Below are 141,559 nucleotides of genomic sequence, written 5' to 3'. Positions count from 1 at the left end.
AACAAACAAACAAAAAACAAAACAAAACAAAACCCTGTCTCGAAAAACAAAACAAACAAAAAACACCTGCTCGGTGGTGAAGATGAGGGAGTGGGGGCTGTCAACGATCAGAATCAACTTCTTGGTCCTGAGAACCAAGGGGATCCCTAGTTTCAGGGAAACCATCCAGTCCTCGGCTGCGCCACTGGGATTCCCACCGGTCTGGAACACAGGCTCCGGCCTCTCCTTGCGGCTCAGTTTCAACCGCTGGCTTTCAGGAAAGCAGGTCCCAGGAAGGACAGGCCGCGAAGGCCGTGCCACACAGCACGGGGTAGAAGGCTGGGGACCCACACCCTTCCTCAGCCCTCACCTTAAGGATGCTGCTGTCGTCCTGCAACCGGCTGCTGTCCTCATCGGTGCCCGGGCCATCTGATCTCTCCTCTAGGATCATCGCCGCCCGCCTGGACTCTGACCCCGAGAGGCTGCGAGCAGCAGGTCCCTCACATTCCTGAGAGGACCCACCGTGCAGCTCGAAATGTCCGGTTCTGGAGGATCCGACTGACCCGCGCGGCGGGGCGCGGGCCGGGCCAGCAAAACTTGGCTTCGTCCAATCAGAGGTGACAGCTGCTCCGATCGACAGCAACTATTACTAACCAAAATGAGAGAGAGGCGGGCTCTTGGTAAGGATCTGGTAACCCCTAGCAACCAGGGCCGCTGGCCGAACATGGTACGCATGCGCCACGCTGGCCGCTGGGCGTGCGGGAAAGTTAGGAAAAGACGTGCAGAGCTGGGGGCGGCGACGGAGCTGCAACCCCTGCTGGAACTTTAGGACTTTATCTCGTCACCACAGCAACGGGACCCTCGAGGACTGCTCCAAAATTGTTTACAATGGGGTTTTTAAACGGTTTGTTAGAGACAAGGGCTTGTGCTGATTCTTGAACAATGCCTGCTTTCTTTTCTGCACTGCGGAGCAGAGCGCCACTGCGGTCCCCTTGCTTCCAGAACCGCCCCCAGAACTTCCCGCTTGTAGTTCCAGAACCTGCATGCTTCCTGGACCTCCTGTTTTGAGAACTGGCCTTTTCCCAGAACCTGAGTTCCTTTCGGGGCTTGCCCTGAAGCCTCTTCTCAGATTCCATGTGGGCTGGTTCACACTGGATGAACAGAGAACACATCCTAGAAGTGAGTAGCCAGCTTTTTGTCAAGCTGCTCCAAAGGTCAGCCTCCTCCACCCTGGCCACTGCTTGTCCTTACTGAGTCAGCTCCCCAGTCTCACACACCCGACTCTGTCATCCCCAGATCTAAATTCACTGAGCTAAGCTCTTGGATGTCCCTGAACATTTATAGTGGACACCCCTGTAAATATATCTCTCATAGTCCCTTTTCATCCACTTCAAACTTCCTGGCCTTCCCCAATGGTCTTTTTGAGGCAAGGACATTCTTTTTTTTTTTTTTTTTTTGCATCTTCCCGGTGAACTCCACCTGTCTTGCAGCTTCTTCCACCACTGGGGCTCTTAACATCCTGCCTGAGTGTGGTCAACACCTCAAAACTTCACAGTGAATACATGTGCTGTCATCTCCTGGCACACCTACCACCACCCTATGTAGACAACCAGGAACTCAGACTTTTTGGTGGCTTCAGAATCCTGCATGCATAGACCTACACCCAGCAAAACATCTAACTAGAGTACTGTTTTTTTTTTTTTAAGATTTTATTTTAAGTCTGTCTCTGTGTGTGTGTGTGTGTCTGTCTGTCTGTCTGTCTGTCTGTCTGTCTGTCTGTCTGTCTGTGACTGCATATGAGTACAGAGCCTGTAGAGATCAAAAGTGTACTAGATACTCTGGAACAAGAGTTACAGGCAATTGTGAGTTGCCAGATGTAGGGGCTGGAATCCTAACCTTTGGTCCAGTGCAAGAGCTGAACACATTCTTAACCATTGAACCATCTCACCAACCCTACCAGATTGCCTCTTAACCATTCCTTTCTCTCTCAGCAAGATTGTTCTTTTCACAAATCCTAGGAAAGTTCGCCCCTCTCCAGCTTGCTTAGACAATTGCAGGGACCTACAGTGACTTGAGAAACACTTTCTCCTTAGGGTTCCACTCAAGGGTCTTAGGGTTATCCTGCTGTAGTTCCCAAGTTCCACTCCCAACAGTCCTGCAGGGAGGGCATCTTAGTTCAGAGGGCAAGGCTGTTAGGAGATGAGAGGTGTTGAGGGTCCTAAGAACTCCTGGGATTTTCAAATTACCCCAGACTCAGTCAAAAAATCAGGTTGGATGGGCAGGGAAGTATAGCTTAGTTGGTAGTTGTACATACTTATGTAGTATGTACAAAGTACCTCACAGAACACCATGAACCCTAGGATATAGGATCTAGAAGCAGGAAGACTAGAGGTTTAGAGGTTCAAGGCACATGCTGAGTTTGAGGTCAGCCTGGAATTTACAGGTCTGAAAAAGCCAAACCAAACAAAACTAACAACCAACCAGGATAGAGAATAGATTAAGGCATTTTTCAGATAAAGAATGCAGCTTCAACATTTTCTCCACTCCCCCGTTTCTGAGGAAAGCAACAGAAGATGAAGGTCAGCATCTGAGGTGTCAAACCACGGAAGGTGCTGACGCATTTAGCAGCTGGTCCTCGTGGGGGACATTCTGTTCTCAACATTTGGTGTTTGCCCTCAATGTTTACTCCCACTCTTGGTAGAGATAGTTCTGAGGCCCATGCCAGCACTCAGCTGGATGAAACCTCAGGCAGTGGCCCTACCCAGTGTAGTTCCTGGGAATAGGGGTAGAATAGCTTTGTTTGGGAAGCTGAAGTCAATAGAGTACTTAGTGTGTCTCAGTGGGTAGAGAGCTTGGGTTGAACTCATGAAAAGTATATTAAAGGACAAGGTAGTTGAGAATTCCAGGAAAAATAAAAAAGCTAAGAGGAGATAAAAGCATCTGCTCTAGGAGGACTTGCCCAAAATGTGTGAGGTCCTGGGTTAGATCCCAGTATTGGGTTGTGAAGCAGAGGTGACATATGACAGGAGAGACAGAGGCTGCAACCTCCTCAGGAAAACTATTAAGTGATGCTCAAGATAGAAAAGAACTTCCCAGGTCAGGAGTGGGAGCTATGGGAGGAAGTGGTGATATCAGGCTAGGAGGTGGGGTGCCAGGGCAGGGAGAGGGGTGCCAGGGCAGTGGTAGAATTTCTGTCACACACAACACAGAAGGAGACCCAGGGTTCAGGCTCCAGTACCATGAACATGAGAGCAGAAAACACTGGAAAGGGAAGCAGAAGCTGTGCATTTAAACACCAAACCAGGAGCTGTAGAGTCTCAGGGTAGAATGTAATAGGATGGTGGGCATGGCAGGGGTTTGGTTCCACTAAGCTGTCAGCTGTCTTGCAGAACTACTTTGTTCATCAAACTGTGTATTTTTTCCAGCATTTACTGGCCTGAACTTTTTTTTTTTAAAGAGATATCTAGAAAAAAAAGCCCTCAAATAAAATGTAAACATTTGGAAATGAACAGCTATATTTTATTAAGACTGGAATTAAAGGAGATAAATAGCAGGTTACTTATGAAGCAAATACCATACATATAAACTGGTGTATAATGGAAAAAAATTCTGTGACCTAAATAAGTGTACTGAGTTGAAAGGAGATAGGACACACTGAGTGGTCCCCGGGGAATCTGTCACAGAGTCAAGAGCTAATGGTCTGGGGAGAAGACAGGAGGCCAGATAGAGGGAGGCTGTGTCGATGAGCATGTGCCTCTGACTACCAGGGCGTTGAGGTGAGAGGGGAGTACTATGTCCTGCTTTATTCTAAACATCTTGGTCCATCTTGGTCATAGCTATGAATGAAGAATCCCTCGATTTCCTTTTTTTTTTTTTTTTTTTTTTTTTTTAAGCAATTGAATTTTTTAAAACACAAATAACTTTCTTTTTTAAATTTCTTTATTTTACATGTATTGGTGTTTTACATGCATGTCTGTGTGAGGTTGTCAGATCTTGGAGTTATAGACAGTTGTGAGCTGCCATGTGAGTGCTGGGAATTGAACCTGGGTCCTCTAGGAAGAGGAGCCACTGCTCTTAACCACTGAGCCATCTCTCCAGCCCCTAAGTAAGCAATTGAACTTTATATTGTGAGTCTACTCAGGCTGCCATAAGAAATAATCACTAATTGGCAGTTTTATGCAACAGAACCTGATTTTCTAGAAGGCTCTCAGGACTCCCAAGAAAAGCCTTTCTGGCTTAGAGAATCCTGTAGAAGATGACCATGTTTTCTTCCCTCGACACTACCATGGCCAGGGCCACCCTATGAGCTGTGGAGTGTCCTGGGCATCCTGAGAGTGGTAGGGAGGCTGGGCCTCTAGGAAGTCCATGCTGGGCCTGCTCCTCTTCCAGTCTAGAGGGCTGGAAGCAGCTCCTGCAAGTCACTTTAGATGAGATAAGTCAACTAAGCTTGATAAAGATGGTGATTGTGTGTTCATACTGAGGCTCTAGGATAAGGGTAGGGATGGAAGACTGAACACTTTGTAGCTCCTAGCCAAGGTATTAATGCTAGGAGGAAGCAAATAATGTTTAATATTAGATCACTGGACTTTTTGATCTGAAAATACTAAGAAGTTCAATCAAAAACCAATTATAACTAATTGGAGAACTGGGTAGGGCAGCCAGTTTTCAAATAACCAGATCATGACTGAATATCTGTGTTCAGCCCAGATTAACATATTGAAGTCTATCTCCTCTCCCCATGGGACACCATGGAGATGGGGCCTTTGGGGGTGGTGTAATGAGGGCTAGAGAGCTGATAGCTTTGCATACCCTTGGGAGGCCAAGGTTGAATCTGCAAATGGAAGGATCCCTCATCAGAAGCTGAATCTGCAGATATATTCCAATCCCCAGAGTAGTGGGGAAAGAGGTTCCTGTTTCAGCCTCCCCATCAGTGGCTCTTGTTACTGAAGCCTGGCCAGACTGATATGATGCAAAGTACAATTGCTTAAAAAAAAAAAAAGACATGGAAATAGAGGGATGTTTAAAAGAAACATGGTATAGCTATAGCTGTCTAGGAGGATACTGAATAAGAAATGCATGTAGATATACTTTTACTAGGTAGCTTAAAACCAGACATCAGCTGGGTGGTGGTGATGGTGCATGCCTTTAATTCCAGCAGTTGGGAGTTGGGAGGCAGAGGCAGGCAAATCTCTGAGTTCTAGGCCAAGCTGGTCTATGGAGCTGGTTCCAGGACAGCCAGAGCTGTTACACAGAGAAACCCTGTCTTGAAAAGGCAAAAATAAACCTACCCCCCTCAAAAAAACAGACATTAATGGTTAGCTATACTGTGTGCCTTGAATATATATAATAACATAAAATACCAACTGTCCTCAAAGGTGGCATAAAGATTCACTTTGCTTTTAATAGTGTGTGCATGCCTGAGCACTTCAGTACAGGTGCCTTTGGAGGCCAGAGTGTCCAGTCCTCTGGAACTGGAGTTATAAGTGGTTGCAGGTGGCCTGGCATAGGTGCTGGGAACTGAACTTGGGTCCTCTGCCAGAATTGCATAGACTTCTAAGTGCTGAGCTGTCTCTCCAGACTGCACATGAACAGTCAGGAAGAGAATGCAGTTACCATATACACAAACACTCCCACCTCAGGTAGCAGGGAAGCAGCCAGATAATGGGGAGCTTAGCCTGAGGACATTCTGAGATTCTGAGTTTTTGAGGGTTGGGGAAAGCAGGAGCCTGAGTCCCTACTGGACAGTGGGGAGTGAAATACGGAGGAGTTCTATCTTAGGAGCCATGCACACCATGTTAGTGGCCTGGTTTTTAGCAGTCAAAACCTCTGGAGAAGACATGTTGGAGTTAAGAGCAGACAATGTCGCCCTCCCAAATTCCCCAAACCACACAAATGTGGACACAATGCTGATATTCCTTTTGTTTTGTTTTTCTTCCTTCCTTTCTTCCTCCTTCCCTCCCTCCCTTCCTTCCTCCCTCCCTTCCTTCCTTTCTTTTTTTGAGACAAGGTTTCTCTGTGTAGCCCTGGCTGTTCAGGAACTCATTTTGTAGACCAGGCTGGCCTTGAACTCACAGAGATCCACCTGTCTCTGCCTCCCAAAAGCTGTGGTTAAAGGCTTAAGCCACCATGGTCAGGCACTGATTTTCTTAATATAACTCAGTCAACACACCAGCAGAGGTTTTGAAACTTCTAACCTTTTTTTTTTTTTTTTTTTTTTTTTTTTTGACAGCTTCTCATTATATAGCTCTGTCAGGCCTGGAATTATCAGATCAGGAACTGTCTACCTCTGCCTCCAGAGTACCAGGATTAAAGGTGTGTACCAACAATAGTCCAGTTTCTCTTTTTATAACTATCAGAAAGGTTTGGTAGCTGTGGTACAACATGCAACACAGTCACATCAAAAGCTGCTGTGCTTGGCATGACAACCTACATTTGAACTCCAGAACCGATAATAAGGTAGGAAATGAGAACAAACTCCTGGTGGTTAGTCTTTAACCTTTACATGTGAAGTTCAAACACTCTCTCTCTCTCTCTCTCTCTCTCTCTCTCTCTCTCTCACACACACACACACATACACATACACACACACACACACTAGCTGCAGATAGTGATCTAGGAAGATCATACATTCAAGTGAATAAAACAGTGAGAGGAAGGAGGCCTGTGATGATTTCTGTAGCAAGGCAAATTGAGGAACCTCTACCACCCCTGCTAATGAAGTGACTCCTGTCACTTCACAGTCCTCAGGGCAGGCAGGAGGGCCTTTCTTTGATGTACTTCAGCATAATTGGGATTGTACAGGAGTGTCCTGCAGTCAAGAACTAGCAAGTGGGCCTCTCTCTCTCTCTCTCTCTCTCTCTCTCTCTCTCTCTCTCTCTCTCTCTCTCTGTGTGTGTGTGTGTGTGTGGTGCTTGGGATGGAACCCATGACCTTGTGTGTGATAGGCAAACACCCCACTACTGAGCTGCATTTTCAGTTCCTGGTAGGTTTTGATGTCATTGGGAATATAGGATTTCTGACTTGGGCAGAAAGTGGTTCATTTCTGAGCTTCTATGTAAGGACCTGGAATCCTAAAACTTGCTGACTTACCCAGTGCTCAGTGGCCCCAGGCTAAGAGATTAGAGACCCCCCTAGCCAATTTGGCTCCTTCCACAATAACAGCCTAGCTCCTGGAATGAGTCACCCTCAGGGATTCTATCAGTGAAGCTCTTATAACCCCAAAGAGATGGGCTAGAGAGGGCAATGTGAAGAAAGCAGCTGGGCCACTTTGGTGATTACCCCTTCCTCAGTAGGTCTTGAGGAATTTGTTTTTTGGGCCCCTGGACCAACGCCACTATACTTTGGATACACAATGTCTGCCAAGGCCTATGTGTGAAGCCGTGGGAGAAGGTGGGACCTAGCAGGGGATAGGGAGGTAGCTGGGAGTGTACCCTCAAATAAGACCCAGCTGTAGTTTCCTTCACTGATGCTTTTACCATGACCTGCCCCCTACAGGTCCCTAAAGCAACAGGCTAGCTGACCATAGAGTGAAACCTTTGGAATTGAGAGCCAAAATCAACCTTTGTTCCTTCTAGTTACTCCAAGTCACAGGTGTGGGGGCCTAAACAGTCACTAAATACTGGGTGAATTGCTTTAGTGGCGACATGTCAGGATTCCTGGCTCAATTGCTTGTCATGCTGACACTTTATTTACACATCTGACACTTAATTTACACATACATTTTTTTTTTTTTTTTTTCCAGAATGAGGAGCAGAGGCAGGAGCTTTTGAAGACCCAAGATTGGATGAAGCCAAAGTATTTAATTAGTGGTTTGTTTGTTCACTGCTGCAGACATAAAGATGTCAAAGCTGTGGCATGAGGGGCACACAGAGCAACACAGCTGAAGAACCAGACACCAGAGTACAGGGGTGTGTGTGGGGGGGAAGATGTACTGTGTGAGTGCCTGCCTGTGATGAATGGAGGGACGGGTATTGCAGGAGGACAGGAAGCCTTAATCAATGTTGGTAATAGCCACCCATGCATCATGTGGAGGGTCCCAAGCATGAAGGGCAGGACTGGCAGCATGTGAAAAATGAACTGTTTGTAAATACAATCAACAGTTTCGTGTTTGTGAGAAAGCCATTTGTCATTCGGAAGCCATCTTTAGTAAAAGATGTACCTAGCTTCCTGGTGAGAGGGGCCATCAATCGCTGTCTCACCATAGGCCAGTGCTGTGGGGCTGTCAAAGACCCTGGCAAACACATGAATGTTTATGCCTGTGTGAAGGCAAGTTGAGTCACTTTTGAAAACAAAATGGCACCCCTGAGAGCACTAGCTTGTGGGAGGCACCACAGTGAGCTCCCAATAGCCCCTTCCTAGAGGCACAGCAGGGGAGACTCAGGGCATGCTGCAGCACACAGCCTCTCCCAAGGGCCTTCATACCTTCAAAAGGCAAGAAGGGAGCAAGTTCTTCTCAGAGCAAGAAGGTGGTTTGCTTGAGGTCTTCTGGGGACAGAGCAGGAAAAGGATAATGGGGCCCGGTGACACATGAATGGTTGTCTTTCAACCTTGAGCACAGGGGTTTCCATGGACACTTTTCACAGTTAGGATTGCTTTGGTAAGGCCTGGGATACTGGTATTGTGTTGGGAATTGATATTTGCTGGACACTGGGCATAGTGGTTAGCCTGAAGTACATTTATGAAGCCTCCCACAACCTTCTGTCCCCCAAAGAGTACCCAAAGATCCCATGAGTGTGCCTCTGTAACCACGCAGAGGCTTGTTGACAATCTGAAGTGGCCATGGATTTAATGGTGTGGCCACCAGATGGACTGCTTAGAGGAGGGGCTCCACGTCCAGCAACTCTCGAGCTCAGGGGCCACCTAGAAGCCAAGGCCTGCCCTGGCTTGTTCTTGCTGTTGGTGTCTGGGAACATAATGCTCATGGTGGGTGCTCAGAAGAGAAGGGACTGTCTGGAGCAGTGGGAGCAGGAAGCAGCAGAGACCCACAGGCTTGGGACAGGTGTGTGCTTCAAGCAGGGACAGTGGCTATGGTGCTATCCAGTACTATCTGAGGAAATGCAGAGGAGACCTGCACAAGGCTGCTTTGGCCGGGATTACATGAGCCAGGGGTGGGGAGGTGAACACAATTAATTCAAAGAGCTGGTACAGCCTGGCTATGAGGCTGCAGAAAGCTTAGGGCCTGGTGATCTGCAGGAAGAGCTATAAGATGAGGGCATGGGGAGGGTACTTCTGGTGTTGGGTGGGTCTGGGTGTTCCTGTGAACTGTCTGTCTTTTCTGAGAGTGGCCGAGTAAGGGGGATAAGAAGTCACAGAAGGGAAAATGGCTCAGTGGCTAGGAGCACACACTGCTCTTGCAGAGGACTGAGCTTGGTTCAGCACCCACATCAGACAGCTTACAAGTACGTGTAACTTCAGTTCAAGGAGGCTCTAATGTTCTTTTCTGGACTCTATGGCCAGTACTTATGTACACATGCTTGTATATGCACACACACACAAACTGAAATAAAAATATTTTAAGGAGAAGAAAGAAACATGAATGTAGGCTGGACCCAGCCAAACTGCTCAGAGGTAGCAAGGAGAGAAGCAGAGCCACCTACTCCTATACACACAGCCCACCCAACCACCCACATCCACATGCTCCCCACACATATAAACACACATCCCCCCACATCCCTCACATGCACACACACCATGTACACACACATATCCCCCTATATGTGCACATACACACTGTATACACACACACACATCTCTTCACATGCATACATATCGTGTTCACACACATCACATACACATACATTCACACACAGGCATGTACACACACACACACACACACACACACACACACACACTGCTGTGACCTTTGGAGTCAGTGGCACCTGAGAGGCCGAGGATGTAGTTCTGTGGGAGAACATTTGCCTTTTGCATCCAAGGGCCCAGATTCAGTCCCCCAAATCCCAATTCCAAGGACACTTTCTCATTTGTGTCCTAATCTGGATGGTGGTGACTCTGATGTCATTATTGTGTATTGTGTATTGTCAGACATTGTTTCTGGACACAACATGTAACATATTTTTTATATTTATCTAGCCAGTCAACTGACAATGAGACCACCTAGACATAGCTGCCCTGGAAAATATTTGTCATCAGGAAATATATATCATTTATTTACTACACAAAAGAGGGGGCATTATTCAGCACAACCATCCCTCCTCCTTCTGAAGCCTGGTTTCTATTTTCCACATCTGACTAATTTTCAATCTCGGTGACTGAGTGGTGATGCTGTTGTCATTTGCTGGCGATGGTGTTTAAGAAGTGTATGATATATGCTGCCTTCACATGATCCTTTTTGGCGATTGTTCCCATGGCATTGTGAGTAAAATGAATTCAGCCTCCATGTGATTTTCAGTGAATCCAGGCACAAATGCACATTAGATGCTACCTTTATGCAAAGGCTCCACAGAGCATGGCAGCCAGCCATCTCCGTTGTGACGTCTGGTCCTCATCATTCACCAGCGCAGGAAAACAGCTATTTGCCTAACACCTATTTGTAAAGAAGACAGGAAGATAGCATTGTTAATAACCCTGAACATAGGCTACGATTGATAAAGCAGCCATATTGTAGAGGCAGGGAGAGTGTTTGCAATAGCCACCTTCCCCAAGTGCTATCCTTCCTCTCAAGATCAATGTCCAACCCACCTTGGCTCCTGCCAGACCTGTGGCTCAGCCCTTCTGACTGAGGCCCAGAAATGCGGATGCTGCTAATCCTCCCCCAAAAGGCAGGTGAAAGTATGTTAGAGTGGGTCCTGCACTTGTGCAATCCCACTCACAGTGGGCGATGCCCTCAGGACCTTGCCAGCCCATCCCTTCTGAAGGCCCCTAGGGCTCCTCTCAAAGTCCAAAGATGCTAGTCAGGGCCCATGGCTTACCAGAACTGCCAAGGCTGATGTCCACATACACTGCTCCATCCATTTGTGGATGGAGATCAGAGGGAATAATCAGTGTGTTGCAGGGCTGCAGGAGGTTTCAAGTCAGAAGAACTGGCCTCACTTCCAGATCCTCCTGTGCTTCGTGGACCCACCTCTGAAATTAAATATGTGCACAAGGATCTGCTTCTGAGCTGGCAGCACTCTGCTCAGGACTTACCCCCATCTGTGTGTTCCCTGCTTGGGATCTCTGTCTACTCTGTCACTCTGGCTGTATCTACTGATGGTTCAGACTGAGCTACATGTTAGTTCTCCATGTCTTCTTCTGGCCAGTGTGATGGAACAGTAGATGGTTCTTGGCTTGCTGTGAATACTCCAGACTACATCTGTGACTCCTTGCAGGCAAGCCCACCAAGCAGACAACAAAGATCTTGTTCACATCTCTTGGACTCTCTCTTGTGCCATGCATGTTTCATGAATGTGACATATGCAGCATTTTCTGGGGTTGTAATAAGAGATATAGCACTAGGCTTCTGCATAGGAATGGTGTGTGTGTGTGTGTGTGTGCACAGTAGGGTTTGATAGTCCTTCAACCTCTGTGGCTTATAATTCATGTGTTGGTGCTGTGTCCTGCCTTGTCACAAAGGCTCTGGGATTGCAGTAGAGGAGTTGGGGCCTTGCCACTGTGCTGGGGGCAAGGCACAGAGAGCAGCAGGGTTAGCAGCTGTCCTTGGTGGTACTCTTTCCCTGGGACCAGTCTACTCGTGGCAATGACCTTCTCCTTGGTGTCACTCTCTCCTCTGTGTCTTCTTTCCTTGGTGTTCCCTAGTGTCTCCTCTCCTTTTGGTATACTGTGCTTCTGAACATCTTTTTATGCAGGAACTTGGGCCCAGCCCCTGCTCTGCTCTGGCTTTCCCTTTCAGACAAGACCTGAGAACAAGACAAGAGAATCTGGCTCTGTCCCAGCATAGGGACCTCTTTGGATGTGCTTGCCCATTGGCCATTCCTCCTGTGAAGTGGGGCTTCAGCCTGGATTCCACACATCTACCCACTCTCCTTAGGGACTGAGGCTCCTGCACTTTCTATGACTTTGTGGCCTGTGCACTGCTCTTTTCTGTTTCCCACACCCAGACCCAACAACTCCTCTTCTATCACCTTGTACCCTCTCTAGTTTTAGTTGTTTGTTTTCCACTTCTCCCCTTTTAATCTAAAAGCTTTAGCACTGGGACAAGCCTGGTGAACTGGGCATTTTCAATTGACTATAGGCTGATTTTTTTTGGGGGGTCAGGACTGCTGGTTCCCAAATAACCATACAGAGACTTACTTATTATTAATTGTAAATGTTAGGCCATTAGCTTAGGCTTGTTACTAACTAGCTCTTACATCTTAAATTAACCTATATTCTTATCTACACTCTATCTCATGGTGGTACTTTTTTTCAGTATGGCATGTTCATCTAGCTTCTAGTACCTGATTAATATGAAGCTGTGAACATATCAGACCTAAGAAAATTCTGTAATGGGATCAGCAGGAAATAATGCCTACTGACAGAACCAAATGATGTCGCTGTCCTCTGGGTTGTGGGTTGATGGGAGAAAGCCATCTCTGAGTGTTCCATGTGCACTCAGCCAGTTGGAACATCAGCTGTAGGACAGTCAGGCCATAGGGATCCTGCAGTGGGAGTCCAAGGTCTGATCCTTCGGAACTCTCCTGTGGCTGGCTCCTAGGACCCCTTTAGCCCCTCCTAGCCCACATACATTCTCAGCTACAGAGATGGGTGATGGGGAACATCTAGGAGCTAGTGTGAGGAATAAGACTGCTCCTGCCAGGGGACTGCACTTTGGCCTCTGCTGGCCTGTGAGATGTGTGTTTCATTCATGCAGGTTCTGTGCTTGCTGGCTCACCTTTTCAGTCACCAACGTCCTGCCTTGACCTCATCTCTAAGTGGTAGAGAGACAGCTAAGAGAAGGAGAGGCATGGGGCAGGCATTCTGGTGTAACAGACCACCAGAATGGGCCTGGACTGGAAACTGAGGTGAGGAGGATGGAGGTGGCTTGGCTTCTGTTCCTTTCCATCAGAGGCATCATTGTAACTCTAGCTTTGGGGGGGGGGTCCCTTTGAAGTAACGGTGACTTTTTTTTTTTTTTTTTTTTTTTGAGGGAAGAATCCTGAGCAGATGAAACTGGAAACCATAAAGAAACAGAAATTACAGAAGGAACCAAATAAGAAACACTAAGGATGGCCTAGAATTCAGGTTCTCTCACAGCTGGGGATGTATAAGACTGCTGAGCTATGTCCCCAGGCCTTGGATTTGAGTCTTTAATTTCTTTCACAGTTCATTTCCAAACTCAAAAGATTTAGTATGTTCATAATTTTTATTCATAAACTTTTAATTCTGTGTTTTGAATGTGAAAAGCATTTTTAAAATCTTTTGGTTTCAGCTATCTGCTGAAAATAACTTTTTTTTGAAGATTTATTTATTTGTGTGTTTTGTGTATATACACCTGCATGCCAGAAAAGGGCATCAGATCCTATTTTAGAGTCTGTGAGCTATTATGTGGTTGCTGGGAATTGAACTCAGGACCTCTGGAAGAGCAGATAGAGCTTGTAGCAGTTAGACAATCTCTCCAGCCCATGGAAAGACTTTCCTCGTGTGTTGATGAACTGGGGAAATACAGGGGGCCAGTAAAATGGCTGGGTGGGTAGAGACACTGATGTGGTAGAAGGAGTAAGGTGACCCTTACAATAAATGAATGTAATTTTTAAAACACATTTTTTGTGTATTGGCAAAGTACATTTATTTATTTCACAGTTCAGGAGGGCTGCTTCTATGCTCTGTGGAGATGGTTCACAACTCCTGTGTGTAGGAGGAGCTAATACTGGCCTCTTGGTGGGTAGTCTGTCCTGTCCACGGGGGACTTTGGAATGGATCTCACCCTAATTCCCACTTTGACCTCCTGTGGACACATGGTGGTGGCTGTTCTTGTGTTGTCAAGACAATCCCACTTTGGGTCACAACATACAAATGGTCTTGGTGTGACTCCTTTGTCTTGTGACTTGAAGTTATGAGAGAAGAGAAACGATTACAACAAAGCTGCACATCGTAAACCAATCATCTCATAGCATCCAGAGCCCTCAAGGTGCGGACCAATCAAATTAAACCATCCAAGCCTGTGCTTTATAGACCAATCAGTTTTCTATAGCCCTGGAGGTCTGCATTTGTGCCGGCTCCTAGATGGGGTGACAAATGGCAGTTAGGATAGGTCACTGGGGCAGGGGTTTCATAAGTAGCTTACAAAGTCAGATAAGCAGCAAGGAGTGTAACCTTTTGCCTATTTATTGGCTAAGGGCAGGGCCTGGAATTTAAGGTATTTAGTATTTTTAAAGTTCTAGTTGAAAGACCTAAAAAGTAATGTTAATGATGGACTAACCTAGAAACCAATATCTGTTCCTTGGAATTTGCTAGCTTCCTCTCACAAGGCCCTGAGATAAGAAGAATTCACACTGCCCCGCCTTTCCTGTGAGTCAACAGGTGGTAAATAGGGTCAAGAGATAGCTGTAACTCTGGTTTGCACACCTGAGGCCCTAAGGTCTGCTGACCCTAATAGCAGACCATCCGGCCTCCAAGGGTCACGTACTCAATGGACAGAGGGTCCTACCCCCTCCCTAAGCTTGTGGGGTTGCCTTTAAAAACACCTGTGTCCGGGGGAGGGGGCTTCTCCCTAGCCTGCGTGCTGGAGGAGCCCGTTTGCGCAAACGTTTCCTGTTCATTAAAGCCTCTTGCGTTTTGCAGCAACTGGACTGGACATTGAGTTCTTGGGGTATCTACCGAACCTGGAAGACTCCTCATTCTGAGGGTCTTACATTTTGGGGGCTCGTCCGGGATTTGGTCGACACCCCCTCCCCCAGACTCAATTCCATTGCCAGTTGGAGGTAAGAAAGAGCTCGCAACCTATATGTTTGATGTATGTCTGATGCGTCTGATGTTACACATTTTTGACTCGAGTACTTGAATCTGTGCTTGGCCTGCACAGAACTTGTATAGGACAACAGGGGGAGACAGACGTGTCCTGAGACTCTTGGTCCCGCCCTGGACGAAAGTCCGGGGTTGTTTGGAGGAGGTAAGGAGACGAAGTTTCTCTTCTCCAGAGGACAGCCAGCCTCTGGACTTGCTTCCCTCCCGCTTTGTAACTTTGGTTTGGGCGCCATTTGTCTACCGCGCGGATTTGTCCTCTTTGTCAGATTGTTCTGTGTTTTTGTGTCCTTCTGTTCCTACTGTTTGTGTCCATTTCTACCCTCCCCATGGGTGAACAACTAACTACCCCACCTAAGTTTGACTTTAGATCCGCAGGAGAGCAGGGCCGGAGACCCAGCTATGAGCACACTCGTCCCCCGCTCTCAGGAATGTGGCAGGGCAGCCAGAGCCTCTGGGGCTGAGCTTCAACAGAATGGCTGAATAGCCATGGGCCGAGTGCGGCCTGGGCAGAGCCATGCCGGAATGGAGGGACAGAGTTATGACTTATGACCCTGCCACCGCAAATGTTTGGTTCCCAACATCAGCCTCCAGGGCTGACCCTTCTCCCCAGATCTTTGTAATTGAAAAGCTAACCACCCCCTTTTTGGAGTTCCTTATGTTCTCTCTCTAGGTTATTTGAGATGATCATCAACAGTTTCTGCTTGAGGCTAGAAAAATATCCCTGGAGCCGATGGGTGGCCAGCGCAGCTAAAAAAAACAAGATTGACTTGGGATTTCTTTTGACTCACCCCAGTTGGGACTTCAACACTGCTAAAGGTAGGGAGAGCTTAAAAATCTATCGCCAGGCTCTGGTGGCAGGTTTCCAAGGTGCCGCGAGACGGCCCACCAATTTGGCTAAGGTAAAGAGCACTTTTTGACCCTACTTCAGAAGCCCAGAGAGCTTCGGTGGCTCTGGTCTTCATGGGGAAATTGGGCCACAGATATTAGAAAGAAACTCCAGAGACTGAAAGGGTTAAGAGATAGAGAAAATGTATGAAAGGGACAGAGAAGAGAAAGAGAGAAAAAAAAAGACAGTAGAGAGACAGAGAGCAGAGAAAAAGCATGACAGAAGACAGGAAAATAATTTGACTAAAATATCTTGGCCGCAATGGTTAAAAGAAAAAATTAGAGAGAGAGAGAGAGAGACAAAAAGTTAGGAAATTTAAAACAGGCTAGGGAACCTGGGAAACAGGACCCCACTTGATAAGGAGGACCAGTGTGCATATTGTAAAGCAAAAGGACACTTGGCAAATGACTGTCCCAAGAAGACAAGGTATCGAAGGTCCTAGCCCTAAGAAAGGATAAAATTAAAGGGAGACGGGGTTTGGACCTCCTCCCTGAGCCCAAGGTAATTCATGGACTACCCGAAGAACAGTGGACCTTGACATGGGCCGGGTACCCCACTCGTTCGAGGTTACATCCCACCAGCCAACTGCTTTTTGCCTTTGAATGGAAGGACTCTGACACATGCAGAACTGGGCAGCTCATCTGGATCCGACTGTCCCAAGGGTTTAAAATTCCCCAACAATGGCCAGGCAAGTAAGAGAATTTCTGGGGACATCTGGGTTTTACAGGCTAAGGAAAAATTCTCCTGAACCCCAGAACATCAGGAGACATTTGATGCCATTAGAAGGCCCAGTTGAAAGCACCTGCTCTAAGCCTTTTGATGTAACTAACTTTTTACCCTTTATGTGGACAAGAGTAAGGGGGTTGCCTGGGGAGATTTGACCAAATCCCTAGGGCCATGGAACAGACCAGTTGCTTATCTGCCAAAGAAGCTTGATCCTGTAGCCAGGGGAGGGCCTGGCTGTCTAAAAGCTATCGCTGCTGACAAGTTGACTTTGGGGCATAAAGCAACTATAATAGCCCCCATGCATTGGAGAGCATTGTCCGGCAGCCGCCGACTGATGATGACCAACGCCCGCGTGACTCACCACCAAAGCCTGCTTCTCACTGAGAGACTGAGCGGATTGTGTTCGCTCCACCAGCCAGCCTCATCCCGTCACTCTTCTGCCTGAGGAAACTGGTGAACCAGGGACTCCTGACTGCCATCAACTATTGGTTAAAGAGACTGGAGTTTGCAAAGATCTTAAGGACATCCTGCTGGCTGGGGAGATGTTGACCGGTTCACTGCTGGGAGCGGTTACATTGTAAAAGGTAAAAAAAAGGGCTGGGGCGGTGGTACTGCTAGATGAAGAGAAGTTCTAAACATTAACAGGCAGCAGGTATGCTTTTTCATCTGTTCATGTGCTTGGGACTGTCTCAACCGTGTGGGTAAAAAAATTACTGAAGAAAGAAAATTTTCCGAAGATTTAAAATACCTAAGGTAGTAAAATCAGACAATGGTCCAGCTTTTTGTTGCCCAGGAAAATCAGTCACTGGCCAAGATATTGGGGATTGATTAAAATTACATTGTGCATACAGACCCCAAAGCTCAGGTAGAAAGCATAAATAAACCCATTGAGGAGACCTTCACTAAATTGACTACAGAGACTGGCGTTAATGATCAGATAGCTCTCCTACCCTTTATGCTTTTCAGGGTTAGATACACCCCTGAACTGTTTGGGCTGAGCCCCTGTAAATGGCTCTGTGGGGGGGCCCTCCACTGGTGAAAATTACCTCTGTACATAGTGCTGATGTGCTGTTTTCTTAAGCCTCTGTTTGCTAGGCGTAAGGTGCTCGAGTGGGTGAGACAGTGAGCATGGAAGCAACTCTGAGAGCACTCTGAGAGACCTACGAGGTGGGAGACTTGAAAGTTTTACATCACTTCCAAGTTGGAGATCCAGATTACATTAGATGTCACCGCACAAAAACCTTGAGACTGGGTCCTCCTCCTCTGGACCCACCCCCACGCCACTCCAAGTTATAGGACCCAGGGACAGCCTCTTAAAACTGCCCATTTTTATTTCTCTCTTGTTGCTTACTATTGGAAAAATTGTTACTTTTGTTATGAGGGCTGTCCAGATTATGGTGCTTAGATAGCAGTACAGGAGCCTCCGGAGCCAAGAGTAGGCTGCTTCTTAATTCCATAGTTATAAGATTAAAACTATTGACAAGAGAAAAAGGGGGGAATGAAAGACCTAAAAAGTAATGTTAATGATGGACTAACCTAGAAACCAATATCTGTTCCTTGGAATTTGCTAGCTTCCTCTCACAGGGCCCTGAGATAAGAAGAATTCACACTGCCCCTCCTTTCCTGTGAGTCAACAGGTGGTAAATAGGGTCAAGAGATAGCTGTAACTCTGGTTTGCCCAGACAAGATTAATTAGCACACCTGAAGCCCTAAGGTCTGCTGACCCTAATAGCAGACCATCCGGCCTCCAAGGGTCACGTACTCAATGGACAGAGGGTCCCACCCCCTCCCTAAGCTTGTGGGGTTGCCTTTAAAAACACCTGTGCCCGGGGGAGGGGGCTTCTCCCTAGCCTGCGTGCTGGAGGAGCCCGTTTGCGCAAACGTTTCCTGTTCATTAAAGCCTCTTGCGTTTTGCAGCAACTGGACTGGACATTGAGTTCTTGGGGTATCTACCAAACCTGGAAGACTCCTCATTCTGAGGGTCTTACATAGTGAAAGACCCACAGAGCACGTGGACCCTTACGCCCCAACTCAGGAAAGGCGGGCTCCCCCAAATCACTCACGAGAAGCAGTCTTGATGCAAAAGCATGCGGTCTTTTATATTCCAAGTGCACTGGGGTCCACAGCCATACTCCACGTGGGGGTAGAGGACTGGGGAACCCCAGGTACAGGATTGAGATAGCTTTTATAGGGTTACAACAAAGCCCGGGCATCATAAACCAATCATCTCATAGCATCCAGTGTGGACCAATCAATTTGAACTATCCAAGCCTGCACTTAGCCCAGGAAGTCTGCTTTTGCCCGGCTTTTGGGTGGGGTGACAAGGCTCATTTCCTGTGTTCAGTCACTCACTGGTGCTGTCGTAAACATCCCTGTCATAAACAGTCAAGAATGTGACCTTTTGCCTACTCACTGCTAGGGGACAGGGTCTGGGGAGAGTTAGGGTAAATTTTTCCATCCTTACACTAGCTTCCTGGGGTCAGTGGAGAGTTAGGCTGTATTTTTCCATCCTTACAGAACTTGCTCTGTAGGCTAGGCTGACCTGGAACTCAGAGATTGACCTACCTTTTTCTCCCAAATGCTGGGACTAAAGGTGTATGCCACCACTGCTCAGCTCATCAAGTGCTCTTAACTACTGAGCCATCTCTCTTCTAGCCTGTTTTTTTTTTTTCCCTCTGTAATTTCTTCTTTAGCACTTGCTTATGCTTTTCTAAAGTTTAAAATTTTCAGTAGTTTAAAAGATACTTAACTAAAAATAAAAAGGAAGGGGACTGGAGAGGTGGCTCAGAAGTTAGGAGTGCTTCCTGCTCTTGAGTTTGCCTCCTAGCACTCGCATTAGATGGTTACTGCTGCTCCAGCACCAGGGCATCTGACCTCCTCAGGTCTCTGCATGCATCTGTGCATACGTATGCACACAAGTGCACACACGCATAAAAATAACAAGTCTTTTCATTTTCACTTTATTTTGTATGTATTGGTATTTTGCTGCATGTGTGTCTGTGTACCACATGCATACCTGCTGTCTGTGGAATCTGACACAAAAGAAGGGGTCAGATTCCCTGGAAATAGAGTTATAGATGGTAGTGAGCTGCCATGTGAGGGCTGGGAGTTTGTCTTAATTAGGGTTACTATTACTGATGAAACACCATGACCCAAAGCAACTTGAGGAAAGTGTTTATGGAGTTTATGCTTTCATATCACAGTTCATCATCAAAGGAAGTCAGGACAGGAACTCAAACAGGGCAGGAACCTAGAGCTAGGAGCTGAGGGATGTTGCTTATTGGCTTGTTCATTGTGGCTTAGTCAGCTTGCTTTCTTATAGAACCCAGGACCACCAGCCCAGGTGTGGCCCAACCCACAATGGGCTGGACCTTCCCCCATCAATCACTAATTAAGAAAATGCCTTCCAGGATGCCTACACCCAGATCTTAAGAAGTTTTTTTTTTTTTTTTTTTTTGAGACAAGGTTTCTTTGTTTAGCCCTGGTTGTCCTGGAACATGCTCTGTAGACCAAGCTGGACCTTGAACTCACAAAGGTCTAGCTACCTCTACCTCCCGAGTGCTGGGATTAAAGTCATGCGCTATCACTGCCCAGCTAGAGGCATTTTCTTAACTGAGGTTTCCTCTTCTCAGATGACTCTGTGTCAAGTTGGAAAAAACAAAAAAAAAAAAAAAAAAAAAAAAAAAAAAAAAAAAAAAAAAAAAACTATACAGAACAGAACTGAAACTGGTTTCTCTGGAAGAGCAGCCAGTGCTTTAAGAAATAAATTAATTAAAGGGGAGTCAGAAAGTATAACCAAATGTGTTGGAGTTTGGTTCAGAGGTGATAAATCCAACAGTTACCTAGCATATTCTACCTAGCATATTCAAGACCTCAGGTTCAGCCGCCAGCCTTGTAAAAGTCAAAACTAGGAAACCCAGGGGCAGCTGAAGAGTGCTAAGTGCTCTCTGGGAATTGAATGCTATTAAGAGATTTTTGTCTCTTTTTAGAGTGTGATAATGGCATGGTAGCTGTTGTTTATCAGATCAGTCCTGATGTGTGAGGTGATGCTGAGGTGTCTGCAGGGAGGTGCTGTGTGGGATGGAGTTGCTTTGCAGAGCTCCAGTGGATAGTGAGGGAGCACTCTGCACCACCACACTGTTGGGGTCATCTTTATGGTAGAGCAGTGGGTTCACAAGGGTTGAGAGTCAGGGGATCCATCGTGATGGTACCTCTGCTGTGTCAGATTTGTTCTCCAGTCAAAAGGGAACAGCTGTCTGTCTAGTAGACAAGAGGTGTGGCAGGCTGGATTCCTCTACTGTTAGCATCTTAGCTGTGATGACACCTGGTCAGATCTACCCTGTTCCTTCTATGAGACTCCTTGTTCTCAAATATAGGGGGAGGGAGAGAAGGCATGGGAAGTGTGTGTGTGTGTGTGTGTGTGTGTGTGACTCACTCTGAGTCCCTGGGTCAGTCCCTGAAGGAAAGTGCTTTTCTTTCTTTCTTTTTCTTTTTTGTTTTTCCAAGACAGGATTTCTCTGTATTGCTTTGGAGGCTCTATAGACCAGGCTGTACTCATTCTCACAGAGATCCATCTGCCTCTGCCTCCCAAGTGCTGGTATTAAAAGTGTGTGCCACCACCACAAGCAGAAAGTACTTCTTAAGGGCTTCCATGAGAGGCCTCCCCTTGTCATCCACTGCATGATTGACAGCTGATTGAGCAAAGACCCTATCAGCTCAGGACCCTCTGCCACACCCTGCTGTGCCCAGACTCTAGTGATGATATACTCCACAGGTGGGCCTGACAGAGGGCTGGGGGAAGGTCACAGGGGCTACAAGGGACCCTGGGCTGAGCCTGTGATAGAGGGTTGAAAATTCTGTGTGAACCCGAGGATGTCAAAATCTTGTCCTTTATATACTTTCATAGCACATTTTCTGGTCACTGTGTTGGTGATAGAGATGCAGAGGTGTGAAGCTTGTGGATGGGCCTTCCCTGAAAGGAAGGGCTGATGGAGCCTCTATGATAGGGAGAGGGCTGTCCCACCCCAGGAGCCTCCCCCAAACTCAGGAGGACCCTGCCCTCCAGACAGCAGGGATGTAGGGGGAATGATGGGGAGGGGGTGGTAGTTCTGTTTCAAAAACTGCCTGGAAAATTCACCTCTAGAAGTCCAGGGTTTGGGAGGTAGAAGCAGGAAGATCAGGACTTCAGAGTCATCCCCCTCTACATAATAAGTATGAGGTTTTCCTTTGCTGCATGAGACCCTGTTTAAAACTCCCTTCCCCCAAAAGAAGACCTCTTGGAATGTGACCCCAATTCCCACTGGAGTCCTTTAGTTCTCTACTGCTCTAGCCTTCAATTTTTTTTCATGATATCCTGGGATCTTGGGAAGCAGGTTTGAAGGCAGAGAAAATAAAACCCTGGTTCCTAGTGTCTTCTGGCCCAGTAAGCAGTTCTTACTCTCTACTCAAGAGATGACTTAGTGAGGTCTTCTGCCTCAGATGTCTTTCTGAGAGTCCCAGCGGCTGTCTTTGGAGCAGTGCCTCCCTCTTTCAAGCCCTCCTCCAAAGCCTTCAAGTTGGCTGCAGGACTTCTGAGCTACAGGGACCCTCAGCAGAGTCTCAGCCACACAGGAGTTGAGAAACTTCACATGAGTACCTCCACAAATGGTGATATCCCTCTGCAAATTGCCTCACCGCAAGGCATGCCCCACTCCTGTTTTTCCAGCCATGATAGTGGGACATGGTGTGGGCTAGTGTGCCCACTGAGGAAAAGCAGACCTCTCTCAGAGTGACCTCAGCCCCTAGGGCAAGGTTTACATGCATAGCTACTATTGAGAAGTTAGGTGGATTGCAAGAGATTCAGATTCTTCTAGAAGCAATGCCAGCCATTAGAGTTAATGTGGAAAACAGGCATAGGAATGGAGTTTTGCCATCTTTCTGGTGATCGATTTTAATCAGCATGCTTCAAGTGTGAACTCCCCCTTCTCTTGTGTTCTTTGTATATTTTATGAAAGCCCTGAAAGCCTTTATTATTCTAATTAATGCAAGACGTATGTGTGTTTTAATTTAAAACACAGAAAAACTTTCTGCTGAAGTGACAGCCAGTGGTGTGAGAGCACAGCCAGGGGCTCCCAGAGTTCTGTTCTATGTGGTGTAAGTGACACCTCACAGTGACAGTGTGTGTGCGTGTGTGTGCGTGTGTGCGTGCACGCGCGTGCATGCGTGTGTTCAGAAAGGTCTGGCGTTGGCTATGGTTTGGGCTTGCTATTGCTGCAGAATTCAGGCTGGTGTCCTTGGATTCCTGCATCCAGCATCCATACCAGGTCATCCTGGGTACTTGCCTCTCTTAGGCCCTGTGCAGACTGTCCTGCCTCAGATTCTTCTGAACTTGTAGCTCTGCATATAAAGGTGAGTCTCAAGGATGGCCTGACTGGTGACTAGAGTGTGACCATGTGTTGTGCTCAATAGCTGGGGCTTGCCTGAAGGACTCCAAAGGTGCCATCCATCCTGGACCCTGCACAGCCCCAAGCCATGACAGAGTTGCATCCATGAAGGGGCAGGATAGAGATTCTTTTCTCATTAGTTCTATGATCCAGAACAGCCTGGCTCAGTGTGTGAAAATGGGAGTGACTAATGTGTGAGAAAGAGGGAGGTCTATTGCTACGCAGGGAAGCAGTTCATTAGGAACTCAGTGGCAGAAGCATGATCTCAGGTGGCAGCAAGACCAATGGATCCTCAGATTATAACTATTGCTTACAATTTTATTTACCAATGTTGTGTACACAGTAGACAAGTTCTACATGAAATACCCAGCCCAAAATATTTAGACATGACTAATATATTGATTGCCTGAGGTTAAGTGTAGAAGTACTTGGTATATTTTACAGCAGAAATAGTAGAATTACACCATGTAAATAGCTTTTTTAAAATCACTTATCATTTGTTATATGTGTGTCCACATGTGTCATGGTACATAGAGATCGGAGAATAACTTAGTGAAATTGGTTCTCTTTGACCTTTACATAGGTTCTGGGATCAAACTCATGTCAGCCTCCTGCAGCAAGTACCTTTATCCTGAAGCATCTTGTTGGCCTCTGTGTATGGCTTTTAGAAACTTGGGAAAGTGCCTGCTTTGCTACCTGGGCAATGGAATTGTCCAAACACTGTTGAGACAGTATGCTGGCTGTACTTTTTAGTGTTGAGGGAGGGAGGAGGAAAGAGCCCGCCATTGATGCTTGTTAGCATGTACTAGAAAACTTCTGCTGTCCATTACCCTGTGTGCCATGTGCAGTTCATTCAACTTTAACTTGCTGTCTTGTACATATTACACACACACACACACACACACACACACACACACACACACACACACACGGCAAATGTGTCCTAATTTTATGATATCTAGTCTCCAGATACTAAATCAGTTGCCAATGTAAGCAAACAAAACAACCAGGGTGATGAAGCCATCTTTCCTCTGCTGGTCTCAGGTGCTGCCTAAGGGTGTTGTTTCTGCTTAAGGGTGTATTTTCTTTTCTGTAAGTCCCAGGCTTTCAGGAAATGGCACAGACAAGAGGAAGGTGGTCTTCAGTGGATATGATGTAGTCTCTGTTACGCTATACCTCAAGACCCAAGAGCAGGGCATGGAAGAAACAATAGTGGTGCACACTCTTGGAGAGGATAGCCAGGAAAAGGGCTGTGTGAAAACCCAAAAGGTCAGGAAGAAAGATAATGAGAAGAAATTGAAGAGGAAGAGAAGGGCTTCATAAGACACTGTGACAGGAGAAAGCCAGTGGCTGGCTTCAAGGACAGCAGCTCCCAAGGGAAAGTTTGGCCAGGCAAGTTGCAGCAAGAAGACTGGTGCTGGAGAGGAGCAGGGACCATTGGAAAGGAGGTGCTTGATGTGTGAGCTGAAGGGCCCAAGAGAAGAAAATGGCAGGTTAGGTGAGGACAGAGTTAGGAGATGAGTCACAGGGTTTGGGAAGTCCGAACTGGAGACTTTGGCTTCCAGGAGAGAGAAGAAAGAGAAGGCAGGGAAGACCACAAGATGGTGAGTCTGAAGCAGGACACACAGCCCACCCAGAGACGTGCTGTGGGAGTGAGGTTGTTGGGGACTGTCTGGGCTGCTGCAGCATATAGAAGGTAGGTGTGTGTGTGTGTGTGTGTGTGTGTGAGAGAGAGAGAGAGAGAGAGAGAGAGAGAGAGAGAGAGAGAGAGAGAGAGAGTTTCAAAGAGATTGGAGGAGTACAACAAGCCAGGTGATGCTGAGGAGCTTTGAGAAGAAGAGAAAAATGATCAAGGGGTGGCAAAGGGAGGGCAGGATGATGAGGAAGCAGCAAGGGCAGATGGTAAAATTGCAGGTTCAATGCAGGGGTGATTTCCTGTGCTGTGGGTGGTTGGGAAGGTGTGAGCTGCAATTAGAGGAGACTCAATTGAAGTGGAACTATGCATGTGTGTTCATGCACACACTCTCTGTGTGTGCCATGTTCACATGTCTATGAGAGCATGTCTGTGTGCAGACCAAGACCAGAAGACAACCTCAGGTGTCAGTCTACCTTATTGGAACTAATAAATGGCTAGGGTGGCTGGACATCAAAGCCCAGAGATCTGCCTCCCCAGTTTTGGAGTTACAAGTGTGTGTCACCACACCTGGCTTTTCAACATGGGTGCTGGGGCTCAAACTTCTTATACCAGCCATCTCCCCAGCTGCTTGCAGGGGAGTTCCAGGGGTTTCAGGGAATCAGGGAGAGAGGTGGTTGAAGTCTCTCACCATGTCTGCCTTGCTCTGATCAGACTTTATGAGGCAGGTGCTAAAGGAGGTTGGAATTCAGAAAAATTAAACTTATCCAGTAGAAAAGCAGATGATGGCCTCAGAGACACCTCCTGAACTGTGTCCCATAGGCAGGCACAAGCCATAGTAGCCCATTATGAACTGTCCTGTATATTAGCCATGGTGAGATGATTGTATTGGGTATGTGTTGAAGTCAAGTGCCCCTTCTCTCTGCTGGGGGCTACGGGCCTGTGAATGGATACTGGTGTCATAGAATAGCCTTATGGTGGGCTTTGGGGTCAGAAGGTCTGACTGTCAGCTCCAGCATTCATCAAGGCCCACCCACGCTTTCTCAGGCCTGGTCTCTTGTACAAAGCAGGGCTCCTCATATCTGCTGTGAGGACCTCAGCGTTGTGAAGCCATGCTCCCCGACTTGGAAAACCTCAGCTGGTCAAGGAGACAAGGGTCCCAGAAGGCAGTTACAGACCTGGAATGCCCGTTGCACTTCCCAGAGCCTCCTGCTGGTTGGTCTGTTAATCCTATCTGGCCAACTTTCTGTAGTGCTGGATGTGTCCAGCAGGAGGCCCACTAGTCCCTCCACGCCTCTGTTCCTGCCTCCTATCGCTAGATGTCAGTGAGAATCCAGTAAGTTATGGCTGCAGGTCGGACCAACAGGGTCAGCTTGCTCTTCCCTGTGGATCTCTGCCTCATTTCCACTTTTCCTGTTAGTTCACCAGCTTCTTGCAGGCCTGTATGGCTGCTTTAGGGGAAATACCAGGGCTGCCTGCTGCTGACTGGGGCCCAGCCGGCTGCTGGCTGGGAGGTTTTTGCTTCTTGGTACAGATGCCTTCAGATCTGAGTGTGGAAAAGGAGGCACCTATGGCTCATGTCCCTGGTCTCTTGGCAGCGGGCCAGAGCAACAGCAATCTTTGCAGAACTTCCCCTTACCCAGGAGAAGTTGCTTTGGACTAGACAGCTAGTGCCTGCAACTGCGTCCTCCTGGAAGTGCAGGCATTTGGTGTTTTAACACTTAGGTAGGGGCCTCTGATCATGTGGGTCTAGTCACTTCTCCAGGATGCCATGGCAGGTACTTGGCTCAGGCTGGGGAAGCTGTCTCAAAGAGGGAGGGGCTGGACGGGACTCCGGGAAGAGTGTGGGCGAGGCTCTGCCTGAAGGGTGGGGCCCCCAGAAAGCCGGCGGAGCCCGCACGCACTCACACGCATGCTACTGTTATGGCCCAGAGTCCTACGCCGGTATTTCAAGCATGTTCCCCACCGCGTCACCTGCCGCCAGGCGTCCCGGAGCGCGAAGGCCAACAGAGCAGGGTAAGGCGGGTGGGAAGGAACTCAGGGGAGACAGGGCTCAGCATTCGTTAAAGGCTTACAGAATCCTGCTTCTGTTCCCGGTCACACCAGACACGCTGGGGAATTCGGTCACCCATGTGATTGGGCTGGGCCTCCGAGCTGCCGCGTATGGTGGAGGAAGTCCCTTCGGAGTGTAGTTCGCAGGTTCCCTGGTTGATCTTGAGCCCACTTCACGGTTCTTACGCTCTTTGGCACGTGGCATTAGCTTTCAGTCCTTACCCCAGGTCACCAGCTTACCCTACTGGAATTCCTGGGGACCAAGGAAGAGGCCCTGCACTTGCGTTCTATGACTGGGATGAGTCTCTTGCCCTCCTGCACCGAGGTTCCCAGAAGCACCAGCCAGAGCTCTCTGTTGAGGGCTTGTTGCTAACTTAACGCTTCAGGAGGGGGTGATCTGGTGTGGTCGCAGGTGTGGGGTGGGGGTTCACAGTGAAGACTGCTCTTCCAGGGTCAGCTTTTACAGCAGGCCTGCTGACATGCTTTTGGTAGCTCAGCCCTTCCTGGGGGAGTTAAGTTCTTGGGCTCCGGGGATTCCAGGGAAAGACAGGCCTATTCTGCCTGCCCCAATGGGACAGAATTGTGTCCTCTTGGAGAAGCTGCTAGGTTGCAGGTAACTTGCTTTTGATGGCCTTGTTTGGTACTCTGACTTTGACAGTACAAGGGAATGGCACCTATGCCACAATGAGTTTATAGCCTCTATTTCCATGTCCTTGTCTGTGAAATGGAGATGGTGGTGGATTCCACCTAGCAGTTTTGGTGATGAGCTTTGACACTCTCTGTCTAGTCCACATGTTATGACTGGGTGAATACTGGAGGGAAATGTTGACTGAGCCTGTGCTATGAAGAACTAATGCACCCTGCCATCTTCAGATCTGGAGATGTTAGAGCCAGCTGACAGCAGACTAGAGTAGAATCTGTTACCACCTAGACACATAAGATAAGAAGAGTGGCTACCACTCTTCTCCCTTACTCTCTGCATTGTTCATGGGATGCCTCTCAGGGATCCAAATTTGCCAGAGGTCCTGGTACTTATGAAGCCTGGTCTGGATCCTTTCTTTCTCAGGTCACACCAGGCATTGCTTTGTGGTTCGGGACCTGGTCCCTTGTCCCTTGTCCCCTGACTTCCCCACCTACCCTTACTTTCAGTCACTGTAGCTCTACCCTACCTGATTCCTTCACTGCAGGAACATCAAGAAAGGCTCTTAAAAAAAAAAAATATGTCAGCTAGGTGATGGTGGCACATTTAATCCCTTCTCTCGGAAGGCAGACAGAGGCAGAAGGATCTCTGAGTTCAAGGCCAGCCTGGTCTACAGAGTGAGTTCCAGAACAGCCAAGGCTATACAGAGAAAACCTGTCTCAAAAAACCAACCAACCAACCAACAAACCAACCAACCAACCAACCAAACAAACAAACAAAAAGACCTGTCAAACCAGGCAAAATATATACTTAATATTATCCCAGCTGTCAGCTTTTGCCTTACCTCTTTAGGCACCACCTTCCTCCTAGGTAAACCACAGGCTGAGGGGGCTTGGTGTGGGGAGAGCAGGGCTCCACTTAGGCATTCTCCTGTCTTTTCAGGTGGGAAGAAAAGATCGAAAACAGTGTGAAGTGAAGGCAGCTGGAGCACAAGGGTCCATACTTCACCCCTGCCTATGAACCCCTTCTTGATGGTGTCTACTTGATGGTGTGTGTACTCTTGGGTTTGGGCTGTCTGAGTGCTTTGGGCTGATTTTCTATCAGCATACTGAGAAGATGTGCTGAGTTTCAGAGCATAGGTTACAAAGTCCTATTCCTTCTTGATGGTCTGCAAAGGGGGCAGGGCCAGCCCTGGAGTCTTCTAGAAACTCTGTGTGTGTGTGTTTGTGTTTGTGAATGCACTCACAATGTAGAATGTAGATGGCCATTGGCAGGCCATTACAAGGAAGGAGAGGCACACGTTTGTGTTTCAGGGACACACATTGTGTCCAGACTTGCCCAAAGTTGGGGTGAGCTGCTTTGGGGTCTCAGCCTCTTCTGAGCACATTGGACAGTGCACATCTGCATCTGGACTAGCCTCCTGGTGAGAGGTGATAGTGGAGATACACATTGTATGCTGTGTATGTCCTTGTATGGTGTGGAACACTGACCTGTTCCTATTAATTCATTTGTTTTTTGACATTTTGAGACAGGATCTCACTATGAAGCCTTAGCTGGCCTGAAACTCTCTATGTAGAACACGATGACCTTGAACCCACAGAGATGTACCTGTCTCTGCATTCTGAGTGATGGGATTAAAGGTGTGGGCTGCCACACCTAGCAGTTTGTTTTTCTTCCTCCTCTTCCATCTTTTTCTATTTTTATTTTTTTGAGGCAGGATCTCTCTACATACTCCTGGCTGTCCTGGAACTTACTGCGTAGACTAAGCTGACCTATAACTCATGGAGATAAGCCTTTGCTTATGATTGTGTAAAAACATGCTGGGCCCATATTCATCTATGTCATGGCCTCAGGCACATGTGCCACAGTGCATTGTGGAGGTCAAAGAACAACTTTGTGGTGTCAGTGTCAGACCCAGGATCAAACTGAGGTCACCACACTTGCTTGGCAAGTGCCTTTACCCGGACATGTCTTTTCTGAAATTCCTGTTTCGAGGCATCCATTTGAGAGTTCTATCAGGAATAATCTTGACACCCCCTTGGTGTTCTGTCTGGGCTCCTGTGCACTCTTCTGCCATGCTGATCTTTTCATTAAGTGCAGAAAGTCACTGAGCATGGAGGGTCACACTTACAGTGGTTCACATTTTTCCACTGTGACACGTTAACTTTTATTTTGTTCCTATAATTTCCTATGTGGAAATTTGTGTTTTAGTTGCACTTGTTAGGGCCAAGGGAATAGCTATGTTGGAGTGCTTTCCTGGCATGAATGAGGTCCTGGGTTCATCCCCAGAATTGCAATAAAATGAAAATCTTTTTTAACAGGTTTTTTTTTTTTTTTTTTTTTTTTTTTTTTTAATGTATGCAGTGTTCTGCTTGCATGCAAGCCGGAAGAGGGCACCAGATCTCATTATAGATAGTTGTGAACCACCATGTGGTTGTTGGGTAGAACAGCCAGTGTTCTTAAACTCTGAGCCATCTTTCTCTCTTGCCCGAAAATAGTTTTTAAAAATGTGTTTTTTGTTTTGGGTCTTCAAGATGGTTTGGTGAGTAAAGGCATGAGCCACCAAAGCCTGGTGGCTCAAGTTTTTTGTTTTGTTTTGTTTTGAGACAGGGTTTCTCTGGAGCCTGTCCTGGAACTACCTCTTCTAGACCAGGCTGGTCTTGAACTCACAGAGATCTGCTTGCCTCTGCCTCCCAGGTACCCCAGTACCTGGATTAAATGCGTGCAGCACAATCACCCTACTGAGGCTTGGGGCCCACATAAAGAGGGATGGAGAGAACCCACTCCACAAAGTTGTTCTCTGACTTCACAGGCACTCCATGGCATGTGTGGTGCCCCTACCCTCTATGTGGGATGTATGTGCACACACAATAATAATGACATACATATGTTACTTTTTCATATAATACAAACTTAGTAACAAGGTGCGGCATAATAAGGAAAGGAGAGAGTGGCTGGGGCTATTGCAAACCCCAGTGATGTTCCTGGTGTTGCTCTGGGAGTGTGTGACCATTGCCTTACTCAAGTGCTGGTCATTTTTAACTTCAGTGTGCTCAGAGTATACTGTGTACTGATACTGAAGTATGAGATTGTGTCACCTGGATGGGGCCTATAGCAGTCCCTCAGCCAGCTCGTGTGTTATCTGCAGGAAAGCCAGTGAAGTTGAGCGTGGCAGCAGAGGAGGTCGCCACTTTGTATGGGAAAATGCTGCACCTTGAGTGTACGACCAAGGAAGTCTTCCAGAGGAACTTCTTCAATGAGTGGAGAAAGGTGTGTGTCGGGGGAGGGGGGAGAGGGGACACTATGGGGTGGGTGCCCAGTTAGCTGCCTTCTCTATAGTCCATCCAGCTTTCAGTGGCCACAGTGTTTGCCCAGCATGGCAGACTGTGGTGACCTTGTCTTGGGAGCTCTAATGACAGCATCCAGCTCTCAGTCCAAAGGGTGTTTTCTGTCCCATGAAAATAAGCACACAGTATGAGAGGACTATGTGAGGTTTCTCTCTTCCCTTGTTTTTTACAACATGTGTTACATGTGAGCCTGGCCTGATCTTCATATCTTGCTATCTAGCAACCACAAGCCTGCACCCCTAGCATTTCTCCGGTGACTAACAACATTGAGTATCTTTTCTTGTATTGTTTGGCATTTGGATATTTTCTTCTGAATTTTTAAAAAATAATTTATTCTTATTTTATGTGCATTGGTGTTTGCCTGCATGCATATCTGTGTGAAGGTGTTAGATCTTGGAGTTACAGATAGTTGTGATCTGCCATGTGGGTGCTGGGAATTGAATCCTGGTCCTCTAGAAGAGCAGTCAGTGCTCTTAACTGCTGAGCCATCTCTCCAAGCCCTCTTTCAAATTTTTTGAGACAAGGTTTCTCTGTGTAGTGCTGGCTGTCCTGGAACTCCCTTTGTAAGCCTAGGCTGGCCTCTACCTTCAGTGCTGGAATTAAAGCCACACACCCAGCTTGTTTTTTTCATTAATGTATATGATGCCACTTGAGACTTCTCTGCATAGTTTTGACCAAGAGCAAACCCATATTTGAATTCTACTTTCTGTGTCTTCTGTCTGCTTTGTGGTATGTGGCTTGTCTTTTGTGCCTGTGCCTGTCCCTAACAAAGTGCTTTGTTCTGTATTTATTGAACAGTTACAGAAAACATTACACATTGTTACAGGTCAGGGGCATGGAAGAGTACACAGCTTAACATAAAGCTATACATTAGCTTGGTTTGTAAAAGCTGACTTCATAGAAAATCCAAGGCACAGTAAGGTTGGTTACATTGTTTTCTTTTTAAGATTTATTTATTTATGCATACAGTATCCTGCCTGCATGTATGCCTGCAAGCCAAAAGAGGGCACCAGGTCTCATTACAGATGGTTGTGAGCCACCATGTGGTTGCTGGGAATTGAACTCAGGCCTTTGGAAGAGCAGCCAATGCTCTTAACTGTTGAGCCATCTCTCCAGCCCCACATGTTTTCCTTTTTTGTTGTTATTGTGAGTTTTTTTGTTTGTTTGTTTTGTTTTTCATGATGGTTTCTCTGTGTATCTTTGTAGACCAAACTGGTCTCGAACTCACAGAGATCCACCTGCCTCTACCTCCTGAGTGCTGGGATCAAAGGAGTGCACCATCAATGCTCAGCCCATGTTTTCTTAAAGGCAAACAGGCTGAGTCCACAGCAAGACAGCAAGTTAAGTATATACTCTATTTTATGTGCATTGGTATTTTGCCTGCATACACAGATATGTGCACCACAGGTATGGCTGTGTGATGGATCCCATGGAACTGGAATTACAGACAGCTGTGAGCAGCCATGTGGTGCTGGGAATTGAACTCAGGTTCTCTAGAGGAACAGTCAGTGTTCTTAACCACTGAGCAATCCATTTCTCCAGCCACAAGTACATAGCCTTAAATGATGTTAAGGCATATTGTTAACTTGGCTGCATAGTCTGGCAAAAGTTCAAACCTTCAAAGGCAAAAGGGATTTTTAATATTCCATTGAGTGAATTTTCTGCAGTTTATCCAGTGCTTTATAGTTTTCTTCTTTAATTGTCCCTAGAGTACAATTGTCATCGCAACAACATGGATAATTTGCATAGGATGGGGATCTGAAAAGGTCAGGGATTTTACCACTTTCATCACCGAAATGTTAAATTACATTTGGAAATGGTTGTCCTTGGCTATCCCACACCACCACCCCTGGGTTCATACTCTGAGTCCCTTACTGCTGGCTGGAGCCTGGGAGTGGTGCAGTTCTGTCACTGGTGCCTGGGATGAGCTGCTCCGTTAGCAGTCTTTGTCCCCTGATGGTGTGAGGCATGGGAGGTCTTACCCTGGGGAAGGATGTGAATTTAGGGGTTCACTTGGGAATTTCATTTGGTTGTTTTCTGAAGAAGCAAGGCTTAGGATATGAGCCAGGGCCACAAATCTGAAGCTGAGAATACACACACTGTCCTCTATATGGTCCCTGTTCGTCCTGGGTTTACCTTGTCATGCATCCATGTGTTACTGTGTGGCCAGGAGGCAGCTGTTTCCAGCTGGGGTCACGTGACTTAGTCACAGGACTACTGTGCACCTGGTATAATAGTTACTGGAGGCTGGGGGTTTAGTGCAGTGGTTCTCAACCTTCCTAATGCTGCAACCCTTTAAGATAGTTAGTTCTTCATGTTGTGGTGATCCCCAAATTTCTTTGTTGCTACTTTGTAACTATAATTTTGCTACTGTTATGAATGAAAATGTAAAGATCTGATATACAGGTTATCTGATAAGACTCCTGTGAAAACATCATTTAACAATACCACCACCACCACCCCTGGGGGGGATGACCCACAGGTTGAGAACCACTGGTCTAGTGGCATGGCCTTAGCACTCTGCCCAGTTCAACCCAGTGTTTGTGGTATATCACAGTGATCCTGTGCAGTGGGCCCCAAGTGTGCACTCACTTTGTCATAGGGAGATGCCTGTATTTACAGCACTGAGCATGTATTGCTGGTTTTGGTACAGGAGATGACAGCTGAGGAGAGAAAGCTCATCACACACCTTGACAAATGTGACTTTGTAGAGATCCACAAGCATTTCATGGCAAGAACTGAGGCCCACAGGACCCTGTCCAGGGAGCAGAAGCAGGTCAGCGGTGGGTTCTGAGAAACTTAGAGGTAGCTGTTGGGTGCAAGCTACAGGGGACCCCTCATAGAGCCTTCCTCCCAAAGAGGCCTTGGGAAGTGGACCAGGTTCTGGGTGCTATCACAGCAGGTGCTGAATACTGAAGTAACGCCCCCCTTTTTAAGTGTGTCCAAGATATAATTCCATTTTCCCGGGGCACATTTGAAAGTACACTGCTGCTGGGCATTGGTGGGGCATGCTTTTAATCCCAGTGCTCAGGAGGCAGAGGCAAGTGGATCTCTGTGAGTTTGAGGCCAGCCTGGTCTACAGAGTGAATTCCAAGATAGCCAGGGCTACAACTATCTTGAAAAACCAAGGTTGAGAAGGCAGGGAGGAAGTACTCTATCTACCATTTGAAACATCATGAATGGCAAAGGACCTAAGGGCGGGAATGTGGGGATGGACTGGCTTCTTTCTGCTTCTTTCTGCATCTCCTCTATATTTAATGGAGCCCTCCACGTAGTTCTTTCTCGGTTGCCTACTTCTTGGCCAGCTATTGGGGGGGGGGTACTTTGGGGTAATTCCAGAACCTGGCTTGTTTCCTCCTACCTTGAAGGGTACCCTGCTCCGACTTAGCTGCAGCTTGAGGAAACGCATGCCATGTGGTCCCCAAGCTTGCTGGAGAGCTAGGGGTTTGCAGCAACAGCATCAGGAGGGCCCTTGGACACTGCAGGGACTCATTTGGTTCTAGTTTTTTTTTCTCTCCTAATGCCCACATGTTGTTTTAACTCAGAAGCTAAAAGAAGAGGCCGAAAAACTTCAGCAGGAGTTTGGCTACTGTATTCTAGATGGCAGAGAAAAAATAGGCAATTTCAAGAGAGAGCCACCTGGCTTATTTCGTGGCCGAGGTGACCATCCCAAGATGGGGATGTTGAAGAGGAGAGTCATGCCGGAGGATGTGGTCATTAACTGCAGCAGGTATGTGGGACTCTGCCAGCCAGGATTTTGTGGTGAGTACTGAACCCTGGCTGGGGCTAGCCCAGGCTGCCTGGTGAGGTAATGTTTGTCCTTAGTTCTTTGGGGTAGAACCCCTCACTGGATGTGTGGCAGAAGACACCAGGCACTGTTCCCATGTATCAGGGCTCTGGGTCAACAGGTGTAGCTGTGAACAGTATCTCTCTGCACCAACCGAACCTCTTGTCTTGCTGAAGTTCTCCTGCCAGGAGATGTCCTGTGTTTGGCTTTCTGAATGTTCAACAGCATGTTGGGCATGGGTTTGCTGCATTGTGCTGGTGCAGTGTTGGTGCTGTTGGTCCAGGTGACAGCTGGTGTGTGGCATCCACCTGGTATATGAGTTTGGGCTTCAGAATTCTCTGTACAGAGCTTTCTGTTCTGTTCTGATCGTGTATGTGTGTGTGCGTGTGTGTGTGCGCGTGCGTGCGTGTGTGTGTGCGTGTGTGTGTGTGTGTGTGTGTGTGTGCTTGCCAGGTTGTCAGCTGTTTTGATCTGGGGAGCTTGGAGCCAGCTCTGAAGCCAAACTTGCATAGTAGTTTAGTAGTGTGGCCACAGGACACCCATAGGGAAGTTACCCTTGCTTGTATTTGAGGACCAAGGTCTTGAAACTGTGACTGTTTGCTGTAGGGATTCCAAGGTCCCTGAGCCCCCAGCCAGTCACCAGTGGAAAGAGGTGTGCTCAGATAACACAGTCACATGGCTGGCTTCATGGATAGAGAACATCCACAACACCTTCAAGTACGTCATACTGAACCCCAGCTCCAAGCTGAAGGTGAGAGCATGACACTCCAGGGAAGCTGAAGTGTCCAGAAGGTGTTAGGCCTTCTCTTCTGTGCTAGTTCAGGTTGGCAGGTGTGGGAGACTTTTTAGGTCCAGGATCAGCCATCCAGTGTTGAGAGCAACTGGGCCCAATGTGCAGTCTAGCAGGAATCTGAGTGGGATTCCTAGTTTTCAGAGGCCAGGCTCTGCTGCCCCATCCCTCACCCAGTCAAACCCGTCTGAGGTGGGGAGGTGTCCAGTCACCTGCTCCACCATGTTGTAGGACTGAGAGTGACATTTACTGTCTTCACATAGGGGGAGATGGATTGACACAAGTACGAGGCTGCACGATGCTTGAAGGGAGTGGTGGGCAAGATCCGTGCTCAGTATCAGACTGACTGGAAATCCCCAGAAATGAAGAAAAGACAGCTGGCCATGGCCCTTTATTTTATTGATAAGGTATAGCATGGTGTGGGGACCTTGAGAGCTGGGCAGCAAAGACAATGATGGGTTCTCCCTGGAGCTGGAGCCTCCAGGGAGTATGTGTGTGTGGAGGTGGGGGTGTTGGCGGGGAGAGGAGATGGAGAGTTCAACTTCATGCCTGTGTATGTGCTGCTATGTATGCATGAGTGCCGTGAGTGTGCTCCTATGCCTCAGACCACAGCCTTGACCAGTGTCTACCCTGGTCTAGCTGGCACTGCGAACAGGAAATGAGAAGGAAGAAGGTGAGACAGCTGACACTGTCTGCTCGCTCCGTGTGGAGCATGTTCGTCTGCATGAAAAGGCAGATGGCCAAGAGCATGTTGTGGAACTGGACTTCTTGGGAAAGGATTCCATCCGCTATAATAACTGTGTGACGGTGGAGAAGCTTGTGAGTGCCCTCATTGACCCTGCTCACAATGGGATCTCAGTCAGTGCATGGCAGAGCCACAGGGGATGTTCAGTGGCCTGCTGCACCTCTCAGTGTCTCCTGTGGCTGTGTGATGAGGCATTACAGTCAGGATGTGTGCACACGTGTACCCTCGTGTGCACACACACACCTGTTACAAGTGTTTTGGCCTAGGAGGCCTGACGTCCAGGGTGTGGTGCTGGTTCTTTGGGAACATGGGGAGAATCTGTTTCTTGCCTGTCCCTGCTTCCACTGGTACCACCCATGCCCTGGCTTTACCTCACCCTGTGAGACCTCTTTCCTGCCATCCTGGCTTCTGCCCAGTGAGACTTGATGCCGCTGCTGGTTATGCACTGTCTCTGTTGAACACAACTGCTTTCCCCACATCATCTTCTTTCACACACTGTCAGGGTCAGGACCGCTATATCCTATGTGACCCCATCCCAGCCTGTTTCTACAGAAGGCCACATTATAAGGTTTCAAGGATGATTTGGTGCCACCTTGGCAACTTTGGCAGGATGGGGCAAGCTGAAACTAAGGAGAGGCCAGTGCAGCCTGGGAAATCTCCTCTGGAAGTTGGCCTGGCCAGGAGGATCTCCATGCCATCTCTTGAAAGAGAGCAAAGTGGAGATTGTTCTCCTGGGGCTCTGTAATGCTAGGTGTGTCTGATTTGGCCGCAAGTACAGGGCCCTGGGTCACCTGGGTGAAAGTCAGTGTTGCTGGCAGAAGAGGGAGCTAGGAGTTAGCTGCCTGCTAAAGTCACTGGGTCTGTAGAGGCACAAAAGACCTGCCCCAGCTCTAACCACATACTGGCCATGGATGAGTTAGCAGTGAGTGACCATGTGTGGGCTTGGGTTGGGAGGCAGAGACACAAGTTCCCATGGGTAGACCTCACACTATGCTGACACCATCTCTTTCCAGAACTTGGTGTGTGCACCCTTCTGTATTCCTCTGCGGGTATGCATGAATGGTGTGATTTTCCCTGTCTCCATTAGACCTCTTTCCTGCTCAGCTGGCTTCTTCAGAGGTCACAGTGTGAGTTTAGCCCTTTTCTGTTTCAGGTGTTCCAGAACCTTCAGCACTTCATGGAGGACAAAGACCCTGGGGACAATCTCTTTGATGTGCTGACTGTAAGCCTTTGGGTGGGCACAAGGGGTCTTTGTCCCCAGTGTGTTCTCTGTTCTGACCCAGACTGAAGCCCTCTTTCTTGCCCCCTCTTGGAGGCTGAGAACAGCCCATGAAACTCATGTCTCCAAGGAAATTATCTGTGACTCCTTTTTCCTTTCTGTACCCAGACTGCCAGCCTGAACAAGCACTTGCAGGACTTGATGGAGGGGCTGACAGCCAAGGTGTTCCGGACCTACAAAGCTTCCATCACTCTGCAGGAGCAGCTGTGGGTACTGACCAGGGGTGAGTAGGTTCTTATACCTGACCCTGGGGGCTAACCAGACTGTCTCCTATGGGAGCTGCCTAAGGGTTGCACCTTGGCTTACCCTAGGCGTCAGCTAAAGTAGGGCTGGGCAAGGTTGTCTGTGGTGGATGAATGCTCGAAGTCAGTCCCAGGGCCAGGGTGGCCTCGCTGCCCCTTGCAGGGAGGCATCACACTTCCTGCTCCACCTCTTCCAGCTTCTGTCCCTGGTCTGCAGTCTGTCCTTACCCATCCTCCTCTAGGTATGGCCTTGCCTCTCTTCTTTAGTCAGATCTTGGAGGTTCCTAACAGGGTTCTGAACCCCACCACTCCTGACCTCTTTTGTAGCCCCAGACCTCTCCAGCTTTTTGTCTCATTCCTTTCCTGTCCACCTGGGACCTTTGTCTACCTCAGCTGTGTTCACATGCCCAATGTTTGCTTCTCCTAGCACAGAAAGGCATGAAGTCAGTACCCACTACCCATGCCTAGACTGGCTTTCTTCAGGGAAACATGAGACCCATGGGCTTGGGAACTCTCTGTTCAGGGCAAGCCATTAAATGTTGGATCCAGGCTATTTATTCCCCCACTAAACCCCAGGCAGCCACAATGGCTGACCTGGGGCCAGTGAGCTCATCTCTCATGCAGTAGGGCAGTCTTATAGGTAGGGAGCCCTTTCTAGAGGACGCAGAGCCATCCTTCCAGACCCAATTTTGAAGAACCTTCAGGGTCCTGTTTCCGGGTACGGTTTTGCAAGTCTTGTAAGAATGGCCGCCTGCTCTGGGGATCCCGGGTCTTAGAATTCTTCAGGTAGGAGGTAGTGTGAGAGTAAGTGGGTCGTGCAGATAGGTGATTCGGGAGTGTCTTAACATCCCCAACCTTGGGTTCTCAGTGATATAGCTGGTGAGACTGTTGCCTAGTAAAGCTGGGGTATACTGTGCAAAGGGCCTCAGTGTTGTTGGTTCTTGGGGTGAGGATCCCAGACTGCATGAACTCAAATAACACTGCCTTTCCTCGGGCCTCAGGGCTTCCAGGTTACCCTGTTCCAGAAGGAAATGGTGGAGCCTGGGATGGCTTTGGGGCTCTTGCCTCTGTCCCAATAGGGCATAGTCCAACCCCCACAAGAAGGTGAGAACTCTCAGTGCCTCCATTGCTATGACTAAACCTACTTGGCCCTGGCTTGTGAGGACATCTTAGGTCATTTCCTCCTTGGGACTTTGTGTTATAGGAGGAATTCACATTTATAACATGTCCAGAAAGAGCCTTTTTAGGGTCAAGGGTGTATTAGCTTAGTGTAGAATACTTGCCTGGCATGTCAAGGCCCTGGCCTCCATCACCAGCACCACCAAAGAATAGGAGGGAGGAAAGGAGTCTCAGAGCAGGTTGCAGCAGAATGACAGGTTATTTATCATTCATTGTTTTTGTTCAGCTGAAGATAGCCTAACCTCTAAAGTCTTAGCTTACAACCAGGTGAATCGGACTGTGGCTGTCCTCTGTAAACATCAGAGAGCAATCCCCAAGACCTCCAGCAAAAGGTGGGAAGGCACCTGTAGTGTGGCTGTCCCCATGCCACCGCCTCTTTCCTGGGGCCAGCAGCTATGAAGGGCAGGAATGTGTGGTGGCTATAGTTGCTCCAGGAGGCTGGGATCAGGGACTTGGAATTGCTCAGGGCCATGACCTGAGCAGCCATGGGAGGGATTGGCTAGGCTGCCTCTCATCTCCCTGCTAGGACACAGCCTGTATTCTAGTTTAGGAAAGAGGTCAGAGTGGGGGGGCATGTTGGACTAATTTGTGGCTGGTGCAGGTGGCATTATTGGGCCCTAGAGGCCTTTTGACCTCACTCCTGGCCACAGAACGGGATAGGGCCAGCCCCGTGTGGCTTCACAGAGACTTCTCCCAGTCTCTTCTGTCATCTGAGTTGTTTCAGGCAGAGTTGGCATCTGGAATGGTTCACCCACTCCAGTGGTTTGTGAGGCTCTGGGCTCTATCTACTATAACTTCCCAAAGAATGTAGGGCCAACAGCTGTGGACAGAAACCTGAAGACAGGTCTTGGTGGGGACAGAAGCAACCACACCATGGTTGGTTTCTTCACAGATTGAGACCAAGAAGGCACAGATGGCTGAGGCACAGGTGGAGTTGGAGAAGGCAAAAGCTAACCTTAGAACTCGAGGGGAGAGCAAGTCTAAAAGGTATGTGTGGGGCTGCCGCCTTGAAAAATATGACCCTGGGCCCTAGTCCCAATCTGTCTCGGTGTGTAACAACCCTAGCTATCCTGGAACTAGCTCTGTAGACCAGCTGGCCTTGAACTCACAGAGATCCAGCCCCTCCCCCCAGTACTGGGATTAAAGGCCTGCACCACCACCACCTGGCTGATTCCCAGGTTTTTTTGTGAGGGATTTATTGTGTTAGCTATCACAGTAGTCCTCAGTTCATCTTGAATTCACTTTTGTCTGGGGTCTGAGGGTCCAGCCTCACTTCCTGGCATTGTGTGCTAAGGAATCATCTGCCACCCTTGCACCCATTACCTGGGTTGATTGCAGATGTGGGTTTCATTTCTGGACTTCGATTTTGTTCTGTCTATCTTGTCCTGTGTCAGCCCCAGTCCATCCTGCTGGCTGAGTGTGGGAATCAGGAAGAATGAGAGCTCGCGCTGTTTTCTTTTTTTGTTTGTTTGAGACCATGTCATTGTGTACCCCAGGCTGGTCTTGAGTTCACAGTCCTTAGCCTCTGGAGGGCTGGGACTGTCATCATGAAAGCACTGTCTAACTCCTAACTTTGTTTTTCTCTTTAAAGATACTTTTGGCTACATGGAGACACTTGAAATTTCCCCCATGAATGTTGGTGTGGTCTTCAGTTTGCCGATTTATTTGAATCAGATTATGCAGTACCTTATCTGAACACAATCTGTAATCCCAGTGCTTGGGAGATAGAAAATCAGGACCGACAGAAGTCAGGATCAGCTACATAGCAAATTCAGGGCCATCCTGGATTACACGGGAGTCTATTAAAAAAAAAAAAAAAAAACAATGTAAGCTGGGCATTGGTGGTGCACGCCTGTAATCCTAGCACTCAGGAGGCAGAGGCAGGAGGATCTCTGTGAGTTCGAGACAAGCCTGAGCTAGTTCCAGGACAGTCTCCAAATCTTCATAGAGAAACTCTGTCTCTGAAAAACCAAAAAAAAAAAATCAATGTAATCTAAACTAAGTCTTTCCTAATCTTAGCAAACATTCATAGTTTTTGAGGAAAAGCTAAGCATTGTGATTTTATGCAACTGTAAATGGAATTTTCAGTTCATATCTGGATTATTCATGGCTAGTTTTGTTAGGAGTTCCCTAGGCCACTTCAAGTCCAGCGATAAAAGGTCACAGGCTCAATACACACTGTGCTTGTGGCTGAGTGGCAGCCGAGCATGCAGAATACCCGGGCTGAGTCCAGGCTTCCATGCATACTGCATCATCACTTTGTACTTTCAGAACTTCATCACTGCCCCTTCCACACGTGCATTTCACAGCTATTGCCCACCCTTCCCCTCCCTCACCTCCCCTCACCCCACCCCTCATCTCTTCATCCCCCATCCCTTGATGCACCTTTCCAAATCACATTCAGTAAGTATGGCCCTTACTTTCCCATCCAGAGGCCACATCTGGACAAGAGCTTTTCACAGATGTGACTAGAGAAGGCAAGCTGTGTCCTGGGTGAAGCTAAGTGTACTCCCAAATTTCCCAGGTGTAAGGAAGCATGTGTGTCCCACTCAGGCATATTCCTGATTGCTTCTGTAGTTACCAGTCCCAATTGGAGCAAACTGTGTCTGGCAGTCTGGCAACCACACTGCCTCCCCAGGGGAAGGTAGGATGTAATCAGGCCTTTTGTCGAAGGCTGCAAACTGTTCATGCAGGGCACTGACATCAGCAAAGAGTCCTGAAGAACCGAGTCCCATCTGGTGTGCCTTGGGCTGTGGTAGCAGTTATAGGAGCCACGTGCTAGGAATGGTCACAGGCTGCCACTCCTGACATCTCAAGATGGCCACTGCTAGGCTCCCAGCCAGCAGGCAGCATAGGTTCTCAGCTTAAGACCCCAGAGGAGTGCCTAAAGTTGGTAGGGCTGCCATGGTGGGCAGTTTCAGGTTTAGGTTAGGACCAGGACCAACAGGAGACCTTCAAATTCATGTCTCCAGAGAGGTGGGCTAGCTCTCCCACCAGCTGCAGAAGTAGCTGTGGCCTCTTAAAACACCTCCATCTCTCTTTATGGTGGTTGAGCCCTCTGTATTCATAGGCTGTGAAGATTATGAATGTTAAGCAGTGTAAGAGTCTCGATGCACCTAGATGCAGAAACCATTTACCCCTCCTTGTATTGTTTATTTTGTTTGTGGGGGAGGTTGAGACAACATCTCACTACATAGGTCTGGCTGGCCTGGAACTCCCACTCTGTAGATCAGGCTGATCTCAAACTCACAGAGACCCACCTGCCTCTGCCTCCTGAGTGCTGGGATTAAAGGTGTGTGCCACCAACACCCAATCCTCCACAGGTGATCTTGACATCTTATCCTGCCTTTTTTTTTTTTTTTTAACTAATTTTGTATTTATTTTTATATGTATTGATGTTTTTGCTTTCATGTATGTCTTTGCCAAGAAGGCCAGAAGGGGGGGTCAAATCCTCTGGGACTGGAGTTATTGATGGTTAAGAGCTAGCTGCCTTGTGGGTTCTGGCTTCCTAGCCACCAAGCCTTGTGGGTTTTCTCTGGAAGAGCAGCCAGTGCTCTTATCTCCCCAGTCCCCTTACTCTGGTTTTAATGCATCGATTCTCAGGCTCCAGGTACACAGAGGCCTGGTGTCCACTGTACTTGGTCCTCTCTCTCGCTACAGTACTTCCACGTGTTTCAGTGAATCTAGAGTCTAGTGAATCTCACTTTTGATGCCCATGGTTGTCACTTCCTCATGGCCACATCTGAGTTGATACCCAAGAGTGCAGCATATACTGGGAGCTGAACATGCAGCAAAGGAGACAGGATCAGCCAAGAGAAAAAAATGTTAGAGGCCTCCTCCCTTATTTGTTCCTTTTGTTACTGGCACCACAAATGGGATGACATGTGAGGGGCTGTATATGTATGTATATGTACATGTATATGTATGTATATCCAGAAAGCTTCTGAGATTTGCCTCAGTCCTCTGCCATAAGCCAAGACCCAGGCCTTCAGATGGAGAGCCAGGTTCAGTGTGAACCATGTTCTCTGTCTGTAAAGCGTGTTGAGATTAGGAAGTCTGCTGACTAGTGAGACTAGCAAGAATTTCCTGAGAGCCCAGCTTCTCCGTGGGCTCTCATGGGTGGCTGGCCAAGCCCAGTTGTGGTGACTTACAGAAATGTGCTCCTGATGGTCTATTTGCTTCCTTCCCTGCTCTTGTAAACCATTGCTAACTATTGATTGTGTAGAGATGGACTATCCATGGATAGTTGCTTGATGATCCTTTCTGGCATGGAGGCTTTAGATTTCCTTTTCTTGACTTGGTTAGACCCTCCAGAACGTGGTTAACAGTCAGTGGGGGTCCCCTTGTCTGGTGTCTGATCTAAGAGGCAAAGCTTTCATTCATCAGCACTGAGTATATGCAGTGGGTTTTCATGGATGCTTCTCTGGAATTTGCAGGGTTGTAGTACACACATGTGATGGGTGCAGGGGTTTGTCAGATGCTCTCTGCTGAGATGGTTGTGGGCTTGGTCCTTTTAGACTCATGCAGTGCATGACACTGATTTGTCATTGGGTGTATAGCCCTCCCTGGGTTCCCATGGCTGGGTGCTGTGTTCTCCTTCAGGAACTGCCTTCTCTTTGTTGGAGCTTTTGTTCTGTATCCAGAGGGATGCCTTTGTCTGGTTTGTAATTCTGGCTTCGGAAAATGAGTTGGGGCATGTTTCTCTCTTTATTTGGTGGAATGCTCTGGCTGTGCCCTTAAGGGGGCTTTGCTTTGGAAGACACTTTTAGTGACTATTCTGGTCTCATTTATCTGTCTAGGTTTTTTATGTCCTCTTGAGTCAGTGGATTCTGTCATTCTGGGCTTGTAGTCTATGATTGGACTTTTTGTGTCCAGCTATCAATGGCATCTTCAATGTCCTTTATATTTCTGTATTGTCCTTGAGCATTCTTGATCACATGACCGTGGTTCTTAAGGGCTGAAGTTTATTCTTCCTTATGACAAGCTTCTGGAGGCGCAGAGCTGTGTCTGTTTACAGTGGCACATAGCAGATGTCAGTTAGACCAGAGGGCATTCAATGAGGCGTGCAGCTGTCACAACAGCTGCTGTGATATGTCCCATGTATCACCAGAAGTTCTCTGCAGGGCACGAGGCTTCCTGTTTCCTTTCCTGCATACGGTGACCCATAGGTCACACTTGACCTCCTGGATTTTCTGCTTGTGCTCTTGACAGTGACTTTGTCACTGCTGGAGTGTGACTGTCACACTGCTATGGCAAGGCTCCTGTAAGTGCAGAGTATCCCAGCCTTTTTTTGTAGCACATATCCACATGTGTGCATTCTCCCACATTGGTATTTGGATTCTCAGATTGGATTCAGATTTACCACATAGTGTCATGATTGTTAGCAGGTTGCCATGGGCATGTAAGAAGGGTAAAAGCAACACCTCTTTTTAAATTTTATTTAACTATTTATTTTTGAAGCAGGGTTTCTTTGTGTTGCCTTGGCTGTTCTAGAACTCACTTAGACCAGGCTGGCCTTGATCTCACAGAGATCTGCCTGCCTTTACCACCTGAATGCTGGGATTAAAGGCATGTGCTATCATTTCCCGGCTAAAATTAAATTAATCATTTTAAAGATTTATGTCTATGAAAATTTTACCTGCTTGTATGTCTGTGTACTATGTATGTGCCTGGAGCCCATGGAGGTTAAAGAGGGCATCCAATCCCCTGGGACAGATAGTTTTGAGTTATCATGGGAATGCTGGAAATTGAATCCAGGCTCTCTGGAAGAGCAGCTAGTACTCTTAATTGCTAAGTCATCTCTCTAGTCCCATTTAAAAGGCAGGAATATGGCTGGAGATGGCTCAGCAGTTAAGAGTACTGTCTGCTCTTCCAAAGGTCCTGAGTTAAATTCCCAGCAATCACATGGTGGCTCACAACCATCTGTAATGAGATCTGGTGCCCTCTTTTGGCCTGCAGGCATACATGTAGGCAGAACACTATATCTAATAAATACCTAGACTTTAAAAAAAAAAAAAGGCAGAGATGAGGGCTGAAGATCTTCTCTAGTCACAAGGCCATCTCTTCATGTCTCCTGTTCTTAGCCTTTCCTGCTTGCTTGCCAGCATCATACAACTCCCTCCATCAGTGGAGCCAGCAGCCTCCCTGGGCAGTAGTGAGGGCTTGCCTTGGTTTTTGACCCTTTCTGAACTTCTCACTTTGTGCCTAGAAATGGCTAGACGAGGCCATTTGCAGGAAGGACGGTCAAACTGGAGGCATAAGAGGTGGTGACATGTGGCCTGCTCTCAGCAGCAGCACAGGCACCTCCTTTTCCAACAGTTTGCTGCAGAAGCAGAAGCAGCTGGTGAAGCTGGAGGAACAGTTGGCCCGGTTGCGCATGAAGGCCACAGATAAGGAGAAGAACAAGCAAGTGGCCCTGAGCACTGCTAAGCTCAATTATCTGGACCCCAGGATCAGCATTGCCTGGTGTGTAGGCCTGAGGCTGTTGTACCTGTGTGTGACCTGGGTATTATGATAATGCAGAGGGGAACCTTAAGTGGGGGACCTTGGTAGATTCCATGGCAGGTGAGGGACAAACATGCCAGGCAGACAGAGTTTAAGTGAGAGGTTTTATTAGAAAGGGGGTTAGAGGGGGAAGGAAAGAGGTAAAGAGACAGAGAGAGAGAGGATAGAAGAGGGAGATAGGAAAAGTCCTGTCTGCCCCAGGGGAACAGCGGGGAAAGGGAGATCAGGAAAGCAGGGGAAAGAACGAGAGGGAAAGAGCAGAGTGGCAAGGGGGGAATTTTTCTTTTAAAGGGGTCCTTTGCACCTGCATGCAGACTATGCAATCATGGAACCCTGGGCTGACCAGGGTATTGCCTGAGTGCATTCTGCCAGGTGAAAAGGGCAGGCCAGCATAATGCCTGAATCCTTACACAGGGGATTCTAGGAGGCCTCAGTACAGTCCCATAGGTGCCCCATCCTGTACCTGGTCCTGTGCTAGGCACAGCTTCCTGTGACAGGGACCACCAAACCTGCTGTCCTAGGCACCACAACCAATTGCATTCCCTCCCCAGGTATCACGCGGTCCCCCATTCCCAGTGGGAAAGACAAGCACCCACATAATTTAGTGTTCCCAGAGCACTGACAGCTCCAGCCACCCCAAACTCAGAAAGAAGAGGCCTACAGACAAGAGGACTCAGAATCAGGGACACCCAGTCAGGTGGTCCCTGTCACAGGAAGCTGTGCCTAGCAGTCTCCATTCCATGATATTCAGGCTGTGGGCAGACCAGACCACCCCTTAGTTTCAGGGCCTACCCCCAAGTACTCTCAGCCCAGGACCTTGTATTATAGAGTTCGAGACTCCCAGGAAAAGGGAAGCTGAAAATTAGGGTCCCTTGTATAATGTTTGACATTGATATTTACAAATGAGCATCAGGGTGCATGAAGCAGCAAGACAGAGAAAACAAATACCAGGGTAAAATTTGGTGACCTGACAAGTTTTGAATCCCATTATTGGAGACCAGGACACTGATGTAATAAACCAATCAAGCCAAATTAATGAATCCAGGTTTAATCTGAGCAAAGTGTTCCTGGATGGCCCTAGGGGAAAAGGAAACCACAAGATGAGAGGCTTTTATTGCCCTCTAGGAGTGGAGCTGCCAATGGCTGGCTTTCTCCGGGGGTGGAGTTTAGACTGAGGCCACTCCAGGGGAGGGGCCTGCTACTTGTCACCATGAGGGCAGGGATTGGAATGGAGCCTGAGCTGAATATTACAAACATGAGCCATTCAAAGATCCTAGCTCCCATCTTAAGTAACTCTGGTTTGGTTTGGTTTTGGGGTTTTCCAGACAGGGTTTCTCTGTGCCTCTGACTCCTGAGTACTGTGATTAAAGGTGTGAGCATCATCACCTGACTGAGCACCTTATTTGTAACTGATTTTAACAAGGATTTGTTAAAATACTAGAGGATTCTGAAGGCCAACATAAGCCTTTGTTATGCTAATAGGCATCATAGGTCCTATTTGTCCTTTTGCCAGAGAGAAGGTGACTCCTTTAGGTAGAGGGGAACTAATTCTTTTGGACCTAATATTCCAGCCTTCTGTACTCTCTTCTGTAACTGCTTTTCAGCTAAAATTGGGAGGAAGGCTATAGAGCTGGTCAAAGGCTGGGAGGGGACAGGCTGCATCTGGTTTACTGCCCAGGTTCTGTTGGACCATGTGAAGATATCAAAGTACAGATGGTTTTGGAGCAGTCTGGAATGCTGACCCAAAGTGGGACTCAAGTTGGCAGGAAATTTTGTTAGAAACATCTGGCTTACATAAAAATTCAGTAAGTACAAGGGCTCTTGGTAATTTTGGAGCAGTTTGCAGTCTGTAGTTGATTGGGAATCTGCTGGGACCCCTGTAGACTTTAGGTGGGGGAGCTTAAGTGGTTGGCTGACAGGGGTATTTATCTGAAGGCTAAATTGAGATTCTGAAGTTCACAAGAATTTTTTAAGTTTACAAAAATTGAAAATTTTAGATGTATTAACATCACCATTGTTTGTACTCTGTATTGAAATACCCATTGTAGAAAAGCAGTTATCAATGCCTGTAAATGGCTGGAGCAGACTCACGCCCGGACTCTCCTTTGTCTGGAAGGCTGGATGTGCATAGATTGGGCAATGGTATTTTCAGCACAAGAAATGCTGAGTCTATACTTTAAAAACAACCAAAGGACATTTAAAAAACTGAACTTGTGCTATATTTAGCAGATCTCTGAAGAGCTTGAGGCCATCATATAGTCTATTCTTCGATATACCTGTTTTTTTTTTTTTTTTTTTTTTAGGTACTTACTTTATTTAGGCTTAACCTTGAAAACATACAGGTTAAAAAACTGTTTCTGCAAATTAATTACATTCGCAGTTAGCATGATTACAAGTAGAGTTTTGAGCACATTGAAGAATTTGATCATGGCTTAATAGTTTACAAGTTAGCAGTTTTTTTTTACAAGATTAGTATTTTATAGTTTCATCCTTGTTAAGTTTTAGCCTTAAAATTTGAATTGAATATTTAGTTGAAAATCCTTTAGACTCAAAATAAAACTTTAAACCATAAATAAAGTTCACAGAGAGACTAGGAGCCTTACTTTTCCTTTTTTATCTTCCTCAGAATGAGGAGTCTCCCCGTTTCAGTCAGTTCCCCCAAGAACTCAATGTCCAGTCCAGTTGATGCAACACGCAAGAGGCTTTAATGAACTGGAAGTGTTTGCACAAATGGGCCCCCTCAGCATGCAGGCTAGAGAGAGCTGGGATTAAAGGCGTGTGCCACCACACCCAGCTGTTCTTTGTCTTTTTATTCTTTTTTAAACCATTTTATCCTTTTTTTTTTTCAAGCCTACATATATATATATTAGGACACACTGTAAACCTTTAGCACTTTTTCTTAATGTGAATCTGTCTTTACTGTAAATCTTTATCTTTTTCTGGCCACGTGTCTTTTATCTGCTAAATAACAACATTGCTAAAATGAAAGCTACAGTTGTTTCAACCCCGGTTTATCAAAGATGGTGGTGGGTACCTTTACTGCAAGAACTGAGAGCTGTGCTCACTGCCTTGGTCTACGCTGCCATCTGGCAGCATGCTGCTGGCTTGGAGATGTGGTCACTGCCATTGCCAGCTCTGATACACACCAATAAATTGTTAGCAGAGTTTCTTAAAAGCCGTGCATTTTTTTTTTTTTTTTTTGATGCTTATGCTGAGTCAGGAAACCTCCCTTAAAGGAGCCGTGCAAATCTTTGCTTATCTCACGCAAAACAGAGTTCAACCCAGAAAAATGTTGTTAGCAAGAGGCCTTGCTTGTCTTTGTTCTTTTGTATCTAAAACCCTTTTTAAATCTTCTGTTAAGTTTCAAATGGAAGTTCTTATTAGCCACGCTGGGGCGCCATAATGTTAGGAGTAAGGCCCCCCTTCTTTCCCCCCCCACCGCCGGTCTTGCTGCCATACCAGCCTCAATTAACACACACAGAGATTCTGTATTTGATATAATGCTGTTGGCCAGCATACTAGTTTCTTATCTGCTAGCTCTGTCTTAAGTATTAACCCATTTCTATTAATCTAAGTATTTCCACATGGTCTCATCTTAACAGAGCCACTGTTCTCTGCAGTCTCCACATGCTGATTCCTCCCTACTCCTTCCTTGAATCCTTCTTGTCTCCTAGTCCCGCCTATCTTGCTTTCCTATTGGCCAACAGTGCTTTATTCATTAACCAATATGAAAAACATATTTACAGAATGACATCTCCCATCACAGAGCTAGGGGAAAAGGACTGAAAACAGGAGAGCACAGGAAAAAGATAGCAAACAGAAGGCATAATGAAGTGCCTGGTGTACCCAAGGAATTTACAGAGCAGGCTCCAACGAGCCAATGATAGGGACAGACAGAGCAGGCAGTTCCTGGGGTGACATGAAGGAAGGCCAGTGGTTAGCCAGGGGTAGAGATAATGAAGCTAAGCAAGAGACAGAGCCAAGTCCCTCAAGAGAGCTAGGAAAGAGCTCCAGAAGGGAGAACCTGTGTGGAGGGAGAACACAGCATCCTCAAGGGTCAGTTTCCATGTCTGCAACAACTCTCATAGCACACCGGAAAACACAGATCCACCAAACAACATCAAGACACGACGTCAATGGAAACCAGACAAACAGACATGTGGTGGCCACCTTCATTTATATACCAGGACCAGTGGGACAGGAGGACCTCTCCCTTTCTGTCCCAGGAGACATATGGGAGATCAGACATGATGTCTGGATTTCCAGAACAGAATACTGCTAATTGGTCTGGGTTTCAAATGTGCATTGGCTGGCAACTTTTACTTTTTTATTTACAAACTTTCAGTGGTCACAGTCTGGGGTTCCCCTAGGCCTCCAAGTCCACAATGTACTTACCCCATCTACAGTCTGTCCTAACTAGTGACTCTTTAATTTGTGACAGCCTTGGTCTCAGGCTCTCCTAGGCCTTGGCCTGCCTGAAATCCCCAGCCCTGAGTCTGGGGGTCTTCCAGGGATCCTGGATAAGTCACCAAATGTTATGGAGTTTGATAACCTTAGGAAAAGACCACAGACTGAGTCCAGAATATAATTAGTTCCATTTATTGAACCTGCTAGCAGGACAGCAACCTCTGAGCCAAACTAGAGACTGCTGTGAGAAGGGGCGAAGGGAAGGATTTTTAAAGAGAAAACCCCAAGAAGAACTTGAGTATGGGCACGAATAAGCCAGGTGCTGTTCTGCTCTGCCAAGATTAGGCAACCAGGGAGAAATCAAAATAGTCCTTGAATGTCTGCATAAACAGGCCACAGAAACCAACAGTCATAGCATAAAGGAGATGGTCACAGCTGTGCATTTCCGGGTGGGCGTTATGAGTTATAGGGAACTTATCCTCCAGGGACTGGAGTCAGAGACTAACAGGTAGTGGGTACCAAGATGGATACTTAGCACAAAACAGTTTCTTTAACCATCATACTTGGACACAGGCTATGTCCTGCCATGTCACCCAGGAGGAGCAGGTTCACTCACACTTTATTGGGGTGTGTGCTAATCTCGGTAGTGCACTCTCTGGTGCTGGATGAGCTGAGAGCTCTGGCCAAAGGCTTTGCTACAGGTGCCACAGGCAAAGGGCTTCTCACCCGTGTGAGTCCGTAGGTGCCGGAAGAAGTGTGAACGGCCTCGGAAGGCCTTGCCGCAATCTTCACACTTGTAGGGCTTCTCACCAGTGTGAATACGCTGGTGTTCGATGAGCACGGAGCTCCAGATGAAGGCCTTGCCGCACTGGCTGCAGACGTAAGGCTTCTCTCCCGTGTGCAGCCGTTGGTGGCGTACCAGGTTGGAACTCTGGCTGAAGGCATGACCGCATTCGCTACACTTGTAGGGCTTCTCACCATTGTGGATGCGCAGGTGTTGTGTGAAGTGTGAGCTGTGGCTGAAGGCCTGGCCACAATGGCCGCACTCATAGGGCTTCTCACCCGTGTGGATGCGGTGATGCTGCATGGAGCCCCACCAGCTGCTGAAGCGCTTGCCGCACTCGTGACAGGCGTAAGGCTTCTCCCCTGTGTGGATGCGCTGGTGCTTCAGTAGCAGAGAGTTGTACTTGAAGCTCTTACCACAGGCCTCGCAGCGGTGTGGCTTGGGACCCTGTGGGCTGGCTTGCTGGCAGCTGCGATCCAAACTACTGCCCAGCTCAGCAGCCTTCTTGGTGCTGACCCCAGTCCTTTGGGCTCCCTGTGGCAAGAGTACCATGTGCCAAGTGTCCCTTTTCTGAGAGCAGGGAATGGATCCTGGAGACAGGCCTGCTGGATGCTCCAAGGTACACTCTTGGCCAAAGCTGTCCCCACACTTAGAGATGCTGGGAAGACTCAACAGGTCCCTTATTGCCCTTCCATCTGAGACCAGCCCATCTCCAGGACTGTGGGAATTGAGAGAAGTTGGAGTCTTCTTAGGCTTCCATTCAGAGTCTGAAAGGAGAAATGGCAGATGGCTCCCAGCCTCATCCCTACTCTGGGTTCTAGGAGTTGAGGCCAGGGAAAGGCTGAGTACAGCCTATTCAGAGGAGTAGGGAAAGGCTAGGAAGAGGAAAGTGTGTGTGTGTGTGTGTGTGTGTGTGTGTGTGTGTGTGTGTGTGTGTAAGGTGGGGGATGGGAGTGGGCCAGAAGACTTAGAAAGATGGTGTCAGGAGCAGCTGCCCCTCTCCCCTATCAGATGGAGGCCCTGAGGCTGGGCTCTCAAAGGTGGCCCTTTAGGCTGAGATATCTGGGAAGACACTAGTCTTACCGCACAAAAGTCAGGTGACAAGGGTGCCCGAGGCATGCTCTGCCAAAGGAATGGGATCTGGATGGTCCTAGGAGTCCCACAGTTCCACAGGGGCTAGTTATGACCTCAGGATCAGAGAGTCATACCACTGCCGACCTAGCCTCTGTGGGTAGGCAGAACTGGTAGCTAGGCTCAAGCAGAGTCCCAGGGAGGAAGGCCCTGACCTTCAGCAGATCCAGTGAACTGCTGAGTGTTGCATCCAGTTGGGGGCTCCCAAGGCTGCCTAGGGTGGGACAGGGGCTGCTCACTCACCAAGCCAGGTATCTCTGCTGACCCCCACTTCCTCTATGTCTTGGGGAAAGCACCTCAGGACTGGAACAGGGGGAGCCTGGAGGCAGGGGACCAAGGCTCATGCCCTACCCTTCAGAGGGCAGTATCTTTGATCCTTTCCTCTTTCCTGAACTTAGAGTAGGACTCCAAGGTTCTTGGGCCACAGTATACCCCTCACCTACCCACCTTATGCCTCAAAAGAGGCCAATGTGCTGTTGATGGGAGATGTCATTCTGTAAATATGTTTCTCTTATTAGTTAATGAATAAAGCACTGTTGGCCAATAGGAAAGCATGATAGGCAGGACTAGGAGACAAGGATCTCCATTAAGATAGAGGACCTGAAGTTCTACCCTATTGGTCCTCCTTACTACTTAGATCGATACAAATGGTTTAATATTTAAAACAGAGCTAGCCAATAAGTAATGCTAATAACAGGCCTACAGCATTGTATCTAATACAGTGACTCTGTGTGTTATTTGGGGCTGGCGTGGCTGGCTCTGGGACCAGGCCGGTGGGAAAACATACTCGTAACATGGTGCCAATGCCCTGGTTTCCCCATCGAGGGAGCCCTGCTGAGGACCTAGCATTGGGAACTCTGTTTTCCTTTAGTTCTGTAGGCAGGGACAAGCTGCCCAGACAACATCTGTGCTCACCCCATGCTGGCTGATGTCCTGGCTGACTCTGGTCTGGCTCCCTTCCCACCTATCAGTACTTACTGGACTCAGCCCCACAGCTGCCCCAAGGTCCCATCTTCTCAGTTCTTAGCACCATAAGCCAGCCATGGCTCCTGATCTGTGCCTGCAAGATCAGAGAGGTCCCAGAAGAACTGCTTTATGCCCTACAGCCTAGCCAGGCCTCCTGAGGTTAGCAAGGGTGAACTGAGCTGTGGCTAGGAGCCTTTCCTATAGGACCCTGACACAGGAACCCTTGGGTATTCTTTGCTTATGCTTTCCCTGTGCTCCTCACCTCACATTACTCCCAAAGGAAAGGAACCCTGGAATGACTCTGCAGGTTGCTGGGACCTACATGTCCTGGATGAGCCTTTTTGGGAGCCCAAGGTTCCCAGAAGTCCTGGCACGAGAACTGCAGATAGGTTTCAGAACACTGGGGTCTTCTGTGGTAAGGAATCTGGAATGAGCCTGGAGTGGTGTGGCACATGGTAATACTGGAGACTCAGGAGACTGAGGCAGGGAAACCTCAAGTTTAAGGTTAGCCTGGGCAACACTGTGAGACCCTCTACTTCAACAAAAACAAGCTGTGGGCCTTCAAGCACATCTGAAGCAGCAGCAGAACTAAGCTTGGGCTCTGGGGCAGCCCTGCCCTTGCTGGTGATGGGCATTCCCTCATCCACCTCCAGATGCTCAGGGCCTTCCCAAGCTCCACTACAACTCGGTATAAAAATCTCTTCCACCAACAACCATACCTTAGCCACAAGCCCACTTTTGCCCCTCTGGACTACATGAGCACCGAGACCTGAATTGTGCTGTCAGATGACAGAGCAGGGACCCCTTATACTTCAGTCAGTTGACTGATGAGGCCACCCATCGGAGTGAAGCAAGGCTGGCAGCTCTAACTATGCAAGTCATGAAGCAAGCATACCCAAATTAGCCAGGCAAGAATGCTGTCCCTTCCTGGCTTGGGACATGGTGTCAAAAGAGATCTCCTCTACCTAGCACAGGGCCCATTCTGAGGCCATTTTCCCTTCTATACTGAGAAAAAAAAAAAAAAAACAAAAAAACAAAAACAAAAACAAAAAACAAACATTTCCAGGGAGCTGTTCCCCAGGGAGTTAGAGAATGGTCTCAACCATTGCTGCCTTCCATCACTCCCTCATCTCTCAGGATTTTTTTCCAGAGGCCTCACTGCAGAATGATCTACCCAAGTGCCCCCTCCCTTCCTCAGTTGGTCAAGACAGTTCGAACCAGCCTCATGGGGTAGAAAAGGGGTAGAGGGGCATAGTAGTCTGGGGCAAATACCGTGAGAATGCCCGTGGAGGTGCAGCTGTGCCACATGGTGATGGTCTCCAGCTGGCCCTGGTGATGAGAGACTGCTGGGTGACAAGACAGGAGTGGACTCCTCAGTGTCCTCTAAGGTTGCCATCTTCCTGAGACCTGCTCAAGGAGTGCACACCTGGGACCCAAGGAAAATGAAAACCAAGGTAGATAAGGGAATGGAGAATATTGTTGGAGGAGAGCACAATGCCAGCGTCTGAGCAACCCTAGATGATGCTTAGCTTTTCTACTTAGCAAGAGAAGATTGCCAAGAAAAGGCAGGTGAACTCTTGGGGAGTTGCAGGGTCCATGTTACAAGGGGCCTATTTATTGTGGAAACCCTCCTATTCAGTGTGAAATCCTCATCAGTCCTGGCATCATCACTAACAAGGTAGAGTGGCCCCAAAGCTCTTCTCAAGAGAGTATCCTAAATGTTCTTCCCAACATAGCTTGCAGAGAATATTCCTGTACCACAACTAGGGCATTGGCTCTGGGAGTTTGAGGCAAGAGAACTCTAAATCTAATTTTTAAAGGGGGTGACTTCATGAAAAATAAGAAGGGATGCATTTCCAGAGGGAAAACTTTTCCTCAGATTCCGAAGATTCTGAGGCTGCAATCCTCAAACCCAGATTTCCCACAGCACTATCCACAGGTTATGTATGTCAAAAGCACTTTCCAGGCTGGAGATGAGGTTCGGTTGGTGGAATGCTTGCTTAGCATGCCTGAAGCCTTGAACCTTATGATTAATCCCAGGACCACAGAAACTGGGTGTGTCGGACCATGCCTCTAATCCCAACACTTGGGAGGTGAAGGCAGCTGAAACAAGAAGTTCGAGGGCATCCTTGCTTACATAGCAAGTTCGAGGCCAACATGACTGGAGAAAATTTTTAAAAAGGGAGAGATTTTTCCTTAACTTGATTTGCCGTAAACGAATGGAGCCCAAGGAGAGGGGCTGGTTTTCTTCCACAGTGATAAGGACAGAAAGGAAACATATGGGGCGAGGAGCTGCAGCACCCACCGTGAGAAGGTGGAGACGTGGGTGCATGCGCGGGGCGCACGCCTTGGCACTACCCTGCGGGGACCCCCATGTTGAAACCACTCAAAAGGCCGGGGCCAGGGCTAACTTAAGTCTCGGCAGGGGAAGAAAGCAGACAACCGCGCAGATGAAACGAAGGGTCCGGGTTGGACCCACTGGGAGGGGCGATCACTCACCTTGCGAGCGAGCGGGAGGAGACCGCTCACGCGTCGGCCGGAAGTACTCTGCCTCCAGCAGGCCCCGCCCCCCGATTGCGGGACGCTCTGGACCCCGGAGGACCACGCCTCGGTGGCCTCTGGGCGCTCAAAAGCCTTTATGCAGTGTAGCTTCCGCAAGGATGGTCCCTGTCCTACGGTCTAACAAAGAACCGTCTGAAGAATCTGTTTCCAAACTAGCCGATAAGCCCGGCAAAGACCCTAGTCTCCGCGCGAGGCAGAGGATTCAGAGCCCGGGTGTTGGGCTGTGGAAGATGTCATAGCTTTATTGGAATTGGCCCAACCAGGACCACACACGTTGCTACAGACTGCAGCTGACCTTATGCAGTCTTACACACTTTGTCACCGCGGCGTCCTCGCACGTGGTTGTAAGGATTCTTGCTGCGATTTCATAACCAGCACCAGCATCAGAAGGGAGGAAGCTGCTGTCCATTGTGACTGAACTGCTGCCAGTTAGTTGTTGAGTTTGAGACCACAGGAAAAGACCTCCAGACTTAAATTCAAATTATAATTAAGCCAACAACAACAACAACAAAAAAATGTTTATCTGTGCAACAAAACCCTGGATGTCCTGGAACTCGCTCTATGGGCCAGCCTGGCCTCGAACTCACTGCCTGCCTCTGCCTTCCCAAGGCTGGGATTAAAGACGCATGCCACCACTACCCGCTCCAAGCAAAAATTTGAAAGGCTGCTAGCAGGGATACAGTGTCTAACCCAAATCAGAGATGTGCAGTCCAGAAGCGGACACCGTTAAGAAGATCTTTTAATGGGTAAAACCCCAGGAGCTTTCTTGTTCTGCCAAGATTAGATGGTCAAGGTGACTTCAAAATAGTCATTGAATGTCTGCATAAGCCCATTACAGAAGCCAAACCAACATGGGGTCGGGGGTAGATCAAGGAGTCAGGGTTGGATAGACCTTATCTTTCACACAAAATGGAGTTTTTTAACCATCACACCAAGCACTTGTGATCCCTGCGGTTAAAGTAAGAGGGTCCCCACCCCCACTTCCACCCATGAAAATTCCTGGGAGAGATAATAATCTAGTAGCCTTCCCTGATAATATCTGTGCTGTACCAAGGGGAGGTTTCAGGCCTGGGGACCCCTGGCCTCCGCACTCAGATGTTGATGCAGAACCTCCTTCAGTGCAAAGGCCTCAGCTGGGTTAGTTGGGTTAGAAAATTGGGACACATTTGGTTTGTCCACTCAGCAGAACATTATCCAGCTTGATTTGATTCCAGCTGGGCCTCTAGGGAGTGTTTGTGTGTGCAGAACAGGTTCTATCTCACCCAGTTGCATGAACCTTCCTAAGCTTTCCCCAGGCAGAAGGGTTAGTCAACTCAATCACTTATATGAGGTTCTGGGAGCCCTTCCTGTACACATGGCTTGTCAGTGTGTAACAGGCTCCCAGACCTTAGCACAACTGACTCCATGATGGAAGTACCATTTCAGGCCACAAAATTAAGCACATAGATATCACCCATCTGCCAAAACAAAAGCAAAAACCTAATTCATCAAAGTCCATACTTCTGTAAATCTATAAATGTACTAACCTTGCTTTTTTTGATTATGTAGTTCTGCTTCTGGGTAACCATTCTTATTAACCAAAGTATGTCATCCAGAACATGGTTTTTGTGCTTAAAAGCTCACCCTGAGACAGCTCAGTGCTACACTGGGGTTCTAACACCCAGTGTAGTTAGCTGGCTGGCTAACAAAGACTTTCTATTGAAGAGTCATCTCTAGTGGATACCCCACAACATTTCTGGAGGTCCCACAGAAATCCCCAGAGACCAGACCTTGAGGGGCTCAGACTCTCTAAGAGTAGGGAAGAGTGCAGTGGTCAGGGAACTCCTAGGGGTGCGCAACCTGAGATGCTCCAGGTCCCCAGGACTCACTTTGATCAATTGCTGGCTACTGCTGCACCTTTACCCCTCCACCTCCACCTCACACCTCTGGAGTAAGTCTGGTTAAGATACCTTCTGTTTGTACATATAGGACAGGTCAGATATGGATGAATCCAGGATTCATATGAGACATCACTGGATTCCTCTTTTCTGTCCAAGCATAGGAATGAGTGGCCACCCTGGTTGTCTTTACTCATTCTGTCTCTCTCTCTCTCCTTTGTGTTTGTGTATGTGTGTGTGTCTTTGTCTTTCTATTGTTACTGTCAGTTCTATTTTCCCATATTAACCAGCAGCTTTCTCTGGTGTAACACACACACACACACACACACACACACACACACACACACACACAAGCCACTTGAGAACTGTGCTTCTTTTTGAGGTCCTGAATCCTTTTGGTTTTGCTAGATTACCCAGAGAAACCAAAAAATTCCAAAAAACAAAAATTAAAAACAAAACAGACAAACAAAAACCCTGAAGCCTCTACCTGTCCCATTCCCAGAGCACTCACTGGTTTGTTTCATCCTTAACTCTTGCCCATGACTCTTGTGTAGAAGTACCAGGCCACTCACCCAGGCCCCTGCTATCTAAGCAGAATGAATGCAGAGAAGGGGAAATGGTTTCCTCTGCTCCCCAGCCTGTTCTAAGCAGTCCAAAGGAAAGCTCCACTCTTTCCTCTTTCATGATTTACTTTTCCATTTCAACCAAAAATTCGTCATTCTCTGAAAGTAAAAATAGGAAAACTGCCCCAGGCTGGGGAGCAGGTGTCACTGCTGGACAACACAGCCTGGATAGAGTGCATTTTCCCTTCTGTCCAACACAGACCAAGGATATTTTAAACAATGTTCACCAGGTCCTTTTTAGAAGGATTAATGACAGCTGCTGAAAAAAATTTCCTTTGTCACCCAGGCAGCCCCAGATATTAGTTAGTATAATTATTACATATTAGTTAATGTAAAAGTTTAAAAATGTTGCTGAAGGTAGCTCAAAGGTGTTTAACAACCAAGAACTGATTGAGAGATGATACATTTGGCATAAACTGAAAGCCACCATCACAGACAAGACACAGATTTACAGATACCCAGCAAAATCCTGGTGTCTTGCCCTTTGTCAGAAGAATGTCCTCTAGCTGAAAGTCCTGCCCCCAATCAAAGGATAAGGTTGTCAATAAAGATTCCAAGGGGTATGGGCAGAAACCAACCCCAGGGACTGTCCTAACACCCAGTTCCTATAATTGTTCAACTAATCAGTTCAGCTACTCTCATAAGATTAAACAATACCCAATGACTCTGGAAACAAAGAGAAGTTGTGGTTCACACTGGCAGGCTTAGAGAGACAGGAATCCTGGTGCCCTCCTGGTTACCCTGGAGTATACTTCTCCTGCCTGTGAAGAAACCTGGGACCTCTGGTTCTCATTAATCTGATTCTTCCAGAGAAATGGGTGTATCCATTCTTGCACCTCAAGGATGCATTCCTCAGCCTCCCAAGGGCAAAGGTGAGTCAGCCCATCTTTGCTTTTACATGGACAGACCCAATGGTTACAGCAGGCAACTTACCTGGACGAGGTTGCCCCAAAGATCTGAAAATTCTCAACCTTGTTTGATGAGTCACCAAATGCTGACCTCCCTCTCTTCCATCAGAGGTTTCCTGAGACTACACTCTTACAGTGTATACTCTAACCATGCCTCCTCCTAACCTCTAAAGCTAAAATAAATTATAAAAGAGCCACCGAGGGACTGTTGCAAGAGTGACAGACCTTGGGCTACAGAATGTCAGCTAAGAAAGCCTGACTGTGTACATCAGAGGATACCCATCTTGACTATCAGCTGAGAGGAGGCAAAAGGAGGCTGTCGCTGAGTAGGATTGCTGCCATCCTTCAGAAACCAGCTCCGAGGACTAACATATAGGTTCAAAAGTTCCTAGGTGTGGTTAGGGTTTGTGTAAATAGTAAGGCCTCTATATACCAGCACAAGAGGTAGGGACACTGAGCTCCTAATCTAAACTGAGATTAAACAAAAGGTATTTGAGGCTTTAAAAGCAGCTCTGACTTTGGCTCCTGCCCTAGCATTTCCAGACATCTCAAAACCTTTTTATCTGTTTGTCCATGAAGAAAAGACATTACAAATAGGTTTTTTAAATCCAAAATTTGGGGCCATTGAAGTGCCCTATGACATACCTGTCCAAAGGATTGAACCCTGTAGCTACAGGATGGCCCACCTGTCTAAAAGTTGTGGTGGCTACTGCTAGTCTAATGAAACAAGTTAACTCTGGGTCAGGATCTTATACTTACAGCACCCCACACTGCTGAGGTTTCCCAGAACACCAGGCCCTATTCCTGGTCCACTCTTGTCTTAGGGTTCCTATTGCTGTGACCAAGGCAACTTTTATAAAGGAAAACATTTAATTAGGAATATTTTACAATTTCAGAAATTTAGTTCATTCTTGGTGGGAAATGTGGCAATATGCAGGCAGACATGGTGCTGGAGATCCGAAGGCAGAAGAAGCAACTGTGTGCCACACCTAACTCAGCTTGAACAGAGAATTCAAAGCTCTTCCTCCAACACTCCCTCCAACAAGGCCACACCTACTCCAACAAAGTCACACCTCCTCATGGTACCATTCCCCATGGGGGGGGGCATCTTCTTTCAAACTATCACAACTCTCACGTTTCTGTAGTGTAGTGGTTACCATGCTCGCCTCACAACTCTCAAGTCTGGTTTGAGAAACCCACTACCATCAACCCTGCTAATCCTTTTACCTGTTAATGATCCACAGGTACTCATCCATGATTGCCACAGAAAGTGAAAGTGAAACCAGGTAGGTAGGGGCTGCCATAGTTACTTTAACTGAAACAATTTTGGCCCAAGTCAGGTACCTCTGCCTAGAGAGCAGAACTGTTTCATCAGATCCAGGCTCTCAGATTAGGGAAAAGGAAAGTCCACCACAATATACACAGTCTTTATGCTTTTACACCTCAAATGTCCATGGTATGATCTATAGAAAAAGGCTTCTCACTACTTGGGGGAAGGACATTAAAAACAAAGAGAAAATCTTGGCCCATCTAGAGGTTATTTGGCTTTCCCTATGAATTGCTATCCTCCACTACTGAGAACATAAAAAGATGATTCTCCTAAGGCAAAATGTAACCAGACTGCCTGACAAATAGCCCTAAGACCAGTGGGGCCTAGTGATATTCTGGTGACATACCCCAACCCATGGTACAACCAAGAGAAAATAGAGGATGCAAACAAGTAAATGGACAGGTCAAACTCACAGGTGGTTGGAGGACACCAGAGGGAAAGAGTCTAGGGTCATTTTCCCAGAAACAATTGGCAGGACTCTGGTAATTGACCTTCACCAGTCTGTTATACCTAGACTGGACAACCTAGCATGGGATGTCTCAGCCAGATGCCAGGTTGTGCTCAAGTAAATCCAAAACAGCCCTTACCCAGGAAGGCATCCAGGTGAAAGACCACCTCAGTGAACTCTGGGAAACCAACTTCACTGAGATCAGGCCTGCCAGGGGAGTATGCAAGACTTGCTAGTTTTATGGGTACCTTTTCTGGGTGGGTAGAAGTGTTCTCTATCCAGACTGATAGACAAAACCTCTCAATTACTAGCTAAAGCTTTAGACACAGCTTAGAAACTCCATTGTGAGTCAGCCAGTGGTGGATCATACCTTTAATCTCAAGAGGCAGAAGCAAGCAGATCTCTGAGTTTGAGGCCAGCTGGTCTACAGAGGAAAATCCAGGACAGCCAGGGCTACAAACACAGAGAAACCCTGTCTTGAAAACAAAAACAAAACAATTACATTGTGTTTACAGACCTTAGAATTCTGGGCAGGTAAAAACAAATAAACAAACAAACAGGACATTAAAAACAAAACAAACCCACAAAACCCAGTGCTTCTGGCCCATTGCACCCCAAATAGAGAGGAATATACCCTCTATGTGATTATGTTTACAAGATCTCCCTAACTTCTCTGGCTCAGAGACCAGCAGTAGGCAGAACTCTCTAACCATTACTTGTTTTAGTTACTTGCTTCAGGCTTAACCTTGAAAACATATACATTAAGCTAAAGCTTATCATTTTGTAAATGAAATGACTTAGCATGACTATAAACATAGTTCTGAGCACATTAAAGAATGTGATCATTTATAAGATGACTGACCAGTAGTTTGCATATCTTAATTATCTTTAACAGCTTACAACAAATTAGCAACTTTTACGAGATTAGGATTTTATAGTTTTATTCCTGTTAAGTTTTAGCCTTAAAATTTTGAATTGAGGATTTAATTGAAAATCCTCTAGCAGTAAAACAAAACCTTAAACTATAAATACAGTCCATAGAGGAACTGGGAACCTTACAAAACCATAAATGCAGCCATGTGAGGCCTAGGTCCTCACCTCCACAAAGAAGAGCCTTACTTTTGTATGCCTTAGTTTATCCAAACAGCTACAGCTTAACAAAGTCAGCAAAGACAAAAAGACTGGACCTATATCTTTAAGTCAGTTTCTCTTAGCCCGAATAGGCCTAAGGCATTTATAAATCTTATTTATCAAACTTTTTTTAAACTAAAACTTCTTAGAAGCCTGATGTTGAATGAAGGGCCCAGAATATAAAATTGTAAGCCTAAACACATTTTGGGGAAACTGAAGAGCAGACATTGTGGTAAGCTACAGTGTACAGAGGGAAAAACGTTTAACAATTGCTTCCTGCCTCCCATCTGGGCAGCTTCTAGCTAGACAGTTATGGTGGGTAAAGGTTAGCTTCTATTGCCTTTGTGGGACTCCCTAAGTTGTATTCCCTTGACTTTTAACAGTCCTTCTACAGGCCTCTACTCTCTTCCTTGCATTCTTTCAGGGATATGGAAAAGCAGCTGTGTCAATCACAAACTTTCACAAACATCCTAAGTTAGCATCCTATAACCAAAAGTTGTGAACCTTACACTGTAACATGACTTTAAGCCTGACCTCAAGGCTGCAAAAGCTCTTTGCCCTACACCTGGTACATGATTTTTACTATAAGAAGAGGCCCAAACTCAGCTTCTATTGTCACAGTGTCAGAAGACCAAATCTGACCTGTGGCCTCAGCAAGCTGCAAAATTTTTTGTGCTCTATAGTGATCAGAATAAAATTTGCTTTTGGTTCCTAGACTTTAGTGGTCTGTTCCTCATTTTTTGTGTGCCCCCAAGACCCAATGTTGAACACAATGAGCAAAGATGTAAGTGATTTGGCATACATCTCTAAGTCAGTTTCTGTTAACCTGAGTAGACCTTAGGAATTTGGAAATCTTAGGAAATCTTAATCAATAAGCTATTTGGGGGGGGGGGGTCGGAATTTTATAGCACACTACCTGTTCCCAATGGTCTTACATTTTATCAAGAGCTCTGAATGAATTATCTATGACCTTGAATGGAGGCACAATTTTTTGTTAACTAGAACAAAGAAAAATGAGGCTGGAGAGATGGCTCAGTGGTTGAGAGCACTGGCTGCTAAGGATCTGGGTTCAATTCCCAGCACCCATTTGGCAGCTAACAGCTGTCTGTAACTCTAGCTCTAGGGGATCCAACACCTTCACATAGACAAATGTGCACAAGAAATAAAAACAACAACAAAAGAACCAAGGAAAGGGGGAAACGTCAGAGCCAGACATCTTAATTTTTATATAAATCTTTTTGATTAAAAATTTAAATAAAACATTTTTACTTATATTTTTTTGCGTACATTGGTGTTTTGCCTGTCTGTATGAGGGCTTCAGATCCCCTGGAACAGGAGCACCAACAGTTGTGAGCTGCTATGTAGGTGCTAGGATTTGAAACCAGGTCCTCCAGAAGAGCTCCTGGCACTCTTAACCACTGAGCAATTGTTCCAGACCCTTAAATAAAAAAATTAAATGAGATCTAATAGTAACAAATAAATATACCGTTTATTGTGGAAAGTCTGAGAATAAGGATATTGAAATGTAGGTTCCAGAAATAGGAATGTAAGAATATAAGAATAGATTAAGAGAATGAGAACAGACTGTCAGCAGCCTTCTCAGCAGCTTAAAGATTATCACAATGGATTCCTTTGCTTTACACTTACTGATAGCTCTGTCTGCAAGGCTAAAATGTCTGCCAACTAAGGGTCTCTCTGTAAACTGAGAGTCAGCTTTAGATACCCCCACCCCCACAGACCCACAATTGACAAACTAACATGAGCTGAGTTAACTTTTAAGTGTGCATTGTTCCACACTCTTCCCAGAGAGAAACAATGGACTAGTCACAAACACTAGTTAAACTGAAAAATCCTGTTAAGGGAAATTGTAAAAAGCAATTTGCAACCGAGTGTTACCTCAAGATTGTAAAAATTCTTTTGTTCAAGACTAATGCTTGCAGTTTGGAAACTGCCCAATTTGCCTGTTTCAGAAGCCCAAACTCTGGCTGTGTCCACAGCCATAGCTGATAAGTTTTTGTGCCCCTCCAAGATTTTCTTTTTCTTTTTTTTCCTGGTATAAAGCTTGTTTCTGGTTTACTAGACCTTGGTGGTCTGTGCGCTCTTGCAGGTTTTCCATTGCTGAATAGGTGGGCCCCATCCTTAATCTTAGTTTTTAGCCTATATATAGTTTCCCAGAAAACTTAGAGGCCTCATGCAACTTGGGCCTGTTTGCATACAATTGGATGCTCAGGTGAAGGTCCAGTCTTGGAACTCCCTCTGTAGGGTAGGCTAGCTTCTTACTATAATAAGATCTCAAACTCACAGAGATCCACCTGCCTCTGCTTCCAGAGTGCTGGGATTAAAGGCTTGCACCAACAACCACACCTTTAATACTAACTTTTAACAAGCCCAGCTCTGATTTGAAGAAGGCATCTGTGGAGTTACTAGTGAGAGATTTTTAGACAGAGGGCTTGATTTTACTTTGTAACCAGTTTGTGTGTGTCTGCAATTGGAGGCAGACAACCTGAAAGTCTTCATAAGTATCTTTTTATAAAGTCATCAGGTTACAGAATAATTTAAGTATCTGTAACCTAGAAGCCTTTTAACAGAAAACTAAAAACAAGACATCTATGGGAACTCAGAAAATGATGGCATCAGGTTGTTTTTGTTTTCTTTACATATTTTTAACCATATCCAATAAGCTTACAAATCTTAAAGCACAGAAAGTTTATAGTCTTACAAATCGTATATTTTATAGTCTTATAAATTTATATTTTAGCAAAAGTTTGAGAGGGTTAAGGAGTGTGAGGTAAGCAGCAGTAATTTCTATTGGAATAGTCACTCTTTAGCTGTTTTAAACGCCAAGTGTCTTCTCTTGGGCTGTTTGTTTTTCCTTTCCTTGTCAGAGGCAGAAGACCTGTCTGCCCCAAGACAGAGATTTTGTAGAAAACCTATAAATAGGTATGCTTGGGTCAAGCAAGGAGGGCCATAACCCAACTCCAGAGCCAGCTTTTTAATAAAGTAGAGCAGCATAAAACAATATTTCAATATTATCCATTTCCAAGACACCTGTGTTCCAGGTATTTGTTTACACTGTGTGAAGATGTGTATTGCTATTGGATTAACAAAGCTGAATGGCTAGGCACGCTAGGCAGGAGAGAATAGGCCAGACTTCTGAGGAAGAGAGGAACTTAGGAAAAATCTAGATGCAGGAGAGATGACATCTAGACATGGAGAGAGTCGGACATACAGAGTGGAAGAGAGGTAACAAAGCCACGTGGCAGAATGTAGATTAATAGAAACAGGTTAATTTAAGTTATAAGACCTAATTGGGAACAAGTCTACACTAAAGAGTAAGCTTTCATAATTAATAAGTCTCCATGGCATTATTGGGGAGCCGGTGGCCCGACAAAGTCCAAACACACACCAGAATCCACTGTCCAGAGCAAACAGAAAACAAAGCTCAGGGATAACAATCTGTGAGAAACCCACAGGATTCACTGAACCAATAAGAGGGACAGAGACAGAACAAACCAGTAGTGGTGGCGGCGGTGGCGGCAGCAGCATGGTGTGGTAGCAGTCTTGTGGAAATCATGTAAAAAAGATGCAGCATACAACCCATAGGGGCCTTCCCTATGCTTGGTCCGGCTCCTATGTCTGAAACAAATCCCAGGAGCACATCAGAAAACATAAATCCATGAGACAAAAGAAAACAAGAATGTCACAGAGACCAGACAAACACAGACATGTGGTGGCCATTTTCACTCACCAGAATCAGTGGGACAAGAGGACAGAAGGACGTCTCAAACTCTGTCCATGGAGACTGGGTTGGTCTATAATCACATCTGATTTCCTGTCTCCCCAGATGTGGGGACTTCCAGAACAGAATAACACACTAATTTGTTTGGGTTTCGAATGTAAATTGGCCAGCAAGTTTTACTTTTACTTTACTTTGTTTATTTACTTATTTAGAGACAGGGTTTCTCTGTGTAGCCCTTGCTGTTCTGTAACTCATTCTGTAGACCAGGCTGGCCTCAAACTCACAAAGATCTATCTCCCTCTGCTTCCAGAGTGCTGGGAATTTGCAAATTTGCAGTAGTCACAGTGGGGGGGGGGGTCCCATGGGCTTCCTGATCCACAATGTGCTTACCCCCATCTTGGACCTGTTCATCCCTAGGCTCTCTCAGTTGTGATTCTTGTCCCTGTAGGTCCTGTGGCAGCCATGCTGTTAGGCTCTCTTGGACTTCCAAGTCCACCTTGGACTTGCCCCCACTTAGGGACTGCCCCAAGAACTCCATCCGTGAGTCTGGGGTCTTCCAGGAATCCTGGATGAGTTCCCAAATGTTATGCAGTTCGAGACCCCCAGGAAAAGACCATAGACTGAGTCCAGAGTATAATTAGTTCCATTTATTGAACCTGCTAGCAGGACAGCAACCTCTGAGCCAAACTAGAGACTGCTGTGTGAAGGGGCCAAGGGAAGGATTTTTAAAGGCAAAACCCATAAGATCTTGAGTATCTTCCAAGGTAGCCAGGGAGAACTCAAAATAGTCCTTGAATGTCTGCATAAACAGGCCACAGTAACTAACAGTCATAGCATAAAGGAGATGGTCACAGCTGTGCATTTCCGGGTGGGCGTTATGAGTTATAGGGAACTTATCCTCCAGGGACTGGAGTCAGAGACTAACAGGTAGTGGGTACCAAGATGGATATTAGCACAAAATGGTGTTTCTTTAGCCTTCACACTATCAGCACTGCCTGGGCCTTTAATTCATTCTGATTGGATTTTAAAGGTGGGCCCCTGCACCTAATTTGGCCAATTATGTAACAATTTGGTAAATTTTTTTTTTTGGAGACAGGGTTTCGCTGTGGCTTTGGAGGCTGTCCTGGAACTAGCTCTTGTAGACCAAGCTGGTCTAGAACTCAGAGATCCGCCTGCCTCTGCCTCCCGAGTGCTGGGATTAAAGGCTTGTGCCACCAAATGCCCAGCTAACAATTTGGTAAAATTAATGGTCTTTAGGACCAACTATACCTCTTTAGAGTGGGATGAGTCCACAATTTGACTCATTCACTAAGACCAGTGGAGAATGTAACAGGTACCTAGATCCTAGTAGGCCTCCAAACCTTAGCATAACTGATTCCATAATGGAAGCACCATTCAGGTCATAAATTCATCATGTAGACAGCACCACTTGACAACACAAAACCAAAGACTAATCCATCAAAGTCTGGGAAACATACTAACTTTGCTTTTTGGCTTCTGTAATTCTGCTTCTGGCTAAAACTGTTCTTGTTTACTGAGTATGTCGACTCATGACATGGTTTTTGTGCTGAAAAGCTCACCTTGGAAAGGCTCAGTGCTGAACTGGGATCCCAAACACACAGGGTAGGTGCTGGCCAGCTAATAAAGACTTTATTGGCTTAAACCCATGTCTCAGCCTTCTCTGCTGGATACCCCACAAGTGGTAGACTGAAGAGTCTGATGACCAAGATAACAAAAGGGAAAGATGAAAGGAAGAGTTAAAAACATTCAAAAGAAGTAGTGTGTGCAAAGGTCATTTGGACCTGGTAAACAAGGGGAGAATGGGACAAGATGGGCAAGGATCAGATCAAATAACAGTTCTAAAGCCATTCCAGAACTAAGATCTCATTCTAAGTGTACTGGGAGGCACTGAAAGTCTTGAAGGGGAGGGATCTATTTTTCAATTTTTGTTGTATGTATATAGCTGTTTTGCTTGTTTGTATGTCTGTGAACCACTTGCGTGGGCCTACGGAGAGCAGGAAAAGGATCTCCTGGAACTGTAGTTACAGATGTTTGCAAGCTGCCATAGAGGTACTGAGAATCAAACATGGGTCCTCTCAAAGAGCAACTGGTGCTCTTAAATCACTGAGCCATCTCTCCAGCCTCCCTTCCTGTTTGCAAATTCTAGGGATGGGACCTGAAACCAGGGTCTCAAGTAGGTTGTTTGTATTTCATCACCAGGCTAAACCTCCAGCTTCACCCCCACCCTGTTTTTGAGATGGAGGTCACTATTGTATCTCAGCTACTCTAGATCTTGAAAGCTCAAATGACCCTTTTACTTCATTTTAAGATTGGTTTGGGGGCTGCAGGAGAATGGATCAGAAAAGAAAAAGGTTCCTCTTGTGTTTCTGTTGATTGTAAGCCCTGCTTTATCCCTAGCTTCCTGAGTAACAAAATGGTTCCAGCACTCCCTGTTGCTGTTGTGGGGTTGACCTGTATACTATGAGGTTTGCCTCTCTCTACCCATCAGATCCTCCAAACAAAACTGTCCCCTGGAACCATTAGTTGTCTCTTGCAGGGCTGGAGAGATAGCTCAGTGGTTAATAGCACTGGCTGCTCTTCAGAGGACCTGGGATCAATTCCCAGCACCAACATGGCAGCTCACAACCATCTGTAACTACAGTTCTAGGTCTGACATCTTCACACAGGCATACATGCTAGCAAAACACCAATGCATGTGAAATACAAAACAAAACAACAAAACCCCACCAAATTTAAGTGTCTCTTGCAGGATCACCCCTTGTTGAGAACAGCTGCCTTAAGTGGAGAATGAATGGCCAATTCCCAAGTTTTCCTCAGGGTCCCTACTACAGGCACTGAACAACCAAACCCTAACTTGGCATCTTAGTATCTGGGGTCAAAAGGCAGGATGATGTCTTGCTGCTGTCTCCACCTTCACCCCATTGTACAGTAGTGATAACTTTTCTGAATTACATATTATACTCTCATGAGCTTGGTCACTGGAGCTTCCTAGACACTCCTGAGCAGTGACCAGCTGGGACCCTGATCTTGCAGCTCACTATCCTCAGTGGAGAAAGCTGGTGGCTTCTTTGAGGGCATCCCTCCACACTATTAGGGAACCTGACAGAGCACAGTAAGCAGGTTGGAAACACATTTACTTTTATGAGAAAATAGACATCCAGTAGCAGCAGCATCTGCTCACAAAGCCATGGCAGCAACTGGAAGGCAATGTGGAGATCAGTGCAGGTGTCCATGGAGCAGATGGGTCACATATGAAGGAAGCCACCAAGTGCACAGCAAAATAGAAAGTCTAGTGCAATGTGCACAACACTGACACAGCCCCAAGAATATTTTACATGAAGGTAAGTTGACAACTACGACACAAAAACACCAAACTAGGGACAGCATCTGCTACAACACAACAAGCTATAGCTGCAGCCCTTAAAGAGGAATTCACTCACTGCAATTTAACACAGGAGGGTAGGATACACCCTGCAGGGAATGTATAAGGCACCAGCCAGATACAAAAAAAGATGAGGTTCCAGCAGATCGCTGATGTGGCTGAGGTGAGATGTGGACAGGCTACCAGTTCACAGGTGCCAAGAACTCCTTGAAGGTTCAGAGCCAAAGCCTGCAGGCCCAGCTACAGGGCAATGCCTCACCCAGGTGTTGGTTAGGAGCTGTCACGTAAAAGCATCAGTCCCAGGAGATTTGAGTTTGGAGAGGGCAATCTACTTGCCTTCCTTTAAAGGGAACCAGGAGAAAGCCAACACCCAACTCCACAGACACAAAGTTCTGGAAGGGGTAGGATGACAATGAGAGTTGCCTCTTGACCTAAGGGTCCATGTGGTGCATAGGTTAGTCTCCTTGTCTGTACTGTACCTGGTGTCCACACTAGAGGTGACCCTGTTTCCCCAAATCTTCCCTAGAAGCCATAGAGCATCTGTCCCTTGAGTCAGGGTAAATAGCCTTTCTTCTAGGGCCTGCCTTCTTCTTCAGGACATCTTGGTATCCCAACTCACTGGCACAGTGTCTTGATGCCAAACTGGGATGGATCCAAGGTCAAGGAGGAGTGGAACCCAGGTGTGCCCTGAAGCTGGAAGATGCCAGCTAGATGTCACATCTCCTCAAGAGAAGACAAAGGACTACTGGGCCCAGGGCTACTTCTGACTCTCCCTAGAGGTGGCTCTTGACTTCTCACTTGGCTGGGAGGGGACTGAAGATGGATGCTAGTGCAGCTCAGAGCTCATTCATGTTCATTTGCTTGTTGTCAGGCCCAGGCAGGGCTGTCTGCGCTAATTGAGGCTGAGCACCAGCTGTGAAGGTCAGAGCCCTTCCTGCAGACAGGACAAAGCTCACCTTACATGGCAGCTGAGGGGCTGACAAGTGGAGCTGCTTTGGACTTCTCGGAAACTTCTGACTGAAGTTGAGTAAGCTTTTGTAATTGGAATCCCAATGCATCAATGAAGTACTCTTCACTGACCCAGGACAAGTCTCAAGACATCTAGAAGGTTCTGAACATTTAGTCTGATCCAAATGGCTGTTCACAGTATCTCACTGAAGTAAAGAGCTGGTGCTGGGGATTCTCCAGTAGGCTGACAGTGAGCCAGAATTAATGGTCACTCATGAATGTATGTGGCCACCTTAACTGCAGGGTAGGCACAAGTGAAAGTGCCCTGTAGTCACCACATGGTGTCCTAAAGGCCTCCCTGAGTTTAACCACCTACGGCTTTCCTGTTGCCAATAGATTCTGTGATGACAGCCTCCCTAGTGTATGGCCCCAGTGGGCATCTGCAGGGCTCTGTGGTGGAAGTAGACCTGACTATCTTGACTTCTCTGAGCGTCTTGCTGGGGAGATCTGTACTGGCAGCCTGGAAAAAAAACAAAGAATAGTCTGGGTAAATGAGAAGAGGGCAGTCCCTTATTCACTAGGAGAGAGATAACAGAAGGAAATGGGTGGGCTAAGTGCAAGCTACCCAAAGAAAGTGAAGGGTGCAGATGGATGTAGGGCTCCCGCTGTGGACTGATACCTAGTAGTAGCACATGTGTGCACTTAGCACAAGCAGCAGGTCTGACACCTTCCCACTTATGCTGGGGATGTATCATGACCTTTCCTGCTGGTTTAGTTGTGTGATTTTTCTCACACTTGCATTTGGAAAGAAGAAAAGAATGCCAACAAGGGGCTGGAGGGACAGCTCAGCAGTTAAGAGAACTGGCTGCTCTTCAGAAGGACCAGGATTTGGTCCCCAGCACTTACAAGGTGATTAACTGTAACTTCAGTTCCAGTGGATTCAACACTTCCTTCTGGCCTCTGAGAATAATACGTGTATGTGGGGCAGACAAAACATTCAGGGAAGCACCTGAACACATAAAAATAAAGAAACTCACAAAACAATGTAAAAGCATGCCAACACACAGGAAGAGCTTGTGTGCATTAAAACCACAGGCATAAGCCAGTGTCACACCTAGACTTTCTTTGAGACAGGGTCTCACTATGTAGCCCTGGCTGTCCTGGAACTCTCTCTGTAGACCAGGCTGTCCTGGAACTCAGAGATCTGCCTGTCTCTGCCTCCAGAGTGCTGAGATTAAAAGCATGGGTTACCATGCCTTGCTACACCTCAACTTTCACATACCAAGTCACTGAATTTTGATTCTTTAGCATTGAGCACTATCACCCCCACTGCACGAGAGGAAACAGAGGCACAGAATTCAGTGATACATCCAACATTGCAACATCCAGGCAAGAATGAGGCTCAAGACTGGCTTTCAGCATGGTCTTTGGCTATGTTTGGCATGCCTTTAATCCTAGTGCCTCAGAGGCAGAGGCAGGTGGGTCTCTGTGGGCTAAGGCTAACCTAGTCTACTCAAAAACAAAATAAAAGCATATAAATAATGATGGGAGATGTCATTTTGTAAATATGGTTTTTTATTGGTTAATGAATAAAGCACTGTTGGCCAATAGGAAAGCAAGATAGGTGGGACTAGAAGACTAGGAGGAGAGAGGAAGTAGTAGGGAGGAGATTCAAGATGGAGGACGGAGAGAGTAGAACACTGGGCCCTCTCTCCGGTAAGATGAGACCACGTGGAAATACTTAGATTAATAAAAATGGGTTAATATTGAAGACAGAGCTAGCCAGTAAGAAACTAGTAACTGACCTACAGCTTTATATCTAACACAGCGTCTCTGTATGTTATTTGGGGCTGGCGCAGCTGTGGGACCAGGCTGGCGGAAAAACATACTTATAACAAAACAAGTTGATAGCTAAGTGGCAGAGCATTGTCTAGCATTCTGGACCCTGGTTTCCATCTCCAGGACCACAAAAGCAAAACAAGGACTGTGAACCCACCTGTCTGCTGGAGGAAAGACTGGACTCTGCCACCCAGGCACTGCGGCAGGTGTCTTCCAGGGCCAACCTGAGCTGAGTATTTGGCATTCTACATGGCATGCTGTGTCTGGTCCCTGTCCTATGCATCATAAAATATAGAAAAGACAAAGAATTATTTGTAACTTAGTCTAGAAATAGTTTACGTGGCCAGGTGGGGGAGCAGCTTGGCCGCAGTCAGCTCTATTCCTTGCCACCTATGTTTCCAGTCCAGTTCCTGTACCCGGGGATCCCAACATTCTTGGTGGGCTTTTCCTTAGCTCTGAAGGACTAAGCGTATGGAAAACTCAAAGAAACCATCTGTAAGCTCACTGTGGCTCAGACTCTTATTTTCCACATTAAGAATATGGGTCAGAGACTAGGTGTGGGGTGCATGCCTGTAAATCCCAGAACTCTGGAGGCTGAACCAGGAGGTTCAAGGTTCATGATGAGTTCAAGGTCAGCCTAAGCTATATAGTTAGTTCTCAGCAGCCTGAACTACATATCAAGACACTGTCACAAAGATAGTAAAAACAAATCCCAAGGGAGTACTGTTACATCTACTTTAACCTCATTTGATGGTTTACGCTTGTCACTCCAGCATTCCAGAGGCATAGGCAGGAGCACTGAGTTTGAGGCCAGTCTAGGCTACACAGTGAGAGCCTGAGCTAGCGTGAGACCTTGTCTCAACAAAACAGGTTGGCAACACAAACCATGGCAGTGCCTGTCAAGTCTGGTTAGCATATAGCCATGCCCAGTCATTCTGTGCCATCTGTAAGGGCTGTGGCAATGTGTGGCACAGGTTGAGTAGCTGCATGGCTGCAAAGACAAGAACAAAATCTGACCCTTTACATAAAACATTGCTAATCCCTGACCTGGATTCATGAGGAATGACACTGGCTCACCTTGCCTAGAGGCCCTCTTGGTTTGGATGAATACACACTATCTTTGGTTTTCCCTCAATACTGAGGACATTGTGACTCTGTATATTGAAACCTCTGCATACATCCTTAAGGACTGGGTTAGAGCCTGTGACCAGGATGCTGCCTTGCCACATAACACCCCAGGTTTCCAAAGTCCTAGAGGTATGTGGGCAACTCCTCTAACCTAGGACATGTCGCCTGAGACATCTACACCAGCTAATATCCATTTCCTCACAATTTCCCCTTGTTGGATTTCCATATTAGATTAAGCCATTCTTTTCCATGGGAATCAAGTCTGGTAAATACTCCTGGGGTTGCCTGCATAAGGAGAGCGTAGTGTGGGAAGACTTCTACATGGAATAATCTGCCCATAGGGAGCAACAGTACAAGCCCTGGTCCAACTGCAGCCTCAGTTTGCACTTCCTGAGAGAGCATCAGCAAACCTGGCTAGGCCAGTGCCACAGGAGACACCAGACACACTCATGTCAGCTTTTAGAAAGAGGACGCTAACCTGATACATTTGTTACTTTTCTCATTATTGTGGCAACTGTCTGAAAAAAGCAACCTGAGGGTTTCCTTGGCTCTTGGTTTGAAGGGATACTGGCCAAGGTGGTGGGTAGTGTGACATGGCTAGCTTGTAATTGGGATGCAAACAGATGAACACTCCAGTTTTTAAGTCTCTTAAGGCTCTGCATGTCTCTATTGCTGTGTGCTTGTGGGGGTCAGAGGACAATTCTGAGGAGTTGGCTGGCTCTCTGCTGCCACTTTTACAAGGGTTTCAGGATTGAACTCAAAACTGTCAGGCTTCTGAAGCAAAGAGCCTTTACCTACTGAGCTATCTCTTTCTGTTACCTCTCCCTGACAACACCTTCATAGACACATCTATCTAGTCAGGTGACCATGAAGATTAACTACCACACTTGGTAAAACATTCCTACCAGAGAACACAACTACCTGCATCATTTATTTCTCATGGTTTCTTTATCTGTTGACAAACCCATCTCTAGTTCTGACTGGGGACCCTTCTTTCAGGGCAGAGTCTCAAAGACTAAAGCTATTATTAAGTTTTTTGTTTTTGTTTTATGTCCAAATCTCTGCTAACTTTCCCCCAACTTACCCTTCTGGTCAGCAGTCACTTTGCTGTCTTAGAACACAGACCTCATAAAGCAGATGGGACAGAGGGCAGGCACAACCACATGGTCTTGTCCTGATGACAGGCAGGGCATGGAACTGATCTGAATGGCAGGCTGCTATGGGGCAGGGCCACAGTTGTTTCTGATGGTACAGTGGACAGAAGCTGCTGCTGACACCCTGGAGCCACAAGATCTAGTCTAAACAATCTATCACTAAAATAGGGTGTAATGGTCCACTGAGGCCACTTTGGGTGGGTCCAGGCTACTTGTCTACGATGGTGGCTGAGACAAGGGTACACAGTGCAGTTCAGTTTCAGGCAATGAGGCTGAGCTCAGACACTGTTGGTTTAGTCAGAAGAGAAATTTCAGGATCACTGAAGTCAGCTGCACACAGATGAACAAGGGGACCTGGGTCCTCAGAACTGGTCAGAGTGCTGCCTGCCATCCACCTCAGGGTTCCTTGCCACTAGAAGACTGCATGCGGCTGGGTATCCAGAGCCAGAAGCTTTCAAAAGAACTGACAGATGCATAGTGGATGGTGCAGGCAGAGGCAGCAGAGGAAGGCAGTGACCCTCACCAGTAAGGGTAACACGAATGATAAGTGACCCACAGATAGATACTGGGGTTCAAGCTTCAAGCTGAAGATCAAAAAAGCAAAGCAGCTGGCCACAAGCTCTTACCTCTACCTCGGCTCAGACCAAAGGGGTGACTCAGACTGCTCCCAACTTCACTGCTCCTCAGATTCACTCAGACTGCTATGCTCTCCTCAATGTGGCTATAGACTAACTCTTAGACTGAATATCCCTACCTTTTATACTTCTAAAATCCTGGGATTAAAGGCCTGAAGCTGATTCACTCTCCAGTAGCCCAGGGTGGTCTTGGACTCAGAGACCCATCTACCTCTTAAATCCTGAGTCCTGGGATTAAAGGTGTGTACCACCATTGCTTGAGGCTAGCTTTGCTTTCTGAATTCCCAGGCAAACTTTAATTATACATACTATATCACCACAATCAGGGGTGTCTTTTTAGCTGTAAATTCTTCATGACCCAAAGCTGTTCCAAAGATGGCCCTGAGTAGAATGAAGTAGTCTAGAAAATGGATGGAGGTGCAAGGAGCACCATGTTACCACCAAGTGTAAACTCACAGAGCACAAAGCCTCTGTGGGTTCTCATGTCTGATGGGTGGATTTTCCTTTTGATGACTGAGTCAAATGAGCCATCAGTAGCACACTGCATAGGAAATCTAGACCAATATCTGATGTTTGACAAAGATCCATAGTCGTAGGCTGCCCTACTCAGTGCTTCTTCCTTGGATGACGCTTCCGATGCCGGATGAGGCAGGAGCTGTAGGCAAAGGATTTCCCACACTCCTCACAGCCATATGGCTTCTCTCCAGTATGCATTTTCTGGTGTTTCAGAAGATTGGAGCCACAGTTGAAGGCCTTCCCGCACTCCCCACATTTAAAGGGCTTCTCACCGGTATGAATTCTCAGATGTTTGGTGACATCTGAACTGTGCCTGAAGGTCTTCCCACACTGGTCACACTTAAAAGGCTTCTCTCCAGTATGAACTCTCTGGTGGCGAATGTGATCTGTTTTGTGTTTAAAGATTCGTCCACATTCACTACACTCATAGGGTTTCTTCCTCTGAAAAGGAACAAACACAGGAACACCTTCAAAGTCATCTTTAAACGAGGCATCAAAGGCATCAAAGATATGAGCCTCGTCTTCAGGGCTCAGGTCAGTTTGTTTGCGGGGCTTCCGGGGCCTTGCTGACCTCTTGGTCGGCTTTTTCACCCTTGCTGCTTTCTCTCCTTTGACAGTAGCCTTTTGCACACCTGCTTCCTCCTTTGGGGCCTGTGTCTTCTTTTTCCTGCCTGCAGGCTTTTCCATTGTTGCTCCTTGGAAACACTGAAGGCTCCCAGCCAGTGGCTGCAGGTTTCTTGGTTGTGACTTTACTCTGTCAGGACAGCTCAGGACATCCTGCTAATGGAGCTCCATTTTGGCGTCAGGCAGACAGAAACACCATCCTTTTACTTCTGGAGGCAAAAACATTAACAACAGGTCAAAGGCAGCTCTCAGGTCTGCAACCCTCCACTCTCCTCCCAAATGCTCATTTGATGAACATCTCAGACTAATGTGAACTTCTCAGAACTTCAGCCCACTTCACAGGTCCATAGCATGCTCACTTCACTCAGTCACTGAGGATAAGACTTTCATTCATCTCACAGAACTCCATATCCACACAGACCAATGGCCACTTCTTACCTCCCCAAATGGAACCTTTCCTGCCCTTCTTTATCCTCTCCACATGCCCACATTGGGGCTGTGCATGTACCCTGCAGCAGCCTGGTTCTGAGCCTGGGAAACTCAGGGCTGTCCTCATAATCTACAGCAACCACCATACCCCATCACATCTCCAAAGGCTGCTCCCTGTGCCCACAAGCCTTTCTCTATGTGAGCTCTATTTATTTCTAAACCTGCACCATCCCTTTTATCCCTGGAGGCCTGAAGGGGTGGGCTATGCTGGCAGTCCCATCTAGAGTTCTCATGTCTGTTAAAAAACACAGCTGCCATTTTGGAGTACTCTGTATTTTATTCTAAGCATTAGACAGATGACTACTTATCTAACCCAGCACATACGGTTCTTATCTGGATTCGGAGTCCAAGTTCCAGGTAACTATCAGCTAGGCAATTGCCTACACTGTCTGAACATTAGTCTCTGAAAGTGTTTGTCTTTTGTGGTACAGCTCAGAAGGAGACATCTGAGAATCCCTGTCTGACAGAATCCAAGCTCAGTACCAATTCAAACAACATCACTCTGGTGAAAGGAATAATAAGCGGGACCCAGGTGTCTTGAGTTTGCTCACCAAGGCTCATTTTCTTTGGAAACTGAAAACAGTCATTAAAAGCAGAGAAGACCACAACGACTGTCTTATTTGCCCCTTCCCCCCCAAGACCCGTGCTTAAGAGTGGGTGCGGGTGATTCAGGCAACTTAGTTAATTCAGCAAGTCCATCAAAGTGCTGCTGAACCTGGCAGGACTCGGAGCTCTAGCCACCCAGCACCATGGGACTTCGCTAGGAAGCCCGCCCTACCTTCCCCGCCTCGGGGACCTCCCCAACACCGCCGAGTGGCTGGCGGCCTACGGAGAAACGACCCAGAAGCTGACCTTCGCCAGGCCGACAAGGAGCGCGCATGCAGGTGTCGAACGCAGACGTCTGCGAGGGCCGGCGAGCGGCCGGGCGGGCGATGGTTACAATGCCCTCTACTCCCGCCTCTCCCGCGCCTTAAGGCGCCCGCCCCACTAGTGCCGCTCTACCTTCCGGGCCTCTCGGTGGTGCGGCCACGCGCCCCGAAGCCCCACCCACCGTTCTTAGCCGCCTCCAGGGCCTCTCTAGGAGCCCTTGCTGGCCTCTCGGTGGTACCACCTTAGGCTCTGTACCCCCACCCTTCTCATTCTCGCCCTTCTGGCGCCACTCTAGGAGCCATCGCCAGGGCTCGGATTCGTAGACCCGCCCACCTCTTTCTGGCGTTTCGGGGCCTCTCTAGGAGACTCGGCCCCATCTCTTTGTGGTGCTGCGGCTGCGGCCTTGCTAAAGGAGATTTCTGTGGCAATGCAGACTTAAGAACAGCGGGCGGCGCTTTTCTCCTAGCGGCGTTTACGGGCACAGAGACACCTCCTCTTCTCAGGGCTCCAAACCGCCTTACAGTCGCTTCTTGGTCTTCGGGCTTGTCACTTGTTCTGCCCATGGGAAGGCGGATCCCTGGTGTGCCTGGCATGTGGACGCCCTGGACCTGACTGATTCCCCAGTCAAAGTCTGGCCCAGGCCTTCCCTGCTGGGTCCCTGGTCACTGGCTCCTATCCTTTCTCTCCAGATTCTTAAATCTGGTCCCTTGTGTTGTTCTGACTTTCTGGATACATTCTCCCTCACTGTATTTTGTCCAGGTTGGCTTCAAACTAGAAATCTTCTGCCTCAGCCGTTTTCGAGTCCTAGGATTATGTGTGCCCCACCGCACTTGGAGATCATTGCAATTCAAATCGTGAACTGCTGTGTGCTTGGCTGAGTCTCCCTGGGGACGCCATTTTGTGTGACTAGCATACTACATTAGGGCCTTCTATGCTATAAACGCTGGTATCTCAGACCTCAAGCAAACCACTGATCTGTCGTCTCCCCCTACCCTCTTTAGACTCAATTGTCAACATGCTAGACAAATGTAATTGTTCAGTGTGCAGCTTGCAGAGCTTGCCTATTATCTATCACACGGGGGTGGCTATGTAGATTTGTAAGGGTGGCTGTGTATCAAAAGGTGGTTCATTCAACCTCCTGACTGAGCTGCTTCCGCTCTTTGTGCACCACAGCTTGTTGAATCTTTTGCCCCATGTAGAGTGTACATGAAATTGCGGTGAAGACCCCTGTTCTGGTTCTTTCCCTGGGACCATATTCAGAAATGCAGTGGCTAGGTCCTAAACTACTGCATGTTTCCTTTGTAAGGATCAGCCAGGCTGCTTCCCAGAGAGCCTGTACCGTTTCTCATTCATTCCTACCAGCAGCACGGGGTTTCCTGCCTCACCAGCATTTGGAGCAGAGAGGTAAGCATCTCCTTGTTTGCATTTCCCAGAGGCCTAGTCCTCTGCATGCCTCTTGCCATCTGCATCTGTCCCCCACTCCCGACTCCCATGATAAGTCTCTTACCTATTTCTAATGAAGTGGATTGAGTTGGATGTGGGTGGACTGTAGTGTAGACACAGGCCTTATTCATCTGGTTCTCAGGCAGGCTTCCCCACTCATCCCCACTGGTTTCCCACTTCCTTCCCACTGGTTCATTTGTAAAACAGTTTCCTTTTGGAGTGACTGCCCTCTGGAGAATTATACTCTTGTTGATGGATCATGACTGCTAAGACCATGGCCTGGGATTGCTCACATGGTCCAACTTTTCTCTAAGAAGACAATATGGTGTTTGCTGCTGAGAAGGACCTGGTGTCTGCCCACTGCCTTTGAGCCATCTATGCACATGCCCCCTTTGTCTGGTGGGCTGGAGTATTTAGTGCCAAGGGTCAGGTCAGCCTGAGGAGGTTCCATCTTCATTGATATAGAACTGAGATGTAGCTGTGTTCTGGAGAAGTCCTGATAGTGGCCATTCACATGGAAACCTAGGATACAGAGAATTTGGGTAGCTTTAGACCTCTCTAGTGGCAATGGATTGTCCCTGCACTGGCTTGTCCCTCTGCCATTGGTTCCACAAACCACAGGGTCCTTGGAAGGGCAGTGGTGGTGAATTTCCTTCCTCAGAATTTCCTGTCTTAAGGACAGCAACACCCACCCTCATCTAATCCCTCCCACCCCACCCAAAGGCTTTACATGAGTACCTTCTGTCGTGGGAGACAAGGCAGCTCCAGGGAGCCTAGAGGAATCAAGTTCCTGGTTCTGTCCCTTTCAGCAAGAGGAGCAAGTGACCCAAGAGTGGGTATTTGTCATGAGTACACAATGTCAGAAACACAGGTGAACATACTTATATATCTTTTCACAGTGTTAGAATTTATTGAATAACAAGTTCACAAGCCACAGTGGTTTCTTTGACTGTTATTTGTCAAGGGGTCCTGATTTGCCTTGATAGTGACTGCAACAAGCATAGCTTCTTTTATTCCCAGTTTAACTACTATAATCATCCCTCAAATGGCACACAGTTGTTATATCTGGAACTGTAATCATCTATCAGTTTATCATCTATCTATAGGGTAGGTTTCAGATTGCCTGTAACAGGATTAAAGAGGCTACTTCAGAATTCAAAGAGGCCTTAGTGGAGGTAAAGGCAAGAAGCCGACAGAGATGCAGAATCCCTAGTGTGTGAGAATCAAGTCCTGTTGGGGAGCTGCTGCAAGAGGCCTTGATAGAGCCAGGTCCCAGAGTGAGGGTTCAGCTGAGCTGCAGGGTGTAGTGGAGCTGAGGAAGTGGTAAGACCTAAGACTATGGAGGCAGTACAGGCAAATAGATAGACAGATGAGGTAGACTGTCTCACATTGAGGACCAAGCTGAGCCAGAGTACTTGGGGCAGTTGGGTGTTCTTTGCTGTTGGTTTCTCAACAGGATTGTCAAACCACAGGTTTATGGGGTTGTCCCCATACTAAGAAACTAGGGATCAAATGTCTTTAACAAAATACAAAACTCTGGGTGTCAACCTCCGGTACCACAAGAAATTCCTCACTGGGTTCGTTTAAAGTCTGTTGACCAGAGAACCAGCAAAGGCTGGAGAAACAACAGTTCCTAAAATGTTCTGCATGCTGTGTCAACACTCGAGGTCTTCTTCCAGTTAGACCCTTGGCAAATATATGCTATGATGGGACCAATTTACAATCTACCTGTTCCCTATGGGACTGGCAAGGAGACATCATAGGGTTTATATCTGTTGGAGGGGCAAGCAAATATCCTCTCATCTGTACACTGCCATGGCCCTCTTACAAGCATCACCATGTAAACACATAGTGTTGGTCTCACCCAACTCAGTATTACACACAGACACCTTGGAAAACCAGCAGTCAAGAATGCCAATGTGTATCACTAGGCTGAGAATGTCTAGTGTTACATCTACCTGCCCTTTAACATTACCAAGACTGGGCATTTGAAATAATGGGTTACTATCACTACAGTTAAAGACTTAAATGCAGGGCTGGAGAGATGGCTTGGTGGTTAAGAGCACTGGCTGTTCTTCCAGAGGACCCAGGTTTAATTCCCAGCACCCACATGGCAGCTTGCAACTTTCCATAACTCCAGTTCCAGGGGATCTGGCACCCTCACATAGACATACATGCAGGCAAAACACCAATGCACATAAAAAAAAATCTAAAAAAATACTTAAATGCAGACCATATCCTAGAGGTCTGGGGAGAAGTATCCCCACAATCAAGAAGGTTATTGAATGCAAATCCCAGTGGCACGGTTGATCACTTCCCTGTGAGTTGTTGGCCTGGGAGAGGCACCACTTTGCTTTGGTTGCAGGGCCTAGGGAAGTTAACCTGTGATTGAGTAGGAAGCTGTCTCCTGATTGGCTTGCTTTCATAGTGTCATAAAGTGCTATGTAGTCTGCTAGAGAACTGTCTCCAACAATCCTGCATGGTTTGTAGACCCAGCCTGCTGCAACATCAGCATTTCAGGCCAATGTGCTCACTCATACAAAGTAGCAAGACTGTTAGAGGTACAAACAACTGGTTTCTGATTGAATTCAAGGCCCACTACTCAGTATGCTTGGTACTATCAGGACAAAAGCCTGTGGCTAGATATGCCATAGGCCCCAGCATGAAGGCTCTTGCTATTGCTGGTTTCCATCAAATTACCTTCTAAACATTTGTGCTTACACCTATAGATGACTGCTGCTATTAGACTGTCCAGTAGAAATGCTTCTTATAGCTGTGAGGTTACAACAGAGGTTCCTAAGTGGTGAGACTGCTGGATTTGTGGACAACTGGCCCTCTAAAGTCAGGCATACATACCCTGGACTGTATTTTCTGTCTCCACAAATTGGACTGACTTCTTGGAGTCACTTGAAGTACAGTGGCGTCTTCCAGTAAGTAACATGGGCACTGAGAAAAAGAACAAGTCACTGGTGGGCTTAGTTCAGAGGAGACCCCAATAACTGTTGTCCACTGAAACATGGTAAAAAGGACACAGGCCATTTGGATGTCTGTGACTTAAAAACAACAACTGGGGATTAAACCTAGAATCTTATACATGCTAGGTAAGAACTGTGCCACTGAGATGTATCCCCAGCTTTTTCTACTGTGTATGTGTGAAGTTCAGAGGTTAATGTCAGGTGCTTGCCTTCTTTTACTACTTTCCGCCTTATTTATTCTTAGAAAGATTTTTTTTTATTTTTATTTTATGTGTGAGGTGTTTTGCCTGTACATATGTCTGTTAAGAGTATGTTTTTCTGCCAGCCTGGTCCCACCACCACACCAGCCCCAAATAACACACAGAGATACTGTATTAGATATAAAGCTGTTGGCCAGTTACTAGTATTTCTTTTTTGGCTGGGTCTATCAATCTAAGTATTTCCACGTGGTCTTATCTTACCAGAGGAGAGAGCCTGGAGTTATACCCTGTTGGTCCTACATCTTGAAACTCCTCCCTACTCCTTCCTCTCCCCTTCTAGTCTCCTAGTCCCACCTATCTTGCTTTCCTATTGGCTAACAGTGCTTTATTCATTAACCAATACAAGAAACATTTTTACAGAATGACATCTCCCATCATATGTCTGTGTACCACAAGTGTGCATGGTGCCCTCAGAGGTAGGAAGAGACTGTTGGCTCTCCTGGAACTGGAGTTACAGAGGGTTGTGATCTGCCATGTGGGTCTTGGAAACCAAACAAAGGTCCTCTGCAAGAGTAGTAAGTGCTCTTAACTGCTGACCTATCTCATAAGCCCCCTCCTCACTACTGTTTAATTTTTATTTTATCTGAGACAAGGTTTCTCTATGTAGCTCTGGCTGTTTGGCACTATTCTGTAGACCAGGCTGGCTTGGAACTCAGAAATCTGCCTCCCTCTGCCTTCTGAGTGCTGGGTTTAAAGTTGTGTGCTATCATGCCCAGCTTTACCTTATTTTTGAAGAGTTTAAACTTTCCCACTTTCATAACTAAATTTAAGTTTCAGTTCTCTAAGAAGAGGAAAACAGATGTTTTCACCAACAAAAGGCCATTTAGTAACAAATTGTGTTCAGAGACAGGGGAGAAAACAGGAACAAGGCCTGACTCAGTCCCACAATGTCTCAAGGACAGTCTCTGCAACCCACTTAAAACTTACCCAAGTATGTCCAAAGATAAACCTCAGCCAATTAAAAATATACTAATGTAACTGCTGCTTGTTTAACCAATCATGTTTGAGATGACTTAACTATTCCTGAAATTCCCCTAACTGTGTTTAAAAGGAGCCTACACTCCTCTCAGGGTTATGGTCATTTTGTACAGGTGAACGACCCTGCATGCATGCTGGAATATTAATGAATGCTCTTGGCATTTTCTTGAACTCTACACTTCTTGAGCTATAGTCTCCTATTGAGCATGAGGTTACCAATTCAGCAAGACTAGGTGCCTAATAAGCCTCAGAGAACCTCCTGTGTGGGCATGATTATAGGCGTATGCTGCCGGGCCCTGCTTTCTGTGTGGTGCTTGGGCTTCCAGGATGCATGGAAAGCATTTTATCATTTGAGCCACTTCCTTAGTCCTCTTTGTGATTTTTAATTTTGAGACTGGTCTCACTAATTGACCAAGGCTGGCCTTGAACTTACATTCCCACTTCTGCCTTCAGATTTAGTTGGGAGCCTGTGCCACTGTGATGGCTAGTATCAATTTTCAATATGACAGACTAGAACCACCTGGGTGACAATCTTTGGCTATGTCCATAGGGAGATGATTTTGATTATACTGGCTGATTACATCTTGACTGGATGACACTCTTCCTTGGGCAGGGCTTCCTTGGACATTGAGCTGGCAGGAACCTTTTCTCCCTCAAGTTGCTTTTGTCAGAATATTTCATTACAGCAAAAGAAAAGGAACTATGGTATCACTGTGCCTAGCTTGTCTGCGAGACTTTGTTCACTGGCTTGGATTATTCCACAGTAGAGCTGTGGCATACAGTGCCCAATCTGACTAGAACAGAATATATAATTCCTCTCAGAGATCGTGGCAGAAGAGGATAGAGAAACGCTGTAAGAGTTGGAGGAAGGATAGAGCACAGCTATTTCTTTGAACTTGTAACTTTTACTATCATGAGGTAGAACAGCTGTTGTGACCTACAAGATACCTTGGGCCAAAGTCACATATGCTGGGTGGCTTGTATCAATTTCACACAAACTAGAGTCATTCAACAATACAGAAACTCGATTGAGAAGTTGTCTCAATTAGATTATCTCTAGGGGAGTCTATGGGACATTTTCTTGATTAATGATTGATGTGGGAGGGCCTATGTTATGGTGGGCAATGCCATCCCTAGGCAAGTGGTCCTGAGTTGTATAAAAAAGCAGGCTAAGCACTTTGGAAATCAATGTGTTAGTTTCCTAGAAAATTGGGAATCAATCTACCCTCAAGATCCAGCTATACCAATCTTGGGCATATACCCAAAGGATGCTCAATTATAACACAAGGGCACAGAATTATTTATAATAGCCAGAACCTGGAAACAGCCTAGATGCCCCTCAACCAAAAAATGGATAAGGAAAATGTGGTACATTTATATAATTTACCCTAATTTACTCAGATGTAAAAAACAATGACTTTGTGAAATTTGTAGGCAAATGGATGGAACTAAGGGAAAAAAAAATCATTCTAAGTGAAGTAATCCAGATTCAGAAAGACAAACATGGTATCTACTCACTCATAAGTGGATATTAGGAGTAAAGTATAGAGAGGCTAGATAATAAAGAGGGCCAAAAGAGGAATGCATGGATTTCCTTGGGAACAGGAAATAGAAGATCTTGGTAAACCGGGGGCTGGGGAGGGGAATGAGAGATGGGAACTTGAGGGAGTGGGTTGGGCAGGCTGGGTGTGGGTGGCAGATTGGAGGCAGGTTGGAGGGGGAGAACAACAAAAGAGATGTCTTAATAGGGGTCCATTTTGGGGTTAGGGAGAAACCTGGTACTAGGGAACCCCCCCCCCCCCAGGAATCCACAAGTATGACCCTAGCTGAGACTTCTAGTAATAGTGGAGAAGGTGCCTGAACTGGCCACCTAATGTAATCAGATTGGTGACTACCCTGTCATCAGAGATACTCTATCCAGTAACTGATTGAAGCAGATGCAGAGATCCACAGCCAAGCATTGGGCTGAGTTGTGGGAGTCTTGCTGAAGAAGGGGAGTAGGGACTCTATGAACCAGGGGGGGTCAAGGTTATGACAGGGGAACCCACAGAGACAGCTGACCTGAACACATGGGAGCTCAAGAACTCCGGACCAACAGTTAGGGAGCCTTTGTGGGACCAATCTAGGCCCTCTGCCTGTGTGTGACAGTTGTGTAGTTTGGAGATCAGGACCTGTCCCTGGACCTCAGCTAGCTTTTGGGAACCTGTTCCCCCTGCTGGATTGCCTTGCTCAGCCCTGACACAACGGGAGGAGCTCGGTCCTGCCTCAACTTGATGTCCCATGTTTTGTTCAAGCTCATGGGAGGCCTGTCCCTTTCTGAATGGAGACTAAGGAGGAGTGGACAGGGAGGAGGGTAGATGAGAAGTGGTGGTGTGGGGTAGGAGGGAAGGGAAACTGTGGTCAGTATGTAAAATAAATGAAAAAACAAAGTTAAGAAAAAAAAATCAGGTTGAGAATGCTGTGGGGAGCAAGCCGGTAAATAACATTCCTCCTATCCCAAACTGCTGGCTCCTGGTTCCTGTCTTGAGTTCATGCTGTGACTTCCCTTTATGATGGACTGTGATGGGGTCATGTAAGCCAGGTAAACCCCTTCCTCACCAGGCTGGTTTTGGTTGTGGTGTTTTATCTCAGCAAATTAGAACAATGAAGGAAGCTCCACTGTATAGCAGGTGGCTAGGTCTATAACACTGGAATATTACCATTCCCTCTTAGGATGAGGGAAAGTTGCAAGACACATATCCAGAGATTTCAACTACCATTCCTCTGGCTCAAGCTGTGTGTCATCCTAAAAATGCTGAAGTATAGAAGAGGTTAAAAAAATTAGACTTTTTGGTGGTGCAGCTGCCTGTGAGTCACTCTCTCATGTCCCTTGTGTAACCCCCAAAAGACTCATTTATAAATTTTGCCGAGCTAAACTTAGACCTTTATTTGGTCTGTTGCCTCCCTCCCTTTTTGAAGTGAACAGTTGTTTCTTTTATGTGGAGAGTCACAAGACAAGGTACAAACACACAGAACACAATCTAGGGAGATGTTCTCAGGATCTATATGGAGGAGAGGAGACCCTCTCAATCTTCCAGGGACCCCATGGAGGTTCTGTAATACTGGGCCAGTCTAGGCCTGGGCCTGGGCCAAGGACATCCTCCACCTTGCTCTAGCTGTCAGGTCATTGTGGGCCCACACAGGTAAGGAACTAAGGGTCTTGGGCTCCAGTACCTTCTCAAGACTATCCAAAGGCTGTTCTGCCACATTGGCCTTGCTTCTTCTGGGTACCACTGGCTAGGGAACTAATGTCTTGTTACAACATCTGCAGCACACTTAAGTTCTGTGAGTTCTCTCAGCCTAGGTACCCAGGGATGAGATTTGAAGTGTCATGTGAGAATGGAGCCAGCTCAAGGCAGTTCCCAGCAGCCCACCTGACCCCCTAGGCCAAGGATGTACCTACTTCCAGCCTGGCCTTGTGCATATGTACCAGTCTGTTGAGGTTCAAGACCCCCAGACCCCAAACCATCTTTATGGTCACCCAGCTAGACATGTGTGCATGTGACTGGTATGTGTGCAATGGCTGAATGTGATTTGTGGCCTCAGTCCTTATGAGGTCCCAGAAACCAGTCCCTCTACCTGACAATGCTTCTGTTTCTGAAAGACCAGGCCTCTGGCCAAATACTTTGAGTTGTTACACTCTGAATGACATCCTTGAAAGTCGCACTGCACTCCCACCTGTCCCCACCCCATCCCATAGTATGGCTGTGTTTGGAGAAAGGGTCTTTACAGAGGCAATTAAAGTAAGACCTGGTCATTAGAGTTGGCCTGATCCAATACAACTGAATGAGAAGAGATGGAGACCACACTGCCAGCTAGCAGACACCCAGAATGCTTGTTTGGAAGCACAACAAAGCTTCCATTTTGTTTATTTATTGTTTGTTTGTTTGAGATGAAGTCTCATTATGTTGTCCATCTCAACCTCCCAAATTGGGAGTATAGACAAAAGCCACTGCAAGTAATTGGTGAAACCATCATTTTTTAAAAATTGCAGCTGTTGACATTTTCTGTTCTGGGCTCACACTAAGTAAGCTGAGGCCTCAGCTCAGTAGAGCACAGCATCTTTGCTGTGTCTCCAAGTCTCCCAAGAGCCCAACACCTAGGAAGACCCACAGCAGACTCAGAGTGTGATGGCATCTGGCAGATGCTCTGCTTCTGACCAGATTAGGAGTCAGCTGTCATCAGTTCTCACCTCCCTGAAGCTATGGCTGTCAGCCAGAGGGAGGATTGCAGGAGGGGCATCCACTGAACGAGTTCCCAACTTGGTGCCCAAGATCTGAATCTGGGCAAATATATTGCCTTGAAGGTACGAGGACTCCAGGTTTGCTGAGAGAGCTAACTGGCTCATTTCAGGGCTTGGATGCATCTGAGACCTGGCTGTTTGGGTTTAGGGTCATGCAGGAGCAGAGAGGCGAGGGCAGTTTGACAACCAACAGACTGCCTGCTCATTGCTCACACAAGCAAAGACATTACTGAGAAATCTAGAACTTGATAGAAATGAGTCTGGGGTCCCAAGAAAATGACCACATGAGGCAAAAATGTTTACTTCTGGGGCCTGGAAAGATGGCTCAGCCATTAAGAGTTGCTTTTCCAGAGGACCTAAGTTTAATTCCCAATACCACACCATGGCTCTCATCCTCCTGTTACTCCTTGGCCACCAGGCACTCATGTGATTCATACAAGATACCCATACATATATAATAATAAAATTAAGAATGTTTTACTTCTGCAGAAGGGTATGTGTCCATGTCAAATCAAGCAAGCAAGGGCACCCACCCAGCAGAGGTCCCTCTGGAATTTTTTTCCTAATGCAAAGTGGTCGGGTGCTTCACTCTTGAGTGGTCAGAGGTTGGCCCTGAACGCTTATGCTATTGGCTGACTTAGAACAACACAGCTGATAAGCAAAGTGCAAATTTTGAAAAGAGGACACAACCCTGGTCACATATTTGATTCAAGAAATGATGGCCCTGGGGAAATTTGAATTTCTGCCAAGTGGCTTCTTCATAATTTTTAAAAATGGAATTTTGTCTTATTTAACCCTTTTCTAGAAATGATGTCACATTTTCTTTACATTTCCCACAGGATTAAGAGACAAAAATCTGGGCAGAGCCAGGCATGGTGGTGCACACCTGTAATTTAGTCCCAGCACTCAGAAGGAGGCATATCTCTATGAGTTTGAGGCCGGCCTGATCTATGGAAGCCACCTAAGCAAGTGCTGGCCAGGTGAACCACTACAAAAAAATAAATATGTGATGGAGCTTTGAGAAAGACAGAAAAACAGAGACAGAACTGGAGAAGAAAGAGATAGCCATGACAAATGAGAAAGATGGCTGAGATCAACATGTTGTCATTACCCAGCAGAGTTGTTGGGATGGTATACAATAGCCTAGAGCTTATGCAGACACAGACTAAGCCCCCAGTAGCAGCAGGATCATCCTGGCTGTGGGCAATGATGGAGGCCTGATATGAGGAAAGTTTCACTTTCTGGATTGGACCCCCTGGAAGGACCACTGTCCATGTTGATGCCAATGGTCCATGCTACTGTCCCAAACTGTGTTGAAGCCTGAGATCCATGTAGACATACATAGTCTGTCTCTGCTTGATGCCTCTGTGATATCCTCAGGCTTTGCTGCCTTGTGGGGAAGGGAGGCATCTTGATATGAGCCGCATGTGTAACCACCTGAAACCTTGTTGAGGATGGTGGTCTCTGCAGTTGCTGAGAGACATGAATGGGTCAATGATCCTGATACAGCCAAGGGCCATGTTGATGTCTGTGGCCACTGTTACCACTGAAGCCTATGTGACTGTTCAGTGGTTGAGGTTGATGCATGAAGCCATGTTAATGTTTGTGGGTATGGCAGAGCTGACCCCACCTCTTACCAACACAGAACTGCAGTTCTGGTAGTAGCATGGGAGAGAGCTAGTCCCACCCCATTCTGACCTCTGCATGGCTTTGCTCAGCAGAGGGCTTCTGGCTTGGATACAGGCTGAGAAAGACTCACCTCCCTTGGGATGGCCACTAGGAATTTGACTGCTCCAGTGAATAACATGGATAACACAAAATGGATTTGTTTTTTCTTTTGGTGGCAGGGAAGAGCTCAAAAGGGAAGGAGGGTGGACATGGAAAGGCTGAGAGGTGAGCATGAATGGGGTGCATCACATGAGATTCCCAAATAATCAATAAAAATAATTTAAAAAAAATTTGGGTATACCAAGGAAAAAAACCTTTAAACTCCAGGATGGCTGCTTATTTCCCAGAGCAACCCTGGCCCTACCCCTCGGAGTGGTTATGGAGCCATCCCTAAGTGTGAGGAGCCATCCTGAAGCAGGTGTTGGGCTGAGTCCTGCTTATTGTTGGTGTCTTTTGAACCTTCTCCAGTCTGTCTGCACTCAGGTCCCCCTTCCATCCTTGGGATCTTTACTTCCTGTGCCTGTGGCTGCGGGCACAGGCTGAGGGCACAGGCTGAGGCTGTGTATGGGTATTAGATGCCCATTGTCCCTATTGTTATCCTGTGTGTGGGTGTCATAGCTGATAGACCAGGGAGTTGCAGTGGGAAGACTATTAAAAAGCAGAATGGTCCCCACAATCTCATGTGTTCTGATGTTTGGTCCCCAGTTGGTAGAACTGTTTGGATGGATTAGGAGGTGTGGCCTTGTAGGAGGAGATGCGTCACTAGAGGCTGGCTTTGACGTTTTAAAAGCCCACACCATCCCCAGTCACCTCTCTGTGTGTCATGCTTGTGGATCAGATGTAAACCTGAGCTACTTCTTCAGTACCTTGTTTGCCTGCCCATTGCCATGCTCCCTGCCATGAATTCACCCTCTAGAATAGTAAGCCTGAATAAATTCTTTTGTAAGTTGCCTTGGTTGTAGTGTTTCTTCACAGCAATTGAAAAGTAACTAAGATAGATAGACAGACAGACAGACACACATACACACACACACACATTATCCTAAAAAGTTCCACCCTTTCCCACAGTGCCGCATGTCCATGCCCAAGCCTTCAACACCAGTCTCTGCAGGACGTTTAAGATCCAAGCTTTGCTTTGGACACTAGCATGCAGGAGTACTGCAGGTTGAAGCTAGTCTAGGCCATACCCTCCTCCAGTTCTGCAACATAAGCTTGGATTTGTAAAGTTACTGAGTCTATAACCTGCAGCAGCCTTGGGAAACTGACCCAGATGGGAACCTTGTCAGGACCCAACAATGCCCCTTCCCATCTGGCTGCAGGATTAGGCATGGCCCTTCCTTCACATCCTGTTGTTCTTTCTTGGTATGATGTCCTGCACTGGGCTCTGAGACAGGGTCTAGAATGTCTTGACTGTGCCTGGTACCTCTGACCTGCTGGGAACTGTAGAAAATCAGCAGGTTTCCACACAATTTGGCTTCCCTAGCCTCTGGGGCAGCAGTCTCTTGTTGGCTTCACCTCACTTGACAGCTTGTGTTATCCCTCAGATGGCAAAAATCCCTAGGAATGGGTCTTGGTTCTGCAGCCACTACCATGTAACCTTGAGCCAGATTGCCTTGTCTAAGCTTGTCTCCTTTGTCAGGAGCTCCTGACCACACCTATCTTCACCAGCACACCCCTCTTCCTTAGAGCTCCAGTGGCTCATGGTGTGTGTGTGTGTGTGTGTGTGTGTGTGTGTGTGTGTGTGTGTGTGTGGTGGGTGGCAGGTGGGTAGGGATGGGTGCTGGGAGATAAACTTCTCTATTTCCAAGTTGTTCCTTTCTAAAGCTATTATATGTGCTCAGTGCCACCTGCATAGTTCCCTACTTGAACCCAGATGTGTTTCCTGCTTCCCCAGGAGTGGAGACCCTGGAAGAAGATAGTGAGGCTGATGTTTTGGTGTTCCCAAACTGGGAGTGGTTAATGAGGGTTTTTTTTTTTTTTTTTTTTTTTGGCCTCAAGGGATGGGAGCTGGCACAGTTAGAGCATTTGCAATAAATACATATCCTGGTGTATCTGATGAGCCAATAGAGCATGAGTACTAAGTGTGCTATGGACAGTCAGGCTTAGAGCACTCAGTGAGTACACTGCAGTCCCACTTCATGGAGATGAGGTGCATGTGGGTCCCAGAGGTCACAGAGCTGGTAGGGTGGATTGAAGGTTTAAATTCAGGCAGCCTGACTCCTCAGCTGTGTACTGGTCAAGGAAGGCTGTGTCTGTGTGTATAATGAGGCCCACCTACAAGGCAAGTCTATGTGTAGGATTGTGTGTGAAAATGGGAGCAAACAAAAATCAAGACAGTTGGCTTCAACAAGGAGTTTACTGCCCTCCTAGAAAAGGGCATCTTGAGGTACAAAGTCAGTATAATGCCTTCTGTTTATTGATCCATAACCTTCTTCCATGTTGCCTTGCCATTGTCATGGTAGAAATGGCTTGTGGTAGAAATGGCTGCTGAGTTCCATTCAGCAGGAAGGAGGAAGGAGAAAGAGAAAGAGGTGCTGCCTCCACCCAAGATCCCTGTCCTTGGCTGGCCCAGCTAGGCACTGACTCCATATCAATGAGGAAAAGGAGAAATGGTGGATAATAAACGTTTCTCTCTTTTTTCCTTCCTTCCTTCCTTCCTTCCTTCCTTCCTTCCTTCCTTCCTTCCTTCCTTCCTTCATTCCTTCCTTGATGGGGGATGTCCTTCTGTATATATGTTTCTCTTATTGGTTGATAAATAAAACAGTTTGGCTAATAGCCAGTAGAGGCAGGAAGATAGGCGGAACTAGGAGATGAGGAGAATTCTGGGAAAGGTAAGCAGAGGGAGACTGGAAAGAGACGCCATGTAGCTGCCAAAAGGAGTAACATACCCAGGCATTCTCTAGTAAGTATAGACCATGTGGAAATACATAGATTAATAGAAACGGGTTAATAATGAAGACAGAGTTAACCAATAAGAAGCCCTAGACATTGGCCAACAGTCTTATAACTAATATAGTGTCTATGTGTTTCTTTAGGGCTGTAAAGTGGCAGCAGGACCATACTGGAAGGAAAACTTTCAGCAACATTTTCTTCCTTCCTTCCTTCCTTTCTTTTTCTCTTTCTTCCATCCCCCCTCTCTCCTTCCTCTCTCCTGTCTCTTTCATTCTTTTTTTTTTCTTTTGACAGGCTTTCTCTTGTGTAGCTTTGGAGCCTGCCCTGGAACTTGCTTTGTAGACCAAGCTGGCTTGGAACTCAGCCTGCCTCTGCTTCTGCCTCCCAATTGCAGGGATCAAAGGCATGCACCACCACTTCCCAGCCAGTAGAGGTTTCTTATTGCATGCCAATGAACAAACTTGACTTTTAGGAAAGGATTCTAGACTTCTGGTTCTGAGCTACAGGCACTTAGGAGTCCCTTAAGCCTCATTCATAAGTGGGGAGACTGAGGCCCAGGTTTAGCCTTTTCTCATCTCAGACATCTGTTCTGGCAACAACTGCTGGTGGGAGAATAGCTTTGAGCTATCAAGGGAGCCAAGAGCTCAGTGGATAAGGGCTACACCCAGTCAAGGATCTCCCATCTGCCAAGCAGCCAGGTTCCCTACCCAACTCACCTACCCAACAGCTAGGTGCCTCCCTCAGGAAGAAAAGGTACCCACCCACCAGTCAGGGATGGGTGTTATCCATTTCTCTACCACCAGAGCCCATGGGCCTTTTCATCCCCAGACCTCATCTTGGGCTCCTGGAGGCCTGGGCCGTGAGAGAGGGCCTGGAATCCTTAAAAGGATGGATTTCTTGGCCAGGTTGCAGCTAGAAAATTCCCTACTTAGCAGCTGGGCCTTCCTGCTTCTTCTGCCTCCTCTACCCCAACCCTGCAACTTTGCTGGTCTCCCTCCCATCTCTCTAGGTGGCTGGAGGCTCACCCTACACCTCACACATGTGAAAGGGCTGAGTTTATCTAGAAGGTGGTTTTGGGGAAGAATTTCATGCTGGCAAATTCAGAAAGAGAATTCGGCTTACAGGCTTGTTAATATCACTGCACGCAGCTGGGCAGGTGGGGCCCCTGTAGGCTGACCATCCCTAGAGCACAGGCAGGAGACGTCTGGACCTGAGGCATGGCTGAGGAGAGAAGAAGGTGAGGAGGCCTGAGGGTGAAACTGAGGACAGAGAATGGCCAGAGGCACTACAACTAGCTGGATTACAAAAGAAATTCAAGTTTATTCTCTGAAGGTGGCTGTCAGGGAGGGGAGGCCAGGGTATCCTGCTAGGAGGAGGGTAGGTCTTCAGACCCCCGATGCCCATACGCTAGTGAGGAGGCCTAGAAGGAGGGCTGTGTTACCAAATTTGGGCCAGCCTGGTGGGCATCCTGCCCCACTGCCCTGGGGCCGGTTAGCCCTTCCACCTTTGGGCAAGCTAGCCCCATCACTCTGAGGAGAGGTAATCTTGACAACCTGGGGGTGGCCAACCCTGCCACCTTCTGGATGTCTGGCTCCACCATCCATAGGGATGCTTGCTTGGCCACCCGGAGAGTCCTGGACTTGAGGGCTCTGCCAGGGTGGAATATTGCACAATGTGGACTGGCAACAGCTCTTGGTCACCTGGGTGCCAGATACTGTCTTGGTGAAGGGTTGGCAGGTATCGGTACACCACATGGAGTAGGTGGTCAGGAGACCTTTATCTAGGAGGTGTGGAGAACAGGTGGTGAGGGCAGGGCATGGGTGTCAGTGCATGCTCCTTCTCTGACCCCCTCCCTGGGTGTGCCGCTCCAAACGCTCACCAGTGTTGCCATGGGAGATGAGTGTGGTGCAGAAGGTCTTGCTGTGGTAGCAGCTCTGTGTCTGGTTGCAGCTCTCCCCACTGTGTAGCGACTGGCAGATGTAGCACTGTAAGGATTCTATGGGTAGCAGGCCAGCTCAGGTTGAGAGTGGGCCTCCAAGTATCTGCCCCCACCACCCATCACCCACTAGCACTCTAGAAAGAGCTTGTGCCTTGAGCTATTAAGAACGATAGAAAATGGGGGGCGGATAAGCTGAAGCCCCGGGCTAAGGAAGCAGGTAGGCAGAGAGGGGCAGACATGAGTGTCAGCTCAGGGTGTAGAAAATTGAAGCCTGAAGGGAGAGCCGGTGTCCTGGCTTGGATGCCAGCAGCATGCTCTGCTTTACCCTCAGGTAAGTGATGGAGGAATGTTCTGTGCAGAGCAGGAAGCTGGCCCTCAGCTCGGGTGGGGTACCTCTGTCCCTGCTGCCAGGGACCATGTTGGTCTCCTCTTCTTCCTCTTCATAGTCATCATCGTAGCCATAGCTCTCTGGCCCCAAGTCCACATCACCATCTTCTTCTTGTGTCCTCCTGCTCCCTGGTGGTACAGTGACATCTGTGAGCCTTGGATATCCAGATGCAGAAGACACATTCGGGGTAACATGCCCTCTTTCCTGGATCCTTTCCATTTGCTACAAGGAGACAGAATAGAATTCTCCCCACCCCCACTCCGGCAATGCTGAAGCAGTCAGGCCTGCAGCTGCCAGAAGGAAAGAGCCCTGGGCCTTCCATCTTCCTCCCCAAGCTTATTCTTTGTCCCTAGGATAAGGGGATCCTGGAGGTACTCATGGGTTAGGACTGGACCACTCCCTTCTTGAGATGACCCTCACCTGAATGTCCACTTAGCAGCAAGACCAGGAGGACAACCCTGAGTGCCTTCATTCTGGCGCAGGCTGTTCTGTCCATCGACACAGTCCTCACTCAAGATTCTGGATCTGCAGTAAGTGGGACATAGGGCATTACTTGGGGGCTTCCTGTGGCCCCCACCAGCTCTAACCTGAAACAATGGGCCTTACATTGGTTTTCAGCTGCAGGCGGCACCAGGCCAGGAACATCGCTTTCCTCAAGGATCTCTGGGGATAGAGAGGAAAGGGAAGTTGTTATATTGGCCTTGGGTGTCCTGTCCACCTGAGCTGTTCCCATTGCCTGGTGAGGGCTACAGAAGATAATAAGTGCTGGCCTCAGGAACCACCTGTCCTGGCTCCTGGACCTCCAGGCTTTAGGATTGTTATGCCTGATGTGAGCTTGATGAGATAGGTGCCTATCACAAACCTCTGGGGACCCTGGCTTCTCAGCTACAAGGGCCACAGGCCAGGCACCTTCCAACTAAGTGCATAGTATTCAGATGAGAATATGGTCTGTCTGACTTCAGCTCTGAGAACCGCTCTTCCTCTCACCTACTGTCCTTGATCTTGCTGGCCCAGGCTCCTGCTGCACTGGCCACCTCTTCCTTAGACTGGAACCCCCTTCCCCTTCAATCTCCTTATGAGTTACCTCCCCTGAAGTCTCCCTATGTTCCATATCACACTTTGTTGGCAGTCTGTCCCTTGATATTGCAGTGTCTAATCCCTCGGAGATACCCCAACCACTGAGGAGGCTACACAAGGTAGTTGTTGTCCCTGGGCTTCTGTACCTAGGTAGGTGTTGACTATGAGGCAGGGAACCTTCTGGGACTGGCTATAGTCTACCTGACCTGGCTTCTGACAAAGCCATTAGCTCCAGCCACTGTCTCCCCTAGTGTACTTTATGTGAGCCCTTGGTGGCTTCAGGTCTCCCCCTGGGTGCAGGGGTGGTTGTAGCTGTTTCCTTTGACAGCGCCAATAGTGGGAGGTGCACACTGCTCCCAGCGCTATAAACATCCCTCCCAGACCCAGCACGCACTGTCCCCAGCCCTACAGCGGAGTTTACAGATGGGAGAGCTAGGTCCTCGCAAGTCATGTTCCCTCACCTGAGGTATGGAGGGAGGCTGGACAGGAGGCTGAGTCAGTGGCAATCCCTGGAAAGATTTTCTGCTTTGTGGTTTGGGCCACTTCCTTATCTAAGCCTCAGATTCCTGGATCATCTGTAGGGCATAGGAGAAATGGTCAATCTCCAGGAGTCATTTGGAGCAAACATTTGAGTCCCAGTTCCAGTTCCTAAAATTGTCCAACCTCATCTTTCTCCTAGGGTGAGGTGACCATTAAGGCAAAGGACAGTGCATAGCAAAGGTGGTCCCTTCTGGGCTGACTGGAAGACCCTTCTCTGATGACTCAGCCATGAGCATGCTGTGCCTCTTTGCCTCCTTTTGAACAGTCTCTCCTCTCAGTATTTGAGTACTTGCCCAGCCTCCTGTTGAACTGTGCTTCTATCCCTGCATCCATTCCCAAGTCCTGAGAGGCACAGTCTTTTCCCAAGCCAGAATCATCATCCCCTTTGGTCTGACTTCTGGCCCCACCCTTTGCAGGCCATGTACTTACCTCCAGGCTCCAGCTGCTTCCTCCAGGGGCCTCTGACCTAGTGAGGGCATGGACATTCCAGGACCCTGTAAGGAGAAGTAAGCTTGCTACTATGTTCTCCTCCCATGGGCCTAGGCTCTGTCAAGCAGTCTCCCTGTGAGCCTAGCTCCTCCTCTTCCAGGATCACATACACCCAGGCCTGAGCTGGTGAGAATTTTAGAAGAGTGACAGCAACATTTAGGGAATGTAGGGGCAGGGGCGGTTATAGCTGCTTCCTTTGATAGCACCAATAGTGGGAGGTGCATACTGTTGCCAGCGCTATATACACCCCTCCCAGACCGAGCACGCACTGTCCCCAGCCCTACAGGAAAGGCTGCTTGAGTCTGGTCCAGCTAAGCCAGGGTTGATGACCCCTTGGCTGGAGATGAGGTTGCTTACCTGATACCTTGATGGCAGATCCCTGCTCTCCTCAGTTCTGATCCCAGTGTGGGTGGGAATCACTGTGTTCTGTATGCATGGATCCTCATTTTCCCGAGCAGACCCAAGGGAGCTCATACCTCCTCCAGGGTGAGAACATGACATTAAGAGCCCAAGATCCCAGTCTAGTGGCCCTGAGATGCCCAGAGTCATCTTAGAGCCTGGGTTGCATCTCTCTTCTAGCAGAGGCTTTTCCCTTACCGGAGGTGCCCCTGAAAGCATCAGTCACCTAGCTTTCAACTTGCAGACCTTTCTGCCTGGGGGCTTTGGTTTTGCCTTTATTGTCTGACTCCTTGGGCTCTGAGGATGCTCCTGGCCTCTGGACCCTCTCCATTTTGCTCTTTTTGGCAGCAGCAGCCTTGGACTTAGACCTCGGTGCTGTCTGCAGACAGGCTACTCATGATCCCAACTGGTAAGTTTGGGCAGGCATGGCAGTATTTAGGGCTGCAAGCTACTGTCCTTGGAGGTGTGTATGGTACCATCCTGTCCTCTGGGGACACCATGGTGTCAGATCTAGAGTCGTGCCATCCCCAAGAATACTATTGAGAGAATTAGAGGCACATTCAGGAGATGGGCACATTGGAACTGTAACAACTAACAGAGGCAGCATTGGGGTAGTATCCATGGTCTGGGTTGAGACTGGGCCTTTGGGGTAGACATGGTCTGTAGATGTGCCAGCCTTCATGCTCATCACCCTGCTGGGTTCCCTCCATTTTCTGAAGCTGACCCTCTCCCTACTCTAGCTAGGGCTCCATGGAGCAGAACAAGATCCTTTTCCCCTGGGGCTAGGTGGGGCAATGAGGTGATGTGTAGGTTCTCCTGGGCCAGGCAGGCACCAGTTTCTTCTTGAGAACTTGCACTCGGAAACAGCCATGGTGGGTAGATCATGAGCTCCCCTCTTCTGTTCTAGGAGACCATGAGGAAGATCCATCACAGTCTCAGAAACCCCTTCATGGAACACTTCCTCCCAGTTGTCCCATAGCCCAGGAACACACTGTGTCCCTTCTCTGATCACCAGGCTTCCTCAGCTACACATATCAACCTGGAGAGTCCCTTTTCCTTGGATAGCAGTGGATGCTGAGGCCTCACTTGTGTTCTTGGTCTTCCAGTCTCCATGTGGTTCCCTGAGGCTGGATAACTAGCTACTGCTCTCTCAGAAGAGAACTCAGCCCCTGCTTCTCTGAGGAGGCCAGTCAAGGCCCAGCTCTAATGCCCCTCACCATGGTGTAGGCTACTGGCATTCCCCTTGGAAAATAAGGTGAGGAATACTATGTGTCATTTGTGGCATCTAGTTAGGCATCCATCTCTCTCCCTTGATGCAGTAAGAATCTAAAATGGAGAGCAAGGACAAAGACACTCTTCATGCCCCAAACTGGGAAAGTAGGAAATGGATAATTAAGCTGCTTCATGCCTAAGCAGAAGGCTTGAGTTCTGTTATGTGACTTCACATGAGGCATCACATTCCTGGGCTGACCATCACTGTTCCAGGTGTGCAGCCAACATTTTCCTCCCATGCCTGTGTCACACACCTATCCCCCAAGGCAGGGACAGTGGAAGCCTGCAAAGAGTGGCCTGGCCTACAGGCTTGAGAAGGTCAGATTGTCTGTGGAGCTGGGACAGGACTCTGGTGGGTGTACCTTATACACAGGAGATTGTGGGATGTAGCAATTGGGACAATTGGAGAAGCCGAAGCAGCCAGCTGTAGGCACACAGGGCCTGGTGGCAGAGTCTATATCTTGCAGCAGGTAGGAGGCAGAGCTGTGTGTGTGTGGGGGGTTCTCACATGGACTGTGCCAGATGTGATGACGAAATCTCAGATAAGGTGCATTGGGTTACAGTCCCACTAGAGGGAGTGAAGGGGTCCTTTTGCAGCCCAGCACCTCCTGATGTCCCAGCTGGGGTAGAGACCCCTGTGTTCACTACTCCCCTCTGCCAGCTGCCTTCAGCGGGGGCTGTAAGGACCCACACACCTACCTTCAGACACTGGCTGCTGTATACTGAGGCTCAAAATCCCTAAAGTGCATTTTAGGAGGAGAAACAAGGAGCCAGGCTGTCCAAAAACCACCTTTGGGTGGGAGCCAGGAAGCAACCCCCAACTCCTGCTCTCCCCTTCCCCTGGGAGCAGCAATGGGTACTGGTTCCTCATGTCTTGGAAGTCCAACTAGACCATGATGCCTTCTCTGTACAACAGGGAGTTATCTTGGCTAGGGCCTATCCCTGTCTGGAAGCAGCCTCAGTTCTTGGCCTGTGAGCTCTGCGTGCTGCTGCAAGCCATGCTCTTCTGAATGAATTGTTTTGTAAGAATGGTTATTCCTTGTAGCAGGATTTACTTACTTCAATTTAAAACTGGGTGATCCTCACAGTGGTAATGGGTCCTGTACTTGACTGGTGTATCCTGGGGTGGTGTCCCTGGTATGATGCACTAAAAGCCCAGCTGCCTGTTTGGAAAAGCTTGTTCTCTACTTAGTCAATGCAACCTGAGGACTTGAGTGTGAGGCCACATTCAGTTTGGTTCAGCCTCACAGCTAGGGAGCAAGTTCAGGGAGCTGCCTGGTCTAGGTGCTGATCAGGGGGCACTGTGCAGTGGGACTGTGCAGTGGGACTGTGCAGTGGGGACTGAGCAGTGGGGGCTGTGCAGTGGGACTGTGCAGTGGGGACTGTGCAGTGGGACTGTGCAGTGGGACTGTGCAGTGGGAACAGTGCAGTGGGATTGTGCAGTGGGACTGTGCAGTGGGGACTGTGCAGTGGGGATTGTGCAGTGGGGATTGTGCAGTGGGGATTGTGCAGTGGGGACTGTGCAGTGGGGACTGTGCAGTGGGACTGTGCAGTGGGGACTGTGCAGTGGGACTGTGCAGTGGGGACTGTGCAGTGGGACTGTGCAGTGGGGACTGTGCAGTGGAACTGTGCAGTGGGGACTGTGCAGTGGGGATTGTGCAGTGGGACTGTGCAGTGGGACTGTGCAGTGGGGACTGTGCAGTGGGACTGTGCAGTGGGGACTGTGCAGTGGGACTGTGCAGTGGGGACTGTGCAGTGGGGATTGTGCAGTGGGGACTGTGCAGTGGGACTGTGCAGTGGGGATTGTGCAGTGGGAACAGTGCAGTGGGGACTTGCAGTGGGGATTGTGCAGTGGGGACTGTGCAGTGGGACTGTGCAGTGGGGACTGTGCAGTGGGAACAGTGCAGTGGGGACTTGCAGTGGGGACTGTGCAGTGGGGATTGTGCAGTGGGGCTGTGCAGTGGGGACTGTGCAGTGGGACTGTGCAGTAGGGACTGTGCAGTGGGAACAGTGCAGTGGGACTGTGCAGTGGGGATTGTGCAGTGGGACTGTGCAGTGGGACTGTGCAGTGGGGATTGTGCAGTGGGAACAGTGCAGTGGGGACTTGCAGTGGGGATTGTGCAGTGGGGACTGTGCAGTGGGACTGTGCAGTGGGGATTGTGCAGTGGGAACAGTGCAGTGGGGACTTGCAGTGGGGACTTGCAGTGGGGACTGTGCAGTGGGGATTGTGCAGTGGGGCTGTGCAGTGGGGACTGTGCAGTGGGACTGTGCAGTAGGGACTGTGCAGTGGGACTGTGCAGTAGGGACTGTGCAGTGGGGATTGTGCAGTGGGACTGTGCAGTGGGACTGTGCAGTGGGGACTGTGCAGTGGGGATTGTGCAGTGGGGACTGTGCAGTGGGGACTTGCAGTGGGGACTTTGCCCCCCCTCAAGGACTCTGCTTCCTGACTTTACACCCTTGTCCACAGAATACACTTGAGAGGATCTTCCTCATAGAATTTGAGGACATCTCAGGCAAGGTTACATTATGGAAGTCTCAGGTCCTTTCTTAGAATGAGTTTCTATTGCTGTGATGAAACACCATGACCAAAAAGCAAGTTGGGGAGGAAAGAGTTTATTTGGCTTGCACTTCCACATTGTGGTTCGTCACTGAAGGAAGTCAGGATAGGAACTCAAACAGGGCAGGATCCTGGAGGAGCTGATGCAGAGGTTTTGGAGGGCTACTGCTTCCTGGCTTGCTTCCCCTGGCTTGATCAGCTTGCTTTCTTATAGAACCCAGGACCACTAACCAAGGGATGGAAATACCCATAATGGGCTGGGTCCTCCTCCATCAATCACTAATTTAAAAAATGCCTTACAGTGGGATCTTAATGGAGACATTTTCTCAGTTGAGGTTCCCTCCTTTCAGATAACTCTAGTTTGTGTCAAGTGACATAGACTAGCCAGCACAGGCCCATAGCAATCAGGCACAATGAGAAGGAGGAGCAGGACTGAACACTGAAGAGGTTACAAATAGGATCCCTGAGTGCCCTCCCTGGTTGTAGCTCCTAGATTCTTATGGGGGTTTCCACTCTATCTAGGAAAGCAAGGCTAGTGCTTGGGCATCTGCAGTTTTCAGAGCCTTCAAGTGATAAGGGCCATGGGAAACTGCTAAGTACTTTCAGTCTAAAGTGGGATGCAGAACTGGCAGGAAAACCCTGGTATAAGAGATAACTGGACTGATGGGATTGCTACTTCCTGCTGCACAGAGCACATTTCCAGATGCCTAACCTCATGTTCCAGGACATGCAGCCAGAACAGAGAGTTCCAGTTAAAATCACTCCGACTATTTGACAGTCACCCTGTGCCTTTCTGCCTGTGGGCTTCCTTCCTCTTCTTTTGTTTTCGTTTTTTTTTTTTTTTGGGGGGGGACAGGATCTCTCCACATAGCCCTAACTTTCTTGGAGCTCACTATGTAGACTAGGCTGGCCTTGAACTCATAGAGATCCACTTGCCTCTGCCTTCTGAGGGCGGGGATTATATTAAAAGTGTGCACCATTCTTGCCTTTCAATTGCCTGGTGCTGTGGTGAATTAGAGGGAGTATCCCTGAGCAGTTTATGCCTCCTCTGGCTATGGTTCTGACTGGTGAGACCTTGGTGATACAAGCTGGTTGGGGTCATGTCCTGTCTACCCTTACCCTGAAGACAAGAGTACTTATGAGGGGTCCTGGAAATTGTTGGTGTATTTATTTACCCTAAGCATAGAGCACATTGCTAAAGGAACTAGGGAGTAGAATTAGGTCACTTCTCTGTTACCCCCTCTCACACAGGTGCTGTGGGCAATCAGAAAGCACAAAGCCAAGCAGTGATGGCCTGTCTCAAACTCCCCAAGAAACAGGCACCTTTTTGTCTGTATTGTTTGGTTTCTCTGACAGATGGCAACAGGCTTCAAGCAAGGCCAATAACAGCAACCACAGCTAAATTTGTGCTGTGATCTTTTCTGGAAAGATATGAAGAAATGTCCCTTCACCTCAGTTAGGGCACTGATGTCGGACTATAGATACCCTTCCACCCAAGTGTAGCTTAGTGAACTGGTGAGTTTATGGGGGTTACTTACAGGAGCGTGAGTGATTCAACCACAACTGTGTCACTCTGATACCCACTCAGGTATTGGTGACCTCTCATGAAAGCTATATCTCTTGAGCTTCCAGCCTGCCCAGCAGCCATCTCAGCTGGTTGGAGACTCTCCTCTCCCCAACAACTATTTCTATTTTAGAAAATTGGGGAGGGGTGTCTCATGACTTCCTCCCTGAGACTGGCAAGTTTTGTTTATTTCTTTCACTCTTCCTGCCAAGTCCATGAACTGACTCACTGGAGGGGAAGTGTCTGGGCCCTGTCCCTAAATGCAGGCCTTGGTCAGGTGTTCCTTATCAGCTGAATGTTTTGGGGCTCTCAGATGCTTGTGGCCACTGTCAATTTTAGATTCCCATTGGTGGAGCAGTGAATGTCCCACCAGCTACTGAACTGCCCTTTTGAACACTGAACCTCTGTGGAGAGACTGCAGCAACACAGTCCTCCCTATTCCTACATGTGCTCACCAGACTTTTGCTAATGTAAAATTACATCTTGTGAATCTTTCCTGCATAACTTCAATTCCAGCTTGAATATGGCACAATTGTGCTGGAGTCCAAACTTAGTTGGAGACATCTAGTGGTAGGGAAAGGCAGGGGTGCTCCTGGCTGCTTCTGGCCATTGCTGTCTGGGAGGAGAATATTCTGGGGAGGATTCTGAGCAGGGAGGAAGACTGAGTGCTCAAGAAACTGCTCTGCCACCTGCTGGCCTGCTGGAACCTGGCCTGTTTGCTAACACTGCTGAGGATGGAACAGATTGCTGCAGACCTACACCCCTGCAGATGGACCCCACTAGGACTGTGGTGCCTGGGTATAGCCATAGGAAGAATAAGATCCTTTAGATGGGAGAAAGTCCTGGGCCATTCTTTCTAGTGCTTTGCTCACACCCCAAAACCATGGCTTCCAGGGAACTTTATGACAAGTGACCCAGGAGACCTTTCATGCTGTTCTTTTAGTACTGTGTGAAATGTGGGCTGTCACAGTCTCTTTCATCTCTGCTGGCTGTGTTTTGTTCACTGTCAAATCAGCCTGTCCAAATCACCAGCCTGGCAACCCTCCATTCCTCATTATGGTGCTTTGTCTGTCTGTCAGGGCTCCTAGATAGCCACAGCAGGGATGGTCCCCAGCTTCCTCTAGTAGAGATGGGATTTACTGGAAGGCTACTGAGCAGCTGTGTCTTCTTCAGGGAGGGCAGGATGATAGGCAGCTAGGAATTATCCGCACAGACTCAGGCACTAGAGTCTGGCTGTTCAGCCTGCTGCCACCCTGCTCTTTGCCATGGTCCCTGCCTTCAGTTCTATAGGACAGGTGTACTGATTCTGCTAGCAGGGGAGACTGTGACTGTGGGAGCAGGGAGCCCCTTCTGCCCTGGCACCTGTGATGAGTCTGTGGTGGGTGCCCCATCCATGACATGTTCCTCTTCTGGGTTGTTGTGATGTGTGCTATGGATTAGGCAGTTTAAGTAAGCTTTGTTCTGAATTCTGGAGTCCAAGATAAAGGTATTAGACAGATTGCTTTCTCTCTCCTTGTGTGTAGATGCCCTATTTTCCCTGTCCCACCCCCACTTGTCTGTGTCTGTCTATCAGTTCTGATCTCTCCTTATTGAATTAAGACCTACCCTGATGACCTGTCTTAACTATTGCCAGCTCCTGAAAGGGTCTGTTCCCAAATGCAGCTGCATTCTGAGGCTCTGGGAGCAGGGCTTCAGTATATGACTTTGAAAACACAATTCTGTGACTGCTTTGGCCCTTCCAGCCTCAGTGCAGCTGTCACAATAAAAGCAGAGGTTAGGACTGAACAAGGTTAGGGTTAAAATAGTGATGTTGGCAACAGAGAAGTTTGTAGCCGAGTGAAAGATGGAGAACTAAGCTGACCAGAGACAACAGGGCTCTGGGCCAGTGTTGCTGGCTCAATTGAAGCTCCTTCCCTCAAGGAATATTGGAGAGGCACCCCTCAATTCTAATGCAGCTGATTGCAACAAACTAAATTGCGGTTAACTTTGCCTTCTAAAATGCTGCCATTTATTTCAGGGAAGAGACCATCCCCAAGCTCCCTGTAACAAAGGGCTGGATGGGGGTAACTAGGGACAACTGTAGCTACATATTGCTAGCTGTGATGGAGATAGCTCTATGGTAAAGCTACAAGCTGGTCATGTAAACATGGGAACAAAGCTTTGTTTAATCAACACCAGCAGACCCTGTTGAGGACTACCCAGAGATACCTGCAAGGTGGGCATGTTAGCATGCCAAGCCAATGATCACAAGACAGACAAGGTCCCTAGTTAACAAAGCAAGTTAAAGATAAACAGAAATCTGTCTTCATAATGTGGCTACTCCCCTGAATGCCATCTGCCTGGTTGGGTCAGGAGAACAGGCATGAAGCAAATGGGCTTTCTGCAACTCAGAGACTCATCCAGTCTTAATAGAAATGGCTTCAGCCTTTGTCTGCCATAGGCCCCTCTGTGGGTTTCCTCCTCTCTAGGCCCTTCTGCAGCTTTGCTTGTTTTCCAGAGCATATTAAAGAAGAGGGCTGACATGCATCAGCTGTGCATTTGGCTTGGGAAATAAAGAACAATGGTATCCAAAACAGGACAAAAGACAGAGACAAAGTGGGAGGCAACTGTGTGGGGGAAAGCAGGAGACTGGTTCTTTGTATTAGGCAGGGCTATGGTTAGGGGCCTAGGAACTCAGGGCTTAGGAGAGAGTTTGGTCATGTTGATCAGCTGAGCACCAGGGACCTGGCATCTCCCTGTTTCTGTGTTCCACATCTGGTCATGTCTCCATCTGGAACAGAGTTTTTGTGGGGCTGCCTCTAAGCTGTCAAGGGTGGATATGCTTCTTTGCATGTGTTTGTGAGGAGGGGCACATACTTTCCAAAGATTTCAGAAGGTCTCACATGATGACTCCTCATATTTCTGTGGGTCAATAGAATCTGGAACCCACTGAATCCCCAGCTGAGGCCAGAGAAGTGCCCTTGATGGTTCTAGACAGAGCCCTCCCTCTGCCAGCCAGGGCACCACGTCTAAGGGACACCAGGAGGACACAAGTTTGCTGTTCACTAGACATGCTTGTTGTTCAATAATTAAGCCTAATTTGAGTCAGATCCTTTTGTGAGGTGTGGCAAACTTAACCTCAGGCAATTCCCAGGGTTCTTGTGCATCTCTCACAGGCTAGGGGGCAAAGGGCACCAGAAGGCTCTTCAAGGTCTGAGGAGGCACTGACACATCAGCCCAAGTGCCAGGGAGGTTAAGGGATTTCCCTATGGGTCACATCTCCTGTGATCACAGCCACCAGACCTTCCACGCTGGGAAAGGCTGCAGCTGGCCGGGTTATGAGAGTTGCCTGGGTAGAGAGAAGGAACCTGCAGTGGCTGGAGATGGAGAGAGTTAGTACTTTCCATCACACATCACTCCCCAGTAAAGCTCTAGCACCCAGAATCTTCTACTTTCCTGGAGGGTAGGGATAGGAGCCCTACCCTGAATCTGTGGGTCCAAGATCAGAACAGGAACTCTTAGGCTTGGGGTGTACTTTCTCAGGCTGTGCTGGAGAATTGAGGCCTCCTCTGGTGCAGGGTAAGGGGCTTGCTCTGGCTGGGAAATGATTGTTCTTTTGTAGACACTCAGAGGAAAGGTGGGCAAGACCTGGACCAGAGCTGGGAGCAGAAGGGTATTCTCCTTCAGTGCATCTATCTGGTCCCTAAGACCTGAAGGCGGCCCAAACTCTGTTCTCTGGGTCCAGACCCTCTAGGGACAGCCCACATGTGTTATTAAGACATGCTTATGCTTGGGTTCTGCCTGGGTGTTGGTTCATAGGAACACTTCCTGCTCCCCAGGGAGTTCTTGATGCCCTCCTCTACCACCCAGCTTGTGCCAAGCCCCAGAAAAAGAAGACACAGAATCTTGTTTGTGTAGCCAGTGAGGGATAGGGTGCTGCTGAAAGACCCACAGAGGGCGTGGACCCTCACGCCCTGACTCAGGAAAAGCGCCGCCCCCCCCAAATCACTCACGAGAAGCAGTCTTGATGCAAAAGCATGAGGTCTTTTATATTCCAGTGCACTGGGGTCCACAGCCATACCCCATGTTGGGTAGAGGACTGGGGAACCCTGGGTACAGGATTGAGACAGCTTTTATAGGGTTACAACAAAGCCCACCCATCATAAACCAATCATCTCATAGCATCCAGTGCGGACCAATCAATTTGAGCTATTCAAGCCCGCGCTTAGCCCAGGAAGTCTGTGTAGTGAGATAGTCCTTCAAATACTTAAACAATAAGTCTGCTTTCGCTAGGACTTCTGGGCAGTGTGACAAAGCTCATTTCCTGTTCTCATTCACTCACAGGTGCTGTCGGTAAACCGCCCTGTCGTAAACAGTCATGAATGACCTTTTGCCTACTCACTGCTAGGGGGCAGAGTCTAGGGAAAATTAGGCTAAAATTTTCCATCCTTACACTGCCAGCCCCTTGGTGTTGCTACATAAAAGCTACCATGGAAACACTGGACCTTTGAACACCTGCTAGAGTTCTCCTGGAGCATCCAGGCCTGTCCACCCTCCTCTGCCCTCTTGGTGGAGGCATCCTGATGCTCAGGATGGCACCTCAGCTGGTGGTACTAGGTCATTTCTTCAGGACACTGAATGTGGAGCTCAAGCTGAACCTTGCCATGAGCTACTCCATATTGTATAAACAGTGGTTTTTATCAGGCTGTGGCTTCCCTTGAGAGATCAACTGACCCTAAGGCTTGACTTCAAGGCTTCCAGCATGGTTTGCTATCTAATACATGCAGTTTCGCTTTGTACCTGGTCTCTGCCTACTTTTTACTCACATCTGGTGACCTTCTGTTAGGCCTCTTTAGAACCCACTGAACTCACTACAGCCTCATTAACCCTTTATGGCTGTTTTGTAGCTGACATTCATGCATATATGGAGGTATATTTACTGTGTGACAGGTAACATGTAACATGTGGTCTGAAAGTTATTATTAAGTTATTATTAGTAATTAAGACTGGAACAAATGAACCTGTGTTAGTCTCAGCCAGCTACCGAGAGAAATCAAGATTACTTGGGTAAACTGAAGCCAAGAGAACATGGCTCAGCAGAAGACCTGGGTTTGGTTCCCAACATCCACATCAGGCAGCTCACAATTGCTTATAATTCCAGTTCCAGGGGATCTGATGTCTACTTCTGGCCTATGAGGATTCCTGTACCCACACTGTGCACATAAACTCATGCAGATTCATGTATGGGATGTGCACATGTGAGCACACACACATACACAATAAATAAGTGTTGAAAAGCTAACAGAACTTGAAAATTTGTTTTTATTCCTGTATTCTGACATGAACATCATCAGATAAAGTTCATAGACAGGAAGTGAAGATGAAATCACACTTCAGAGGATTCAGTAGGAATCACCACAAGCTGAACTAGCCCACAGGTGCACAGTGGAGCTCCCCCAGGAAAGATGACAGTAGTCCCGAAGGGTAAGAGCCTCAGCTCCCTTCAGTTCTCAGCACCCAAGGAGAGTTAGTATCAAACACTAGGTGGCATGATAGGCCCTGAAGGGAGAGAGAAACCCTCCAGTTCCCTTCAGATCCAGCTTTCCAGGGGAATGGGGCATTCATACCATGTGATGTGGTCTATGTGCTAGAAGCCAGGGGCAGTGATAAAAGTCTAGCTATAACTCACGGCTGTCTTGGGTCTGAGGAGTGTGGTGGTGGATATGGGGGTGGTGGAGGAGTACTGTGAGAGCTGCTAGGTCAATCACACAGCATCACACTTGCTTGTTAACTCTACAGAGGGGGAAGCTGCAGGGGTGGCAACTAAAGGGTCTGTGACCTAACATGTCTATCTGTGTTTCTGATAGTGCATTCATTACCAAGCACTCAGATGTGTGGGACCAGTTGGAGAGGCTGAAGGGACCCAGGGATGTAAATACAAACACCTGAGGTGAGGCAGGGGAAAAGGGATGGAGACCCTGGAAAGCAATTGTAGGTCCAGGCCTAGGCCAAAGCCACCCAGGCTTCCAGGCTCCTAGGCTTCCTAGGAACTAGAGAGAAATGGGTAGGAGGTGGTATAGGAACTTGTGAGTCCCAGGGCAGCCTCTAGCAGCAAGCCAGCCAGCCTTGCACAAAGGTGCCTTTGGCTATGGGCTCTGTGTCAGTAGGAGCACTAAGAAGCCACCAAAGGAAGAAAGAGTCTTTCAGATAGCACCTCCCACCCCATAGCAGAAAACCCTGCCTTGCAGAAAAAAGGGCCCTTTGTCCTGGAGTGTGGGAAGGCAAACAAGGAAGCTATTAACAATAGAGGAGTGGCAACAGAGGAGAAAGAGGTGAGTGAGAAGGGGACAGAGTAAAAGGACAAAATCAAAATGATGAGTGTGTGACTTACATGCAAAGGTTAATTTCCTGGAACATTAAGGAGCTCCTGAATATCTAGGAGGAGAAGACAGAAAAAAGAAAAATCAGAAATCGTGAATGGACAGTTTCCAGAAAACACCATGCATGTGTCTCTCAACTCCACAAATGGAAGGAAGCTCAGTAATCACCTCCCCAAGACTGACAGCTCTGGGTGATCAGTCTGCAGGGGTATAGGACACAGATGGAACACCTTTCTTCCTTCTTCAGGAAACCATGCTAAATGTTACTCATGCACACATAGTGACACCTCCCAAGGGCCACCATTACAGGGCTGTCTGGGTACACTGGTACACGACCCCTCTCTAGCATCACAGGTGCAAGAAAAGAGCACACAGGTCCTTCTTCAGGCTGCAATGACACATAAAAATGCCATCGTACTGCTGGTGGCCATTCTTAGTCTGAGGAGGGGAATGCCAACATAATGCAACTGTTTCTTGTGTTGGTAAAAAAGAATAAGACATGCATTCCAGGTGAAAGGGAGACCCCAGATGAGGAGACAAGGGTGGGTGATCATTTTTGGAGCCACAGGGATGGTGCATCTGCCAGTGTACCTTTCCCTGGAGTTCTGGCTTTGTATAATATGAATATTTAAACACACATAGTAAAAATGATAGGTTTAAAAAAAAAATCCCTTGAGCTGGGCAGAGTGGTTCATGCCTGTAATGCCAGCTTTCAGGAGTTGATGACAGGGAATCAGGAGTTTTGTGGTGATATTTTGTTTATGATCTAACAAAGCTTGCCTGAAGATTAGAGTGCAAAGGTAGTCACACCCATAGAGGTCAGGCAGTGGTGGCACACACCTTTGATCCCAGCACTTGGAAGACAGATAGATAGATAGATCTCTGTTAGTTCAAGGCCACACATGAAATTGATCCAATCTAAACTAGAAACAGAGCTCACAAAGGTGATCTCAGTACTTGGGATTCCATGCCTTTAATCCCAGTGCTAGAGAGGAATATAAGGTGGGGGTGGGAGGACGACAGATGCAATCTGCATTCTGAGGTTTGGTGGAGAACAGTGCAGTCCGAGGACAGGATGATTCCTTCCATCTGAGCATTGGTAGAGGCAAGAACTCTCTAGTGGTTGGCTGCTTTGCTTCTCTGATCTTCAGCTTTAACCTCAATATCTGTCTCTGGGTTTTTATTATTCATGCTACAGAGTTTAAATAAAGTTTTAGAGGATTTCTATGACTGTCTGTGGACCAGGTTACACACACACACACACACACACACACACATACACACACACACACACTCACTCACAAAACAGCAGCAGTAACAAAGCTCTTAGAAATGATAAACAAACAATATAAAAATGCTCAGCTGTGTGTCAAGTTGACAGGAACTTCATAGAAAGGATAAATAGAAAAAGGTAGCAGCCTCCAAATGTTGTTTTCTGAAGGCCCAGCTTGTGTGACACCATGAGGGCAAGATGACCTGCAAAGAGATGCTTGAATTAAGTTGCAGCCTTAGTATAATTTCGAAGCATCGCAAAGCAAGCAGACATGTGAATGTTAAGAATGATGTCTCCCCCACCCCAGCATTTTAAGGAAAGAGACACAGGTTAAAAAATGGTGAATACAAATGTTGAAACCTTGAATTTGAAGTGATAAGCAAGTGACATTTCTGGGAATAGTTTGTTTGTGTTTTCTTATTGTTTCTCCTTTAGGAGAGGTGCCTGTTTCCTGGTGTGGTTTGTCTTGCAAATGGTTCATATGCTCAAAGCTTTATCCAAATCTGGTGTTTTGAGGGTAGGACCTATAAGAGGTGGTGCCTCATGAAAGTATTTGGGGTTCACTCTCCAGGGGAGTGGATTAATGCTATCTGGGGACTGGGTGGATTCTCTTGGGATAGGATTAGTGGTGTGTCTGAAAGAAAATTCAACTTTCTTGGCTGTCTTGCTTCCTCTCTTACCATGCAACCTCCATGGTGTTTGTGTGTGTGTGTGTGTGTGTGTGCGCGCGCGCGCGCGCACATAGGCCACAATATAAAGAGATCAAGTGCCTATGGAGATCAAGAGTCTGTTCCCAACTTCCACCTTGTTTGAAACAGGGTCTCTTGTTCACCATCACACACGACAGGCTTGTGGACTTTCAGGGATTTCCCTATCTCTACTTCCTAGTTCCCATAAGAGCACTGAGATTACAGTTCCACTGTGCCCAGCATATTGTGGGCTTTGGGGACCCAAACTCAGGTCCTCAGTCTTGTATGACAAACACTTTACCCTGTCTTTTCTTTATATATGACCCAGTGTTAGGGCATGTGGCACTGAGCACCCTCCTGTGTGGGCTTCAGATGCTCTTATAAGAGGCAAGAACTACAGGAAAGCACAGGACTCCTGGGCAGGAAGGAGAGGGACTATGGGGGAATTCCCAGATCTGATTACCATCACAGAAAGTGCCAGTGTCCTGTGCAACACTGTAACCCAGGTGGTTGTGATATAGAGTGCATGGAGTTCCCAGAGCTGATTAGCATCACAGAAAGTGCCAGTGTCCTGTGCAACACTGTAACCCACATGGCTATGATATAGAGGGCATGTAACCCACATAGTTATGATATAGAGCATCCATGCTCCAGCACACACACACTCACACATACACACAAGCCCAACAATTGCTTAGAATCTGACCTTCAGATCTGACAAGCTACAGCCAGTTGTTGACCGGAGAGCCTGGGAAGTTCTTGTCCACACCAAGGCCTGGGGTGTAAGAACTACAGCCAGTGTTCAACACCTAACAGACAAGTTTAGTTATGAATATTCATCTGAGCGAGTATTGCTCAGAGAGGCAAAGGACAAATTGCTAGCCTATAGTGACACATGGCATGAAATGACACAAAAGAGTGGCTTTCTTTTTTTTTTCTTTTCCTTTTTTTTTTTTTTTTTTTTTTTTTTTTTACTTTTCTACCCTTTTCTTTTTTGTTAACAAAACAAACACAAGCTAGGACCATCTGGAAAGAAGGAATTTCAACAGAAAATGTCTCGATCAAATTGGACTGTAGTCATGTCTGTGGGGACATTTTCTTGATCAGTGATTGGTGTGGGAGGGTCCAGTCCACTGGGGATGGTGCCATCCTTGAGGTATATTGTCATGGTTTACGTAAGATGATCAAATGATGGGATCAAGTCAATGAGCATAACCCTGCCATAGCCTCTGCTTTAGCTCTTGTCTCCAGACTCCTGCCTTAAGTTCCTGCCCTGGCTTCACTCTACATTGGACTGTGACCTAGAAGTTGAAAACTGAAACAAACCCTTTCTTCCCCAAGTTAGCTTTGGTCAGTGCTTTACCACAGCAAAAGAAAGCAAACCAAGACAACATGGATTTACCTCTGGCCAGGGCCAGGGCAGGCTGCACTTAGCTACAACCTTTTCTCTTATGTTTTTTGGTTGTGAGCTTAGCCTTTAACAACTGAGCCCAGATGCAGCCTTTTCAGTTTTCTTAATGGTTGCCTTGGAAAGCAGGAAAACTGTGAGTGGGTAGGAGGGAATTTGGGATGTGTGTGTGTGTGTGTGTGTGTGTGTGTGTGTGTGTGAGAGAGAGAGAGAGAGAGAGAGAGAGAGAGAGAGAGAGAGAGAGAGATGGCAGAGGGCTTTGGATGTTATGTAGTTGATAGAACTTTAGAACTTGTTCATCCATTACATTGACTAAGTAATATTTTTAGCCCTGATATCACAGAGCACAACTGAATAGCCACTAGCATACATTCTGGGGTCTCAGGGGGCTATGCTGATGTCCACAGCTTCTTTTGAAGCCTTTCAAGAAGACAAGATGGGAGGGAGGGTTGGAGGGACAGGGAGCCACCTGGCAGGCTAACAGAGTAAGTGATGCTGGGCATGCAGGTGCTGGTTGTTAATTCTCCCATCTTTTTCTGGGCATAAAGTTTTCCATAATGAAACACTTCTGTTGGAGGATGGACCGTTCAACCGGAAGTAGCTCACCTGGGCTCACCTGGTCATGGGCACAGTTAGAATCCCAGCCAGGGGAGATGGATATAGGAGGATCCAAAAGCCCACTGGGTACCAGGATGGCCCACTTGGAGGGCTGAAGAGGTAGCATTCGTAACCACAGTGAGAGAACATCATGTTAGGTGCTTAATCCAGAAGAGGTTTATTCTCATTCTCTCACGCAGTTTGAAGCTAGAAGATAGGTTTTGTTGTCTTGGATTAAAGCCAGGGTCTTGTAAATAGCAAGCAAGAGTGATATACTGAGCCTTGCTGAGGCTAGAAGGTTTCTGAGTTTGTTTGTTTTTGAGCTAAGCTGGGTTGCTTGAGCTAAGCAACCCAGGCTGGCATGGAACTCATGATGTAGCCCAGGCTCGTCTTAACCTTATGGCAATCCTCCTGCCTTAGCTTTCCAAGTACTGGAATTACATGCATGTGACACCATACTCCACCAAGGCTAGAAGATTTAACTCAAGGTGTCAGCAGGGCCACTTACTCTTGGAGGGTTTAGAGAGAGTCTTCCCCACCCATCTGAGCCTAGCTGCAGGCTTGGCTCATGGCCACATGACATCCTCACTGTGTATCTTCCTTTGGTTCCTGTTGGGGGCATATCACCAGGAAGTTTTGGGAAACATGATTTCTTCATGCTATGGGTGTGAACCACAGCAATAGGACCATTTTCTGTGACTCCTCCAAGCCCAGTCTATAACTGGTCTAAGGGATCCTAACCAAAGCAGCAAGATCTGCATCATGCCTCAGCTGTCCTCTCACTCCTCATTCCTGCCATCTGCTCTCTTCTGTTCAGCTCTGGGGCTCCTGGGCCCTGGACAGCTAATAGCATACAGAATGGGACTCTGACACTGTCCCTGGTTCTGACTGAGTGCTGTGAGGCAACTCCACCTTACCAGTCCTTTGCATAAAAGAGAGGTATGAGGTGCTGGAAAGTTGGTTCAACAGTTGAGAGCACTTGCTGATTTTGCAGCGAATCAGGGCTGGATTTCCATCACCCACATGGTGGCTCACAACCATCTGTAACTACAGTTACTGTGGGCACACTTGCATTCCCAGCACAGGGGAAGTGGAGACAGGAGGATCTACCAAGCCAGGCTATTTGGGGAACTCCAGAGAGTAAGAAACCTTACCTCAAAAATCAGTGTGCTTCTCTCCCTCCCTCTTTCCTTGGCTGGCTTGGAACTCTCTATGCAGACCCAGCTAGCCTGAAGCTCACAAAGATTCACCCACCTCTGCTTCCCGAAGGCTGGGATTAAAGGTGTGTCCCACCATGCCCAGTACAAGATGGACAGTTTTTGATGAACCACACCCAGGTTGACCACTGACCTCCACACACACACACACACACACACACACACACACACACACACACACACCTGCAGACACACACCAAAAATAATTAAGTAAATAAGTGAATATACAATTCTTTGTATGGTACTTAGCAGAGTATCCCAGGCAGGGGCAAGATCCACTGTTCTTGTGAACCCATGGCCCAAGAAACAGCAAGCAGTATGGGCCAGGTTAGGTTGGAAGAGGGTAGTCAAAGCCCACTCCCTGAAGGGGGCTGCCCAGGCTACAGGGGCCAGGTTACACCTCGGCAATTCATTCATTTTTTTTCTTTTTAAATAAAAGCCCTTTCTTATGCTAATCATGGCTACCATTGTTATTGACTGCAAAAATCCTGATAGGGAAAACCACCAGCCCGAAAGCATCAGGAGGAAGTCAGAGTAGCCTGGAAACCAGGTTGGGAATCTCGTCTCCCTAGCAACCAAGTCCAGCCTGGGGAGAGCAGGTCTCAGGCTCTCCATTTTCCCGTACTCCTGAGAGGTCAGACCTCCCCTCCTCACACATTATTCTTTCTCCATTCTAGCTTCCTCCTGTATCCTGTTCCTACCCCAGCTCATGCATAAGCTAAGCCTTACTTACCCACCTGTGTTTTCCAGTGTGGCAGGCAGATTGCCTCCAAATGTAGGGGCTTAAAACAGCAAATTCATTTTCTCTTCATGCCTCTGGCAGGAATCCAGGTACTTTGCTGGGGGCTCTAGACTGTGATCTCACATCAAACCGGGGCTCCTGGCCCATCTGAAAGCTTGGCTTGGTGGGGGTCCACTCCCAATCTTACTCAAGGGGCATTGGCAGGCTCAACCCTTGTCACACACAATGTGGCAGGTGGCGATACCAGGCCTGGAGCCATGGAAGTGCTGAGGGGAACTGAAAAAGCAAGTTCATCTAGCCTGGCTGAGGGAGGAGGTGAGAGAGATTGCAGGTTGAGGATGCCAAGATAGGGTGGTCTCTGGGGTGGGGGGCGCTTTCCTGCAACCCATTTCACCACCTCTTCTTGATTTGGGTTCACAGGGACCTTGTACATCTCTGAACAGAAGTTTGTCAGAGTTCTCATCTTGAGAATGGTCTGGCTGTGGTCAGGAAAGTCCCCCATGCCAGCATGCACTCCTCACAGGCACACCATGTCTGTATGAAACCCCAGAGTCATTTGAAAAAGGGGGCAGAAGCCAGCTAGGACATCCCTTGCCTCACAGGGTGTAGCATGGAATAAGAAATAGATGAGCCAAATATTGGTCAGATCTGAATGCTGCTCTGCCTCAACCCATCCTTTGGCTCCTATAGCTTTCTGCAGTGTACAACCTGAGCTGCCCTCTGCTTCTCTCCATCTCTTTGTTTCCCCACAGGGAAGTCTTATCTACTTATCAACTTCCTAGGTGTCCTTCTCTACCATGCATACCACAGCCCAAGGCCACCTTCCTGTTGGCCTGGCTGTACCAATCTGCCTTCTTCCCTAGCAGAGGAGCCCCACAGATGTGACATTAGTGTTCTGTTGCTGTCACAGGGAAGCATCATGCTGGCATAGAGGCTCTGAGTGAGGACCTGTTGATGGTGGTGAGGACAAGGCTATACTTGCTGGATGTTCACATATCTTAAAGCAACTCTTAGCAATCCTATCCCTGCTAGTTCATTTTTTTGTTTGTTTGTTTGTTTGTGATCAGGGAAGACCAGAATAAACCACAGAGAACTCTGATCACCATCCATCATCAGTGTCCTACACTACTCAGGGTTCTCCAGAGACCAAATGGATGTGTAAATACGCAGGGTTATTTTAAAGAGGGGGTTCATGAGATTATGGTGACTGACAGTTCTAACCCCTGGAGGTGGGCCAACAGGCAAGCGCACATAGGCAACCATGCCCAAAGCTAGAACTGGCAGGATTCCCTCTTGCTCAGGCACCTTCAAGCTTCCCTGCTAATTCAGACCTTCTGCTGATTAAATGTGATCCACCCACACTACGGAGTCTGGTGTACTTAATAGAGACTTACCCACTTAAATGTTAACCTGTGCACTAATGAGACAGGCCAGTGAGTAAAGGTTCTTGCTGCTCAGCCTTAAATTCAGTCTCTAGGACCCACACGATGGAAGGTGACAACTGACTGCTATATGTTATCTTTTGACCTCTGCCCTCAGCCCTGCTGTATAGCAATTTATTCCCAGATAAACCTCCATTATGGAGGAAAACTGGTTAAGACACAGGACTCAGGGTGTTGTAAAGGGAGAGAAAACTGTCTATCCTGTAGGAAAGTTCTTTAAATTCAAGAAATAAACAACACAAAGTCTTCTGGAAGTCCCTGAAACCAACTAACTCACGAGGGCCCTTGCACAGTAAATGTATACCAACAGTGAGGACTACCAAGACCCACTCTCAGACCAACCCAGCCACCTGAAAGAGACAGAGAGCTGCTGAGCTGCCCAAAAGAGACCCCCACACACACCTGTGGATCAGCCTGTAGGCTGTGCTGTTGGTGTCTAGCTTTCCTGAGCTTATCTTCTGTGCTAGCCTGGGCTTTTGGCCATCCAGCTGTCTTTGAGTCACTTCTATCCTATAAAGGATGCCCATATTTCTCTAAGGAACCCTGAAATGAGTAACATCTATTTGTTCAAGATGGACTTTGGTGGTATCTTTGCTTTTGTCTGTTGTTCTTCCCTATCTAGGGTAGTTATTTGTTCATGTCTCCCTCTCCTGTAATAATGTTATTATACAACACAACCACAATCATAGCACACCCCCAAATAAAAATAAATAAATAAATAAATAAATAACTAAATACATGATGTAATAATTGTTAACCTGGCTGGGTCAGGTGGCACTTGTCTGGGCTACTTAGTGACTTGAGACTAGCCTGGGATACATAGTGAGACCCTAGGAATAAGAGAAAGAAGAGAAAAGAAAAATGCTGACTAAACGTTAATCTCATGCAAAAACATCCTTACAGACACACCCAGGATAATGTCTGACTTACTGAGTGCCATGGGCCAGCCACATGTCACATAAAATTAGTTACCCACTCTCCAACAGAAATTTTTTCACTTACAGACCAAGGTAACACACTACAGTTCTCAGGGCACAGTCCATGCCCTATACTGTGGACCACAGACCACGAAGGTTCTGGTATTTGGTCTCCTACCTCATCTCCCTGTAGATTCCCAGGCTTTCTGTCCACTCCTCCCCACCTCATCCTGCCTTCCTTCCAGCCCTGAATCTGAGGTGTCTTTCCATTTCCAGTCTTTGCACGTGTTGCCTGTCCCACGTGTGGTCCCTTCATTGAGAGCTGCCCATGGTTGCCCTGGAAACCTTCCTCTGCATCTTGAGCATCCAAAGGAGTCTAAAGTTCATCACTTATTTAGCTGCTTCTTAACAATGAAGGGTCTTGGATTCCCAACCCCAGAGCACCCTCCTATCTGGCACATGTTGCTGCTCAGGGCTCCAGCTGTCTAGAAGGCACATGGCAGATGTCTTTATTTATGAAAGATGACTTAGATTTCTCTTCTTGTAAGCCAGACATACTCTTGTATCTGGACCTCCATCATCATGTTCCTTCTTGAAGTATCTTCTTTATATCTTTATTTAGTGAAGGGTGATTAGTGGTAAAACTCTGAATTTTAACTGAAAAGTATATTTATTTAAACTATAGAATAACATTCCAGTTGTGGGGGGGACATGCTTATAATCCCAGCCTTTGGAAAAGACAAAAGTAGAGGGATTAGGAGCCCAAGGCAAGTCTGAGCTATATAGCAAATTCAAAGCCAGACTAAATGAGAGCCCATGTTTAAAAACGACACCCCAAAATCCACCAAAATGAACAAAAAGAATAATTAGCCAAAAACTTCAAGCCAATGTACCAGCTTTCTTGTTGCTTTGACAGAAATATCTACATAAGCAACTTGAAGGAAGCAAGATAAACTACAGCTCCCTGTCTCAGAGGCGTCTATGTTGTGTGGCACCAGCTTTGGGCAGTACATCATGGCAGGAACAATTTGTAGAAAAGTTGTTCTAACTTCTTGGCAGACAGAAAGCAAAGAGGTGGGGTTGGGGGTGGGGAGTGGGGTGCCAGAGGCAATGTCACAGGACCTGCCACTATTCCTCCATCTCCCTAAAGTTTCCAGGAAGCGCCCCCATAGTGCCACCAGCTTGGGATTGGCACTGGGAGCGGGGTAACCTTTGTACCAAACATAACAGTGTAGAGGTACCTACTTGGGACTCCAGAGCTCCAGAGGCTGAGGTAGGAGGATAGTGTTAGAGTTCAGCTTGGACTACCCAGCATGACCCCGCCACAAGAAAGCAAAACCAAAAGAAGTATTACATTTGATTAATAATATCTCTGTGTATTTAAGGGTACCAGGAAACATTTAGAATAATTAAATAAACCAATCAACTTTTCATCCTCTCAAGTTTTCAGTGAAGAGATTTAAAACATGTTATCTTACTAATTAAAAAAAAATACATTGTATTGGCTGGAGAAATGGCTAAGAGATTAAGATCACTGGCTGCTCTTTCAGAGGTCCTGAGTTCAATTCTCAGCACCCACATGGTGGCTCACAACCATCTGCAATGAGATCTGGTGTCCTCTTCTGGCCTGTAGGCATACATGCAGGCAGAACACTGTATACATAATAAATACATAAATCTTGAAAAATGAGCAAACAAACAAACAAACAAACAAACAAAAAAAAAACCCCAACCATTGTATTAACTATAGCTCTGGGCTATGTAACAGATCTTAATGACTTACCCTACTGTCTAAGGGAGACTGTGTCTTGGTGCTCAGCTCCTGGTCTTCTCCACTCTATCTCTGCTCATCAAATGAGATTGTGCACACATTCCGTTCCTCAATATCCTGGCCAGCACTTGTGGTATTCCATCTTTCTTGTAATCATGTAATCATCATCCTAATTGATGTCAGGGGAATTACCAGGGGAATTAGCTTCCCCTGGTAACCAGTGATACTCAGTATTTGTCTACGAACTTGGGAACTACCTGTATGCCTTCTTTTGAGAAGTGTCTAGTTAGAGTCTTTGTTGATTTTAAATCAGGCTATTTGCTACTAAATTGTTTTCTAAATTTATGGTTATCTGAAAATTTTGTTTTGCACTTAATTTAGGAAAATGGTGCATAAAAAAAAACCTGAGTTAGGAGTTTGTTTGTTTGTTTTCCTGAGCATTATAAAAATACTATAAATACTATTTCACTATTTGATTGTTCTGCCACCAGATTCATTAGACTTATCTCCATTTTTTTTCTTTTTATTTAGATTTTCCTGTCTTTGGTAGTCTGCAATTTCACTATGCTGTGCTTAGGTAAACTAACATTTGTTATTTTACTTCTTACACATTAGAACATTTACCTTTCACCAGTTCTGACTTATTTTAAGTAAAATGTCTCCAAACACTGATTTTCATATTTTAATTAGACTTTTTTTTTTTTTTTTTTTTTTTTTTAGCTCTTTGCACACATCTTTAGTAGTTCTTTATGCTTCTTGACTTACCTCTAGTGTTACATTTCTGATCACTTCTGGGCAGGAACTCTACCATTGAGTTATAGCCTCAGACTTTCTTGATGATTTCTTCAAATTTGTCTTCTAGTTCATAAATTCCCTCTTCATCTGTGTCTAATTTGGTGGGTAACTCTCCCAAGTTTTTCCTTTCTTTTTAGCAACAACTTTATTGAGATATAACACATTACGTAACATAAAATTCACTCTTTATTGGATGCATGTCAGTGAATTTAAGCGTATTAACAAAGTTGTGTATCTATTTCATTACTTCACTTATGAATAGTGTCCCAAACTGATCATTTTCTCTCCCTCTCTCCTCCTCTCCTCCATACTTGGCTAATCTTTCTGTCTTTGTTGGATTTTTTAATTATGGGCATTTCATATAAATAAAATGCTTTTTTTTTTTTTTTAAATTTTTGCTGTAGTTTGGGTTTTTTGTTTTGCTTTGTTTTTTTTTTTTTTTTTTTTTTTCCTTCTTTCTTGGTGACTAGCTTCTTTTACTAAGAATTCTTCCAAGGTTTCTGTTGATTTTTTATCATTTAAGTGAAGTTTCAAATTTTTCTTTCTTTCAGATAAACTTGCTGTTCAGCTTGTGCTTACATGTTCCTTCTTTTAGTATGTCAGTAAGTACATTGTGTTTGTATTCTAGGATTTAAGTTGGTTGTTGGTGCTTATCTCTGAGTGACTCTGGTTTGTTAGCATTGGAGGTGTGGTCATGATGAACAGGGTACATGGACCATTCACTAGCCTGCTCGCAGCCTGCTCCCTGCATTTCCACAGAAAACACTTACCTAGAAGCCTCACTACTCTGCAATAATACATATTAAGGCTCATTCTCCGAGCCTGTGTGCGGGGCTCAGGCTCTGCCCACACCACTGTGAACCATGCTGCCTCTGAGCTCCACTGAACTAATTCTTACCCTCTGCACTCTCTTCATCTATATCTTCTTCAAAGTGTCTAGTCCCTCTCTTCCTCAGCACTCTGTGAACTACTCAAGTGCTCAGGCAGTTTGATCCCATTATTGGCCATGTCACCTAGTGACTGGTGTGGCACTGGGCAGGAGGCACTATCACTGTGTGTTTCCCTTACCTGTAACTCAATACTCAGACAGCAAGACACTGAAGTAATGAATGTGCTGTTAGAAAAGGAGAACAGACACTATGAGCTCAAATTGACATCCTAGGTTGTCATATCTAGTAACGGTCTGATGTTAGTGATAGTCATTTGTTTGGTGTGTGGTTCATGGACAGAGGGGGCAGAAACCAAGGTCTGCCTGCCTAGGGCTTTGAACACCTTTCCTGCTGGATGAAAAGGAGCCCTGGCTCAGCGCCCAGGAGAGATGGAAGGACAGGTGGAGCGCAAGGTGTGGATCTGGCCAATGCTCCCTATAGCAGGATCAGGATTTTCACCTTCTGGGTGTGGGCGTGGTTGGTGACAAAAATCCCTGGGACTGGGTTGCCCGTGGGCGTCGTAGTGGTCTTAGGAGTACAACTGGCTGGAATAATTGGAGCCAAGGTGGAGGCTGGGGAGGGAGGAGCCCCAAGGCTGGGCGTCTGAATCCCAAGACTGCTACCTCCCTCCTTCGCTGCGTCTTTGTGCATTTCGCTTCCTTTAGCAGCCAAAGCTCTTCCGAGAATCTGCAAGGGGACCACGGCCAAGCATAGGGGAGGATCCTCCCACGCCGGGTAGGGAGATGGATAGGGGTGGGGAGGCAGCTGCGGCGGGAGCGGGAGGCCTAGAGGGGGTATTGCGCGTGGGCGAAGGGCGCAGAGGCGGGGTAGGGCGACCTGCTGCATGGCCTCCAGCCCTGAGCGCCCCCCGCCTCGCGCGTTTTCCCGCCGCGCGCGGCCCCCGCCCGGCTCCGCCCCGCCCCTCGCGCGGGGTCCGCGTCTGCGGCTGCGTTCCCCGAAAGACGAAGCTGCGCCCCGATTCCGGTCCGCAGGGAGAACGAAGGGCATTTCTCCCCGCGCCGCACCCGCTGCTGAGCCCGGAGTGCGGACACCCCAGGGATGTGAGTGCGCCCCGACCCTGAGGCCCGCACTCCACGCCCCGATTCGCGGTGAGTGCCGAGGCGCGCGCGAGCGCGCGCTCGCGGGGAGCAGGGGAGGGGACTCGGCGCGGGGTTCCCGGCCCCCCAGCCCAGGGGTGGGGACGAGGACGGGGACGCGGCGCGCACCCCCTCCCCCTGCAGGTAAGGTGCGCTCCCTCCTCCCGCCTTTCCTGTCTGGACGCACCTACAGCTCCCCGGGGAGAGAAGACATCCTCCTCACACAGGTGCTCAGCGAACGCTCTGGGGACTTCGGGCAGCCACCTCACTGGAAAGGGCAGATCTCTCTTCCTTGGAGGGGAGGCGGTGATGGTGGATGCTCCCGGTGATGGGTTGGGGGTGGGGCATCTCAGGCTCTTGGAAGGACACCCCTCCCTGCGCGCGCTTTTGATTCCTGGGGTATGGTCGCGTCCTCAGGCCCGAAAAGGGAAGGGTCCTTGGCGTTGGGTCCTCTGACCGAGGCTATTTCCCTCTAGGCCTGCGCCTCAGAGGACCCCTGCCTGCAGTCCCCGTGCTTCTCTCAGGCCCTCTCAGAGCATGCTGCCTGCAGCCATGAAGAGCCTTGGCCTGGCACTGCTGGCCTTGCTGCTTTGCCCCTCGCCTGGTGAGTCGGGGGCCCGCGGGGAGGGGTCACGTCGCAGGGAGCACCACTCATATCTCAACTCCAGTCACCTGGGCTCTCCCTGTTGGAAACAGCATTCAGCACCTTCCCAACGGGCTTCTGGTACTGCGTAGAGGTCCCTCAGTCTCAGAGGTCCACCAGGCTTCCTATTAAATCTGGTGGGCCTTTCTTGTCTTGGAAACCACCCATTTTGGGGGGTCCTGTGTGCAGGAATAAGAGGATGGGGAGGCAGGATGTGCAGGTACAGGGTCAGCGTGGAGGCCCACTCTGGTCTTGTGGGAGTGGAACTTGTCTATGGGCATGGTTCTACCATGATTGCTACTGTAGGTTGGGGAAGGGGGGATGCAGGGTCTGCTTGTCCAGGCCTAGGTTCCTCTGGTCATCCCCCTCCCCATGCCCTGCCTAGCCCATGGCCTGTGGTGCCAGGACTGCACCCTGGCCAATTCCAGCCATTGCGCCCCGAAGCAGTGCCAGCCAACCGACACCGTTTGTGCCAGCGTGCGGATCACCGACCCCAGCAGCAGTAAGTCTGAATCTGGTGAGGGCATGGGGGTAGATACAAGGAGAGGTCAAAGGTGATCTCTGAGTTCCTCTTGCCTGGAACAAGAGCATGAATGAGTTTGAGGCAAGACAACCATTGGCTTGTTCTTCTCTGGTTCCAAGTCCGAAATTGATTTGAAGGACCCTGGATCTTGGGGGGGGGGGGAAGAAACAGAGCTCAGGTGGAGATAGACCTTAGCTTCATGCTTCCTTCTTTCCCTCCAGGTAGGAAGGACCATTCTGTGAACAAGATGTGTGCTTCCTCCTGCGACTTCGTTAAGCGGCACTTTTTCTCAGACTATCTGATGGGGTTCATTAACTCTGGGATCTTAAAAGTCGACGTGGACTGCTGCGAGAAAGATTTGTGCAACGGGGCATCAGCCAAGGGGCATAGTCCCTGGGCCCTGGCTGGGGGGCTCCTGCTCAGTCTGGGGCCGGCTCTCCTCTGGGCTGGGCCCTGAGGACCCTCCCTCCCTCCTGCAGGGCTTTGGAGCTTGTCCCCAAGCTTGTTGCTGCCCCTCCCCAGCCTAGCCTGGCTAGGGCTGGGATAGCAAGGGCTTGCCCTCAAGGTCTGTAGCTCTCAACTTCCCTAGATGTGAGCCTTCTCCTTTTCTCCACCAGCTCCATATCCCAGGCAGCTGGACATCTCCAGGAGACCAGACACCCTGGCAGGAAGCTCGGGTGGGGGGGGGAGGGGGAGGGCAGGGGACTGGGACCCTCCAGGTCCCCTAGGGGAGGGAGGCCAAGCCAGGGACAGCCCAACAGCCTGGCCTGAGGGGCATTAACTACAGAGAAATAAAGTCACTTCTGAGTCTTGTGCCCGGGTCTGAGCCTGGGTGTTGGAGGTGGGGAAGGGTCTTGATAAGGAGCAAGGGCCAGGCTTCGGCCCTGAGACACCTGCGGGGGTGGGGGGAGGGGGGAGTGTTGTCAGGGGTTCAGGGTGGTGGGTGTTTATGCAGGGACACCTGAAGATGCCCTGAGTAGGGCTGCTTGGGACTGAGAGCTTGGGAGGGGACACTTAAGGAAGATGGAGTGAGAGCTGAACTGGACAGGATCACACTTTGGGAACTTGACATGGGTGTAAGGGGTGCTTCTAGATGCATTCCACGGTGCACATGGCCAGCCTGCATTTGTGCTTCCCTGCTAGTGGCAACAGAGCAGTCTGTCTACCCCACTTATGGTCACACATCCACACTGAAATATCCACACTGGGGTCCCCATCACCTCATGTTTGTCCAGGTGCCCATTCACACCCTGCCTGGGATGCGCATTTGCCCAGTTGCAGACATGTGTGCTTGCTTGTTCAGCTCTCTTTTGCTTCTACCTATTCTGAATCCTGAGGTGCTTGGATTTGGGGTGGCTGAAAACCCTAGGGTGATTGAGGGTTCTGTGGTTCTTAGGGTGGAATGGAACCCTCACTTCCTGGGCTCTGCTTCTTTACTGCCCCACTCTGGGTTGGGGCCACACATGGATGGAGGCCTGAGGCCTGAGGATGCTGATCTCCATGCTAAGTGGCAAAGGTGGGAGACATGGGGAAAACTTGTACAGGGAGATGAACTGAACTGACCCTTACACCGCAGCTGCTGGTCTTCAGTTTCCTCCCTGAGTCCAACCCGGCCTTCTGCTGCTTGCCAGATGTTCCACAGATGGTTTGTGTGGCCAGGCTCACCCTGTGACACATACTGAATACCCCAGGTATTCTCTGGGGCCTGAATTTTGGCCAATGCCACATGCTACCTGTAGCTGACCCAAACCCATGAACAAGTTCCTGTAGGATCTAGCCTTGACATTGCTCCTGGGTACTGTGCATAGGTGACAGGAGTAAGGGTTCAAGTGGGTGACTGTGAGGGGGAGCTTCCTGTCATCACTAGTTGCTGATGTCTGAAATCTGTGGTGGCAACTGCCAAGGCCTCATCCCTGGAAGAAGGTTAGTTCCTTTTGCATTTGAACTTCACAGCTGTGGTCCCTTCTGCCTCTCACCTCCTCCTAAAGTGCTGGCCCTGCCTGTGGAGCCCAGAGCACAGCCAGTGCAGGGCTAGGGTGCCTATGGAGGATGCAGGAAGTCTGCAAGTGGTGGATGCCCAGGAGAAGCCTTTGGAGCTCCTGGAAGGCCAAGCCATTAGCTGGAGATGAGCTTCATCCAGGGATACCTTTATATGCCAAATGCATTGTCTGAAGGGTCTTGAGGAGCAATCAGGAACAAGATTTTGGCCTCATTAAGAAACATATGAAATTAGGAGGCAAACACTCTTGTACCCCTGAGGGACTTCTGAGGGAGGGGAAGCAGGCACAGAGGGTTGGGACCCTTCATCCTTATCTGAGCTGCCAATGTCCTCATCTCAAGGAGGGTTCCAGTGGACAGCTTTGGTGTGGCATTGGTTGCTTTCCACAGTGGTGACAGGGCTAAGTGTTCCCTGTGTCCCTGGTGCACACGCGCATGTGCACACGTGTGTGCGCGCGCACACACACACACACACACACACAATTACATTTAGTTTTGTTGTGTTATGAATTCCTGACATGATGCACGCATGAAGGATAGAGGACAACATGGGGGAGTTGGTTCTCCCTCTTTGTATCATATGGGTTCTGGGGATGAAACTCAGCATCAGGCTTGGTTACATCAAGTGCCTTTATGGACTGAGCCATCTCTTCCCTCTCCTGGCCCTTTTTGCTAAGGAGTTCCTTAGTAAACTTCTTCTAGAGAGTTATAGGTGACCTGTGGTTTTCAAGCTCTGACATGTCCTAGGAAGGGTCAGCTCTGGTTGATTTAGCCACCCCTTAGAGAGGAGTGGTTGTTTTCAGATTTCTGTCACTGGCTTTGGAAGGCTGATCCTATCCTCCCACATAGTGGTTCTCAACCTGTGGGTCGTGACCCCTCTGGGATTGAATGACTCTTTCACAGGAAGCTGTGTATTGAACCCAAGAACCATATACACTAGATAAACATTCTACCATTGATCCCTCTCTCTCTCTCTCTCAAAACCACTTCTCACACATGAAGTAGAAGCAATAAGATGAACTGGGTACATCAGGTACAAAGTAGATGGCTGTGTTCTAGGTGATATGGGAGGGGTCCCTTTACTCACAGGGACACAGAGAGCAGGAAGGGCACAGGGTACCCTATGATACTTACAGACACTACCCATGGAGTTGGAAGACTCCATTGATTTCCTATGGGAGGCAGAGGACACCTGTGGCCCTTCTCAGTGGCCACAGTGCTAAACTCTCCTGATGAAGATGTCAGCAAACCATGGACAAACCTGTGACACAAATGACCTGACCAAACACTGTCTGTTTAACCATGGCAGTGTTTTAAAATATGACACCAGGCCAAGGTGGCTTGCCATCAGGAAACCAATGGAACTCACTGAATTATCTGCTCATTAACCCAGGGACACATGTGGTTGTGCCAACAGATGGGAAAGAGCTTTTCTTTGAAATTCATCTGCCATTCTTGACTTTAAAAATTGAATTGAAATATGGATAAATAGTCTAAGGTGAGTAATGGCTGCTTCTCAAGCCTGGGAGTATAGTCCTTAGCTAGTGGAAAAGACTTCTGGGCTGCTGTCACCATTCAGCCGCACTGCAAAGAGTCTGTGCCTTGAACACAGAAACTGAACAGGAAATAAAAGCTGGAACCGAGGCTGGATGCCTTCATTTGCAGACCATTGTTGTTTTAGGCCTTCATGAGGTCAGTGATGACTTGAAAAGCGAGGAGTTTACTTCTCCCTCCACCCTCTAGTTGTGGTCTGGCCTGCATCTGTCTCAATGTACAGAGCCTTCTGCATATCTGAACCCCATGTTCCCACCACAGGATTTAGAAATTATACCTCCCAGCCCCACAGCCCCAAGCATAGACCCCAAGCTCATAGAGGTTATAAACAGGTTTGTCTTTGGGAGAAGAGATTCAGATCTGCCACCCCAGGGTTAGGGCTGTGTAGCTCATGCAGTACATGTCTCTACTGGACTCCACTTTCAATTCAAAGGCAAAATCCTAGTAAACCCTTTACCAGAGCCAACAGGCAAACTCTGGACTCAGCACTACAGTGGGCATTGAGTGGACCACCACTGAGCTAGATGAGGAGCATAGTACTAGTATTCCTGATGTTTTATTTCTAGACCTATCTACTCACTAAGGCAGCCTGTGCTTGTCTTATTCAATGCAGCTATTCATACTCCCAGGGTAATGCCTAACAGGGTGGGGAAAGCAGACAGTCACATCTGTAATTTGGGTATCTGTGGAAACTTGTGTCAACCCAGTGGTCATCACCCAACAGGATCTTCATCCTTGTATATGTCAACTCCCTCAGCCCATCCCTTCTGGGGCTGCCTGTGGCCCACCATCACCACCCTCAGATCTGGGACCTTGGGAGTACATCCATGACAGTGATGTCCTAGCTGAGTTGACCCTTTCCACTTGACTATATGCTCCCTATTGAAATGTCTGAGCTACTCTTCCTAGGGGTTAGAGGCAAAAGGGGTTTAAGCCTCTGGAAGCACAAGGGTTAGGTGACTCGGCCTCACCACTGACCTGTAAGTGTCCTTCATTTGCTTCCCAAACAAATGTGACTAATTAGATTTAGAAGGAAAGGGAAGCCCTATGATACTATGGATTGCCATCAATACACACCTAAGGAGAGCGGCAGCCTGTATGCAAAAAGCTACACAGTCCAACAGAGGGATGGCACTTCAGAGGCCCTTGAAGTATGAGTGAGAAGGATGGCACCTGCATTCCAGTTTCAGATCCCAGAGAGCAAACTCTAAACAGATTCTAACAGAGGAGACTCTGAGAGAATTCACCTATATCTGAATCAAAGGCAAAAGTGACAGTGTTCCCAGAGGAGTCGTGAGAGTCACTTGCCGACAACCATTGAAATGCTTCCCCACATCAAAAAGGCACAGCAAAGACCAGTGGCAGAAGCCACAGGGAGGCAGACCCTGAGCATCTTGTCTAGGTGGAAATGGGTCATGTTGTAAGGGCAATGTTGTAAATTAGTGTGCAAATCAGATTGCTCCGAACATAACACTGAAAAAACAGTGGCCACTACAACAAAGCTCAGGTGATGGATGTCTGAGTATAGCTACCAAATCTATCAACATCCAAGAACACATAATGTGGACTCACTGGAAGACAGAGATGGTTCTGAGGCAGGAAGCCCCAGACTGTACAAGAACTAGATAGACCGCAATGCTTTCAGCCTCAGAGTGCAGAGCAATACAGGATGAATAAGCCATCAAACTGCCAGACCTACAAAGAGTCATGTATTCCAGGAACAGGCCAAGGCCGGCATGGGAGGTCAGCAGGAAGGTGTCAGAAATTCCTCAAGGCATGCTGTGGCTACTGAATCTTGAGGGCATTCAGCTATTCCCAACACGTTGTCAGATGGAATGTCAGCAATGTTCTATCTTGTATCCTTTGGATGGACAGAGACCCCTAACAGCTGCTGCAGCAGAGAACTTGGGTTCAGTTCCCAGCACCCACGTGGTGACTCACAACCATCCATAACTTCAGTTCCAGGGGATCCATCTCCCTTTTCTGACTTCTGTGGGCACCAGGCAGGCACATGTGCGACACATGTATAGACATGTAGGCAAAAACATGAACATACATAATATAAATCTTGGGAAACAGTAGGAAGGAAGGAAGCAAGGGAAGGAGGAAGAAAGAAAGGAAGGGAGGGAGGAGGGTGTTGAGATGGAAGTCTTCACTGATTTTCGGGAAATGCCAGACTGCCTCCATTCAGATTTCTCCTCCCCACTCCTTGCTTTCTGAGTCTCTCTGAGTGTTGCATCCTCACAATCTGGCCCTGCAGTGTGAGGTGAAACATCCCAGTTAAGGGTTGTGGCACATATGAAATTGGAGCTGGGTCTAGTTTCTGGCTCCACTCCTGCTCAAGGCTAGTGGAATGCAGGTCCAGGGTCAGGGGCTGGAAAGTAGCAGAAACTATGGGTTCAAGGGAGGTTTTGCCTTGAGTTCCTCCAGGACTCTGAACTACCCATATCTCATAATAAGTGCAAGGTGGTGGAGATGGGGCATCAGAAAAGATGGAAAGAGTAGGCCAGATGTGACATTTAACAACCATTGTGTTACTTGTTGAGTGCTGAGCGGTAGGTGAAAGGCCCTGGGATGGAGTCATAGACATCCAGCAGAAATGGAGCGGGTACTCCCATGAGTTCTTTTGTACAGGAGTGTGTGCATTCAGGGTATATGGGTAGCCAAGGTATATAGGTATTCATTTTCAGCAGAAGTTAACCCAAGTGGGAGGCACACCTATGTTTTAGAGTCTTCAAGGCCCAAAGACTGAACTTAGTGAACTTAGTGATTATTGAGAGTTAAAATGTGGCAGACCAGAGCTAAATAATCTTGGGCTATTTTTAATCCCTTTGAAAGTCATCTATTGCTCATCCCTAAGTCTAACATAACAGCTTTGTGACTATACTAAAACAAAAACAACAAAAAACACAGACCTTTAAAGTGTATTCTTAGCAAGCCACTGGGACTTTAACAGACTTCCTAACTTTGCTACGGTATGCCTACCTCTTGTTTCCAACTGTGAATTTTTTTTTCTTTTCATGTGTCTATGGTGTATGTATGCACATGTTCACATGCATGTGGGCACATGTGAGTGTGGGTGTGCCTGTGCACATGTGTGCATGCCCATTGAAGTCCAAAGCTGATGGATTAAGTTTTTGTTTTTTTGTTTTGTTTTGTTTTGTTTGTTTGTTTTTTAGGGTTTCTCTGTGGCTATCCTGGAACTCACTTTGTAGATCAGTCTGGCCTAGAACTCATAGAGGTCTATCTGCCTCTTTCTCCCAAGTGCTGGGATTAAAGGTGTGCACCACAACACCTGGATGGTCACAGTCTTTCTTCATCACCTTCCACCTTACTAACTGAGGTAAGGTCTCTTGCTGAACCCAAAGCTCACCTTTATAGCTAGTCCATCTAGACAGCTTGCTTTGAGGATCCATCTCTGCCTTCACAGGAACTACAGGTAAGCTGACACACTCAGATGTTCCCTTGAGTTCTGGGGATCCTCATGACTATGGCAAGCACTTTGACGACTGACCCATCACCCCAAACCTTAGCCAATATATTTAACAACATTTTGACCTATAGCTTTCTTTGCTCTGTTACTATGAAAATGTCATGAGATGGCTACCATGTTGGAACATAGAGCTTGAGGAAACCCAAATCTGTGCTCCTGAACCATGGTCATTCATAGTTCTGGCTCCAGAATAAACTAGTTGTGTTTTGACATTGACTGTTATGGTACTCAGGGCCTCAAGGACAATCCACTTTCAACCAAAGAGTCACCCAGGTCTGCACCAGGTAACAGTAGGAGCCTTTGTATCCACCATCCAGTATGGCTTCTTCAGATGTAGGGTGTAAGTTCTTTCTGGGGCTCTCACCTCCCTTGGCTTGGTGGAAGGTTAATGTATTGTTTATTGTAATCTGGCTGTTAGGATACTGTTTGTTGAATATTTTTCTGTGGGGGTGTTGCTTTCAGAACATATGTTTTAAGGTGTCTGCTCTCTGGGCATTTTGGTTTTCCCACTATTTGGTTTGTTTTTAAGTTGGTTTCTAACTTCTGAGGGCATTTTGGTTTGCTAATTTGTTAGCAGTCAATCTCATCCCTGACTCCTCCTCCAACATCTAATTTAAAGGAGAAGGAAATTTTGGAGAAAAAAGAATCATTTGGCACTCCAGCTGGGTTTTATGCTTGATAACTACTAATTCAAATTGCACGGATTTTAAAAGAAAAAGAGGGGCATCTAACTAAAGATAACTTGACTTTGTACTTCCCTCTACAGGAAACATTTAATACCTCTAAATTGTTATGTGTGCCTGCTAAACGAGATGTCCTAGGTAATAGGATTATAGATCACAAACGGGCAGCCTGCTTTAGCTGGATTTTAAACACATCTAAAGAAAGAAAAATGAGAAAACTGGTAATTCACAAGTTAATAAGAGTTCTAAGTTAGAAAGAGATGTTAAAAATAAATAGAAAATTAACAAGGAAATCTTAGAGATTATGTCAGAACTAAAGGTAAATTCTGAAAACTATTCTCAGCCCCCGTGTGTCCTCTCTGACCTTCTCTACCCTTATCTCTGAGCAGACATTCAGTTACAAAGGAAGTGGCTGTTGTGGCCTTTTGTGGGGGTGGGTGTAAAGCTTAGAAGGAAAGGAAAACTCATACCAGATGAAAAATTACCATTTGTGAAGATGACCATCTCTACAGGTTAATTGGTAAACAGAGAAAGACAGTCATTCAATCCTGTGTAACAAGCTTCACCTTTGACCTTTTCCCTCTTGCTAGGCTGTCCCCTTTTGTACAGCTTAGGACCAAGAAGCTGTAAGCTTCCCACTTTGTGTTTTATGTGTTTGTGACAGTTGTTTTCATCTTTTTTTTTTTGTTTGTTTGTTTTAAAAATTGGTCTTTAATTTAGTTAATTATTTTAAAACATTTAAACAATGATCCACTATGTAGTCCTGGAACTTGCTATGTAGAACAGGCTAGCCTCAAATTCACAGAGATCCACTTGCCTCTGCCTCCCTAGTGCTGGGATTAAAGCCGTGTGCCACCAACCACCCAGCTTCAATGGAAAGGTTTTTTTTTTTTTTTTTGTTTTGTTTTGTTTTTGTTTGTTTTTGTTTTTTGGAGAGGCTCAGAATAGCAGCCTTTCATACAAATGGAAGCCAGCTGGACTAATTTGAAACCAGAGTATTGGTCGAGTTACACTAACGGATGTGTTAAAGAGAGTGACTTTATATTAAAGTCAGTGTGTCATCTATGGCTGTTACCTGGATGGGGAAGATGAAATTGGTGACAATTCAATTCAAAAGATTAACCAGGTAAGGGATGCATCCTTTGGTCAGAGATGTGGGGACTCTGACCCAGCAATCTGTGAAGCTAGAATCCTTTCATTTATTTGATGCTTGGGTGGCTTTTTGAGTGGTTTTATAGTAGGGGTGGTACAGATTAGGGTAACAAAGGCAGGAGAATTTCAGGAGACTGTCAAAGAGAAGGGCCAAGCCAGAGGGTGGACATGGTAGAAGTGTTTGAGCAGATAAAATGATTCCACCAGGCTGCAAATATACACCAGGCCTGTGGAGCCAAGTAAGAGAAGCCCAGACAAAGGATGTTTGAGAATACTGGAGTCAATAATAGCAAGCAATTTCTAAATATGAGTGAGTCCCCAGAGCTGTAATATTGGAACTCCCCCTATATGAGGCAGGAGCAAGAGCAGGGGGGTTTTATTTGTTTGTTTTGAGCAGGTTTGGGCAGTGGAGAAGAGAAGGCAAAAGCCTTTGTGGACACCTATACTCTATGTGTGAGGAATTCTACAATCTGGTGAGGAAGGCTAGTTCTCCCTGGTAAGGAAAACCAGGGTCCCTCTGTATCACTCTGTCTTCTGTTATGTCTTCTTGTCCCATCATGGCATGCTTAGGAATGACTGAGGGAATAGCCAGGACCTCTATGGCTGGAGGGCAAAGGGCAGCCTTTCTTACTGGTTCCATTGGTTCCTGGGCCTCTACTACTTGGGCTTTTGGTGGCTCTTTCAGTAGATAATTACAATTTGTGTCAGGAGTTTGGTGGTTGTTAGGATTTGAATGTGAAGTGTCCCCCATAGGCCCTTGTGTCTGAACACTTGGTCCCCAGCTGGTGGCACTGTCTTGGAAGGCTGTGGGACCTTTAGAAGATGGAGCCTTGCTGGAGGAAGTGGGACACTGGAGGAAGGAATTGAGGTTTTGTAGCTTAGCCCCCTTTCCTGCCCACTCTCTTGTTCAGACAGTCAGAGCCTGCATGCATCCCCTGGCATGACAGACTGTACCCCTCAAACTGCAAGCCAAAATGAACACTCATCTCTGAAGCCTCATGTCAGATACTTGGTCAGAACAAGAGGAGTAACTAACACAGCAGCCTCTGTTTGCTGTAGATGAAGAGAAGTGTGTTTAGTGGATGAGCCCCAGGGTTTGCTGCCCTTCCAGTTTGCTGCCCATGAATGTAGGATGGGTGAGCAAGGTAACTTAGAGAAGAAAGAGTTTTCTTTGGCTTGTAGATCCACTGGGAGAGTTCACAGTACCAGCCAGAGCAGGAAGTGGAGAAACCACATCTTTAATCATAGATGGAAAGCAGAGAGAGCCAACTGGATGCTGGGCAGGACTATGTACTCTCAAAGCCCACCCCCAGTGTGCACTTCCTCCAGCAAGGCTGTACCACCTCCTCTACCAACACCACCAACTGAGGGACTAACAGTTAATTCCTGAGCCTATAGAGGACCTTTCTCATTCCAGTCACCACAGAGGACAAGCATTCCTGGAGCCTGTGTAGGTGTTAAGTCTTTGACATTTTGCAGGATGAGAGAGCTTGTAAGACCCTCAGAATGAGGAGTCTTCCAGGTCCGGTCGATACCCCAAGAACTCAATGTCCAGTCCAGTTGCTGCAAAACGCAAGAGGCTTTATAATGAACAGGAAACATTTGTGCAAACGGGCTCCTCCAGCACACAGGCTAGAGAGAAGCCCCCTCCCCTGGGCCCAGGTGTTTTTAAAGGCAAACCCACAAGCTTAGGGAGGGGGTGGGACCATCTGTCCATTGAGTACATGACCATTGGAGGCCAGATGGTCTGCTATTAGGGTCAACAGACCTTAGGGCATCAGGGTGTGCTAATTAATCTTGTCTGGGCAAACCAGAGTTACAGCTATCTCTTTGTTTCCTAAGGACCCTATTTACCACCTGTTGACTCACAGGAAAGGAGGGGCAGAAAGGAGGGGCAGTGTGAATTCTTGTCATCTCAGGGCCTGGTGAGAGGAAGTTAGCAAATTCCAAGGAACAGATATTGGTTAGCTTTCCAGGTCAGACCATCCTTCATTTAACTTCACTTTTTGGTCTTTCAAGCTTTGGTAAAAGCAGTAAGTTCTGCCTTTTGTGCAATTTTGCTAGACAGTCTTTGTACTCCAGGCCGGGGTGGCCACTGTATCAAGTTTGGGTGTTAGGGGTATGGTGCATCTATATGAACTGCCCTAGTGTACCCTCAAGCTTAAGGGCACTGATATGGAATGGGTCCTGTTATAGGGAGGAGAGTTGTGACATTGAGGAGATTTTATTTGTGGATAGAAATATTTAGTTTTCCTTGTAAGACTTAGGACGATGAGGCAGGGCTGGCAAGGCACTGATAGGCATTATGTTGAACATTCATCTGTATGCAAGGATGCTAGCTAGGCTCCAGGTCAGTGGCAGGCAGACACTGCCCTGTGGCACAGAGGCTAACATTTGACACTGCTATCAAGTTGTTGAGAAAGGAAAGCCAGCACAACTAAGTGCCACCATATTTTTGTCCCAGGGGTCCTAGAATTAGTCCTCCCTTCTCTGCTATATATATATAGGGGAAAATTATTTTGAAGGATGGGAAGGGCTGTGGTTGGGGCCTTGATGAGGGTTATTTGTGTCTGGAAGGCTGTGATGGAGGAAAGGCCATTTATTTGTTTCCATTCTGGTCCTGTATATAGAGGCTTGACAACGGGTCCATGATTAGGTATATAGACCCTAAAGTAGTTTGTGAAGTTGTAAGGAGGCAATAAAGTGCTTTCTCTTGGTTGTCCTGAGTTGGGGAAGAATCATTTGGCAGTAACAGATCATTGACTGAGCTGGGCATTTACCAGGGAGACCCTGTGTCCCTTTGGGTCTAGTAAATCTAGGAGGGTGATATCTGGGAGTGGCGTTTGAAGGGAAGGACCTCAAAAGTGTAGGTAGATGAAAGCAGAGAAGTGTGTGTGAGGATGGAAAAGAGAAATTTTCTGATGTCTGTACCAACAAATGTGGACTACCTCAGAATCACTGAGGAAGGTCTGGCCACATGAGCTTTTGACTGAAGCAGAGTTTGGTTCTGGCTACCTTTAATGAGCATCATGAGGTCTTGGGGGAACATCCTAGAGGAAGAGAGTGTTGTGCCAGGGAGGCTAAGAGAGATGTCCTTGATGGAGCCAGGAGGGCTGGTGAGTTCTTCTCCTGGATAAAGTTCCCAAATTCTGAGGTTACCATGAAATCACAATCTTCGGCCATCAGTTTCCTTCTCTTAGCACTGAGGGACGCCGATTGAGAGATTGAAGACCCAGGGTGCTGGGGAACCTTTTGGAGTGTCTGGCTGTGGCTGTGGGGGCTTTTAGAGGCATCACTAAGATGTTAGGCAGGCCAGAGGCAAGGGCTGGTCCTCATGCTTTTATTCCCTACTTTCATTAGTCACTGGGTGGCCTGGCTGTATGTGACCAGCTTAGGCCTGCACTGCCCTCCTCAGGCTATTGAGACACTCCTTCCCATCCCACATGGGTGGGTGTGGGCAGGTGGGCCTGTCAGGACAGCCTCTCTGAAAACCATTGGTGTTGGAATTTTATTGAATGAATGAATAAAAAGGATGAATCAATAAATTAAAAAGGAGTGAATGGGGGGGGTGATGAATTAGCCATTAGCTATAAGTCAGGAATCAAGTGCACAGTGACATCTGGGCTGGGCTGGGCTGTGAAGGGGAAGGCACATGAGCTGTGAAGGGCAGACAGCCTGGAGGAAGGAGCCTTGCTTGGCTGAAAGCCTCGGGGTCAACCCTCTCCTTTTGACCTTGTCTCTACTTCCTCTAAACCTTTCAGCATTGGAAAGTTTGAGGGTTCCTGTCCAAGCCCTCCTCAAACTGGCCCTTTCTAGGCTTGCAAGGCTTGAACCACACATGATCACAGCTGGGTAGTAGTAGCTCATGGGCCTGGGATAGCATTGATTGTTGTCCTGACTCAGAGGCTCTAGAGGACTCTGTCTGTGAAACAGGTCTGAGACAAGTGTTCTGTCTGGTGGTCACCATGGTTATAATGGCTTTCCTATAGAGCCTTCCTGAGAAGTGGCACTGTTTAGACTGTCCCTTCCTACCTATGCAGACTGCATGTGGCTCCTGCTATGAATCCCTTTTCCCTGTGGGTGGCTGAAGAATCTGGGGCAGGGACTAGAGGGACTCAAAGGTGTTGTGGCTGGGGCCTAGCTCCCACCTACCTCCCCAGGCCCAACTGACTAGCTCTGCTGATTCCTGTCACACATTCTTAGCAGACGCATTCATAGATTCTTGACACTGGCAGCACTGCTGGTTGCTCCTTGTTGGAGGACAGACAAAGTCTACCTTTGAGGTCTCCAGGGAACTGAGTTCCAAACAATGTATATCCTAACAGGTTAAAGTCCTGGTGAGGGAAGTACCACATTAGGGATCAAGAACACTAGCTGCATGCTTGGGGTCACTATTCTTGGTGTTTTTCAACCCCCCCCCAGCTTGGAAGGCCACCATTGTCCCCATTTACAATGGGGAAACTAACAAAGGGGTAAGCCTCTAGTAATGGACAGGGCACCTGCTGTGGGCATTAAGAATCCTCACAAAGGCAGTCAGAAGAAAATGTGGTTAAAGGTGACAAACATGTCCTGGGAAACAGGACAAGGTATCTAGAGATAGATCTAGCAGCACACAGAGTCCAAGTGACAGGAGGGGAAATTGAGAGTCCCTTTGAGAGAGAGCTGGAGACAGGAACTAGATATTGGGTCTCTACTTCACATCACTTACCAAGATGAACTCCAGGGTCAAGGGAGGAAATGTCAGGAGGGAATCCTGAAGAGCTGTGATAGACAGTAGAAGGGCTTTCTTATAACCTGGGGGCAGGGAGACTTTCCAAAATAAGATACAAATAGAACAAATTATAACAAAAGACCAGTAAGTGACAATCACCAGCCAAAAGCTTTCACTGGTTCTTAAAGAAAGCAAGAGGATAATTTATAGCCTGAGAAAAGACACTGGTAACAGAGTAACGTTTGAGGACAACATTGATAAATAACACACCGCCCCTGGAAAAGGAGGATCAGAGATCTGGTTGGAAATGGCAGAGGCTTGCACACATGCATGGGCAAGTCACAGAGCAGGCCCCCAGAATGTAGGTCTTCGATTTCACTAGTTGCCAAGGAAACAATTGCAGACATGATAAGCTGTCCCGCTGGATTAACAAACCTCAGAGAGCTGACAATTCTGTGAGCTGAAGATGCGCTTTGCAGCTTTGCCTGGACTTTTCAGGTCAGAGACAAATTGTACAGCCACGTGGGAACACACAGTACCTTATGGAAAGCTGAGTGATTGTGTTCCCCAGGACCAAGCAATGCCTTGCCAGCATATCACCCAATAAAAATGTCCTGTGTGTGTGTGTGTGTGTGTGTGTGTGTGTGTGTGTGTGTGTTCAGAGGCATGTATTTGATGCGTATAACTGCACCGTTCACAAGAGCAAAACTCCAGAATAGTCTGTCAATAGAAGAAAAATGTTCATGAATTGTGATGTAGCCACACAGTGGAATTTTATACAAGTACAAAGACAGTACTCACAACATGGACAATTGTCAGCAAAACAAAATTCAGACACAAGACTCAGAAGGTTCACAAACTTCAACTCTGACAAAATTTACTCCATACTGCTTTCAAGGTGTGTGGTAGGGAAACAAAACCATGTGTAACCCTCTTGTGCCACAAGAAGGAACAGGCCCCTCCCTCAAGAACTGCCAGGTTCCACCCACAGAACACTCTAATCGCCCACACCCTATGGAGTAAAAAGCCCAATCTCTGGCTGTGAAATCACATCAGTCTCCACCCTGAAATATTCTGGAGTCCTTAGGTTAAATCAGGCTGTTGTATCCCTTCCTGCCCTCTTCTGGCACCTCCCACTGGAGCTGCCCTTAACCCCATTGCTCCTTTAGGCCCTCATAGCTTTTGTGACTCCTTTCCTTGACCCTTTCCTGTGGATGAGAACCCCCCATCCTAGAGCTTAGTTTTTGCCTTTTCATCTGTATGAAAGACCTGGCACCAGGCACCAAGTCTCTCTTGAGTATGATGATGACCCACTGAACAGCTCAGTCCTCATTTGGTTTTTCCTGAGTCCTGAGGATGCCCACCACTACAGGCTGCAGTGACATTTTCCTTTTCTCTCATCCACAGGAATGTGTCTTCCATACCCTCTCATTACTCCTTGGAACACCTTTTAGAAAACCTTCACCCTCTCCCTGACTTCCAACCTGAAGGGCCCTAAATTTATTATTCACTTTTGAAATTAAATTTGGCTTCAATACCCCTCAGTCAATTCAAAGGGTTACCTAATAGCACCTTAGATCTTATTTGGGACCTTTACAACTGTTAGCGATTGGGGAAATGGAAAGAGATTCTCCATCCCTATCTCTCTGCTCCAAGCCCTGATTGTGTAAATGTAAATGTCTGAGTTTGTTGCAAGGGGAGCTAGGAGTGAGACCTAGCAGGAGGGGAGAAAGCCAAGCAGTGGGCTGGCCAGCCGGCAGCTAGGCAGCTACGTGCACACACTTCACTGGAGGGTGATTCCCTTTACCAATGGCCAGGACTTAGAAGTTTCCTAGATTCAGTTTTACAGGGATTCAGGTGTCTTTTAGGTATGAGTGGCGTTAAACTGTTGTTTTATGCTGCCCCACTTGAATTAAAATTTGGCTCTGGAGTTAGGGTTTGGCTCCATCTCATCTAACCCAAGCATGCTTGTTTAAAGGTTTCTCCCAAAATCACTGTAAGGGGAGCCATCTGCTATGTGACAGAGAAAGGAGTGGAAAAACAAAATGAAGGAACAGACTATTTCCAGTAGGGACTATTGCTGCTTATCTCATACTCTTCAGGTTTTGGTTTAACTCTCTTAAACTTTTGCTAAGATATAAATCTTATCTCAAGGTTTGTAAAACTACTGTATAAGCTTCCTGTACCTCAAGATTTGTATGCATATTGGATATGATTAAAACCCTGTAAAATCTTTAACAAAGGAATTAATATGGAACTCATGACACCAGGATTGATAATTAAAATCTATACATAGGTAATTTTAAAGGAAACATGTGGCTCGCTGCCACCTTAGCTGCTGTCCACACACTGGGAAGGAGGTAGCCACATGGCTGACAACCATGTTTGCTAGGGTTAGGAAGGATGGACTTTGCCATGTGACCTCATTCCCATCTTGATAAAAGTGACCATATGACAAAAGTCAGCCAAAGAAAACAACTTCTCCTAGCTGTGAGGCCCAAACCAGAGGGTTCTTCTACTATTTCCATACACTCTCAAGCCTCAGCCTACAGTTCCTCCTCTTCCTCTCCAGCCTCTCTGGTTTCCCTTTCTCTCTTCTAAGTTACAGGCTGCCTACCCAATCAGGGCTGAGGCAATCCCTGACCAGGACCCTGAATTATATTATAATACCCCAGGGGCATCCTTGCTAGGGACCAGTTTGTAACTCGCTTCCTGGCTGGCCACCCTTAAAGAGATAAGTTATGAAAAAGTCCAAGAGGTCATTCAGGATAAACATGAAAACCCATCTCAATTCCTAACCACCTTACAAAGGCCATCTCACAATATACCAGTCTGGATCCCGAGACCCTAAATGCAAAACAACTCCTTATGACCCATTTCTCCCAATTTTTTTCCTGATATTAGAGCCAAATTTAAATAGCTAGAGAAAGGACCCCTTGATGTACTATAGGAGAGACAAAAAAGTAAAAACAAAACAAAACAGAAACATGATGCTAGTAAAGGCCATAACAACTGTCCAGGGTCTTTTGCCTCCCAAGTTCCTGTTTCAAATGCAGTCAGCAGGGCCACTAGGTTCAAGACAGTCTGATCCCTCATAACCAACCCAGACCATGTCCAAGATGCCATCAAGAAGGGCATTGGGGTGTTGACTGTCCGCATGCATGAGGATATCAAGCCTAGGTGGCCTTTCAGCTGACCTCCTAGATCTAGCCATGGACAACTGAGGGGGCCATCTCTCACAAGGAGTCTCAGTGAGCAGTATCAGGGTGAAATATCTCTCTCCTTCTGGACACTGGGGCCACCTATTCATTCCTGACAGGGTTTTGAGGACTCACATTTTCTTGTCCCCTATTGTTAGGGTAGGGGCTACAGCTTTACTGGCCTCATCAAACCCCAACAAACATATCATCCAAGCTCAATACCAACCCTCTCTCCATAGCCTCAAGGGACTTAAGCCTCGTATCTCTGACCTTTTAAGAAAGGATCTTCTACACTGAGAGCAACAATCCAATTAATAAATGGGACCTCCTGAAACTGAGAAGCTTCTGTAAAGCAAAGAACACAGTCAACAAGACAAAACGGCCCCCCACAGAATGGGAAAAGATCTTCAACAACCCCACATCTGACAGAGAGCTGATCTCCAAAATATACAAAGAACTCAAGAAACTAAATATCAAACTACCAAATAATCCAATTAAAAAATGGGATAGAGATCTAAACAGAGGATTCTCAACAGAACAATCTCAAATGGTGGAAAGACACTTAAGGAAATGTTCAACATCCTTAGTCATCAAGGAAATGAAAATCAAAACCACTCTGAGATACCATCTTACACCAATTAGAATGGCTAAGATCAAAAACACCAGTGACACCTTATACTGGAAAGGATGTGGAGAAAGGGGAATACTCCTCCATTGCTGGTGGGAGTGCAAACTTGTACAGCCACTGTGGAAATCAGTATGGCAATTTCTCAGAATATTAGGGATCAACCTCAAGACCCTGCAATACTACTGTTGGGCATATACCCAAAGGGGGCACAGTCACACCACAAGGACATTTGCTCATCTATGTTCATAGCAACATTATTTGTAATAGCCAGACCTTGGAAACAACCTCTCAACCAAAGAATGGATAAAGAAAATGTGGTATATTTACACAATGGAGTACTACTCAGCAGTAAGAAAAAATGACAGCCTAAAATTCACAGGCAAATGGACAGAACTAGAAAAAAACATTCTGAGTGAGGTAACCCAAAACCAGAAAGACAAATATAGTATGTACTCACTCATAACTGCATACCAGACATAGAGCAAAAGATACTCAGCCTACAATCCATACCCCAGAGAAGTTAGAACCCTCTTCCAGAAATAGATGGAAGCAGATGCAGAAATGCACAACTACTCAATGGGCCAAGCTCCTGGAGTACAACTAAAGTGAGGGGGGAGCAGTTATATGAACAAGACCATGATGGGGAAACACACAGAATCAGCTGATCCAAGCCAGTGAGAGATCACTGACTCAGGTCTGACAAATGGGGAATCTGCATAAGACCAAACTAGACTAGACTCCCTTAATATAGGTGACAATGGTGTGACTGGGACCCACTGGCAGTGGGTCCAATATCTAATTCTAATGCACTGACTTAGTAGAGCCCATTCTATACAGGAGTGTGGGGGTGGAGAGGTGCCTTGGTCCTGCCTCAACTAGATGATGGGACAAACTTAGTAGACTTCCTAGGGGAGGCCTTACCCTCTCTGATGAGAAGATGGGAGGTGAGGTAGGGGAGAAGTCAGGGAAGCAGGAGGAGAGGGGTGGGGCTTGGATTGGAATGTAAAAATAAATTAATAAAAAAAAAAGAGAGAAAGGAACTTCTATGCCCTTTGGGTTACTTACCACGTGGGCATACTCCCTGCAACACCCTTCAGGGCCTCACCATGCATGCAATTCTACTTACTAAGACACTTGCATGTCTCCAGGTATTTTCTCCTCTACCTGCTCTAATTACTTGTGTCTCCCCTTCTACTGGCTAAGTGTCACTGTGGAGCTCCCTGCTTTGTTTACTTTTACTATAAAAGCCACATGGGTGTGGTGTTCCAAGATTTAGGTATTCCTTGGCTTCCTACTGCCAGGATACCTTTCTATCAGAACTGTAACACTTACATTTTGGTGCCAAAACCTAGGACTGACTACTTCCTTAGCTATTTACCATCAGTTTTCCTCTCAGTTCATCCAGATCTCCAACAGGTGGCTCAGACTATTCTTACCGTCCAGGGCAAAATAGACTCACTGGGCCGCCATAAGTGCCACAAAATCGGCAAGGAATAAATTCACTAACAACAGAAAGAGATGGTCTTTGTCTCTTCTTCAAGGAGGAATTGTTGCTTCTATGTCAACCAGTCAGGGATAGTAAGAGACAAGGTCTGACAACTCTATAGGGATCTCCAAAAATGTAAGAAACAGCTTGATGCTTCTGGCTAGTGCCTCATTGACAGTCTAATATGAAATTGGATACTACCCTTCTTAACTCTCTTTTTTCTGCTTTTCTTAATCCTACTAGTTGCACCCTGCCTTATAAACTTCTTGTCTATATTTATTCAACCACAGATTCAAAAGATCTCTAACCAGACTTTTAATCAGTTGCTAGCTACAGAGCCAGAGACCAGCAACTCCCCAGTCATGTCCTGATGATAAAGATCAAGTTCACCTAAAGGACTTTGATGCCCTGGTTCAACAGGATGTAGTCTAATGATACACTTTCCCATTGCCTAATTGTTTATCAGTAATAAACAAAAAGGATGGAGAATATAAGCTCCCTCGAGTCACACCAGTGGCCAGGCCACTCCCCTGAAGAACTTTAATTGCTAGGTCACACCCACAGAATGCTCTAACTACCCTAATTTCTGGACCCTGACCCCATCCTAATAGAGTAAAAAGCCCAATCTCTGCACACGAAATTCCACCAATCTCTACCCTAGAAAATTCCACTCTTCCCAAGAAACTCTATATAAACCCTGTATCCTGTTCACTTTGCTGCTGTTTCTCACCCCAACAGAGGCAGCCACCCTCCTGGTTTTTTCCCACCCAATAAATCTCTTGTGTGAGGTTTGGTGTGTGGTGTAACTTTGTGGTATTCCTTGGCTCCCAGCTGCCAGGATCACTTTCAATCTGAGCTTTAACACTTATAATATGAACTTGTAAAATGGCTACTTTTTGTTTTCT

The 141,559-nt window shown here is 47.3% G+C and overlaps 6 protein-coding genes across 9 annotated transcripts in view; 2 read left to right on the top strand and 4 right to left on the bottom strand.

The window, feature by feature from the left end:
* Rhpn1 (rhophilin Rho GTPase binding protein 1) overlaps window positions 1-445 on the bottom strand; it is a 10,114-nt gene extending 9,669 nt beyond the window's left edge. The window contains exon 1 of the mRNA XM_051189133.1: window positions 350-445. Within this exon, the coding sequence (XP_051045090.1) occupies window positions 350-430 (81 nt within the window). The 5' untranslated portion in view covers window positions 431-445. The remainder of the gene's footprint in view (window positions 1-349) is intronic.
* A 29,945-nt stretch (window positions 446-30,390) lies between these two features.
* Top1mt (DNA topoisomerase I mitochondrial) lies at window positions 30,391-45,137 on the top strand. Its single transcript, XM_051189131.1, is given in 11 exon segments — window positions 30,391-30,509; window positions 33,240-33,362; window positions 34,132-34,316; window positions 34,980-35,124; window positions 35,427-35,570; window positions 35,803-35,982; window positions 37,062-37,130; window positions 37,296-37,410; window positions 38,835-38,965; window positions 39,501-39,595; window positions 44,927-45,137. Coding segments are annotated over 11 exon segments (1,449 nt in total). The 5' UTR covers window positions 30,391-30,443; the 3' UTR covers window positions 45,123-45,137.
* A 4,558-nt stretch (window positions 45,138-49,695) lies between these two features.
* Window positions 49,696-54,930, bottom strand: LOC127225656 (zinc finger protein GLI4). 2 transcript variants are annotated; one of them, XM_051189129.1, is made up of 3 exons: window positions 54,900-54,930; window positions 53,673-53,826; window positions 49,696-51,070 (listed from the first exon to the last, which is right to left on the bottom strand). In XM_051189129.1, exons 2-3 carry the CDS (start codon window positions 53,794-53,796, stop codon window positions 50,154-50,156), a joined length of 1,041 nt encoding a protein of 346 aa, XP_051045086.1. In that variant the 5' UTR covers window positions 53,797-53,826; window positions 54,900-54,930; the 3' UTR covers window positions 49,696-50,153. The 2 variants fall into 2 exon arrangements, with proteins under 2 accessions (XP_051045086.1, XP_051045087.1); XM_051189130.1 differs by lacking the exon at window positions 54,900-54,930 and having other exon boundaries at window positions 49,696-51,021; window positions 53,673-53,817.
* A 10,720-nt stretch (window positions 54,931-65,650) lies between these two features.
* Window positions 65,651-76,670, bottom strand: Zfp41 (ZFP41 zinc finger protein). 3 transcript variants are annotated; one of them, XR_007834834.1, is made up of 4 exons: window positions 75,213-75,343; window positions 74,914-75,082; window positions 71,366-71,483; window positions 65,651-69,889 (listed from the first exon to the last, which is right to left on the bottom strand). XR_007834834.1 is itself a non-coding variant. In XM_051189127.1 (3 exons), the coding sequence occupies exons 2-3, from the start codon at window positions 75,326-75,328 to the stop codon at window positions 71,281-71,283; spliced, it is 618 nt and encodes a 205-aa protein (XP_051045084.1). In that variant the 5' UTR covers window positions 75,329-75,474; window positions 76,607-76,670; the 3' UTR covers window positions 71,200-71,280. The 3 variants fall into 3 exon arrangements, 2 of the variants coding, with proteins under 2 accessions (XP_051045084.1, XP_051045085.1); XM_051189127.1 differs by lacking the exon at window positions 65,651-69,889 and adding an exon at window positions 76,607-76,670 and having other exon boundaries at window positions 71,200-71,483; window positions 74,914-75,474; XM_051189128.1 differs by lacking the exons at window positions 65,651-69,889; window positions 71,366-71,483 and adding an exon at window positions 76,607-76,662 and having other exon boundaries at window positions 74,625-75,474.
* Window positions 76,671-92,474: 15,804 nt separating this feature from the next.
* On the bottom strand, window positions 92,475-93,956 carry Gpihbp1 (glycosylphosphatidylinositol anchored high density lipoprotein binding protein 1). Its single transcript, XM_051189060.1, has 4 exons — window positions 93,870-93,956; window positions 93,455-93,577; window positions 93,002-93,118; window positions 92,475-92,902 (listed from the first exon to the last, which is right to left on the bottom strand). Exons 1-4 carry the CDS (start codon window positions 93,943-93,945, stop codon window positions 92,508-92,510), a joined length of 711 nt encoding a protein of 236 aa, XP_051045017.1. The 5' UTR covers window positions 93,946-93,956; the 3' UTR covers window positions 92,475-92,507.
* A 26,479-nt stretch (window positions 93,957-120,435) lies between these two features.
* On the top strand, window positions 120,436-122,564 carry Ly6h (lymphocyte antigen 6 family member H). The gene is made up of 4 exons (XM_051189126.1): window positions 120,436-120,595; window positions 121,060-121,187; window positions 121,612-121,728; window positions 121,971-122,564. Exons 2-4 carry the CDS (start codon window positions 121,121-121,123, stop codon window positions 122,204-122,206), a joined length of 420 nt encoding a protein of 139 aa, XP_051045083.1. The 5' UTR covers window positions 120,436-120,595; window positions 121,060-121,120; the 3' UTR covers window positions 122,207-122,564.
* The last annotated feature ends 18,995 nt before the right edge of the window (window positions 122,565-141,559 follow it).

The sequence above is a fragment of the Phodopus roborovskii genome, unplaced genomic scaffold (assembly GCF_943737965.1).
Source record: "Phodopus roborovskii unplaced genomic scaffold, PHOROB, whole genome shotgun sequence".
NCBI classification, from domain to species: Eukaryota; Metazoa; Chordata; class Mammalia; order Rodentia; family Cricetidae; genus Phodopus; species Phodopus roborovskii.
This window is presented reverse-complemented; position numbering and strand designations above follow the sequence as displayed.

Coding starts and splice junctions, on each gene's coding strand:
- LOC127225656 (XM_051189129.1), bottom strand. CDS start 53,796: ATGGCAACCTTAGAGGACACTGAGGAGTCCACTCCTGTCTTGTCACCC. Junction 51,071..53,672: donor CCTCCACGGGCATTCTCACG/GTATTTGCCCCA, acceptor TTCTCCTTTCAG/ACTCTGAATGGAAGCCTAAG.
- Zfp41 (XM_051189127.1), bottom strand. CDS start 75,328: ATGGAAAAGCCTGCAGGCAGGAAAAAGAAGACACAGGCCCCAAAGGAG. Junction 71,484..74,913: donor ACATCTGAGAATTCATACCG/GTGAGAAGCCCT, acceptor TATGATGCATAG/GACAGGGACCAGACACAGCA.
- Gpihbp1 (XM_051189060.1), bottom strand. CDS start 93,945: ATGGACAGAACAGCCTGCGCCAGAATGAAGGCACTCAGGGTTGTCCTC. Junction 93,119..93,454: donor CCCTGGCAGCAGGGACAGAG/GTACCCCACCCG, acceptor TGCTACCCATAG/AATCCTTACAGTGCTACATC. Junction 92,903..93,001: donor CATCTCCCATGGCAACACTG/GTGAGCGTTTGG, acceptor CACACCTCCTAG/ATAAAGGTCTCCTGACCACC.
- Ly6h (XM_051189126.1), top strand. CDS start 121,121: ATGCTGCCTGCAGCCATGAAGAGCCTTGGCCTGGCACTGCTGGCCTTG. Junction 121,188..121,611: donor GCTGCTTTGCCCCTCGCCTG/GTGAGTCGGGGG, acceptor TGCCCTGCCTAG/CCCATGGCCTGTGGTGCCAG. Junction 121,729..121,970: donor GATCACCGACCCCAGCAGCA/GTAAGTCTGAAT, acceptor CTTTCCCTCCAG/GTAGGAAGGACCATTCTGTG.